A 139,059-nucleotide genomic window follows, 5' to 3' on the forward strand; every position below is an offset into this window, starting at 1 on the left:
ACCTATAAGAAATGGCTCGTGAGGCCCGGAACACATCAAATAAACGAATCAGAAACAACTGTTGCCACTAAATAATAACAAATGTTTATTGGTTGAAACAAACAAATATTTAGAAAGGCAACAAACCAAAAGGGTTGGAGGTTCCCGGCCAAAACAAACAAAAGAGAGGGGAACACTGAGCCAGCCATCGGCCGTCGAAGTCAGTGTTCACCCCCGAACTAAGTCTGCCTAAATAACCCACTACCTAAATGAAAGAAAAAGGTTATCCGAAAACAGGACTACCGGGAACCCCCGAACCAACTACCAACATAACAAAAGCTCAAAAGGACTTCTGGCATGGGGGAAAACGGAGCCTCGGTCTCCTCACCCGTTCACCTGCATGGAAGAATAGAGAGAGAGAAAGAAATTCACAGCCTCCTTAAGTCAGCTCCAGCTGACGAGGTGATGAGTCTCACCTGAGGACTGGCTGCGTGGAGAGAGAGAGAAAGGTGGAGAGAGGCACAAACACACACACACATTCTCACACAGAGCCCCACCTCCTGGCCACACGTAACACCCCCACCCAGAGCTTGTGAATAGCCGGGGGCAAACGTGAAGACCAGGGAGGAAGGAAAAAAAAAACAACACATTCACAAGACCTAACACCGTGACAACGTGTCGGCCAGGACGTTGTCCCGCCCCTTCACATGCCGAATGACCACGTTAAAGGACTGCAGGAAGAGCGCCCAGCGCATTAACCTCTGGTTAGTGTTCCGCATCTGATTCACAAAACCTAAAGGATTGTGGTCCGTATACACAACAGTTGGCGAACTCGCGGAACCCACATAAACTTCAAAGTGGCTCAGCGCCAGGACCAAGGCCAACGCCTCCTTCTCAATAGTAGAGTACACGCGCTGGTGTTTGTTGAACTTCTTGGAGAAGTAAGAGACGGGATGTTCAACCCCGTCCCCCCCCTCCTGAAGCAGAACAGCACCCGCACCCGCATCACTGGCATCAACAGACAGTTTAAATGGACGATCAAACACAGGGGCACACAGGACTGGGGCCGTAGTCAACAAAGCCTTAATACCGTCAAAAGCACGCTGACAGCCCTCAGTCCAGCGAAAACACACCTTCGGGCTCAACAAGTCAGTGAGGGAAGCAGCTACCGCAGAAAAGTTCTTACAAAAACTACGGTAGTAGCCCGCCATCCCCAGAAACCGGCGCAGTTCCCGCCGTGAACGAGGGACAGGGAAAGAAAGAATAGCCTCCACCTTGGAGTGCACCGGCCTGACTTGTCCCCGACCAACCACTTTGCCCAAATAGGTCACTGTCGCCTGGCCAAACTCGCACTTAACAAGGTTTAAAGTAAGATTGGCGTCACGCAAACGCCCAAACACAGAATACAGCTGCTGAATGTGCTCGTCCCAGGACCCAGAATACACAACAATGTCGTCCAAATATGCCTCACAACCAGAAAGACCAGACAACACAATATTCACCAGCCGCTGAAAAGTTGCTGGCGCATTACGCATGCCAAACGGCATCACAGTGTACTGAAGGAAAGCGTCTGGAGTCACAAAAGCAGAAATTTCTTTCGCCCGAGGAGTCAGTGGCACCTGCCAATATCCCTTTAACAGGTCAAGTTTGGTTACATACTTGGCACCGCCAACATTATCCACACAATCCTCAACTCGGGGAAGAGGATAACAATCAGGCCTAGTGACTCCATTCACTTTCCTAAAGTCTGTACAGAACCGGTCTGAGCCATCAGATTTCATAGCCAGCAGACAGGGAGAACTCCAGGGACTACAGCTGGGTTCAGCAATACCGTGGCCCAACATGTAGTCCACCTGCTTCTGCAAGCGTGCACGTTTTTCTGGATTAACTCTGTAGGCATGTTGTTTAATCGGAAACGAATCTCCTACTTCAACATCATGTTGCAGCACCTGGGTCTGAGAGGGCACATCAGAGAACAGTGACATATGTGAACCAATCAAACGGACCACATCCTCACCCTGAGACGGAGGCAGATGCGAAACACAACCATCAAGATTAACCAGCAGTTCAGAGTTCTTCAAACGCCCATGAACAACAGCACTGGACAAGGCAACGACATCACCATCAAAATCCAACTCCTCAGACTCCGGCAAATCGGCACCGGACAGCGCCACAGCCGCCTCACCCTGATCAATCACTTCAGCACCGGACAGCGCCACAACAGATTTCAATACAACAGGGGAGGGTGAAACAGACCCTCGCTCCAGATAGGGCTTCAACATGTTGATATGACAAAGCCGACTTCGCCTCCTGCGGTCCGGGGTCGCGACCACATAGTCACGAGCGCCAACCTTCTCCCGGACAACATATGGCCCACTGTAACGTGCCTGTAACGATGAGCCAGGAATGGGCAACAGCACCAACACTTTGTCCCCTGGGCTGAAGCTACGGCTCTGCGCATCTTTGTCGAACCAACGCTTCATCTTGCCCTGGGCAACAACCATGCTCTGTTTAGCCAGCTCACAAGCACGATGAAGTTTTGAACGAAAATCACACACAGAGCCCCACCTCCTGGCCACACGTAACACCCCCACCCAGAGCTTGTGAATAGCCGGGGGCAAACGTGAAGACCAGGGAGGAAGGAAAAAAAAAACAACACATTCACAAGACCTAACACCGTGTTACGTGTGGCCAGGAGGTGGGGCTCTGTGTGAGAATGTGTGTGTGTGTTTGTGCCTCTCTCCACCTTTCTCTCTCTCTCCACGCAGCCAGTCCTCAGGTGAGACTCATCACCTCGTCAGCTGGAGCTGACTTAAGGAGGCTGTGAATTTCTTTCTCTCTCTCTATTCTTCCATGCAGGTGAACGGGTGAGGAGACCGAGGCTCCGTTTTCCCCCATGCCAGAAGTCCTTTTGAGCTTTTGTTATGTTGGTAGTTGGTTCGGGGGTTCCCGGTAGTCCTGTTTTCGGATAACCTTTTTCTTTCATTTAGGTAGTGGGTTATTTAGGCAGACTTAGTTCGGGGGTGAACACTGACTTCGACGGCCGATGGCTGGCTCAGTGTTCCCCTCTCTTTTGTTTGTTTTGGCCGGGAACCTCCAACCCTTTTGGTTTGTTGCCTTTCTAAATATTTGTTTGTTTCAACCAATAAACATTTGTTATTATTTAGTGGCAACAGTTGTTTCTGATTCGTTTATTTGATGTGTTCCGGGCCTCACGAGCCATTTCTTATAGGTCCGTAACATATTTGGGGGCTCGTCCGGGATCACATGTTGGGTCTTCAGTGTTTCTGTTGATTCCAACTGTGAGTGCCGTGTCTATTGTGATAGGCCGTGTCTAGTTGATTTTGTGGTGTGACTTGGTCGTCACTGACAGAGTTTGTTGGCTTGGACTTCCTAGTGTGGTTGCCAGTGTTTTTTCGGCCGGCACGTTTGTGCACCATAGTTTTCTTTTTGGTGCTGCTGTGTTTTGCCCTCTTGGGTGGTATTTTTGAGGGAGTAGGTTGGTGAGCGGTCTGTTTTTTTTGTTTTTTTTCAACAACACATAACCATACTGTATAAGCTGTATTTTTTTGTCAAGGTCAAGGTAAATCAACAGAATGTGTGCGGGTATGTACTGTAAATGTGCTTGAACGGTGAACATTTATCAATGGATGTCTGATGGCAGCCATGGTTTTGTGTATCTTAGTTTCTCCCTTGCTGATGAGTGAAAATGACTCTTCAGTGACAAGAATTAATACTGGAAATATTAGCAACTGAAACATTTTTGTAGAATGTACACTCTAACCTTCCCCGGGAGCATAACACATTGTGTTATTGCATGCTTAACATGCGATTTACTTATTTAGATGACAAAACCAGGTATTGCCATCATGTACGGGAGAAAAAGAAGGCCAAATATTTTCAATTTTTTTTAAGCATCTGGATACCTAAATAAGCCTTTATTTAAATATTCCTGAATATATAACATTAAAGGATGGAATTACCCCAAAACACTAATCTAAATTTATGTTATTTGAATTTCAAGCTTTTCCTTTTTCACAAGATCATTTAAAAATTGTGAAATCAAATTAATTTGTATGTGTCATTAGGGGCTCATAAATTCAAATAGAAATTTGTTAAATGATGCTCAAATTGTACTTGAGAAAGTCAGTTTCCAAAATTTAAGGCGATAATTTTTAGAATAAAGAATATAAGATGGGACGACTGTCCTGTCAAGTTATGTTCTGCCAGTCAAGTAAAACGTGTACACTTTTATTGTGTTAAAAAATAATATATCAAATGCTATTAATTTAGAGAAAATGTTATGTAATTATTTAATGTTCAGTATTTAATTTGATTGCAATTGATTGGTTATCCAAGTGCTTAAAAGTAATAAGTTGTGGCCTTTCTTTGCCTCCATAAACATTACACAGAGACCTGCTAGTTGAAGAACATCCTCTGCCGATGTTTTGCTTGTCTTTCGCAAGATGTGTTTCACTAATACGATTTTTAAATCAGAATATTCATGCTTGGAAGTACGGTTTCTTTTTTTAAATTTTCTTATGACATTTTGAACTTTTCTGGTTTTTAACACTTGCTCTTGTTGTGGTTTTTTTCTTTTAGTTTCTAAATGACCTATGCCACAGACGGCATCGGTGCCTTACTGTTTTTCACTGAGCTAACCTGCGTCACAGTGTCTTAATGTATTTGTAGATGTACTTTCTTCTGTACTTCAAGCTGAGTTTGAGTTGTAAAATGTCTAATAAATTGATTTATGATAGAGACGGTTTATGTGTGATAAAGAATCATTGTTTAAAAAAGAGCAACAACGAAAGCAGTTATTGTTTTGTGTGTGTGTGTGTGTGTTTACACAAAGACAGTTTCGCCCTAAGGGAATCACATTAGTGCCATATGAACCAACATCTCATTAGTTCTCTTTATGTGGAGGATTTGGACAGTTTTGAAGACTCACACAGAGAGTGTTCAGATTTTCTGTAAATTTGTGGAAGATGTGCTGCTCAACTTAAAAGGTGTTAATTAAGTCTCCAACATGTGGTTTGCCCTGCATAGCCACAAAACAACCAACAGGTGGAGCAAGTATTGTATTTTACTCCTTATGTGGCAAATATTAACTAAATAGCTACATAAAAACTGACTGTCTCTGCTCTAGTCGCTTTGCCGTTACAAATTTTAAAAGCTGTAGAATAGTAGTGTTGCTCGAATAGGTTGGGTATGGGATAAGTTCATTTTAGAAACAGAAACGGAAAAAACAAATATGGGTATAAATAGTGACTATGTCCAGGTGAAACATCTATCTCTTCTTTTGAGTCCAAATTGGATTTTTTAATTAGTTGTCAAAAATAATATTTGTGAGTATACTCCTTCTTCCAGGTGGGTAAGCCACATTTACCAGACAGACAGATAATAGCTTTGAAATCATTACCCAGATCTTTAATTTATAGTGTCGAGAAGGAAGGTAAAGAGAGAGAGAACAAGATCAGAGGAATTCGTTTCTTTACAATTAACTGTGTTCTCCAGCACATTCCACCACTGAACACAGAACAAAGTGCTCAGGGGGAGAAATGCTGGAAAATAAGATTTCAGTGGCTGCTGCTGAATCAAAGAGGAAATGCATAACAGATGAGAGGGGCTTGCTCCCTCCCCTCTCTTTGTCGGTCACATCCCTGCAGAGCAGATATCCAACACACAACCCAAAGAAAAAGAAGTGTTGGAATGCCTTCAAGTGCTGTCGGAAACATGAGAATTACATATTCAGTGCACATGCCAGAACAAAGGGGTATGAATATTAACATATCATTCTTGATTTGTCAGTATTTAATAAGTGGGCCTGCAAAAAAGCATTACATTACATTTTACTGATATTAATCATAATTACAGCTGAAATGCTTATTCAGTGGACAGGATGAAAAAATGAGCAGTATCTATTGTCAATTATTTGATTGATTGAGTAGCAACTATTGTCCATGAAAAAAGAAAAAGAGGCAGTTGAAAAAGAGTCCATGAGTCCAAGATGCATTTTCTTAAAGCAAAATGTGATGGTCAACAGAAAACATCTTAGCCCAACACTCATCTTTGTCTATGACCTGCCAAACACGAAAAAAAGGATCAAGAAAATCTCACCCTAGTTCCCCTTATTCAGAAGTTGTAATATATCTGTTATAAAATAACTCTCGCCAATTACAAACACAGGCTTAATATTAACTTTGGCTCGTATTTGGTTAACATAAAATAGTAAACACTTGATGTCTACATGACCATTCTTGTAAATTAAAGTTTGGGGGGTTTTGAAGAGAAGATCAGAGCAATAAGCAAGCAGCAGCACCCAACTAAGCATGTCATCACCTTTGTGCAAGCAAGGGTGAAACCTCAAACCAAAACACAGGGTCGGCTGCATGCAAACCTGGGATAGGCAGCTGCCGGTTGATCAGCTGAATAAATTGCAGTTACCACAATTGACATGGTCTTGATGTCTGGGTTGGCCAAGCAAGGGGTGTTGCTTCAAGCTGGCTGTACCTTGGGAAAACCGGATTGAGGAAGCCCAGGAAAGAAATTGAGCAAGGTATATAGACCCGGTAGCTGACTTCTGGAGGAACAGGTGGAAGGAGCCCTCTGGATGTGGGATGTAGATACAAGTCGGGGCCTGATCCTCCCCGGCTGGCTCGCATGGGTGAAGGTGTCTGATGTTTAAACCTGAAACACCTATGATGCCTGGTTCATCTCTGACAATGCATCCTGGTTGTACCTCGAAGTGTATCACGGAACTTAACCAAAGCCAGATTAACCTTCTGTCAATGAACTTCCCCTCAAGCCTCCTGGAAAAAACTTTTGGTTGCAGCCCACATTCGGATTGATTGATTTATCATGTAATACATTTTTAAGTTAATACAATTTGAAGCATATCTTTATCTTATTAAAAAGTGCACATTTTGTTGGATTATAGATTGCATTCTATTTGACATTTCTAGAATAAACAAAATAGACTATAGTCGTAAAAAATTGAAAACCATTGTCAGACTTGACCTTAAACATATTCAACAGAAGCAGTGATTCTAAGGCAGCTCCAATAACAGATTCTAACCGGGGGACCAAGCGAGTGGTGTAAATTCCGAGCGGGGCTTGAACTCGTCAGCAGTAGTTGACTGGAGGGAATGGGTCTGCGACGCTAGTGTTGTTTTCTCTCACACACACACACTCACACACACTCTCTCACACACACTCACACACTCACACACTATCTCTCTCTCACACACACACACGCGAAGTGTCAGCTCTGCCGTGACGACGTGAGCTGCTCCGGACCTTCAGCCCGGGAACCCACCGCAGATGGAGCCGGACCACCTCGCCGCCGACACCGCCACAGCTCACCTGAGGAAAACAAACAAACAAGCAAACAACACAACACGTACACAAACAAACAGCCGTGTACCGTCGCCGGCGCGCGCGGGCTGATGCTTCGCGCGGGAGAAACGCGCGCGCGCTTAATGTGAAGTGTTTAGTATAATTAAGTCGTAATTACGTAAGTAGCGTTCAAGGTTGGCGTGTCTGCCGCGCTGCGCTAAATTTAGCAGAAGGAGCCGGAGGAGGACGCGGTCGTGTTGTCGCTGAGGGAGTTTCTACATTTTTTCCTCAGCGCACCTTTGGATCTCAGTCGTCACCACAAAGCAAGTGTGGAGTCGAGGACGACGTCAACACAATTCCAGACAGGTAAGCTCCCGCTCCCTGCAGCTAGCACACTGCGAGCCTGCTTCACTAAAAAAGTATAATAGAGGACAAGTGAGCTACCGTGCACGGCTTCCAGTGTGTGTGTCTTTGTGTCCACACAGTGCCACGGTGAGCTCACAGCCCATCTGGAGTCTCAGTGCACTCTGCACATCCCTTGTTGCCACCCACACTGACATTAACACGACTTTCACTCAGCTGAAGCTCACAGGAAACCAGGATTCACTCTGGGTTGAATGTTATTTTTGCCACAGTAGTTCTCTTTAAGTCGCGTTAACTATGACAATAAAAAAACTTGAGCACGTTCACCACAGTGAGAGCTGACTGACATCCAATAGGTTCGGTGTAATTAAGCTGATTTGGCTCACTTGTCTGGTGGAATGGCTCATGCACATGATGTTCTATGAACTGTGGGATGAAACTGTATCAGGCTGCCTGGCTCCGACACTGGAGGATTAAAGAGGATCGCAGGAGTCAGTACATCACAAGTGGGACATGACAAGAGACCCTGGTCGGAGCACATTATGCAGGCTGACAGAAGCAGCCACCCTCCTGGGATCCACCCAGCCTCACTTCATTATTCTGCGGGGAATGCGAAATCCTGAAGTGGTGGTTGCCTGTATCACTGCTGCCTCCTGAACGCGAGGAGCTGAAGTCTGAGCTTCTGTTGTAATTCTCTCTTCTTCATGACATTCCTGTGCTTCCTTGGACTTAGTGTCACAATCATCGCCTCCGCTCATAGTGGACGATTAACACTGTTGGCCCCAGAAGGGATTAAAAACGAGTCCGACATGTCTTGTTTAATAAATAGAAGTACACACTCTGCTTATAATCTTCTTTAAATGCTGGTTTGGTGGAAGAAAGGCTTGTAGTGCAGTTGGTGTTTAATAGGGCTGGATGCGCCTCACCTCTGCTCACTGCCAACAACATCCGGAGTCACATGCCAGGAATTCCACCTTTGCTATTTCTTTCCCTCTGAGGGGAAAAGTGTGTTATGTGGAATATATTGAGGCATGCAACAGGGGAGAGCATCCAGCTCGGATTGAACTCACAGACCAGAGAGGAGGGGTTGTAACAAGAGGACGCTCTCTGGCTTTTGCAGCACGGTGGACGGGTTCCTGGCATCTAGCTCGGCCAAGTCGTCCGATGCCAGATTCCCTCTCTTTCCCAGCCTGCCAAAGCCCCTCCATCCCATCTCCTTTATCAAAAGCCCTCGCAGCGACTCCCCCACTTCCAGTTCTGTCGCGGAGCTATCAATCATATCTTGCTCTCAGCAGACTCTTCTGCTCATTAAGGATGTGAACCTGTAGGTAGCCTGCAGCCCCCCTAGACATTCATCTCTCTCAGCGGGGCGCGGAGTCTCACATCTGGAGCAGCATTTCAAAACACGGCTCTTAGCAGCAGACACGTAGTGTACACTGATGGATTCAATACATTTTTAAAGGCTGCCTTTTGAGGAGACGCAGTGCCAGGCATAAAATTAGCAGCACATGAAGTGTGTTACTCAAAGACATGCACATCTCTAATGGTTTGTTAGTTGCCAAAAAGGCAGAATAAAGCAGGTGCAGAGGATGTTTGGAAGTGCGGAGGATAATGCATATTGCAGTACAGTCTGTGGTGATGATAGCTGGCTGGCTTCACATCTCATTCCCTTTGTCCCTCTCTCTCTCTCTCTTGCTGCTCTGTTCTGTGTAAAAGGTTTCAGCCAAGACAAGTTGAGCTGCTTTCGTGTGTGTGTGAGTGAGTGTGTGTGTGAGAGAGAGAGAGAGAGAGGGGACTGCAGGGTGTAGCCCCAGACTTCTTTCTTCCCCTAAGGCACTGCTTCCCGACCATGAATACGCCTTTGTGCTCCAGAAATACTCACAACTAAGGTGGACAACTCGAGAGGGAAGGAGCGCACACATTTGTTTATGCACAAGTGTAAAAATAGAGGAAGGTGTGAAATTATCACTATTTATAGCAAAGGCCTTATGACTTCACCTGCCCCGAAAAAAATGTGTTTACACCTGAAGATCCATCCTGCAAAATAATATTTATACATTTTCTATAGCCTGTCCTCTAAGTATGTTTTTAAATGTGTCTGTAATGTACTGAGATCTGCACAGGAATGTGAATCTATCTACCGAGTGTAATGCAACCTCAGTTCTCTGCTCAAAAAGCATCACAATATAAAAATAACTCTTTAAATAAAGCTTTAAAATGCGAAAAGAGATTATTTAGGGATTCTGTAATATAACAATGTTTTTTTAATAAGCACATGCTGATGCCCATGTCAGTTTTTAATGTGCTGCATCCACCTCTGGGAGCTTGGCACTGGCATACCGACACAGTGCCGACCTGTTAACCCTCACAGCTACAACAAGCCATTCCCAGATAGACCATAATGCAGCTCCGTGCAGTGGCCCTGTCACAACACATGTGTCACCACTCAGCAAACTCTGAAACCCTGAGGGCCCTGAACCCAGCTTAGTCACGCCACCGCGGCCAAGACGGCCCCACCACCATTTGCACACTGCGCTGATGCCTCCTGACAGGCTGCAAGCTGGCACAAACACAATCTGAGATGCACCCAAATAAAAACAAAGAAAATATCAATACAACACAGCAGGAGAGGGGAATGTCAGAGGAGGCTGCTGCTTGGCAGACTGTTCTTTTTGTCCAACATCAGAGTCCTTAAGATAAAACAAAAAACCAGACACGAATGATTCTGAAACATCATTTGCAAACATGCATTGACGTCATCTGCAAAGGTTTGCATAGATGTCTACCAACATAATTAATAGTGACATTGATGTGTGCACAAGGAGGTAAGTGTCCCTCTCTCTCAAGGAATGAAGAACTGTTGGGAGCTAGGTTGTTTAACAGTAATCTAAATGAGGCTTACTTAAGGCACATGAAATATGGAGGTTTTTCCATCTTTAATAAGAGTGTTGTCTTTCAGTTTGAGAGCAGGACATGACAATTTATTATTCAGATTTTGTACCACTTTCATTCAAAACCCTGCAATGGCACTCAAATACCCTGATTTGCGCCTCGTAGAAAACAGTGTTGCCCATAGATCCACTCTATGAATGGCAATAGCCTGTGCTGTTAAGTGCTTTGAGTGGTCGGCAAGACTAGAGCTATATAAATACAGACCATTTGCGCTCCAGCTTCAGCTCGTCTCCTCGCCCTCATGCTGCCTTTGTGTGTCTGCTCTCAGATTTTTTCTCTTCTGCGCATTTTGGGCAACAAATCTGTCAAAATTACCCAACCAATAGAATTCCAGGTGTTGTGATGATGAATCAACTTGCCTGGCCTTTGTGGTGGTTACTTTTGCTGTTGGTACAGTTCCCATAAATACAGGGGGAAAAGAAACGGGTGGCATATATGTTGTTTTTATCATTGCTAGCAACAGTGTTCCGACAAGGAAGAAAATACTATATTGAGTTCCTAGATTTTGCTACTCCATGTTGACCAGAGATCTGCTGGACTCCAGCTCCATGAAGGTGCAATTTATTTCCTTCAAGCACACCAATGTTATTAACTAAAGCTAATACACACACAACGATCTACAGTTGACATTCTATTGGTTGGGTAATTTTCACCAAATTGTTGCATGAAGTAATCCAAATTAGATGATAGATTAGTAAAAAACAAACCCATTAATAAACAGGTAAAACACATTTGCATCAAATATCCTGTGCAAGGATCTAATGTCACACAAGTATATTAAGGAGAAGACATGGAGGTTTTCAGTACCCTTACAAAGCGTTTTGTCATTTATTTATTTACTTTTTGGAGCCAGCCTTTGCTAAGCATCTTCAGCTTTTCAGGCTAACTTGCCCAGTGTAGTTATTCTCAGTGTTTCCGTGTGACGGTGGTCCACTCCTCCAGCAGGGGGCTAATAGCTCGCTATGTGCGTCTCAATTTGGATTCATGGTGTACAGTGCAGCGCCTTGTTGTTGCTACTCTGAAGGAGAACTTGATGTCATGAAAGCTAATTATCTATTCTCTCTATCTGTTCTGTCTTGCTGTGTGCCTCACTGTCTGATGCCAGCACTTTCACACTTTCCACCCCCATGCCAACCGCCATATTGATGGAGTGAAGCTTCTCCATATTGAGAAGAAGTTGGCTGTATCTTGGCTTAGAGCTTTTAGCTGCATTATGGTGATCAACATCTCCTTCAGTGGATTAGTCGTTAGTCCATTTTCTGCCTTGTTTTTACCTCGAGGTGGATAGTTGCCAAATCCAATTATTAATAATATCATCTTTTTTTATGTAAAGAGAAGAGGGAGACAGAAAGTAGATGTATACAGATTTCAGAGCAATAAAACATTCTTGCTTGTCACACACACAGACATTTATTTGAATATCATTAAAATTACAGCAAACAGTCTTAGCTTTGTTTATAACATTGCCATTAACACTGTAAAACTAAAAACCTTTCCAATCACTGCTTCTCGGGTACTGGCTTTGCTTGCAGATGTCCTCCATTTTCGTAGCCAAACAAATTCATTTTAGTGGCTTACTTTACTGATAGGTCAAGAGGAAATTTGATAATTTGGTTCTTAAATTGTGACATCTCTGAAATCTGTCTGGGTCCAAGCTCTGCTATGTTAAAGATGCTACATTTCTGTGTCCCTTGCCGTAATTGTAGATCTCATGTGGTGGAATAGATTAAATACAATGTGAAACAAATTGTGTCTTTTGGTGGTGTTAGCTAACGTTAACAACTATAACAAGCTAGATATTGCTGGTCAAACAGATGCAATAACTGTGTGAATACTGAAATGACGTTGATTAAAAGAGTCAAGTCATGTGCTCTCCTGCTCGTCTGGAGAAAAACCTGAAATATTTTTAGTTTTTCTTTTTATCCCTGATTCCTCCCTAAAAAATGACATGATGGTGAATAAATTAGAAGGTTCTGCCATTGCTGATTGCTTGCCACCTGACGGTTTGGACCCAGATATTTCACGTTACATGCAACGTCCCACTTAGTGTAAGTGTAAAACAAATCAGTTGTCATGAATAATACGTCAGTTGTCATGAATAATACGATATATCTATATTATAAAATACGGATTGAGGATTTTCAATTGGGCCTATTTATTTAAACCTGACATTCAGTAGTTTCCATCCAATCAAAGGCCAGACATTAACAGAGTTTCCAGGAAACTGATGAAAATGCTAATAATGCTTCCATCCTCTGCTGTGACACAAATGTTTGAAAGATCTTAAATAAACAGCCGGTAGCGCTAATCCACCAGTTGTCATTAAACCTTGGCAGAAGTCGAGGGTGCAACAAGATGACTTCATTAAAGAGTGCCATTCAAACGATGGAAAAATGTAACATGTGCTTCATGGGAAATGTAGCATTCTCTTTATTGGTGCTGTGTCTTCAGTGCGAGCTTAAGTGACATTCCATAAGCTTCCATTGCACTTTGTCCACAGCAGCCAAGCATAAAGCTTATATTGGGATATATTCAGATTTCGGGTGTTTTCACTCGAGAATCCCTGTTTTCATATTTATTATTTTCTTATACATGTTCATGTCCATTTTGTTAATTTTAGATGAGCCTCAATTTATGTACTTGGTGTAGCCAAAACTTGTTTTGTGACCTACAGGGTTGCCGCAGCTCCTTTAAAAGTCTCAAATTGAAATCAACACAATACATTTTTCTGGAAAGTATTAAAATTGCAGGCAATGCATTTAAGACCAATGGGACAATTGTCATGTCACTATAAATGTTATTTGTCCTCAAGCTTGATAGAAAAAGTGAAATAGTAAAAACTCTTTTGCAGGAATAAGTCCATTGTCCAGGCAGGGTTAATGTTTTGTGTGGTTAATTTTCAGTTTTTGCAAACAAACAAACAATGGCAATGCTGCTGTCTGTCTCGCCCTGGTAAAAAAAACATGAACCCTTCCTAACCATATGTATAATATCCCCTGGTGCTCTGTACCTTCAAAACAAAAGCATAAACTACCAAAAATAACCAAAACAATATGACTATTGATCTTTTATTCTTAATATTCTGAAGACATAATCTAACCTGTTGTATTAAACAAAGCAAAACAACTAAATAAACAAATGTTTAACTGTTAAACACTAAAGAAAACTGTAAATAGCTCCAACAGTTAACACTACTCAATGTTATCATTCTGATAATCTTATTAATCGGTTTAAATAAATTATCTTGTCTATCAAGGAACATGTGTTGACATCTTTGGGCTTTTTAATTAAATTTATTGAGGTCTTAAAAAGATCTTAAAAAGCTTTCAATTTGACCTTAAAAATGTTGCAAGAACCCTGTTCTAGATAATTGGATTTTTAGTGCAACCTTCTTAGTAGCACCAAGATTTTCACTTTTCTCCTCTTCACAGGCAGCTCTTTCAAGGCAACGCCCACTTGCAGTATTTTCTCACTGTGTAGATGTATTACTCAGATTTGGTCCACCACACAACTGTCATTGCTATACAGGGATACACACTGATATACAAAAGAGCTGTTCAGACAAAGACCTTGTCAAGAGTAACATGTGAAATGATTTTTTTCACTTTGTACAAATGCACAAGGTTATTGTTGACGCCTTTCTTAGTGCTGTATAGATATGGAATACATTTCAGTTGACGTTCTTGCTTCCTCAAACTTTGCCATTTCATGTTAACTGTCTTTCACTTTAAGGTTTAGAACATAGTTCAAAATACAATATGGTTAAGATGAAATGTTATATTGTTTTTCTTTGAGGAAATTTACTTGAAGTTTGGATATTTCTAACAAGATATTTTTGTGCTTTTTAATGTCAGTATAGTTTAACATCTCCCTCATGCTTTTTGGAGCTCTGGGATGAAAAATTGTGTTTCATGTCAATCTTTGAGCCTCTCTTCTGATTGGCCAACCGTTCTCTGGGTGAAGTACAGCCTATTCAACCACAGAAAGCTGACTTTAGATTATATCTGGCAACATTTTATTTTTCTTGTAGCTTTTCAGGTCAGTTAAGGAATAGCGGCTTGATTTTTGTGTTAATAGTTAAAATAACAAAGGTTTGATGGTGACTACATAGTTGTGACATTGCATCGTTGTGGAAGCTCTGTCTTGGGAATACACAGTTTCTGAAAATAGGCTGTGAATTTTATTAAAAGTTATCATAAACACTAGGTGCACAAAAGTCACATACCTCGGTTTTGAGGTCACGGTTCGATGCAGTAGAAACAGGTGAAAGAATTTTTTTTACAAATTTCTTTAATTTATTTTTATTTAACACTGGTTAATTGAATAGAGTATGGCTGTTTATTTCTAAAAGGCACACACATTTTTTCTAGTAAATATTATTTATTGTTTGTTTGTTTTTATTAACTTGTCAACAAGTTGTGGAGAACACTCTTACACTAGGGACAGAGGTTTATAAAGGGCTGGTATGACTTGCTGACTGCAATGCGGATGAGAGGGATCTTTGTAACGGGGATCAATTACTTTCAGCGTATGTATGAACCCTGCGTTCTCCACAACAGAGAACAGTCGCATACCTGCTGTAATACAAACACCTATGGTGGTTAATACTGCTTTGACACGGTCTGAATTATTTGCTGCTTATATGCCATGGGGTGCTCGGTTTGCACTGGACTAGTTTTCTCCTTGTCCCACTATTGTTAGTGGCACATCATTCTGGTGATACCGCTTCAAACGAGTCGTTGCACAATGTCGGCATGCAGCTTTTGTACGATCCACTTAGTCAATCGTCATTATAGTTCCCACACAGCAGACTAAAATGATGAGGGAGACTGTTTAAACGGCTGTTTGTCTGCGGTCGCCATGACCACTAGCCAACAGCACATTTGGTCCTTCTCTAAAGTTGTCCCTCGGAATTTGAGACCCGTATTATTGACCCACATAAGTTCCACATTTTGACTCACTGCATTTTTGTGCACGTGCGTACCGAACCGAAAGGCCCGTACCGAAAACATTTTCGGTTAAGATACATGTACCGATACACACCTAATAAATACATAGTCAGTGTGTATATACATTGTTCGTCTTTATTTGATTTGGTATTTTTATGAATTGGGATTGTCAATCATGGAATGCTAATAGTAAATGGCAGAACTAAATCTCACCAACATGCTCACACGCACACAAATCCCCGTTCTACCATTTATCTTCCTGATTCTGTGCAGTTGTTCCTTTGTGACACAGAGCATGCTGCTTGTGTGTGCTGCAGAGACCCTTTCGGGCGGCCTGGAATCTAATTTGATGTAAAAACCACAGACATGAACTCCTTTCACCGCTATCTGTTCCCCTAAGGCTCGGAAACACTTACTAAACCCCTGGCCCTAAAAGAACAGGGAGTAAACACTTTACACACACACACACACATGCAGAGTTATGCTGCAAACACTGACATACACATGCTGGATCAATTAGAAATACTGAGGCCGCAGAGAAAAAACTTTGAGAGAGCACATAGTTTATTAGAGGCGTTTCATACTTCCCCAGAATCTCTGTACGAAAGGAAATCTTCTCCCGTGTATGGCTTGAATATCAGTTTTTCTTTGACTGTTTTTTTATTAAATGCGCAAGTGAAGTAGATCAAACTTGCAAATACTCATAAAAAGCCCCAGATGACAGAGTGAATATGACAGGCAGATAAGATTAAAGCTCCGACACATTTTATGTTGCTATTTGTATATTCACTGGCCATATTGGCATTTAAGGCATGTAGCAAAGTAATGTGTGCACATAAAAAGTGGAATATATAACTGCCTTAACATCACCAACAACAAATCTGTGGGCTCACCTGTCAGCAGCAACGAAGTAGGCACCAAAGACGAACAGCAACATTAAACGGCCCATATTGTGTAAAATAAATTTCGTTTCTTTTACTATCTGTAATTACTTGGAGGGGGTCAGTAGGCACCCTCAAAATATGAAAACATTCATTCCGTACACTTTTTCACTCAGTCAGTACAACAAGAAATTTGTTATCGAAACGTCTTGTTTCAGACTTCTTCCCCCATATGAGTCATCTGGGTCGCACTCGCCACTCAGCCCCGACCAGCCGGTACCAGTCCAGCCTCGGAACCCACCACCCCAGCTCATCAAGCAGACTTGTTGCTGAGGTAGCAGCTTGTTAGCTACCACAACTTCTTGTACAGAGTAAAGTCTGTTGTGAAACTCCGTAACGTTGGCCGACTCCTCCTGCTAAAACCTGAACAAACATGGGACGGTGTAACTTACCATTCAGAATCATCCTGTTGTTCGACTGTAAATATGTAGCAGGACTTTCAGCTGAGTTTACCAGAGTGAATGCGCCAGAATGAGACCGGTGATAGGCCTGGTTGCATGTCACTCAAATTGTGCACTCTGCCACAGCCATCACCAGTCAGATATAAATATCAAATGAACATGTCACCCTTTTCAAACTACTTATAACTCAAAGACTTGTGCGACCTATTTTATGAGATTGCAAATGTAAGTAAAAATGCGTAGAGACAGTATTTATGCAGTTCCGTATAGTTATGTGTTTTTGTAATGCCTTTTGCACCACTTCCACCAGAGATCTATTTTCAACAATAGAGGTCATACCTGCAGACCAGTTTTGTCTTGAAGAAGATTGTAGTATGTAAAGTAAAATGGATCTTTGTTAAAATGCATATGTTGCATATATATACATAACATCAGTACTAGAATTGAATGCAAACCCCTCATCAATATCTTAAAAGCTGCCAAAGTCACTAGAAATTGTGTGTGTATTTCAATAACAGCTGGTTTTGAGAAAGATGAAACAGCACCTGTAGTATATGTGAAAAACCAGAATCAGACATTAGTAGTGTGGTCCAGGAACACCTTGGTTGACTGTCATGGCCTTAGCTGACTTCCCCTCCAACATATTTGAGGACAGTACAAGCTGTGCGTGCTGCTGAGTGTGTGTGCGCCTGTCTATCTTAGCGCTGGAGGGAGTGAGTCAATCACAGCAGCAGAAATCATCCCTGCGGGCGATCTGTCTCCACTCATGACAAGGCTCCTAAGGCACTTATCTTTCCCTCCCTGACTCATTCCATCCCTCCCTCGGCTCCCCCCCTCCAACCCTCTCCCCATTCTCCTCCTATTCTCTTCCACTCTGTATCCCTCCCATGGTTTGTCTTGTGCCCTGGCACTGCAATTAACTTCTCGTCATCAAAGGGTGTAATGAAAACGAAGGCGAGATAGAGAGTCAGTCAGAGGTGGGGAAGCTGTGAGAGAGGGAAGATAAGAGGGATGAAGCCAGAGGAGCTGTGACAGAACAGAGGTGAAGCAGTGCCTCGCATACACTCTCACGCACACTCGCATACACTTGTACACACTCACAGGTTCTTATACCCCCCCTCAAAATACACACTCCTTTTAACACAATCAAACACACATCTACACACACACAGCTCACACTCACTCTCACTCGGTCTCACATTCCTGCGAGTTGGAGACAGAAATAGAAAAAGAGAGGGATGATATCCCCCAGGAGATTTTTTCTCTCCTCATTCCTTGTTTTTATTTCTCAACCCTCTTCTCCCTTCCTCTTTCACAGACCCACACACACACTTGTTCAGTCTCCCCTCCTCCTCCTTTTCCGTGAAGAACAAGACATATTGGTGTACATGTGGAGAGGCTGCTCCGTCGATATTCTCATTGTTTTGCTTTTTTCTTCACCACCCTGGATCAGAGAGCTGTCAACTGTGACCGCCGTTGAAAGGATGTCAGCAAGGGAGACAGAAGGGTTGAGAGAGAGAGATTGAGACTTGGGGATGAAAGAGACGGTAAAAGAGGGAGGGGGAGTTGTTGAGATGGAGGTCCCTGCGGAGGGCAGAGGGAGTGATGGCATGCTTGTTTCTTTGTGCCCGAGCAAACGCAGCAACAACAGCAGTGAGGGGAGGTGATGGAGAGGAAAATAGCTGAGGGTAAAAAAGTAGCTCATGGGGGAAATGAGAAAAGCCAAAGTTGCTAATTAACCATGGCACTCGCGCTCAATAGCAGTGACATAATTGGCCCTAGTTGGTGGTCGTTGGTGGGGGAGCCCTCAGCAGTGGAATCTAGCACAACACAACAAGCTATAAAATGTGAATAATCTGTGATGTAACACAGTGGATTATGACCAAAACTGGAGTAGTTGAGTTGCAGGCTCCATCAGACAGGGAGAAGAAAAACAAACCTCTTTAATGAGTCCTCTGATCCAAACTGAGTGACCAGCTTTGTCTTTTCACCTGCCGTAGGTCGACACATAGTGTTCCACTTGTCAGTATTGCAGTGGCGACAACTGGCTTCGCACATAGAAACCCTCTCCTTTCACTATAATAAGTTGGTGAATCACAGGGTGTCATTTTACACTCATCTGGTTCATGAGTGAGAACAAGATGGAGTGTAAAATGACAAAACAGACAGATTAATGACGCAGAAATACTATAATAAATCCTTTAAAATATTAAACGTAAAGCCATAATCTATTTCTCCTTATTGCTGGTAGATACATTTGGTAAGAGCAGCCCAGTCCAGGGTGATGTGACTGTGGTTTCTGTTAAAAGCAAACAGTTGCGAAGCAGCACATGGAAATAAAACTATTCATCCAGGCAAAGCAGAGAGCTTATTGAAGCGGACATTTCAATCAGCCACCCAACGGGGGTAAGGTTGAAATGGTGCCGCCCCAGTTTGGTCTGTCAAGATGGGTTGTAGGACATGACGTCTATTGTTGCTGGCAGGTTGAGGAGGGGCAGGAGACGCTTCGAGGAGGTGGTCCAGACGCTTCTGCTTCAAACAGCTGGCTTTGCATTCTGCATGAAGGGGAGGAAACAACAACGCACCAAATGACAGCCATTCCACTGTGATCAAAAGGACGATACAGTTTCTCACTGTGGATTTAGAGAGTCACAGACAGATTTTGGCTCTGAGGACCCTCTGCGTCTTCACAGTAGGGCTCTGTGTTCAGATTGAAAAAAGCTCAGTTGGCGGGTGAGAACGTCTCCCCGCCAAATCCTGTATCAGCCCGATGTCTTTATCTGCATCACTTTTATTTGAAACATAAGGTGATATGGCTTCAAATATGTGTGTTATTTAAAGAACGGACAAAAATTAACATGAACTCAAAACAAGTATTGTGTCTGTTGGATTTCCTTTGTCAAGTTGTTTGCTTTGTGTACTGGCACAGCACACACCCTCTGCTTCCCAGATTACCATGCTGTTGACCCAGCTTCCCAGGGCATTTCCATGTGTGGGATCCGTTTCAGTGAACAAATTGGTGTCAAACATCTCACTAACTCTCCTACCTCCTAATCAATAGGGAATTCATGGTGTGGGTGGGTGTCATCTCTCCATCTGTGTCCCACTTGTCACATATCACAGAGTTGCCAGCCATCTGCCAATTTTTCTTGCTCTCCATTATTGTTGTTGAGATTCGTCACGCAGCTTGCACAGAAACTGGTTACTCCTCCATGAAACACCAACGTATTTGCCAGAATCAAAGATGAGCATCTTGTTCATGTTAACCACATCATTAATACAAATTTTAAATAAATTCTTGCGAGGTTGAGAGTACCATGTTAATGTTGAGAAATATTTTACATTACATTTCATTTCATTTAGCTGACGCTGACAGTAATTTCAAGAACTGGTACAGAATATACTCAAGATAAATGCGTTTATTTTGAAGAATGCAATAAAATCAAAGTAACCTCAGTTTATTATTCTGTTTTCACATCTGTGGAAATGCCCTGTTCTACTGATCAATATTTCTATGATAAGAATGGGACCTGATCGTGATGTGAGTGCTTTGTTGCTTTCCAGACCGAAGTCAGGGAAAGAGATGACCCTCGTTTTGTCCATGAATCCTTTCCTGGACCCAGAAGGAGACCCACCGCCCTCTGCATATCAGCCCGTATGGGAATCGGAGCGCTGCAGTAAGACCTGCCTGTCAAACCCGGCCCCGCCATGCAACTCGGACGAGCAATTTACTCAAGGTACACGCAACAAAAACAGATTTTCACCATTTATTTAGGTCAGGCTGTGGTTGCATAGTTGTTCAAAAAACGGGACTTCAGATAATTCATGAATTCTACACCTTAAATGTATTGGGCTGGGACCTATAGGTGTCAAACTTTGAAGCATTCTTATAAGTGTACATTTTGAAAACAGACAGTAATGTGTGGTTCCATGTCCAAGCTGTGGTGACATTGTAGTGATTTATGGTTGTATTTTCTCTCTGCAGAGCCCCCTTGCAGGCGAGTTCCTGGTCATGTGTCAGTGTCAAGGATTGCATACTTCAAGAGGAAGTTTGTTGATGATGATGATGAGCCATCCTTCAGTTTCAGGACATACTGCCAGACTGTAAGTAGCTATACAGTTATCATTTCAGAGCACACCACTTATCCTTATAAGGCATAATAACACGTGTCACCTGCTGAGAACAGTGACTGTATAGTTAGTCCTTATGGAAGTCCAGGCAGTTCATTTAAAAGCTTTTTATTAAAGAGCCAATTTTGATGCGTGTAAATATTTGAAGGTGCTGTTATCTACCCCAAACCTCAAATCAGATCAGATTTATATAAATGTCCTTTGGTAAAACAGTAGACAGATGTTATAATTTAAGTGTAATACTTATGCTTGCTTGCAGTTGTCTTTTTTTATGTTTGCTTTTGCTTGATTTGTAGATTTGCATTTGAATCTTATTTTGAAAGGTGAAGAACTCTTGCTCTCACCCTTTCCTTTAGGTGGCACCAGTCTTGGAGGAGCGTGCCCACGTGCTGCGTCTCTCCTTGGAGAAGATGCGATTCATTGACGACCCCGAGGCCTTCCTCCGTCGCTCCGTTCTCGTGAACAACCTCCTTCGCCGCCTGCGAGCTGAGATCCTGCTCCAGAGCACTGACTGGTGCTTCCCCCCAAACCCAGCATTCGCCACTGGCCCTTGCGTCCTTCCACCTGGCACTAACCCAGCTCACCAGGCAATCCATGGAGCAGTACCCCGGATTTGCCTAGCACCCCAAGCCGGACCACCCTTCCGTAAACGCTTACGAATGGTCCGTGGTGGACACGGTAATCTTCGCCCTGACTGTGCCCAGACATGCTGCTGCATCTACGCAGCAGCTGCCAGTGCAGGACACTACCTCCACCTCCCATTCTCCATGTATGATGCTGCACTCTCTACCTGCCCGTCCACACCACACTCCTCCTCATTTTTTCAGCTAGCTAGCCATAGTAAGGTAGGGCTGACAGTTGCTGTGGAAGAGCGTGATGATGAGGACGAAGATGTTGAAGAGGAGGAGGAAAATGAAGAGGAAGAAGAAGAGGAAGAAGATGAAGAAAGGGAAGAGGAGGAGGAAGACGAAGAAGATGAAGAAGAAGATAATGAAAGAAGACCAGGGCCATCCGTTGATCTTGCAAAAGACAAATCAAGTCAGAAAAGGACCAGGACTTTGCTTGGTCATCCACACACAAGGACAGACGAAGACACCTGCATGACAGATAGAGTGGAAGATGAGGAGGAGGGAGAGCAGGAGGAGGACGAGGAAGAGGGAGAGGAGGAGGAAGAGGAGCAGGTCACGCGACCATGTCAGTGGGTCTCAGAAAGAGAGCTCCACAAGGTTAGCTTCTGGCACCGCAGGGCTCACAGACAATGACTGGACTTTCTGAGATTCAAGTCACATTCTACATCCGAGATGTAATCATGACGACAACTGTCATTAGTTGACGATTACGCAGATGAAGGTGCAAGTTACCTACCCTATTAAAATGCCAAGTCAACTTCATTTTAAAGGTCTCATATACACCGAAAAGCTCAATACAACTCTACTGCTAGTGTTATGGTTAGATGAAAAATGTATAGAAATAAATATTTGGCCTATTTTAGCACTGGAAACATTTCTCTAGCAAGTATAAATGCTAAGGTCACATAGGTGGGATCTGAAATCCAAAAGGTGAAGTAAAGCTTGCTATTGCACTGTCTACTAGACCATTTTCAAGCCCCAAAGCACAACACTTAAGTCTCAAATGGGGCTTTATATTGGTGCAACGGTCTCATTTCAGGACCCTAAACAAGCCTATCAAAAGAAGGGATATGGATAGTGTGTGCTTCTGTATGTGTGTGTTTGCAAGATATGATGTAGCATTTTTAAACTTGAGTTTAAGCTATTTTTTTCATTATGAAACACGGGTTACACCTGAGTGTGTGTGCCTGTTGATTTTGATGCTGTCTCAGGCAATGGCAAGTGACTGTGCTGCAGCGTGGGCACAATGTGTGTTCTTCAAATTATTTTACGAGACAACAATCATAAACATTGTTTGGAAATGTTAAACCACAATTTCAAGTGCCTTAGTGTTTTTATAGATACATGTGTATTGTGTTAATGTAATTGTTCTTGTTACTAAGTAGCTTTCTTGCATTCCAAATGTGTTTGACTAAAACCGGGCATGTAGTTAAATGCAGGGATTCTTTCAAATGTTCAAAGGTTAAAGTTTTGAATCTGACAAAATTTCCACACCCTCTGTTTGTTTTAAATACAAAATGCATGTTTTCTAGCACTGCCTGTATTGACAATGCACAAATGTAAAGCCAACCTTCAAGGCCAGTTTCAAAAGCCTTGAAAAGATACTTCTATTCAAAACCTCATTCATGTTTTTTTTTTTAAAGCAGAAAAGGCTTGTTATGGTTTGGTTGATGAGCATTTCTTAAAACAATTTGAATCTAAAAACATCAAATGGGAGCTGGTTTTAAAGATTTAAAACGTGCTAGATGTAAGTTTTCTGCCATTCTTACTATTGGAAGAGATTATAATCCGACCTCAGAGCAGCGCTGCTTCTTGAGGGCAGACTCAACGCTACAGTGGCTTGCTATTGGAAATTGACAAGTCAAGCTAGCTGCTGTTAATGCTAATGATGGTTATGTAGCGGTAGCAAAGACTCAAGGCTCAATTATGCTTCTCCGTGTCCGTGGTGCGCGGAGAGCTTCAGAAGCTACACGGAAGTGGTATCCGTTTCTGTCCGTGTCAGTAAAAACGGAGAAGCATATATCGACCTTTACATATAGCTCCTTTAAATTGCAACATATAATTAGATAATTTAAATAAAATGTTACCAATGTCGGTTTAGCTTTTTTCCCCCAATCATTTGTTTAAGAATTTCAGACAAACGAATATTTCATTATCAAGCCATAAACACTCTACTTTCGATAAATGCCAATAGCTTGCCAATGCCAATTCAATAGCTAGTGGCTAGAGATCTGCCTAACATTGTCTAACAAACTGTTTAAAGTTTTTCAAAAATAGCTACATTCAGCAACAAGTCATAGGACAACATTTTGGGAAATATGCTTAAAACCTTTCTTGCCGAAGGGTGGATTACCCCTTTTATATATAAACATGCCTAATTATGAAGCCAATGTCAGGAGACAATTTACCTAGCTTAACATGAAGACTTAGTTTAGCTTATCTTAAAGACTAGAAAAAATGAAATAGTAGGCCAGGTAACTCCTTTGTTGTGCAGATTAAGTAAACAACATATTACATGCTAACTAGGGTTTTTTAGAGGTGTCTGTGTAAGGAAAGTTTGTTTCCCTAAAACAGGGCAGGCTGGCTGTTCCATCATGTTAACAGTTTTGATGCTAAGCTAATGCTATGTCACCTCGCTCCAGCTTCATATTTACAGAACAGACATGCAACCAATATTGATCGTATCACCTGGCAAGTGAGCAACTAAACATATTTCCCAAAATGCTGAACTTGATGAAAAGAATAAGCAATCACATGTCTGCGTTAGTGAGACGTTCTGTCATGATAGCATGATCAGTGGTTTCTTGTTTGATGGCGTCCCTCTTCTAAAGATTAGGGTCCTCACACTGATGACAAACCAAAGTAGTGAAAAATGGAGAAATATATCAGTCAGAAGTGATATTTTTATTTATTCATTTTTACTTTACTTTTTTTACCTACTTTTTTGTGATGTACCTTAAGACAAATGTAATGTGGATGGTTTCTGTTGATTTATAAGGTGGCTCCTGTCTTTTTTTTTCTTCTGAAGTTTAATACTGACAGTTTGCATCAGTGACACTACAACAGGACGAGTATGAGTACCAGCCTATTTAATTTGAATTCTCTAAAACCTATGATTATCTGTGTTTCATATTTTATTTTAATTTTTTGATAAAAGGATTTGACAAAGCAATATCTGTTTCTGAGACAAGAATGTGTAAAACTGCATTGTCTGTTATTAAAAACAACAAAAGAGCAAGTTCTGCTCGGATAATTTTATGTGATGTTCTGTGACAAGTGTAAAGATCAGTAAAAGAAATGTTGAAAACATATTGCTTCTTCCTTTATTCCCTCTCATTACAGCCATGCTGATCCTTGCAGCTTTCAAACACAATTCAGTGTGAGTACGTGCACACTCATGTACGTGCGTGGATTCCTCTTTATTGTCTTGCCTCCCATCCTGTCTGCTGTTCAGTGGAGTGTGGCGCTGCAGCTTATTGCACTCGCCAAATGTCTCTCAGGTGTCACTTTGCTGCTCGACTCTTGTTAATCTTCCTGACATTACGCTCAGAGCAGTCACCTCCACACTCCTCCCTGCACCCGCTGTCATATCTATTGTCCCCGCAATATTCACTTATGTTGGAACATAAAACAGACCCCTTCGCCTACATCATACAACCTAGAGATAAGCCAGAGACAATTTGGAAATATTCGTTTCCATATCCTATTCTTGAGCATAATGCAGTCGGTGCTTACACAGCACTGTCATCCAGTGGCATTACTGGGCTTGCTTCGCCATTCTGGCACACACACTGTAAAAAGCGTGTGGGTGTGTGGCTAGGATGTAAGAGTGTGAAGTGGGGAGGTTAAATCAAGGGTCTGAACATCCTGACAGCACTGTTGCGAGGTGAGGATGGAAGATCATCTTTTCACGACACCTCTGCCGCAGGGGTGTATCCTGCCGCTCATCCAGCGCCCATCTTTCTCTGCCTCTACTTCAGATCCCTCAGTATCACTGTCTCGCATTCACTTCTCTTACAATGACTGGATAACAACCTTTTAATAGATACACTGTTAAGCAACATATACTATATAAAAAGTTCCTAAAATATACATTGTTGTAACGTAAATTAGTTCAAAGTTATCTATATCTGATTACTACTTGAGCTTCTCTCATACGTACACTAGGGGTAACTGACCTTTTTTCACCAGCTGTAGAGCCCTGTCAGACCACCTGTCCTGTTCAAAATATGCTCTGTTATACTAAAGTTAAATTGGATGCTATTCAAAATTATTGATCATGTTACATTGTAGTTAGATAATTATACGATGCATTACACTGTCAGATGCTGATGTTGCAACAATTTAGCCACAATTTATGTTTTTTTACAACCCATAAAATACTTCAACTAACTATCTAATTCATTTATCATATAGCTTTTTTCAACCCTGTATTTATCATCTATTATCTAATACTTCAGCTCACAGTTACAATCTTTACTTAAAACGAGTTATTTTCTTGATTCTACTGAACTTTATCCATTTTTTGTTTAGTTTGATGTTTTAGCTTACCGTTAATTTTAAGTTATTTCTCTTTTTATCCATTGGAGCCAACTATTCAATATTTTCGATTTACCTACAGTAAATAGCTAACTTCTAACTAATGTTTGTAATCAATTATCCTTTTTAAGATACCATTATTAAACATTTATACATTACTTTTAGCTACTCACCCTCATCCGTTACTTTCAGCTTATCATTTCTGCCGGTTCTACATTAAGTTATCTGTTAGGTTATGGTTAATGTTTTGACGACGGAGTCGGAGGTATAAGAACCTTTCTGCTGACTCACACACACTAAATTGCAACACCAAATGTTCAAGTGTACATACAACTGACTTTCTTTCTGATATCTTTCTCTAAAAACAATCACAACTTCAATCTCTTTCCATTCAGTGCACATACAGCTGTACAAACTGAAACGTTAAAGAACAACATTAAAATCACATTGTTAAGCAAATGGTAAGGGTATTGAATACACTGTGTGTGCATGTGTATGCAAGTCTATATAGATATAAGAGCCAATTTTGGTTCAATACCATCATTGTGAGGACATTCTGACTTGAGGACATTTTGGCTGGTCCTCACAAATTCAATGGACTGTTTGAGGAGTAAATCTTGTTTTTAGGGTTAGGGTTAGAATTAGGTTAGGGTTAGGGTCTAGGTATTTAGTTGTGATAGAGTAAAAGGCTAGGGAATGCATTATGAAATGAGTGTCCTCACAACTATAGAGATATGTGCATGTGTGTGTGACTACTGTGTGCATGTCTGCATACAGAAAACAATGTTCTTTTTGTGTCTGTCTCTGTCCCTCTGTACATAACGCAAAGATGGGTACTTGCCAACACACACACACACACACCCACGCCTGTGCGCACACACACACATACATTGCCGGGCGACTGCTGAGGAGAGGGGAGCTGTCATTTGTCAACAAGGAACTTTGGCAGCTCGCCGTTGCCATGGGAACTGTCTGTTGCCGAGGACTGGTTTTGCATCACAAGGTCCTCAAATTGGCTCCAAAGCCTCAGAGGTCCCACCCCTCCTCCACCCAACTCACCTCCATCTCTCACTGCTTCAGACATATTGTAAGAATAACCCACCCCTTGATAGATAGATAGATAGATAGATAGATAGATAGATAGATAGATAGATAGATAGATAGATAGATAGATAGATAGATAGATAGATAGATAGATAGATAGATAGATAGATAGATAGATAGATAGATAGATAGATAGATAGATAGATAGATAGATAGATAGATAGATAGATAGATAGATAGATAGATAGATAGATAGATAGATAGATAGATAGATAGATAGATAGATAGATAGATAGATAGATAGATAGATAGATAGATAGATAGATAGATAGAAGTGAAATCTAAGGTTGACTTGGCCATAATCTAAAGCATGGTGCCTGATTCTGATGCAATGCAGGTAAAAATGCATTCAGTGGCCATTAATGATCTAATCAAATAAGAAATCATTTGAATTGTCTTGCTGCATAATAATGATATCTTTCATAATGACAACAGTAGAATATGTGACTTTTCATGTTTACGTGGGGTAGCTTTTTTTTGATCATTTTCTTAATTACAGAAATTACAATAGTAAGGGGAACAGCTGAGGCAAAAAATTCTGGACATCATCAGATATTTCTATGAGGAAGGAAATTAGATTCATGCACAGTGATATTGAACAACAAGCATTGACTACAGCACTGATTTACTCTCTGCAAGCACTTACACATTAATATGCCTGGATTTTCATCCATGTCACTAAGGCACAGGCCCAAAACGTTGATTTTTCACGCTACCAAGACAAAGTTGCCCATGAATTGGGACTGGAGATGACAGAGATGCATTACATTGGCTTTCACAACTGAATTTGTAGATTAATGGTGTCAGTGACGCAAACAAGTTATCTAACAATAAAGTGGCCTTATTAGTCTAACTTAACTGCCCCAAAGAAAAAACTAAGCATAAAGAACAAGAGTGTTCATAGGAGAAAAGAGCCCATTATAATTAAGTACTATTGTCAAGGTTGCCCCCCAGCCCCCAACCCAGGCTGAAACTGAGGTTGCAGAACATCTACCCAACTGTCTGTCCATCTATTTCCCACAATACATTGAAGTGTAACACTGATTGCAGACAAATGATCGCTGTCATTGTCTATTCTCAAGTGCTACAATAATATGTGTGTGTCCATGAATTGTCCACAAAACGTTTTTTGTACCATTAGAAGACTAAAATTATTCTGGGTTTAAGCTCACTCTCAACCATGCAGCAGCTAGTTGTCCTTCCTCTGCTTGTTGCCTCTCTTGCTCCTTTGCTCTTCAGTTTGTTGCAGTTCTTCGTCCGAATACTCCGGCTCAAACAAGTTGGGATGACCATCAAAGCCAAATGCCTCACTGACATTGTCCACAGCAGAAAAATATCAGAATATCACCCCCTGAACCCATGGTAAACTCGTAGCATATTAGCAGACATATAACACTGACAGTTTTATTCCTGGGAATAGACTGCCTGAAACTCACACATGAATTTACAAGTTATTATCACAAGGATGTTCCAAAAGTCAATGTGGAGCTGATCACTTGGGGAATGGGTTACCAGAGGAACATCAGTGTCTGACAGACCACTCATTTCCGCTCACAAAAGTTGCAGGATGGCACCGGTAGGTTGGTTTCCGTGAGGAGCCTCTGCACAGAGGACGCCACAAGCTAAATCGACTAAATAAGCATTCCAGCTTCTGGGTGGAGAAAATCCAACATCTTGTGTCAACCAGGTTTCAGGACTCAGTCATTGTTGGTATGAAGCAGAGTGAGAACTACAGGATCCAAGTGGGAGGTTTGAGAGTTAGTTGTAGTATGAGTAAAAGCAGGCAGAGAAAGGCCACACCCTGTCTGAAGAATGATATCTTTGGCAACAATTTTCAACTTTCTCACCAAGGCCTTGAATCACTCTCCTTGCTTCGGCTTGTAGCAATAGTCCTGAGAGGAAGAACGAGGTTATGTATTGCAGGAGGAGAGCGAATGGCCTGAGAGCATCCACAACATCTCCTCCTTTAACCTTGTTCTATATCTGTCCCATGATTTTTTTTTACTCCACACCAACGTACAACCCCTGGGATCAGCTGATAAGCTAAACATCTCTCCACCCCTGGCCCACTGTCCTATTTCCTTAAGTCATGTCCTTCCATGCTCTGCACTGTGGTCTCTTTGAGCTGACTGAATAATAGATTTGCAGGGAGGAGAGGATGAAGTAAAAAAAATCTGGGGGAAAAAATCCGGTGATAGGGTCAGACCTGGCAACCCCTCAGGGTGAGGCTCTTAGCTTTGATCTAACTGTCTAAATCTTCAACCGCTTGTATCAGACTTTTTCACTTTTCACTTCTGACTCTAAAAGTGTCAGCTCCTTTTTTTTTTCTCTTTTTCCATCTGGGCTGCATTCATCACACAAGGCAAGCCAGGTCATCTGTGTCTGATTAAAGCCGCTCTCCTAGTCTCTTTGCTCGCTGTTTCCGACACAAAGCTCAGTTTGAGTCGGAATGAAGTGAATGTGTGTCTTGAAGCACATGTGTGTGGTGCAACCGAGCTGAAAGACGCTGCAGACAGAAGGGAAGGGAATGTATTTGAGACAACATTTAAGAGCGATACACGTATGGTCCAGCATTAGCATTAAACATCCCCTTTAACCCCATCACTGCCATATGAACCATGACCTAAACACCTGTAAACTCCAGATCATTCACGATACAAAGTCTAATGTCTACATGTTGAATTAGATTTTGTAACATAAATTATGGTTGTCTTTTGAATGAACTGTCTAAATCGAAATTGAAATCTCACTGCAATCAAATCAGCAGATAAGACATACTGTACCTTTTGGATTTTTAAGGCAATCTTTGAACAGCAAGGGTGGTAACACTCTTCCCACAGGAGAAATAACTCAACTGGCAAAGCAGTTTCGTATTTTCTGGAAGCTAGTAAATAGAGCCTGACTTAAAGACAACATATACTTTTTCAGTTTTCTCTATTTTTTTTTTCTCTATGTTAAAGAGACAAGTGTTTTAGACAGAGGCTGAAAAGAGGAGCTGCAGCAATGAACAGTATGAGGAAAGTGATGTGTTTTCTGAACATTACAGCATGTAAACCTTTTCAAATTTTTAACTCAAATTAAAAGGAAGAACTTGAATATGAGCATATATTTTGTTCATCAAACCCCTGATAGAACTATTTATGCTGCATTATTATCAAGCAGCATATAGCTGTTATTTAGTCCATATGGCCCCTTAGAGAGTTATAGTTTGACGCTTTGGGAAAATGTACTAATTCACTTTTTTGAAAAAAATTGAAAATCCGTACAAATATGTAGCTAAAGCAAGCAATTTTTGGCTTAGCTGCCCAATGGTTACAACATCTGTCCACAGTGTAGCTGTTTTGTATTTTTTTAAATAAATGAACTCTGCTACAGATATGACCTGCGTCCACACTCCTGCAGACTTTTAGATCTGCTAAAACAGGGAAGCTGCTGGCCATATTTAATAAAAAAAATCGGGGGAAGTGTTTTAGTCTAGACGGGCAGAAACAAAAAAGTATATAAACAATGAGGTAGAAACTCACCGCCGCTTGCTGATTGGATCTTTTTGGTCTTGACGTACATGGCCCCCTTATGGAAGAAAATAACTGGCACTATAACCGGCTACCAGTGCAAAACGTAACATGATTATTCAATGACAAGCGTTGCTGACCCTTTCTTTGCTAACAGCTGTTATATTCTGCATTTAACAATGATACAACTGCTAACATGTATAGGACACAAGCTATTCGAGCAATCTGGGACAATTCCCTTGTCCGGCGGGACACACATGCTTTCCTGTTTACAGCGGCATACGCATGCCCAGAGTACATGAGTAGTCACCTGATATGCTTTTTTTCCTGCCGTGCTACTGTGGACATGGATTAAAACTCATGTGGAGCCACAGTGTCACAGTATGTCTACACAGAAGGCATTTCAGATGTATAGTCTATCTTGCACATATTGAATGGAATATATAAACTAGGATTTAAATCAATAAAAGGTTTTGTAAATTGTACATCTGTGCTGCAAAGACGCAAGTGTTAAACATTCAGTACTGCATCTTAATTCAGAGCATCGAAATTGCTGCTCTGCTAACATGCTGCTAATGTTATGTCTCCAGTGTAGAAACTATTTACAGACAAATCCCAAAAGGTTGAGGGACATATTATTCATATGGCTCATGTTCAGCCTTATGTACTGTTTTGCTTTGTAGTTTGTGAGCTATGTTAATGAAATCTAACTTTCCTGGAGACAGTGATCCACAGAAAGACCAGAGTTTCTGTGTTGACCAGGCGTTAGGCAGGAAATCCCAAGTCCAAGCTTTTCAAACAGCAATGAAACCAACCCTCAAGCATCTTAAAGCTCAGCTTGTTTCTCAGTTTTATTTATAACAAAAATGTCCGTGAAGATGTTTTTCACATACGATTTAAACATTTCACACCGGTTCACCAGAGTCACCACAGACTGTATCCAGGTAAGAGTCAATAAAGACCCAGTCAGATCTGTGAGTCTGCCAGCATTCATCATATTAAAGCCATGACTCAGATCGCCCTCTGAGTCATTTCTACTGCTCTGCTCAGCCTCAAATAACCTAAAATTCCAGACTCTAATTGGCACGAAAGCTAAATTCGTATTAGCTGGTCTCTTAGTCTCCTGTGTTTTTGTGGTTGAGTTGAGAATCATGGTTCTCAATGTTACCAACTAAAGTCCGGACCAACATGATACGATCACTTTCGCTTTATTCATTCAACAAAGCTCCCATTATATTGCATCTTCCTCCAGTTTTTAATTTTCTTTAATCTAATTTCAATTCAAACTCAGATTCTGCATTAAAATATGTGCCATTTTACCACTCCCACTCACAACCAGTGTCTGAGAAAAAATACCTCCTACATATTAATGTAGCACTTAAAAGCATTTACAATCGATGTAAGCTGAAGAAAAGATTAATCACAGCTTTAATGTGATTTTCCAGTGGCTTTACGAAATGCATCAACAAGCTTTTGTACAGTAAAGGGGAGCTTTCTTGACAACGTCCTCTGCAAATTCAGCACTTAAGCACTCAAATCAAAAACAAATTCCAGCCATTCTGGGAACACAAATCATCCTTTTAATTTACAATGTCAGGGGAACTTCTCATCTTGGTGAGTGGGGTCAACTCCCACCGCAAAAACAAACACAAATTGGCCCATTTAATGGCAAAATAAGGCACCACAATGCTATATTTATGGCTGGTGGTAGTTGAAATAACATCCAAAATACCACTACAAAACTTTCCTCTGTTAGCAAAACAGTTTGATAATCACACACTTAGATGAGAACATTCACTATATGAAAGTTCACTTAAACCCAGGAGTAGAGGATGTTTACAGACTTCAGTACTTCAGTCACTAACTACTGCGATAAATAATGAAGTATAAGTGAGGACAGATTCTGTTTCATGGACCAATGAGGAAAAAACTAGGCACCATTTTATGACCTACACTTAATTCAATGTATTACTTTAGAATTACATAACATGTTGATTTTGTTCAGCGTTTTAGCCACACATGTGAAATGTCTTAACTCCGATTGGATGGAGTGCAATAAATTTGATGCAGACATTCATGGCTCTTTAATGGATGAATCCTGATAAACTGGTGGTCCCATGACTTTTCCTCTAGTGCTATCAACAATTCTTAGTTGTCACTTTTACTGTGAAACACCTCAACACATAAATAGATAGATGAAATATATAGCAGTCATTGTCACCAATCTGAATGCTTGAAGTGACTTTTCCTTGAGACCCTTTTTTGTGCTTAATTAAATCTCAACTACATTCAACTGTTGAACTTGGCACACCCTTCCCCTGAGGATGACATTCCAAAAACTTAGGACATCCTTTAACATCTCACTCAGCAGCAAGAGTAAATTTGACCTTAACACGAACCAGTTACAATGGCAACTGTCTTTAATATTATTTATGAAATTTCAAATTCCCAGAAGATGATTCCTAGTTATCACAGTGACTCCTTGGCTTTTCCTTTAGCCACTATCACCTCTTAATTTCCACAAACAAGCATAATGTGCAATTTCAAGCTAAAACAGCAGCCCCACTTTTGATAATATTGAGTGGTAATTCATGGCATCGGACAAAAATGGAAGACGAAACCCAAACTAAATTCCCATTGTGGCTTCTTGTGCTCAGAAGTCAAAAATAAAAGTAAAAATCCCCCATAACACAAACTACATGTGCTCATTCACTCTGAAATCACCTAATGCCATGCTAGGTACGACCTTGGCAATACTAATCAGCTGGATTTCATGGCTGACAGCTGTAATATCCTCAACATGAGGAAACTATTCATCAAGTCAGTCCAACATTTGATCATGTGGTCAGTTGTAGTTACTCATGTATGTAAACCATAGGAACAGTGTTTTCATAACCTGTAAAAGAAGCCACAACTAAACCGTGCCAGTGCATATGTAATGACAAATTCTCCTCATACATATTGAATTCTGCTGAAAAAATATACCTATATGAAATGTAAGAGTAGGACTTGTCTTTACTTCATAGAGAGTTCAGCACTTGACTCTGAAGTGTTTAATGGCTCAGAGTGTGGGCTTTACCTAAATCCTTCCTTAACATTTAAAACCTGTGGAAACCTTGAACCTCTGCAGACGTACAGCTGCCAGAAGGAATAACTGTGTGTGCCTGTGTGTGTGTGTGTGTGTGTGTGTGTGTGTGTGTGTGTGTGTGTGTGTGTGTGTGTTGTACTGTACTGCAGGAGAGCTCACCATGTGGCTGTAGTTAGGAGAATGAATACAGTTTGACTGGTGTGTAGAAATGGATACCCCACACACACACATACAAATACTCCCCCTTCCCCGCTCCATTTGGGACCCACAAAGCCTCTGAACAACAGACACAGTGTACTCTGGACTGTCAGTGAATTCAGCGAGAGCTCGCCCTCAGTGTGTGTGTGTGCTCTGTGCACACAAGAGTTACACCTTCCACGTGCATGCTTGTGTGCTAAAATGACGTGTGTGTTCATTTCTGCATGCATGCCTGCAGGCTTGTTTGGTTGTGTGTGCATGTGTATATGTGTGCACAGACTGTGCAATTTCTTAGAGAACTGAAGACACATTCTTTGAGCGGTGGGCGGCCCAGAGGAAGCACAGGGGCTTTCAGATGGTATGACGAGGTCGCTGTTTAACTTGGAGAGGCCGACTGTTATTCCTGTCTAACCTGTGGCGAGCTTGCAACACTCTCTGAAATGGACCTGGAGGACCCCTGGGAGGAAAACCAAGTGTAGGGCATGAATGGGAAGCTGGGCGGAGAGATGGACACAAACAGGGGAGGGGGGGGGGGGACCTCACACACCAGAAGTTTTGAGAGTCGAGCTGAAGAAAAACAAACCAAACAGGGTGTTGTAAAGAGGCCTCAGAGCCACGGCTGTCATGACTGCATCTCTCTGTGAGTTAATGTTTTTCCATGTGAGTGTGCAAACGTGTGTTCATAAACGCTCTGTGTGTGTGTATGTGCTAATGAGCATACAGAGCGGCAGCTTCACGTACAGTTAGACCACAGCACAGTTTATTGAGCTATAAATGGAGATCTGGCCAGACGAGCTACAGTAGAGAGGTTTGGCTGACACACTTTACTCACACAAAAGTCGCACTGATAGGAAGTGGTCTCCACAAAAGTGAGGTCTCACAGAAAAAGTTTCATTGGGTCAACTTACAAGTTAAAGTTTGTACAGTGACAGAAAATCCGCCATGTACACAGAAAGTGCCCTGAAGATTTTTCCATGAAGTGACACTGTGTATGTTAACAATGGCTGAACATATTCATCACCTCAGGTTAGCATTGTCAGCAGAGCGACTGACATCATCTTACCCTACAGGTTAGGTGACTAATGAACTTCACAAAGTTCAACCGGTTCCTCTTTGCGCACAATTTTGGCCTCGTGCAGTTTTGAAGGACCACGGCGAACATTTGACGTGCCATAGAAAATCTGAAAAAGCTCCTTTCTGATCTACACTGAATTCCGGATAATCTCCTGCAATCATACTTAAACTAAGATAACGTCTGAATAAGCCCTTGTGAGAACACAGCAGGAGATTCTCTGGAGGGAGTGGGCGCATTGATGATCTCTGCAGTGGAATTTATTACCCTGGTGCAGAGTTCAGCAGGGTGACAGCCGCAGGGAAGAAGCTGTTCCTGAACCTGCTGGTCCAGGAACGGAGGACCCTGTAGCCATTTCTGGACTTCATGTCTGAAAAACAGCTCAGTATCATGATGACTCTTCAAATCCAAATCATATCTATTACAGTAGGTTTACATTTACATTTGGAAGCCACTTTTATCCAAAGTATCTTACAATTAAGAGACAACACTAAAGCCTCAGTACAGTGGAAGATCTTGAAAGGAGTACTAAGAGCTGAATCTGTTCAAAAAGACAAAGTGCAGGAGATCAGGTAAAAAGGTCAGAAGATAAAGAGCGACTCCCCTGCTTCGGAAGATGTTGGTTGGTTGTTCCACCATCAATCAATCAATCAAGTTTTATTTGTGTAGCCCACATTCACAAATCACAATTCGTCTCTTGGGGCTTTAACATTGTGTGACATCCTCTGTCCTTAACCCTCAACAAGAGTAAGGAAAAACTACTAAAAACCTTTTTAACAGGTAAAAATATGTAGAAACCTCAGAGAGAGCCACATGTGAGGGATCCCTCTCCCAGGACGGACAGAAGTGCAATAGATGTCAAGTGTTAAGAAAACATCATCAGGATTAAAGTTTTTAGCAGCATCGATGAGGGTAAACATTTTTTCGATACTATATGTGAAGCAGTCCTGCTGCAATCATAGTCTCTGGTCAGCAGCAAGATCACGATCCAGCATCAGGATGGGATCCACTATAGTCCAGTTATTGTCCACTGCCGCCAGTTAGAATCCATTATCAGCTGCCGCCTCGGTCGTGGTCCACCATCAGCCGATGCCAGCGCGACAAAGGATCCTCCATTACCACTACGATCAGCAGGCACGATACAGAATCCATCGAACTGGATCCACCATTGCGACCTGTGACGCGCGATCCACAATCATATCCATGGTGCGGCCACAGCTGTGGCCCTGCATCCGCGGGCGCTAAACAGAATGCAGGGATGCATGTTTCCTGCTTTCTGTAGTGAAAAGAAAAATGTCCTCCAAAAGATAAATGAAACCAAATGTGTGCGAGTGAATTGTACAAGGCCGGTACTTGCAGTGAAGAGGATCAGAAACAGGATTTGCTAAAGACATTGGAATTTCAAAAATCTCAGAATGTTTTTTCTAACCTGGCATCTCTTTCCCCTGCAATAACCTCTGTCATTATTCACATTTGTTCCTCAAGTCCTGGGAAGATTAGAGAGTAGAGTTACAAAGTTACACAAAATGAACTTTTCCTCCGTAACTTACACCTTCCCGCAATCCCACCCTGTCAATGATAAATCACTACTGAGGTCAAAGTTCCACTTAGTAACTTAACCAGGTCAAGCCATGGTGCATATAGATACACAGTAACTTGTGCAGCTGCCTGTGGTGCTCAGTCTCAGTCTAGTTCTGCATAACGTGAAACTTGCACTTTGAGTGAAAATCAAGTGTGACACCAAATCAGCCCGGTAATATTGAATAGAAATTATTATTTCAATAACTAATAATGTAAAATTCACAGAAGAAAATGCAGATTATTGTCAATGTTGGTGCGATCGTAGATATGAACTCCGACCTACCTGCCCAAAGGACACTGGCAAGGTCACATGACTCTTTTCCAGACAGTATTGGCTATTTACATTGAGTATTGCAGCACACGTTTTGAACCTGTCTGTTTGCTTGGCCTTCTTTTGTCTGTAAAAGCGACCTGCAGCAATTGAGCTGCTGCAAGTAGGACCGACTGGTGGACTCATTCCAGAGAACTCTGAAGCTGCTCCACCACAACTCACGACTCAGTACTCAAAACCCCAAACTGGAGAATCAGTTGTCACGAACCTACTCGTTGTTGTCATCCTGGCCACTGCTCCGTTTAAATATTGAATGTAATCTGTGTCTAAATCGCACCAAATTTAACACTGCACTTCATTGGGCCATTATGCCAAGTGTGAAGCTGTTAAGACAAACTTTTTTTGACTTCAAGACAGAGACTAGTAGACAAATAGTCTTTGATATTGAAACAGCATTATTTTGGGGACTGGATATGCTTTTCTTCCCCATCAATTTCATTGGAATTATCTCATAAAAATGATAATAGCAACTTTATTTATGTAGCACCTTTCAAAACAGCCACTGCAAAGTGCTTCACAAAGAGGACTAATAAAGAACTATAAAAAACATTGAAGACAACAAACTAATTAATACAATGATAACAACAACAGATAAAATAGTACTTAATACAAGGCAATTTTAAAAGGAAAGGATAACATAAACATTGAAAAAAGTAAAGAATGCTAATGCTGTACATTTAAGAACAGAAAGTGAAGTTTCAATCAAAGGTATAAAGATCTCATGCAGCCAATGTGGAGAGGAGGATTAATTGGTTCATGCTGTGTATTTGTTGTCGGTAGCCCTGAGGAATTTACAATACTGAGACATGTGACCTGGTGTAAGTGCACATTTGTGTTTTTATCAGCATTATACAAACATGAGCAAACACAAGTCGAGAAAGAGCTGGAAGGCTTTCACTTGTTGCAGTGTTTTAATAAGAGATACTTATTGGGTTTGACCTGGAGGTAATGAGTCATCCTGTTAGAGTCCGCCTCCACTATTTTCCAGTGTGGTCATTTACCCACAGACATTACTGAGTGAAGAAAAAATAGACCCTAACCATTACATTTCAGCTCTTTTGATATATGTCCCTGTTTAAACATCAGGAGAAAAATATGAGAACAGATTTTACTGCACTGACAAATCTGTCGCTGGCTCCTCTCAAATCTCGCCGAGCAGATTTATTGCAGCTTGAATTTGTTTTGTCCTTATGCGGTCCTCCTGTCATAAATAAACCACGCTGCTTTCTATATGTGTTCCTCTGCTTATGTGTGTGTGTGTGTGTGTGTGAGCTTGTAAAACCGAGAGGAACGTTTATTTGTTTAGAACCCAAAAACAAGCTGAGCGTTGTCCAGTCGTGGGCTCGGAGCCAGAACGCCTCCTTCACTCAGCAGGCTTTATTGTTCTTCAGGCTCTCTCTCTCCACAGCAGGAGGATGTTGTCTGTTTCTTGATTCTCCTACTGGCCCCTCTCGACACACACACACGAGCACACACGCAAACACACACACACACACACGCACAAACACACACCATTCATGTGGGAAAGAATGGGCCCAGTCTGGATTAGGCTATTCCCCTGCGTAACACTAGACAAGGCATTCAATATCCCCTGCTCTCTCTGTCCAAACAGTATCTTGGCACAGGCTGAGTGGAGGCTGGAAAATCCCAGAGCTGCTGCTGAGTTTTTGGTGTGACCCACTCTTTTATTATAACGACTCAATAAATGCTTACAGACCCTCGTCTTGGCCCTGTCCAGGGGAGGGGCTTTTAAAAAAGACCCATTACACATAGACACACACACACACACGAAGGCAAGATGCACGCATGATGCATCACAGTAATGCACACACACACACAAACCCACTCCCAGAAGAGGTGAAGATACATTAAAACACACACACACACACGGACTATACATTCTTTCACTGTGTCCACTTTACTCCTCAGGAGTCAAGCAGTGGCAGCTGGGAAAAAGACAGCTGGGACACACACATACACACACACACACACACATCATTTCACATGCACCCTGGAAAGAAAATGATCAGTGATGTGGGAGGAACAAGTGAAAAGTGGGGAGAGGTGGCGGAGAAAGCAGTTCAGTGAGTTTATAGGAAGACGTCAAGCTCGACAGATTTTTCTTACTGCCTCTGTCACTTGTGCGAGGCTAATGGCGGCCATCAAAGCCCCCAGAGACCCTTACCTTGTTGTAGTGCTTCGAGCCACTTAACCCGCGGTCTCAGCAGCCTTGGAAACTCGCAGACAGTCAAATAAAAAAGAGAAGTGAAAAACTCTGTTGGTTTTTTTTCCTCCCCCACTCCACATCCCATCCCACCCTCACCCCCTTCCTCTCACATCTGGAAAATCATCATCTGGCAGCTCACGGTGGAGGCAGTGTAGATACTGTCTGACTTTTCTCTCCCTCCTCAGTCTTTACTCTTTCAGCACCTTCAGGTTCCTACTCTATCTTTTTTTTCCTACTTTCACTTCAACAGTTTTACGTCTTTACACGGCTTCACTCTCCTCACTTTTCTGTCAATGTTTTTCTTCTACGCTTCTGTTGGCAAAGTCTTATTGTTTTTTGTTTTGCACCTTATTCTCGTCTTGAAGTGTCCTTTTCTAGTCTTAGAAAGTCGTCAAAGTTAAACCTCTATTGTAAACTCTACTCTATATTTTTATTTATTTTGAGCTTTACATATTTTTCACTTTTGTTGTGCAAAGATTGACAGAGAAACAAAAATAAAAGTAACTAACATATTTTAAATTGTTGGGAAAAAAACTGTATAGCTACTGAAGATATATCAAAAAGCAATTACAGTGGTTTTAATATGTCAAACGATATCTTGGCTCGCTACGGTTGATCAAACTGCTGAGACTCGACAAAGCTTGTCATTCTTCTTTTAGCTCTGTTTTGGTCTCCACCGACGGGACCTTTCTTTGGAGGCTCCATCCCCCAATCACTACTGTGCAGTCTCAGAATGCATGAGATTGTTCATGTCTGGGATATTTGTGCTTCATTTCTGGGTAGTAAAGGAAGTGGAGAGGCATTGTCCATATTTATACTAGTTTACACAAATGAGCAACATGTGTAGCACAGATCAACATATGACCACTCAAAACTGCAGTGAATGATATCCTTATTAAAGCACTTTTTCCAATTCAATGATCATGAGTTACAGCATGTTAAGTAGTTGCTGCTTCATCCTGTTCCATAAATCATTATACATTCAACTCCTGACATTTACAAGAAGGACCCCTCTCCATCACAATGTATAACATCATACGATTTAAGCTGCAATTTAAAAAAAAAAAAAACATTTAACCTATTTCATAATCATATCCTATATATCTTAAATCGACACATTAAACAGATAAGCCTAGTAATACATTTTAAGGCCAAGGGCCCCCATTGGCTCCAGGGCCCTGAGTATGTGCCCATTTAGTCTCTGTGATAATCTGTCATTGGAGGAGAGCAGTTACACTAAAACCTAACAGTCAAGTTGAGGGTCGTAAAACCAAGAGAAGCTGAAAGCTGTTGGGACCATGCAGCAGAATTGAGTGACAGTTCTCTGAGGATTTGTCACTAAGATGCTTTTCTCATGTCAAATACCCTCATCTGATAAACTGTTAACAAAATATGTACAGTAAACTAGTGCAGCTTTGAATGTCTATATTAGCATGGTCTTTCAAATTGAAGGAGGAAAAAATACACAACGGAGGATTATGGGTTTGATTGATTCAATTCAAAAAAAAGTTTTGTTTGTTGCTAAATCATAACATCAAGGTACTTACCTATTCGTCGAGACCATAGACTGTATATAAAAAAGACCTTAATAATTATACACAAACCCAACAGCTCCCACAATGAGCAGGCACTTTGGCGTCTTTGGAGAAAATGTTATGTCTACTACCCGAAATACTATAATGGATAATCAAAGTGAAATTGTCTTTATATCAAATAGAAGAGAAAACGCTCATAACATAAAATCCGAATGGTGTTCAAAATCCAGAGGTTTTTTGTTTCGACTCTTTGAAAATACTTTCTACTAGAAACTGTACAATTGATCAATTTTTTATGTTTTGTTGGATACAAAACACATTCTCTTTTTTTTAATTTCATGGCTTTAAGCCATAACAACAGCCCATTGTGTCCCTCTTCCCAAAAATATGCCTGCATTTCTCCAGACATCTGTGAGCTTTAAAAGATGCACGTCTGCTTACAGGAAATTTACTCCAAACTAACAAACAAGCTGCTGTTGCCTCACTTTCTGAGTGGAATGAAAAAATTATCTTTTGCCAGGGAGTGATCATACGTGGGGAGACGCAAAATGATTTAACCGCTGATTGAATTTATGACGGTGCATTTAGCAAACAGGCTGAGTTCAACGCCTCCTTGCCAAATCCTGGGATCAGAAAATATCAAATTAAATAGTACGATCATGTTCTCTTGAAATACAAGAGAAATCAATTTTTCATCAAGAACATGCAGGATGAATAGTTAATTCCACTCCCTCTCTTCTTCTCTCCTTACAATGCACTTGAGTATAATCATTATTCATCATAATTACTCATCTCCTCTCGAGTCAGTGTGTCCCGCTCTGCTCTCTCTGTTTTTGTTTGATTTGGCCAATGACGTGCTGTGAAAGCGATCCTTCTCAGTGAGGCCAGTCACGGTCGACCACTCTGACTCCCCTAAGTAGAGCAAAGCAAAACGGAGCAGCCACATCTGGCAAACGGCTCTCACATCTGGTTTGTGTATCAGCTCCTTTTCACGGCCGTCTACCACAGAGTCTGATAGTGTACCTCAGAGACATGAGACGAGATGAGCTACAGACACACTATTTGGGGGGGGGGGGGGGGGTGCAGGGGTCAGGTAGACGGAGCAGGAAATGTCAATGAGCAAATGTCAGAAGGTAAAACAGCTGTCTGTTTCACTGGGATCAGAACTTTCTAAGGTTTGTAATGTGCAGCTGCAGTGACTAGAAAGAGAACATGGCATTACAAACATTATGGACTGTAATGTTTGACAAAGAAGGAAAAACAAAGTCAACTGGATTTGAAGGCCTTCAGCAATCACATTAAACATGATGCAGACCAGACCAGTGTCATTAAAATCCAATGAGATGTTTGCTTCTATTACAGTGTTTTTGTTTTCTCAAGTTAAAGGGTTAGAAGAGTGATAGAATGTATCATGCAGAGAGACAAAAGCAGCAGTTTCATAACGGAGCTTGGTCTGTCTGTGGTATGTGTAGTTACATGTAATGTAATGTCGCCCTCTTGTGTCAGACTTATATTATGCACTGTAACTATAGCAATAACTGATGATTTTGTGCCTTTTCCGAGGTTATTACCATATAATTCAGAATGAATAATAATTATAATAATAGGAATAATATGTCCCCTGCCTTGATATAATTTACAGAACCTATTCAGAAACTGTATCTAGGTATATATAACATATTTGACAGCTGTTTTATCAGCTGGTGCTGTGAAAAAGTTATGGACTGATGAAACATTAACAGCATTAGTCTTAACTAATAGCTGTGTCTTTTGTTTACAAGTACCTCTAGATTCTAAGACTCAACCATTTTTGAGCCTCTGTGTAACTGTGAACCATCCACGACCTTTTACTTCATCATTATAAAATTAAAACTGTTTTTTAGGACAACAGCAGTAAAGAAGTCACTTTTTTCTGTTTTCTATAAACCACTGCTGACCTAATTTCCAACACAACAGTATTTTCCACACTTCTAATAGCCAGATCCATTGAACAGAAGGTCGGCGGTTCGATCCCATTCTTCCTCATTCCCCATGCCTAAGGGTCCGTGGGCAAAATAGTGAACCCTAAATTGCCCCTTCTCATTGCTGCACATAGATGCACTGTATGAATGTGTGTGTGTGAGTAGGTGAATACAAAAATGTACTGTAAAGTTCTTTGAAATTCGGAAATAATGAAAATGTCTCATGGAAAACATTTAAGAATAATTAAACGGAAATAACCTCAATACAGCATTAACTCATCTATCACGGTAATACTCAATATTAGTTATACCACTTTTAATAAGAATATACATCCAAACAATTTTGTACAATCCTTGATAATAAGCTTAAACAAATGGCATTGTTGAATTTTCTGCTATTAGGTTATTGACTCTGATACCAGCAGTGCACCCTTGGAACTTGGTCCTGACGTACTTCAGCGGAGACCTAGCTCAGTCAAGTTGAGTAAAACATATGTTTCAACATGATTTCATGAATTAAAGTGTGCTCCAAGCATTGTTTTGTTTGTTTTAATCGTTTTGTGTATCTAGTTTTATCCGTCAGAGCGTATCCCACATACATAATAAGCACCCATATTATGGTAGTGGTGCATCTAAGATTCAACGTCACCTCTGTCAGCAAGATGACACTTTTGGAAATCCGGGGGAGGGTGGAAATATTTTGTTATGTACTAAAGTGTCTATTATACTTCCCATTTCACAATTATTCCTACCCTAATAATGCTGTTTTTAAAACCTAAGAAGATTTCCTAAAAATGGAACATTCCGAGAGACACCATTGGGAGCATTATACGAAAGTTTGAAACTTATTGCACAGCTGCAAATCTGCTTGGCCACAAGAGAAAGACCAACATTTAATTGAGAGCCCTTAGTAATTTAATCAGGATGACTTAGAAAACCCCTGTGTCACTGCAAATCACCAACAGGATGACAAGATGAAGGCCGGGCCAAGTGGTTCAGGGGCGACTATAAGACGAGCACTGAATACACAAAGACTGTCAAAGGTCAACTAGAGTAGACAGGCAGAATTTGGACATCACAGTATTGTGAGACAGTTTTACTTTATCGACACATTCCTCAATGCTTGGAGAGATTGTATTTAAGGGAACAAACACTTTACACACTTGCGACATGTGTTTATTTATCACTGGTTGTAGCCTGTCTGTCCTGAAGAGTGACTAACTGAACAAACAACAAACATTCCAGTTCAAACTCGACTGATCTGGTCTTTGCTACTTTGATTATATAAAACTGATTTCACTGACTCTGTACTACGGATTAATAATTCAGTCTAGGCTTCTACATTTCAAATACAAAGACACATGAAAACAAGTTTACTTATTTAAAACTTTAATGTCATGCAAAAGAATTCCAATAATTGTATCAGCAATAAACTGTATAAAATTTTTACATTAATATCTTATCATAATTAACAGTAAGAATGTTCTGAAATGGTTTTATTTCTACGTGAAGCTACTCAAACATTCAGCCAATCTGATGCTGTTAATCTCAACTCAATCACAAACTCTCACACAGCAAAGTCAAAGGCAGTGATAATATTCGACTACTTCTAATCAAAAAAACTCTTATTTAGTTTCAAAGTAAAACACATTTTAACCTAAATAAATTATTCAGTCATCACGTTCCCCTTCATTATTTGGGTAAACTCAATTATTTGAGACCCTGCAAAATAGGTCTATAACACAAAAATTACAAGATAGAGCAACAAAAAAAAAAGTTTAATATCTTTGGTTGATAAAATATTTTTTAAGGGGGTTGTTGGATTTAGTAAAGTCATGCAATATTCTGCGAGTTTAACCAGTTAACTAAACCCAGCTGATTTTTCCTGAAATGAATCAGATAGTGGTTTTGGATTGAATCCTCAGCAGGACTTCAGATTTCTTTTTTAACTCAAACATAAGAGACTCACTGCTGGTCTATTGCAAGTAACAACCAGAAATTAGTTAACCGTACCACAAAATAAGAAAAAAAAACCTGAAGAAAATATAGATATCGGTGAAACAAAGACTGAAATGATTATCTTAATTTAAGTATTTTTCATGAAAGAGGTCAGAGGTCAAATAGCTCTGGAGCCGGTCAGGGTTGAGTGAAGAGATATACGACTTCAGGAAGGAGGAATTGACTGACTGCCTGACTGACAACCACTCTCCATTCCGTTTGAGCTGGTTAAACGAAGGCCCTTTTGAGACCAGGTATAACTTTCATCGTGAGAGATCTGCTCACAAGTGGACAGCGGTCAAAGAGGACACACACTCATAGGGTCCACACGCGTCACAAACAACCTCTGAATGTGGTAAGAGTGATCAGATCTCAGGACACATTTGGGTGTGTTAAGCCCTGAACTTAGCACTGACCACTTGTGATTGCAGCTCTCAGGACGGATGTTAATACCACGTCTGAAAGGCATCTAACACTAATGTTAGTCACAGGCCTCATTGGCTGTACCCTGACATCGGTGATTATTCCCTGAAAAAATTAACACAGAATGAAATCAACTGGACAATAAGAGCTTCACCTGTGTTTTTAAGACGCTTGTGATGAACTCACAGGATACAAATGACTAAGTATACGGTAATTCTTAGAACTTTCAACATTATTTGCAACAAAAATCAAGTATTCCATCAAGAGGAATATCACTATTGTACAGCAACATTTAGAAATTATGTTCATTGTCAATATCAAAGTTGTTAAGGGCGAGAAGCGGAAGGGGAAATGGGGGAAATGCCACAGCAGACACAGCACTGCATTTTGGGAAAATAGCACATCTGGACAAAAACAGTGGTCCGATACATTTTGAATCAATTTTTCAGGTAGTAGGTTTGACCTGATTTAGACAGTTCCAGGATGTTCCAGCTTGTGCTGTGAGAACATATTGAGGTGAAAACAACCAGCTTCTCCTTGTAGCGAAAAGAGGCTCTGCCGCTCTTACAGTTTAGATTCATAATTTTAAAATAATTAGAGAAAAAGGAAACTTTTAGTGGCTGCACGATAAACAAAATACGATAAACAATTTTCAAGGTCATTAAATGTACCGATACATTTGCTTAAAAGGCCAATCATATTATTTATCCAATAATAATGCACAGTCTTACAGGAAAATGTTCAGTCTCTATGTTCTCTTCAATGACGCCGTTTACATGGTCACCTTAATTCTGACAAAACAGAACCGTTTAATTTTTAGGGCTATAAGATGATGACATCTGTTTTAAACTTTAAATTTTTACTGTAAATGCATGTTGGGACTTAAAGAAGGCAGAAAGCTTTAGTATTTTCTACCAGTGTGCATGCGTGTTGGTGTGCGTGAGTGCATGTGTGTGTGCGTGTTGTGTGTGTTTGGCTGGCAGGGCTCTCAGGCGGACTTTTTACAGACATGGATGAAGTAGCAGGGAGCCTGGGTCTGGCCGGGGACGTATGTCTTGAAGTCTCCATAGACGCTGTGCTCCATTTTGCCGTTGAAGGCCTTGTTCAGCAGCCCTTTGAAGTTCTCCAGACGGTGAGGGTAGTAGGACAGACGGAATTTACTGGTCAGGACAAACAGAGCACACATAAGTCACTATTCCTTCAACCATTCAACAAATGTTCTTCCCACTGTGTCCACCATGTCTGGGAAAGGAGTCCCTCCACCTCGACAGTGTGGGATTTCACACAAAAACATAAGAGGGTCATCCGGGTGAAACAAAACAATACACACTGTCACATAAAGAATATGCTCCGAGACATTTCATTGCTGCCTTTTCAAAAATACTTTCATTCAAAAACTACTTATCCACTTATCTTGAAACTGGCCACGAAATAACCCAATAACTTTTGGTGCGTATCAAGATCAGGGATTTTTTTGTCTTTTGACATTTTCATAGATTTCCCAGGAAAATATGCTTGATAGAAAAAAAAAAAAAATGAAAACTGACGACATATTAAGAGGACTGATATCTATGAGTTGGTGCAATTTGAAAACACAATATCTGTCATAGATGCTTTATGTGACAGTCACTACAGGGTCATGAATCTTTCTCCCTCTCTCTGATTTCATACAGGGTTATCACGAGGGTACTCTGTCACGAGTTTGTCTCACAGTCTTAAAGTATTGCAGACATGTAGCGAGTCAGGGTTTGTGTCGTCTACTGAACATGTTAAAATCTTCTGCCAAAGTGCTTGTAACGTCATCTAATGTGTACTTGTGTTAACTTTTTCAAATCTGGCTGTTGCTTCACATTCAGCAAACAGACGAGAGACCAAAGTTTGATCTTCTCATCAAACCTTCAGGACAAATAGTACATGTACATGCAGTTAGCGCTCTGATAAGATCTATTGATCAGACACAACATAAATAATTGATAACTGAGTCATTCCCTGTGTCTCATGCGATAGTGATCTGTATGGACAGTATTTGACTTATACTAAAGTAACAATTTGATGACATCTCCTTGAATTTAAGTAATTGTGATGGACATGTTATAGCTATTTTTGGACCAAATGTTTAATTGGTTAATCAAGAAAATGGATTTTAACCCTTGACATTTAAATCCAATATTTTTCAATTATATGTTAATGTTCAAACATCTGTGCAAAGCGAACAGCCATACCTGACTTCTGGGAGATTCTGTTCGGTTGCCTTGGGCACTTGGATGGTGTAATCCAGAGTGATCATATGAGGCTTACTGTCGACCCACAGCACTGAGGTGGAGATGTCCTGAGTTAGATCACTCTGCAACACAACACACGTGATTACACAGCACGCTGGTAAATAACTCTTCAGTGATGTCCAAATGTGAGCAGTTAATTAGAAGCGACTCAAAAACACCAGGAAGCTGCTCTCATTGTTGTGGATTGTTGAGTTGGACCATGAGAGCAGACACTGGGATTATGAGGAATCAGAAATGGATTTGACTCTTAACACGCGACTGTTGATTTAGTGTTTATATCCAGGCATTCCAGCTGGATAGTCCTTGCTTTGGCTGGATTTAAGAATATGGTTCTTGTTATGAGGAAAATAAGGCTGATTGAAAATGGCTCATTGCCATCAGCACCTGCTGTCACGTCTCTTTGGAGTTCATATATCCTCGAGAACTGGTTATTTATGTAAAGGTATACAAATCAAAAAGTTCAGGATGACAGAACAGTATACAAAAAAAATTTAACAGTGGGACCCCTGATATATGTATCACAGTTAGAATCTGATATGCCTATACACCACAACATAAACATACACACCATGTCAAAAATAAATAAATGCAATTATAATAAAAAACAAAAAACAGTAGTTCTAATGTTGTCGGTTGATGCATGTATTTTTTCTCCAAAATGGCTCAAATCCCCATTCGGCCGAGGTCTTTCTATGGTGAGTTTGCCTGTTCAAACTTTATCTGTGTTGGTTTTCTCTGGTTTGGCATCTCATGCACATTTCCTCCTTTCATCAGTGCCAGTTTCATTGAAAATCTCTCAATATCCGGGAGGCTCTGGGTGAAGCTTAAAGGTCTTAAAACCAGCTGCTGCTAGTGATGGTGTCAGTAAACCATTCATAAACACTAGAGTCTGTCAAACTCGTCCTTGCAGAGAAATGAAAAAATTTTAGATATCCATGTTCTCTTCAGGCAGTTTTAGTCTTTGAATAGTTTCTTACTTTCACGTTTGAGTCATGTTATAGTACCTTGTAGTAAATGTTTTTGCCTTTTGGCGCCCTCCCAGTCTCTAGGATGTAGTCGTAGTTACGGTGGTCAATGATGAGGATCCCACCTGGTCTGACCATACTGGCGATGTTCTGAAGGGCCAGCTGATGGTCACTCTGGTCCCCTGAGAACAATACAAAATCCATAATATGATCAAGTACAAATTAAGAGAACAATCTTCAAATGACATACTTGGAATAAGAGTTTTAACTGGAAGTGGAACTTTGCTGCCCACAACTTCTCACCCTGCTGTGTTAATGTACAAGTGTACTCTGGAGTGTGTCAGTACACTGTCACAACACCGATGGGTGTGGTCAAAAGTGCAGCACACTTTAATCTTTCACATTATCCGACACCTCTATTTATCAGTGAATTTTGAATCACAAAACGTTAAACTTGTGATGAAAAGATTACGTCTGTATTTTGCAGACCTAATTCAAAACAGAATGGAAGAAGGTGAGTGTACCTTTAAAGTCTGGTAGATGGGCAAATGAGTTGCCCAGGCAGATGACAGCGTCAAAACCATCCCCTGGCTTCTGAATATCTTCTGATAACGACAGCCAGTTGGCCTCTTCAATAACTAGAGAGAAGGACACCAAAGGAAAATATGCTCAAATTCAAATGTTTTGAATATTCAAAAGTCTAAATTCCATCTTGACAAAATAAAACATTTCTTACCCCAATCATCAAAAGCTTGTTCTTTTCTTCTTTCCCATCTTGTTTTCAGCGCGTACTTCAGCATTTTGTCACTGGCATCCACACTCACCATATTGAAGCCCTCCTCCACCAGCATGATGGAGTCCACTCTGCAAAAAAAACAAATCTCTGTAAACACAAGTGCTGAATTTCAAAAAGAACAGCATAACCTCACAAGCTCAGAGAAAGAAGCACTTGTGAAATCTTTATTGACGTTGACTCTATCTACATTTTTTTTTTGTTTCAGGAGAAACCTGATTTGCCTGATAGGATTGAATCTTGCAACAGGGGTAGAAGTGAATATCTCCACCAAGAAAAGTAAGTAAGTAGTTTTTTTAAGTTTGTCTGTCTGATAGTTAGCGGATAGATGCGTGTTCAGGAAGAACAAAGTCAAATTTGGTGCGGTTCTGGATTAACGAACTGACGCACAAATCACCTTTTACATTTTCTATAACATTAAGAGATCTTTCCTGTCCTTAATGTGCAAACAAGTCAGCTTCAACGTTGAGAGGATTGCAGTCGAGTTAGCTTCGAAACTATAACCTGAACTTTCCCTCTCTAGATGCACATCAGTCATAAGTTACATTCTCTACCTGTGGGAAAGGCTGTGTTCACTACCGGCGTACCTCCATCCATCATTTATCTATAACAGAGTTTCTCATCCAAGACCCCCAGGGGACCAGGGCCCATAGCTTGGAGGTTCTTGTAATAATTGTTATCAATTGAAAATTAAGCCGCATCATTAAAAGAGAGCACATACAGATAAGTACCACTGTACCAATAAAATGAGCATATTATTACCGCCCACATATGATTGTGACACATCACCTAAATTTCCCTCAGGCAGCACTTGTGTGCCCCTCCTGCTGCGTTCAAGCTTGGTAGCCTGCTGCCTAGCAACCATGTCAGATTGATGTTAATCAGTCACATCATCAAGTGATGCAAAGCCACAACCAGGTAAACCGGGAAAAATTTGATGACAGTTATCTCGGCTTTTGTTTTATTGAAAGCAGCTACGGAAGACTGTCCAAGTACTAGCTAATGAATCCATGAAGCCAGCCAAGGTAAAGTGAGATTACAAAGCACCCAGATGATGATTTTAAGGAATTCAAAAGTAAAAATCCAGTCAAGCTGAAGCATTTAGTTTGAAAGGTTTTAGAATACAATGAATTCTTGCAGCATCTAGTAGCACAAATGGCAGTAAGCATACATTTTATCAGCACTAGAAATATGATTGGGTCCTTGGAACATTTTCTCCCCTATAAGGGGCCTGATGATCTATACAAGAGGTCTTCAAAAGGGGGTCCGCACGCGGACCCCTAGGGCCCCTAGGGGATCCCTATAATTTTTTATTTATTTTAGAAACAATTTTTTTTCCACAAATTTAAATGTCTTTAAATACACATTAACATGCATCCAACATATTGTGAGGCTGATTTGACCCTCTGCCTGACAAACTCCATACGTCCAAAGTTAGATAAGTTGTGTGCTACCCATCAAGGTATGACATCTCACTAATGTGGGAGTATGTGTGACATCCACAGATAGCTTGAGGATTCACTGTCTCTTCTACATGCATGTTTAAAATAAAAAAATGAATCTGTGAATTAATTTAATAGCTCAGTGTTGTATGCAAGAAGTATGTTTATAAATGGCAGTGGCATGGCCACCCTGTACCTTGCACATGTTTAAATTAAAAACATGAATATATGAACCTGTGTAATATTTGAATAGCTTAGTATTGAATGCACAATAACAGGGTAGCTATGTTTATACATGGCACTAGGCCCAGTTTAATATAAAACACAATTGTATCCAATATATATAGTAGGGGGTCCCTGCTCCATCTCTCCACCAGTTTGGGGTCCTTGACCTGAAAAACGTTGAAGACCCCTGATCTATACAATTAATCCTCTCAGGGTAAAGGTGGGGCAATCCCAGCTGCCATTTGGCGAGAGGTGGGGTAGAGGGAGAGGTGACAGGGCTTGCCACTGCACCACCATGTTAAAACAAGTATACCTGAGGTGACTTATTCTAACAAACATAATTTTCTCATTGGCTAGTGACGCCAAACGATATTTAAACATGGAGCCCGAAGAATTTAGTCATTTACCTTTCATCATCAGTCTGGAGGTGCTTTCCAAACAGTAACTATTTGTGAGTTGTGTTACACAATAGTCCAAAACTACAGATTCAAACAACAGAATCACATGGAGGCAGGGTCCAAGTTAAGTTAAACCTCATGCTTGAGGTCATGGCACAGCTTGTTAAAGAGCTCTCTGATTCACGTGCAACTGTGCAGCTAATATCTGAAGGCAAAACAAAAAGTCCTCTATGGTTTGACTTATACAAGTCATGACATTCAGGGAATAACTTGCATCTCACACTCTGCAGGCTCTTCTTCTATTCCATAAGTTGCGGCTATTTGTGATGACAGACCTCGAAAGCCTGGCATAAGACGGACACTTGGCCAAAAATAGCAGTGCCGTTTGTAACCTCATTCCACTATGATCGTGTTTACATCACCCAAGATGGTCACGCAATGCTACTATGGAACAGGGTCAAAGTTAGTGTGCTTATTTTCCCCACACCACCTGTGTTCTGTGAGATATGAAGCTTCACAGTGTTTGTTTTGAAATGTATATGACTGCGGTGTTGAAAGAGGAAAGGTCGACCCTCATCTTAAAGGTGATAGTGTTGCATCTCCTGCACAACATTTCTAAGATAAGGCCAGTTGAGTATAGCAGGGGTAAGGGGGGCTTGGCAGGTGGGCTAAAGTATGATGTGTTGTTGTCTTGAGTTCAGCCAATGGCCTTGTTGCTGTCCCAGATCCCTGATACACTATCAGTGGAAGTAAACACGCTGCAGGGAACCAGTCAAAACCCACTGCAACAAGCCGGCACCAGCTGCACAACCACTGAACCCTACAGCTGCTCCTCCGCAAGAGACAGTGCGCTTCCTTTTTTGATGAGTAAACAGTACACCCCCCAACCCTCAGTACTCTCTCAGTGGCCCTATGTGGGGCAGAACATATGTCAAATGTGGGTAACTGGTGGCTGAAAAGCTGCACATGAGTCTTCTACATTATCACATATGAGAAAATTGTATGAACTCAGTAAAGTTGTGATCCCAGCCACCAGATTGCTGCTTTAGGCAGTAACTGGTATAGTGGCTTGTGCAACTCTGCACTTTTATTATTCTCTGACCTAATCCGGATTTCATTCCAGGGTAAAACAGGGTCAGTCGGCTGGAATTCCACAAAGTCAAACCAAACTATTAGCCTTAGAGGATGCATAATTTACAAAACCTAAGATATTACATATAAAAAAGGAAACGTTAAAATCCATCCAGATGGATTTTGCATAGGGAAATATGCATTAATATTAATATATTTTTATTTTAGTCTTTATTCATTTGTTATCGTTCAATTGTTATCATATCTTTCAAATGTTGAATTATCACAACTTGCACGTGGAAATAAATGAAATATTGCAGTTATATTTTCATATTTGACACGTGACAATATTTACATCTTGCCAAATCTCCTTTATAAATACATTGTCGCATCACACCCTGACATAAACCTGGTGGTTTTAGAAACTTATGGAATGAAAACAGAGTTGGCCTTTTATTTCATAGCCGAATGGCTCATTGGAAGCTAGAGATGCAGGCAATCCACGTTACATTCAACCAAGTGTGTTAAATTTGTTGTCATACACGACTATACTTCAAAATGATGCAACATTGAATGGGGTTTGGTGGGACGTTCACCGCCACACCGGCTAAACCCCCGGTGAAGCGTGCCAGTGTGAAAGTGCTGAGTCGGCCTCATGTTACCCGGTTCCGCAGGCGACATCCAGCACCTTCCGCACCCCCTGCTCCCTCAGCAGAGACACCACCCAGCTCTTGTACTCCTGCGTCCGGCTCTGCGTGTCCCCGATGTACAGCTGCCACACTTTGGCCGCTTTGCCATCGGCGTACTGGTCAGGGAGACCCTCGGCGGCCACCCCGAGGGAGCGGGTCCTGAACACGCTGTCGACCGACATGATACTGCCGCTGTGAGTGCTCCGCGTGTTTCAGTGAGAGGGCTGCGGGTCTATCTGTCCACATGCGGGTCCACGTCCAGCTTGTTATTATTTATAGGCGGAGAAACTTTGACCCAATGAGACAGAGAGGGGACTGACGCCTACTTTCTGATTGGATGAGAGAGACCACCTCCGAGTTAATGTTTACGTACAGGAAGTGGAACCTGCTTTTTTTTTTTTTTTTCAGAATAAAAAAATAATTTAGTGTTGGATAAAAGAAACAGTAAATAGTTTTTGATAGTTGAAATCATGCGATTGCTGTTTGGATGAATATTTTACTTCACTAACTAAATGAGAATAGTTACGATGTTGGAACAACCAAGCATGATGTTCAAATCAAATCACTCCTCAGCTCAACCTGGCACATCAACATTAAATATTTCCTGTATTTTAATATTGCTTGAATTTAATTTTGGATTTAGATGCACTTAATTAAATACAGGTAGGAATTTTGGAATCATATTTTCCCTTTATTGCTGATTTTATTGGTGCATATGATAAAATAAGAGACCAAGTCCATTCACAATAGCCCATGCATTTAAAATGTTTTGGACCCAATACCACAGAGCAGGGTCTCAATCAGGGGCTGCAGGTCTACGCAGGTCATAAAGACCATCTTCTTCGTGGGAAGGGGAGACCTTAAAGGCCGACCAGAAATAAGATATTCTGGTCTACAGTGGCTTTCCCAGCTCATCTCACCCTTATTGCTGTTGCCTAGCAACAGAGCTGAAGTTGGACACAGTTCAATGTCCCTTAGTTTTTAAACATTTGTACTATTTTTTTTCTATTTGTTTGATTGGAGGCCTGATACTCAAATGCTGGAGCCTTCATTTCTCACAGATGTAAGGTCGCATTTGAAGGAGCCTGAGGAATGGCACAGTCTAGTCGTGCTGCTATGATTTGGTCTGAGGCCTATACTTCCTATTGGATTAAAGTAGAGATGCAGCCCACAAGTTCATCTTTTACATAAAAAGCGTTGACTACGGAAATTGTCTTTCTTACCTGAATTAGCCTTCTTAGATAATACAGTTACACAGTATTGTATATAAGGTAATGGTTGGCGTTAGAAGAAGTTACATGTATGGGGTCATACATATATACTGCTCAATGTGACTCTTTATGAATGACCTTAGAGAGAGCAGTTGACTTTAAGACTTTACTCAATGACTTAAACGCTCAGACTATGACCAGTTCAAACATCTTGTATCATTTCATCATGAAGCTGGTCCCACAGCTGCATGAAATAAATGATGAGTGTAAAAGTTCAGCTTAACCAATATAATAATTTATTTGCAATTTCATGCAGTAGCAATAACTGCTCTATTTATTCTATTTTCCTTAATTCGCAGTGTATATATTGTTATTTCGAAAACTCAAAAAAACTACAACAACATTTTTTGTGTATTTATGTTTTTTATTCCATGAAATTATGTTGGATTACATAGGGACCCTGAGTCTGAATAATACATGACAGATTGCATATATATCATAGACAATTGTCCACACATTTGAATCAATACATATAAGATTGGTTAAATAGCCTACTTGAAATGAAGTATGAGCAACATGAAAGAAAACTCTGAGAGGCTGTCCCCAAACATCTGGCAAAAAACACTGTGTCTCTGTTTCCTCCCATGAAGTGAACTCCTCCAGTTGTGATTGGCTGATACAGTTCACAGAGGGCCATCCTTGTTTACTGGCACAGGTGAGGTAAGAGTGCCTCAACCAGAACCGGTGCCAGCCAGGTTAGTTTTGAACCACCCAGTTTTATCAACACTCAACTCACTTGTCCTTGCATGTCTTGCACACACCCACGTGTGTGTGTGTGTGTGTGTGTGTTTGTGTGTGTGTGTGTGTGTGTGTGTGTGTGTGTGTGTGTGTGTGTGTGTGTGTGTGTGTGTGTGTGTGTGTGTGTGTGTGTGTGTGTGTGTGTGTGTGTGTGTGTTGTGTGTATGAACAAAGGCAGGACGAGGTCAATCCTGAGTTCAGGTACTATCAGTAAAATTCATGCACATCTCTCTGGTAACATCTAGTGGTCTCAGCATAAAACTACAAGTCACACATGTACCATGAAGTAATACTGGATGTTATTGTCTGTTGATGTGTTGTTGCTTGATTAATCCAGACAGACTGTGAACCAGTTCAGCATGTCAGACTACACGCTGACGATGGCATGTTTAAAGCGTCTGATAAAAAGTATCGACACAGTTTTCTATGCAAGGAATGTCTGTTATATATACTGTGTAGATTTTTAGAAAAGGTGACAGCCCTAATTCCTGAAACTGCATCTGAAGTCTCTGTCTAGAGGAGCACAGTCCTACAAACAGCCCAGACACCGGGGCAAACCCTCAAACTCCCAGACCTCTGGTGGAGGAACAGAGCTTGGGAAGTGTACACTACTGCCCTCATGAGGGTCAATGGGAAATTGTTTTTATACACACACATATATATATTAATTTGTTTTGTCTACAACTTGTCCACTTTTCTTCATAAAACTGGTTGTTTACAAAACATGAAGTAAGTACTGTTCATTCAGCAGGTAGCTAAACAATAACATCAAGCTAAGTTTCTTTCAAACTAAAACTGATAACTGTTACTGCAATTTGTTGAGCAAAACGGTAGATGGCGCTCTAAGAGCATGCATGATGAAGGAAATGGAGCATTGATTCGTTCATTCAGATTTGAATTCTTTAACATGTCTCATGAATGACCACGTGTACAGTCACCTCCTCTGTGTTCCATTTAAGATTAGGGTTAAAGAACATTTATGTCAATACTCACATCTTAGATTAAGTTGAATGGATATGCACATATACAAATGATTACTCTATTTAAATGCCAAAAGAAACATGGTACATTCATTTCAGGGTCATTTTAAGGAACTACCACTTGATGATTTCCAGTTTATCAGATTTGATCACCATTTCATAACACAGTGTATTTTATCTTAACTACTGCAAATTATCCGACAGTTTTGATATAATAATAATTGATTTTCAAAATATTCTTTCCCGTTATTGTAAACTGTATCCATGTTAGCATATTTTCTCACGTAAATTTCTCACATTGCACTATTCAGAAAATTGAGGCTTAACAGTTGACAAATCAAACCATGAATATTAACTCTGGTGAACTCACCGTTAACACTCATTATCATCCACAGAAGCAGGAGACTGTTGTGTGGAGTTTTGTTCTCTGCGCTTCTGACGCCTCACAACATAAAACCTCACCACACAGATTAACACCACAACAGCCGCAGCAGCAAAAACCCATACCCAGAGAAACCCTCCAGCAGGTGCAGAAGACGTCTTCAGGGTATTATCAACAGCGGGTTTGGTAGCACGCACGCTAACAGGAGTCGTGGTGAAAAAACTCTTTCTATCTTTTGCTTGGACGCATCTGTATCCGTCTTCAAGTACAAGTATTCCTCTGCAGGAGCACTCAAAATCTCCAAAAGTGTTTTTACACTCGTGTTCACAAGGCCTCTCCTCACATTCATCGATGTCCTCACAGAAGCTCAAGTTCTGGATGTAGCCATCAGGACAGAAGCACTGGCTCACACTTCCTACACATGGACATTTCCTCTGGCCACAGTGCACTTTGCACTGCCTGGGGTCTTTGCTGTCTGGGATGTATCCTGTGAAGCAAGAGCATATAAAACCTCCTTTTACGTCCTTGCATGTCTGCTCACAAGGGCCTGTTGAACAGCCTTCAGAGCTTCGGAAAAAAGGTGGATCTGATAATTCCTGTGCCCTGCACGCGTCTTTGTGCCGTGTTCTGCACAGATATCCATCAGTTTCCTCTGAGCACAGTCTCTCTGTCCACTTTTGATCGTTTGAAAGTGACACACAGTGCGGAGAGCAGACTTCAGTGCTGTGTTTCCAGGTGTCGGAGGATGGGATGAAGCTCTTATGTGTGCTACCAGAGATCCACTCATAGCCTCTGAGTGGAGATGAGAGGTTGCTACATGCGCCAGCCGGTAAACGCAGTCCGATCCAGTAGTTTCCAGACAACTCCTGACTCAAAGTGTGGAGGATGTTCCCATCTGTCTCAGGATCAAGTGTCAGTAGTTCTCCGCTCCTATCTCGACATGATGTCTCAGCTGTTCTGAAGTTCACTCTGTCCTGGTTAACAGTAATACAGTCCCCACCAGTACAAATGGGCCTACAGCTGCCTGCCTGCTTCATGCCACACCCTGCCTTTAAAGACACTAATAAAATAACTGACATTAATATAATCATAATCATTGGCAGTTTGAAGAAGTCCATCATGTCGCGCAGTAGATCATCTTATAACGTCGCCAGACTAAAAGCATTGACGTAGATTCTGTGCCCAGTAACTCCGGAAGCAACACCCCTCAGGGTTAAAGACAGGAAGGAACTGAGATAGAGTTGGACTGCTGGGTTCAGTGGAGGGGGTGGTCACAGAAATGTAATAATAGATACAGATTCCTATTCCACAACACATTTTTCGATTTTTTTTTCATCGTATAGCATGACTTCAGTTTAAACAACATACACAGGTTGAATAGTCAGCGTGTAATTATCATTACATCATATTTATTTTACAGCAACACAATCACCTGTGCAACCTCCTCTCTGCATTGAAAATGTATTTGATTGCTTTTGTGTAAAAATGCCCCATTTTTGTATAAATGTAAATGTGTATTTACCTAAGTGCAGTATTAAAGTCACATTACTTCATCATTTTGTCACTTTATTCTTAACAACATTTCAGATGTGAATGGGAACATTACATCTAGAAACGATTAATTATAGATTGAACTACTAAGGATTATATCACTTCAACCAGCGACAGCGTTAATGTAACGCTTACATTTTAATGCTTTAGTGAGAATAGCCAATCATATGATGATATAACAATGACAGGGGGATCCTCTGAATATTGCTTCTGTTAGCAGGCTTGGAGGGGACCAGGGTAAATAGCAGGAAATATGGCTGCTGATGATGAGACATATTTCAAAAGAAGCACAATGATCTTGGCATTAAATGAAGTCCTCTGACCCATATGTACATTTCACCATGTCAGTAAACAAACAGCAAACAGCCAAACCAATCCATCAGTTCTCTACATACAGTCAGTCTAGTAACACAGAGCCCCTCACATACCCTTTATAGCAAAACATGCATGTATTTACACTTTGTGTCGTGTTTTTTATACTTTTTTTTTACCCAACTTGTTTCCCCTCTATAGTCTGTCTTTCTGTCTTTTACTTTGATTTGTGATTTGATATGTAATCAATACAAAACAATACACCGCCTAACTTACAGAAAGTGCAAAGACATAAATTAGATAAATAAACATTATGCACACAGTCTCCTCCATTAGGTCATAGGTCATCAGTGGAGATGGACTCGTATAGTTTCTCTAGACGTGGATCTAGACCCGATGACACCCAACAGTAACCGTCTGTTGTTGTTTTGTTCTTGGCTTCTTTTTTGGAGCGACTGCATCGAAAAATTGCAATAGCTAATATCACTGTGACGATCACGAGCAGAGGGATGACTGAGCCGAGGACACAGACTATGAGCCTTGAGTTGACGGTCTTGACCCAGCTTGCCGGCAGGGACACGTTGCTCTGCTGACCGCTGTGTGTAACGTTCACCAGGTCTGGAAGTGGTGAGTCAGTATGAGGGGACTGGTGCTGGAGCTCCACTGTGGTTCTCGTCAAGGACCGAGTGAAGTTCTCATGTGTTTCCTCATCAGCTGGGTCATCTGGTGGAGCAGCTGATGTTTCGGACCCATCCGGAGCGCAGGCCGATCCATCAGTCTCCAGATGGAAGCCCCCTGGGCACGAGCAGGAGAAGCTGCCTGCAGTGTTGATGCACATGTAGTGGCAGGGACTACTGTTACATTCATTTATGTCTACACAAGAGTGGCCATCCTGGGATAAAGTAAAACCTTGATTGCAGTAACAGGAAAAGGATCCAATATTGTTCAAGCAGCCGTGCTCACATCTTGACTGTATGCACTCATCCACATCAATGCATTCACCATCAACCTTTTCATAGCCGTCTTTACACTCACACGTGTAGCTTCCCAGTGTATTTACACACAAATTGTCGCCACAGGCTTGGGACTGACACTCATCAATGTCAAAGCAGTTGCGCTGGTTTTCATCCAGTTTGAAACCATGTGGACATTTGCAGGAATATCCAGTCTCCTCCATCACACACTGATGCTCACATGTAGCGACCCTGCACAGGTCTTTTATCCTGCAAGAGAGTCCATCCTCATCTAGGTCGTAACCTTCTTTGCAAAAACATTTGACTTCCCCTCCATCCTGATGGCATGAATCTTTGCATCCCCCATTATTGATTGCGCAATGCTGCTCTCCTGTTTTGCAAAATGGACCAGGGTCTGTCCAGCGAGACCCCTTACACACAGAGTAGTGAAGCTGTTGGTCACTGCAGATAATAGAAGCATAAGTTCCGTGTGGAAATGATTTCAGGTCACTTCTTTCTGGCCTTTCTGAGAAGGGCACTGTGTAGTTTAGTTCCCCAGACCCCATCAGAGTCAAAGGTTTGCACATTCCCTTAAAATAAAACTTACATGCATAGAAAGTCAGGCTTTTGCAAGCTCCAGCTGTCCACTTCAGTTGATTCTGACCCAGCGTGTAACTAACCCTCACACATCTCTCTGTGCAGGTGGAGACAGGTTCTTCTCCCCAGTTGGAGTACTGGGAATCGTCCTCGCCAGATGCCCACATGAAGCCTCTGAGAGTCTTGTCAGCCAACACACACTTCCCTCTTTTCAGTTTTAATCCAATCCAAAATTGCAGCACCTTGTCCTGACGTTGTCCTTTGATCTGTGAGAGAAGCGAACGCAGCACATTCTCTTCTTCTGTGTCTCTGATCGTCATCAGATTACCTCCGTTGTTCACACAGTTCTCTTGGGCCATCGCAAAGCTCACCTCGTCCATATGTATGGTGAAGCAGGTGTTAGACCTGCACAGAGTCTCATGGTCCGCTCCAGATGAACCTCTCACGCTGTTGGTGAGCTGGAGTAGAAAAATCCACAACATAATTGTTGAAATGATGAAAGAATTAGCTGATATCCAGAGGGTCCCTGCAAGTTTGGGGGTAAAATTACACTAATATGTGGTTAACCTTTCGTAGCCAAAAAAACAAGTCATGTGGGTCTGAGACTAGCAGTCAAGCTACTGTATCCTGTTTGCAGCACAAACCAAAGACGGAAATCATGTTTAGCAGCAGTTGCAAGTCCTTCCTTCCTGCCCTTTTCTTTCCAGTGTCGTTTTTTGAGCACATAACAATGGCAGGCTCCACAGTGTTATGACTGGTTGGCCAGATGTCTCCGGCCCCAGCAGGCAGTTACTCCCTTAATTGTGGTGCCTCACAATACATGCACATGCAGGGGTCAGAGCCTCAGAGACACAGTGACATTACGAAAAAACTGCTGCAGAGAAAGAACCCATGACATACACATTATTATTTATAAAAGGTAGTGTTCAGATGATAATCATCAATAAATGTTTTTTTTAATAGCCAGGCATGTAACAGTTTCATTTGTGATGTTATAAGTGCCTTTAATGTTGTGATCAGGATTAAAGATACAAAAATAAGCGTTTGGTTCATTTTTGGGTGAATGTCTCTTTCAGTAGGAAGTAAGATATGAGTGGGCTGCACAAAGACTGATACAGGACCTGACTTGTGGGAATTATGGGATTTCTAGTCTCTTTATTTATATGAATACACCCAGTAAAAGATTGTTCGATTGTTCACTCACATCAAAATCCAAAACCTTGGACAAACCTCAGTTGAACATTCCAATAAACCCATTACTAAATGTACACAAGCACTGTCCATTATTTGGGCCAATGCTTTGACATTTAGACTGTGAGATTCCTCTCTTCACTTTTGTGTTCTTCTCTTCATGAGGATTCAAACAGTTGCTATGAGCGGGAGGAAACCTCATTAACAATGATTGTTCACAATGCAACATGGACACATTTGTGTGAAATTGTGTTTTTTGTGTGCACTGTTTTTAGATGGCAATAAGTGCCAAGGACAATCATGTGAATCCAAAAAACATTTCCTGTATTTTTTTTTACCACAGGAAGCCCCTCAACTACAATCACAGGAAAGAGAGAAAGACACTCTCCACCCACAGGCAGTTAAAAAGAATTTACTTAAAAAATTAAATCTGCAGATTTATTCCTTTGTTCAGTTTTTAGGAATTCCAAGACAGTCATGTCATTGAAATCATGCATCACAGTCATACAATAAACAATAAACAAGATGGACATCAGTTCAGGATTATTTTTGTTTGAAGTAGCACCAGTGAAAACTCACACAATGACACATGTTATGTGTCCAATGTTTTCCATACACATTCAATAATTTTTCCTGTCCTCTGACACTACTACTATGAATAATTAATTAAAAAAATAAATAATACAAATAATACATATAATAATAATAATATTTATTTGTATAGAAATGCAGCGCCAAGTTCATTACATACAATGTAGATGAAAATTTTAAATATGTTAAAATGTAATTCTAAATAAGAAGAGAACAGATTGAAAGAAACATTAGGAACACTAGGAATTGTAACCGGGCAATATGGTCACAGTAAAGACAGATATTTTAGCGAAGGTTGTGGTTCAAAACATCTTAATGGACAGAGAATTTAGAAAGCATTATAAACAGCAATACTTATTGATAATCTTTTATTGATAAGCATGACTAGGAATATAAGGTAAGGATACAAAAAAGGAATCATGGTGGGATCTTAAATCCTAAATGTAACCTGATTTAAATGCATTTAGCAGTAAATCATATTGTTCCAAAAAGTTAATCTCAGCTGTTGCAGAGGTTTCCATAAATAGGTTCAACTTGCTCTGCTATCACTGTTTTGTCTCTCCAATGGACATTTGTCTGTTTGATTTACATCTATGTCTGGACCGACTCTTAGGTTTTGGGTCCTTATCTCCTTGTAGAATAAAACCCAATAGTTTCTTTTGCTTTTTTTAATTCTTTTAATTATTCTTCTCATTATTCTTATAACAGTGTGCAGTACAGCTTCCTGCAGTACAGCATTCTCCTAATAATCCATCAGAGGGAGTAGTAACTCTGTTCCAACACTGCCTTCCTAAATTCACATGGTTTGTAAGTGATCAAATAAAGTTGTGCCTTTTGTAAACTTCCTTCAAGATTCAAGATGTATATTGTCACACCAGTTATACAAGTGTCTATCAATATCAAGAATCTGAAAGGCTTTTTGTAGGGAAGCTCAAAGGTAGTTAAACTAAATGACTTAAAAGACAAAACAATCAGAATAATAATATATAAGATAAAATCTCCAGATTAACTGTAGGAAACCTCCAGAAGAACCAGACTAAAGGTGGGCTGTCATTTGCCTTGACCGGTTATGGGGTTAGCGGATTGTTCTCAAACTGTGAGGGATCATCACTGACGGTTCGATCACAGTGTAGCGACTGTAACAAGGCCTATCAAGCCTTTTATTTCTCCATGCGAAAGCAGTGTGTCTGGGGGCGCAGTAAGGGAGACCGAAACCTTCTGCACGATAAATAGCTAAAAAGAACATTTTAATTACCACTTTTACAGGATTCCCAGCACCTGCAGCATTTTAACTGTGTGGCTAGAACATACTGTTCAGGAATACCAGCAGGATAAGCAATATGCCTCAGGGGCTTTCACTGAGAGCCTCTAGTTTAATTACACCTCTCCTCAGACCTGTGTGAACTTGAACAGGCTTGCAATGACTGACAGCTCGGCTCACTGAAAAACGAATATGTCTTAAAAGCATTGATAAACTGAAAAACCTGGGAGGTTATGTAGGTGTAGTGTAAACTAGATAGAGTTTATTGGAAAAAGCATGAAGAAATAGGTATAGTTCAAGGAGCCGAAGGTTTTTGAAGAGTTGAAAACAACTCTGCAGAAAAAACTTAATATTTATAAAATTATAAATGTTTGAAAAAAGGTGAATGTAAACCTAAACGATAAACATCCTGAACTAGCTGAACCTTTCGATGTTTGAATGGATGAAATCAGCTGAGGTAAATGGGACTATATGTTTCTGCGTTTTTTATGTATCTTTGTATAGACAATTTTAAGCACAGACATTTTCGAGACGACATTTTTGTCTGGTCCTCTCTTTTTCAAATGTTTGTTTGAGGGTGAAGACTTGGTTTTGGGGTTAGGCATTTAGAAGTCATGACTGTCCTCACTAAGATAGAAGTACAAACGTGGGTGTGTGTGTGTCTTTTAAACTGAAAGGACAACCTGTCCTGACTGTGTTTGAGAGATAACTGTAGTTTCTCTATGAATATAATATAATACAATATATAAATATTTATATTGATTTATTCTGATCTGGTTAGATTGTTGCAACAAACTCATTCAAATCCACAATTGGAAGTTTTGGTCTCTCATAATTCCAAGACAATACACCTTTCATATAAAGGCCATGACACTGAGCAGGGTACTGTTGGGCAGGCTTCATATAAAATTAGGTAAACTTTCCATGGAATCACAAATCACCCGAGACCTGTGTTTTTAGGTGGCCTGTGTTGTTGTGGAGTACATTATGCAGACGTTTCCTGCATTTGTATAAAGGAGGATACACCCCAACTTAAATCACAGGAACTAGCAGTTTTAACACATTCCACCACACTCTGACTTACACACACACACACGTAAAGCCAACCTCAATGGAATCTCTAGGGACACATAAGATTTGTTCCCGACAAATTAAGTGCACGTTAGTCCTGCATAGATGTGTTTTACGACAGTTACTGACTTAAGTGATTATACAACGAGAAAACCAGAGGTCCGTTTGCTATAAGTGTTACAGGGGGCGATAGGGTGCCGCCCTCCCAAAGGAAAAAAGGAATATGATATGATAGTGATCAATTTAGTTAATTATCATTATAATCGTCTTTATTTTTATTTAAATTATACAAATTCTCAAGATGTTTTTTCTGCCTGCTGCCTCTGAATATTAGTCCTGTTCAATAGAGTACTGGGCTATTTCAGCCGGGTTGACAATCACCCATACTCTCAGACTTTCCAACTAAGAAGTTTTTTTTCAAACTGCAGGCACTGCAATGCAATCTCAATAACTTCCGACAGGGCAAGCACTAACGTGCTTCATCATACATAAACTGTGAGCGTAAACGTCGCTCACATTGAATATGAAAGTTTATTTCAACCTTTATTTTACCATAAAGATGGTGTTTGACGAAAAGTTAATGAGGCACCAGTATAAGCCAAGACCACGAATGTGTGTGCTGATTAGGACTGAGCGTCTGGAGACCGTTAATATTTGGCATGTTGTTGTTGTATGCCTCAGTAACCAGTGATAATTCAGGTTTTTGCCATAGTTGGTTTATTTGTATAACAGAAATCCAGTCCAATCAGAGGAAGAGAAAGAAGTTCATGTGGGGATTTGTTTTCATTCAGGCACCTGTGTCACGCAATGAGGATTTGATTTCTTCGAGTCACTGAGCATCTGTCATCAAAATCTTTCAAGCATCCACCCACAGCCATCCTCTGCCGGAGGCGTTTTTTGTTGTGCTTTGTCTAGTACAACAAGAAAACTATTCGATGTTGACATTAGTATTTCTTTGAACTTTGTTCTCAAACGTATGAGCCTTTCTTTGTAGGACAGGAAATGGAAATTTAGGGTATTCCAACGAGTTAATAATTTATTTCGCAAAGACTAACATTTTCAAAGGGGAAGTTCGAAGAATAAATGTGGTTGTCAACAGAGAGTAAGAGAGTTACCTTTTGTGACTGATTACCACAAAGTCTACTGCTGAAGACCACTATTGGGGGGAAGATATGATTGACAGCTGAGACTGACTCATAATTGGTCAAAAATGTGTATTGCTTGAGATAAAAAGTCTAATACTGGGCCAGATACTAAGACTATCTGGCCCAATTCTCAATAACTTCCGACAGGGCAAGCACTAACGTGCTTCATCATACATAAACTGTGAGCGTAAACGTCGCTCACAAATTATCATCGTATCAGGCAGTGCTTAATTTGTAAATCACAAGGTGCCGGAACGCAAAGTACATATGACAGCGCAGGGATGACGAGACGGGCACAGGTCCCGGAACGCATACAGAAAACGGTGCTGAAAAAAACATGCAAATGCCCACTGACAATGCTGTGGGACTAAAGGCCGGCGCATGCTTCTGCGTTTTCACGGGCCCGGATGCGCAAGAGCCCTTCCGGGCCCCTTACGTGCTATCGTAGCCCTTCTTACATGCTTACGTGAGTTGGCCAATTTTTCTAACTAGAAGGCAAAGCCCCGCAAGCGTCACCCGCCCGCAAGGGCTGTGATTGGTCTGCTAACTATATAATTTCCGGAGTTGCATTTCCGGTTCATGCCCGATAAAATCCTGCGGAAACCACGGAAGATTTAGAAGAACGAATATGGACCAAATAGAAGAGCACTTGGCAGAAGAGATCCGAAACTATGTCCACTAGTATAACCCGTCACTGACCGGCGGATTTGTCCGACAGAAAAAGGCTCTGAGGAGCCGCTGTGGCGATGTAAATAAACCGCTCTTCTTCGTGCCACACACGAAGAAGAGCCGACTTCGACAAAAAACATTACTCCGCCAGTGTTCTGGCGGGGAATTGCATGGCAACACGCGCAACGCTTGGAAAACCATGAATGACAACGAGTACTGCGTCACAACTGCGTGAAAAGCCGCAGACGCCGTTGCAGAAGCATGTGCCGGCCTTTACAAGCCTTAATTTCAAATAATATCCATGGTATAAATTTTATGACAATAATTTACAATTATTTTAGGCTATACTGCACAGCACAGGCAAATGCCCACATCAACACAGGTGGGACTTACAGTCAGCAATTAATTTCTCAACATAGATCTAACTTGTACAACATAAAAAATCAAAGTTCAAAGCTTACAATATGTTTGTTTTAATTATCCTCATCCGAAGCAGGAGAGACCCGCGTGTCCTGTCAATCTTGTCGAACACAGTCTCCCCGCCCCCCTCTCTCTCTGTCTCTCTTGCACGCACGCACGCACGCACGCACGCACACACACACGCACACACAGCTGAAATAAATTTAATTAAAATAAAAAAATCATAAAAAAATTTCACAGTTAAAAAAGAAAGTTATGTTGAGTATGAAAACACTTGTTATTACATTTCACTTCATAATTGCAACAGCATGTGTTGTATTCATTGTTGCAAAACTTGTTCTGTAAATAGTTTGTTTGCTACTGTGATCAAAATCATTGATCTGAAGCGTAATGCTGATGCTGTCCTGTAATAGTTTTCTAATCAGCAATAAATATAACAATTTCTGATCAACCCATATCAATCGCATTCTTAAAATAACATACTGGTTAAAGCCCCGCCCGTTTCAAGACAACCCGGCCTACTTCCGGGTTAAATCCAGCCCACTTCCGGGTTAAATCACACCCACGTCCGGGTTAGGCCCCGCCCACTCCGAGTACGGATACGGATACAGATAATTCATATGGTTAACAGATACAGATACAGATAATGCTGTACTCGCTCATCCCTAGTACTAACAAACCAGGCACAAAGACCCGTTCAAAATATGATATCATTGAATATGAAAGTTTATTTCAACCTTTATTTTACCATAAAGATGGTGTTTGACGAAAAGTTAATGAGGCACCAGTATAAGCCAAGACCACGAATGTGTGTGCTGATTAGGACTGAGCGTCTGGAGACCGTTAATATTTGGCATGTTGTTGTTGTATGCCTCAGTAACCAGTGATAATTCAGGTTTTTGCCATAGTTGGTTTATTTGTATAACAGAAATCCAGTCCAATCAGAGGAAGAGAAAGAAGTTCATGTGGGGATTTGTTTTCATTCAGGCACCTGTGTCACGCAATGAGGATTTGATTTCTTCGAGTCACTGAGCATCTGTCATCAAAATCTTTCAAGCATCCACCCACAGCCATCCTCTGCCGGAGGCGTTTTTTGTTGTGCTTTGTCTAGTACAACAAGAAAACTATTCGATGTTGACATTAGTATTTCTTTGAACTTTGTTCTCAAACGTATGAGCCTTTCTTTGTAGGACAGGAAATGGAAATTTAGGGTATTCCAACGAGTTAATAATTTATTTCGCAAAGACTAACATTTTCAAAGGGGAAGTTCGAAGAATAAATGTGGTTGTCAACAGAGAGTAAGAGAGTTACCTTTTGTGACTGATTACCACAAAGTCTACTGCTGAAGACCACTATTGGGGGGAAGATATGATTGACAGCTGAGACTGACTCATAATTGGTCAAAAATGTGTATTGCTTGAGATAAAAAGTCTAATACTGGGCCAGATACTAAGACTAGACTTCTTTACCAACAGGTATACTCCATTGCTACTGGAGCCCTCAATTGTTGGTCGAAATAATTCACTGGAAAGGGTCAGAGTTCAATACATTAGAATTCATTCTTTTTAAAATTGATAAATCAAGCTGTCACAGTCATTTATAGCCTCATTAGCCTGTTGAACTTTTTGACTTCGATCTTGTTCCAGTGCAGGCCGCCTGCAGTTTCTGATGACATATAGTATAAGTACATAAGCTTTCAAAGAGTAAATGTGTACAGAATTTTCTACAACAGTATCAGTGGGACCTTGCTACAATGGCTCCACATCACAATCACCACTAAACTCCAAATTGAGTGATGTTGATAAATCAACATTGTCCATCTTTATTTACAGTCTAAGAGATAAGTGTGTGTGTCGTTACACACAGATGGTCTGCTTGTGCATAAATTGAAAGTGCTTCCTTTTGCAGGAAGTGTTCTCTCTCTTCATACCAAGCAAATCTGAAAATATAATACCAGGGTGCAGGGGCATGTCACTATGTTTTTTAACTCAAGGCATGCACATGCAGCTAACCTGATTTGCATAAGCTGGTATCTCACAGGGAACGTGTGAATTCGTCCCAGTTCAACCGGTTCACTCAGGTTACATGAACATGTACATGGACCTGAACGTGCAGGTTTAACCTTTACAATTATCGATTATAATGTACTCAAATACAGAGAATTCTTTACAGGTAAAACACTGTGTGAAAAAAACAGGGAAAGTAGGTCCCAGTTATATAAGAGAATAAAACTACAAAGAAGAAAGGGCGGAGTCACTTTAATCCCTTTTAAGCACTCAGTATTTAGTGGGAACGTTTACTTATGAATAAAGTGGTCTTTGTACTTTAAATTACCTTAGAAAGCTAATATTATGGGATAAAAAACATCTTGTTTATCCTGTTGAGTTCTCTTAGAATTATTTGACGACCTTTACATATTTACATGTTATCTTTGTCACTATGTTTGAAACCATTAGACAAAATTACCTCTTTATTCAGAGATACATAAGAGACGACAAAGACTGTATAATAGATCATTAATAATATATTTCTATATACATACACATAACTTTTAAAATAGATTATGTAGAATCTGTTAATTATCATTACTATGATCAGTTTTCTCCCAAGCTGATGCTTTTTGTTTATTGATGACAACACAGTATATGAAGGCCCATGTAGAGATACATGAGCCTGACTCTTGAGGATGAGGATCTCAAACCTTTTGTAAGCACTGGCCTTGGCTACTTAGGATGTCCAACCAAACAACAGTGCACTGCATTTATACTATGAGCAGCCAGTTCTGTAAACGTGGCAACTGTATCCTCATTGACAGTGACATATTCCTTCTCTTCGTCTGCATCTGTCCCACAGCAGCCATAAGTTGTACGGGATAGGTCAGAAGCGCAGGAACACCAACCAACCAGACCCAGGTAGCTGGAGGCATTTACAGACAATATATAAGTGTGGAAGCCTGCGCTCTGTTACATCCTGATCCACCTTTCCTTCTTACTGCATGACACATCTTCTCACCAAGCCAGTCAGGTAAGACTTACAACATTTTGGATTTGAATACAAGCAATAATCCTGCACAGTGCAGTGAAGCAAGGCAGCTGATCTTCACATGTTTAGTTTATATATATATATATATATATATTTACACTATATTTTCAATTGAACTGCAAAAGTTTTATAAAATGAGGATTTATATATCAAAGGAAAATACTGAATAATAAATAAACTAAACACCGCAGATACCACAGGGTTGACATGAGAGATTAGACAATTGCTACAAATACCTTGTAGACATTGTTTTCATGGCATTAAGTTTTACAATATAAAACTTTAGAATGTTGAAAAATGTCCTTTCTCTGGGAACTTGGGAAGTGTGAGATTTCTCTTTCTAACCCGACATTAAAGGCCCCATATTTTACACCTTTCTTAGATTTAATTTGAGGTATTGGTTCCACTAAGAGCAAGCTTTTTTCACCTGCCTTTTGAGCATTACATTACATTACATGTTATTTAGCTGACGCTTTTGTCCAAAGCGATTTACGTTTTAGTACACTCAACATTTATAAGGGGCCATTTAGGGGTTCGGTATCTTGCCAAGGACACTTCGGCATGCAGATGGGGAAGAGTGGGGATTGAACCGGAAACCTTCTTGTTGGAGAACGCCCACTCTACCCCCTAGGCCACACCGCCCCCATCTCCAGCATCTCCTCTGATTCTCTGCAAAGTGACTGTTTTCATGAATTGAGGGTCCCTACTGACCCTTTTAAAGTAATTACAGATAGTAAAAGCCCAGAAAATGTATTTTACACCATATGAGCCCTTAAAAGGGATAGTTCACCGTAAAATTAAAATGCACTCATCGACTGACCACTATGCCAATGGAGGTGTGGGTGAAGTGTTTGCGTCAACAAAACACCTCTGGAGTTTAAGGGGTAAACTTTGTGGCACCAGAATCCAATATAGAATAAAAGTGAATGGCGACATACGTACACTTTAGGTGTAATAAAACAAAAAAAACTACACTATATAATTAACATGCCTCCATACTGCTCCTGTGGTGTCATCCAACTGTCCGCAAGCCGTGACATTCATATTAATTTGCCAATGTGTTCAGCCAAAATATCCTCCGATATCTTCCTACGAGATGCATTCACAGACCCTCGGACACACAATTGTGTGGCTACGTTTGCTACAAAAAACACTTCCAGTGGACATTTAGGCCTAAAACACGGTGTAAATTACCTTGTTTCGAGTTGATTATGAAAGAAAGGAGTTAAAACAAAATTTGTTTAAATTCTGATCAGGTCCACTTACAGTCCTTACACCCCAGCCCATTCACTCCGCTCTGCATCTGCCAATCGGCTTGTTGCTCCCTCACTGCGAGCTAACCACTATCTCTGTATCTGTCTGATATGTCTATACATGTCTGCACTAGAGGTAGAAATGCAGGTAGATGTAATTGTACACTGAGAGGGGTGGCCTCAGGCGTTTGCACGTGTTTTTAGAACGAGAGCTTCCTCTCTCATATGTTTGATCCAAACTAACACTTTCTCTGTGTGGATGCTGAGGTAAGAAGCCAATTTCAATGTCTTACACTTATGTTACTTGTGGTGTTGTCATTCTGAGTTTCTCTATTGCAAAATTGTTGTTACACAGGACACATTGAAAATAACTTTTTCTACTGCAATCTTAAATAACAACCTATACTGAAAAAAAGTGTGGTGATCACAACAGTAGATAACTTTGCTCTTTAACTTCTCGTCACAATTTAATATTAATATATAAAAAGGAAATTGACTCTGTTGCCTATATTTTTCCATGTTATGTATTCTGGACTATGGTGCATGCAAAGGCTGAGAAATACATCTGTTACATCTTTATTACTATGACAACAACAATAACTGTAGGTGTCAGTGCTTCTGCTGCTGGTGCTGTTGGCAGCATATCTGGAAACTAAAAGTAATACCAAGATTCATCGAATCACAAAGATGGGCAAATGTTATAGATCTAAATGCATTTCTTTCCACTGTAGTTTGAGGAACACTTAAGAAGTCTAAAAGTTGTATCTAAAGCAGGGGTATTCAACTCAAATTGAAAGAGGTCAAGTTGGAGACAATTTCTTGAAGCAAAGGTCCGTAAGATCATAATGTCTAACTATTTAGTGTGATATATATTTAAGTAGCCTAGTAGTTGATGTACTCAATACCTGACTGTCACATAGTGAATTCAGTACATTTCAACAACCTTTGGACAATATTTACTGTCACGTTACATAATAATTAATAAATACTGTATGTATGATTGCAGATATGTATAATGTTCTCTCATCAACTAAATATAAGTATGGCTGCAGCTCAAAATAAGAGAAAATAAATAAAACGTGAAAATTGTGCATGTTCAAATAAAGGGCTTAACTTCAGAAAAAGAAAGGGAGCAAAGGCTATAATTTAAATTTTTCTGTTTCACATCTTGACTCAAGTCTCAACCAATTTTACTGAGTAGTATCACATGGGATGGCTTTACTCGCATGCAATTGGTCTGTGCGTTTCCTTATCCGCTAAACAACTACGCAAAGACTACTGCAGGTCCGAATCCGTACGAGAGGGCTTCTGGGTTCTGGACTCGGACTGCAGTCCGCCTGTTAGTGACCCCTGATCTAAAGGGTTACTACTTACTGTGTTACACGTTATAGCAAATAAGCTGTCCAGATTAAACATATCATAAACAAAAATTGGGACATCATTGAGAGCAACCACTCATTACGGGAGGCATTCATTGAACCTCAGGTATCAGTTTCAGAAGGGCCTCAACTACCAAGGACAAACTAATCAGGAGTTACATTCCTCTCCTAAACCTGACACTTAGCTTCGCCAAACCAAGAGCAACCTCTGTTGTGGTAATTACAATTATTTTAACAATTTGGTTAAGAGATGTATTAACCAACAAAATCTATCCATCACCAGTTTCATAAAATGTAACACGAGCCATGTTGTGAACCAAATTGATGATCTTTTGGTTGTTTCATTGTAGGCCTCACTAAAAGGAGGCTGAGGGACAGAGTGGCAAAGCATAGGTATGTCCTCCATTCAGGGAATCTGAATTATCCTATGGCCAAACACTACATAGAAGACCAACATGGGAGCGATACAACTTTAAGAATGTCAGGTATTGAAGTAATCAGCTCTGATGCCAGGAGCGGGGACAAAATCAAAGGCAAATGCAAATAATCCCTTTTTGTCTCTGTGTGTCAGTACACCCTGATGAAGAACTATGCCGATATGCAGCAGTGTATTTTTTAATACTTCAAGCCCATTGAAATATAGGCTGTTTACTTTTTTCAAACCACTTTGAGTGCCTGGACCTGGATTCTCCACGTCATTTTTTCTGGACACAAGTTTTCCTCTAATTTCTTAACTACTTAACGCTGTTGACCTAAACAAAAGGTTGAACCATTCCCACACTTAATTTAAATGTGGTAACCATTTCTTACAGATCCCATTACTTGATACCAAATTAACATGAGATAGTAATGTATACTATTTGATTTAATGTACCCCTCCCCATGTTCAAATTAAAGAGTACAGTCTAATGCAAAGCATCAGAGATCGCTGATCGCTTTATTTGCATTGAGGTGATTTTTATGAAGCTTCTTTGTGTAAATTGTTTTATGCCAAGATTATATTTTATCTTATTTTTTTCTGAACAGAACTCAACCACTGCAGCAATGCCTACCTCTGGTGTGTGTATGAACATCATCAATGCACGGCATCAGAAAAATGGCTATGGGGCCGTCACCAACCCCATTAACTTCCTCAACCAAGACTACGAGCAGATGAAACAGTACTGCCTCAGCCGACGAGTAAGGTACATTGATGAGATGTTCCCCCCTGACAGATACACCATCGGCGAAGGGTTACTGAAACCGACTGACCTGGACCGTGTGGTGTGGCTGAGACCAGGGGTGAGTTGTGTGGTAGCTGAAAAGATGGGATTTAGCATAACGGTTATCCAAGTCTATGGTTAAATGAACATGTCATTATAAAAGGCAAACTCAAGTGACTGTCTGTTTGTGTTTATTTAACTCCACAAGGGAGTAGCTTATACTTTCGGCTGGTTAAAGCTGCAATGTGAATGCTTTTTGCTATAGTAATATTATATTGCAATATAATTCTCACAGTTGAAATATTAAAAGCTTCAACAATAACGTGTAAATAATTACTCTGTTTCAGGATATCATTTCCAATCCATCTTTTGTTGTTGATGGGGTCTCCAGATTTGACTTTGGTCAAGGCATGATTGGTAGGAAACTTTCTTAATTCACAACAATAAATGAGTTGGTTTTACAGCAGTGTCATTTAGAGATGCCCACACAGCCAAGTGGCACAACTGCATCCTCATGAAATTGCAGAAAACAGCACTTCCAGCCCAAATAAGCCCAATGTAGTTCAGTTTCTAACATGTTCACCTCAGTTGTCACTGGCATGTGTTACAGAAAAGGTACAGCGAACTTATACAGGTAGTGCATGTGACGAGTAGGGTTGCAAAATTCCGGGAATATTCAAAGTTGGAAACTTTCCACGGGAATTAACGGGAATATACGGGAATATACTGGAAATGTTGTGGGTAATTTATACTAACTGTATTTACCTTGTCATATACAGATATAAATATAAACATTTTGTTTTGTCATAGGCGGATTTGAGCCCCGAGGAAACTTTGGGCACTTGACTATATGCTTCTGCATCGTTGTGTCATTCTTAACATAGGTCTTTGCAGAGTATTTGCAAATGTACACAGCCTTTCCTTCTACATTGGATGGGGTGAAATGTCTCCACACATGAGAGTGCACGTGGCATTGTTCTGTAGAATAAGATGAGAAAAAAGTTTGTAAAAAAACACTAATGCAATGCCAGAGATATAAATAGTTAGCCAAACAATTGGATTCGTCTGTAAACATATTTTACAATTGATGGATAAATGAATGGAAATAGGCTAGATGAACAATCCTCAATCAGCATGCTAATATGTTTTCCCCAGTAATATCATTGAAACTTACCTGACTAGTCCTGCACACTACAGCAGGCCTCAATAGCCCTGCTGTAGAGTGAAGGATGCTGGGAGTTATCTGTGCATGTGATGGAAGAATGCACAGTGGAGGGTTGAAATTCAACGTGCAGCGTGTGCTGCATTCCATACATCTTTAAAATAGTGTTTTGAATGATGTTTTTATTGCTCAGCATTTAATTTGCATATTTATTTATTTTTTCAAAATTCCCCAAATTCCCGAGCTAAAGTTCCCATGGAAAGTTTACGGAAAGTTTACGGAAATTTACCGGAAACTTTCCACCCCTTTGCAACCCTAGTGACGAGCAATGACAAATTGTGTTTTAAATCACACAACAGACTACAGCTGCCAAATAAAATAGTGATGCGTCATCAAGTCAACTCCCTAACAAGCAAGTCCATAAACTCTTGTAAAGTCCACACACACACAAAACTGTATCGCACAGGTGCAACAGCGGTATTTGTGTCCATTGCACATTTTTTTTGGCATGTGTGACATGTCGCAAAGCACAGCCCTTCAAATGTTTGGAAGAAAACAATCCTCAAGCTTCTCCTTCTACAAAATTTTCAAGATTTAATAGTTGCTACTTGTTCTCTATCTCTGTGGCAAGGACTCCGAGCGACATAATAAAAAAACAGTTTTACAATGTATTTTACCTATTATATACTTATTTTAATATGGAATATTTATTTTATCAAAGCTAAATTAATCTTGGTACCTCGAGATCAAAAGGTAACTGTCAGGCCCGGACTGAAATGAGGACTCAGATGCAGAGAATTACACGTACCAGCACACTTTATTGAATTCAGATCCTCTATGAAGAGTGACAAACGATTGGGCTATGAAAAAACTCACTTAATATATCTAAGACCTGGCAAGAATAACTGGGGGAAAGAAAAATTCCCTAATAAATTCAAAACACACACACTAGAAAAAGACCTTCGCTCCCGAAGGATGACAAACAAAAGGCTAGAGCAAGAAATCAAAAGCGCTCCCGAAGGAGGAAAACCACTACTATGAAACAGGACAAAAGAAAAGGCTCACCTAAACAGGAGGCTCATCAACTAACTAAATCTCTCTAAACACAAATCACTCCAAAAGGGAGGAAGAAAAAACAGCTTACAAACAACACAAAACGAAGCTAAGAAAAATCACTCTCAAGGAGGAAACAGAAAACAACTTACGTGGCGTAGCAAACCTCATAGGCAAAAACGACAATGACTGTGGAAAAGGGCTTAGGTACAAGGACGAAACACTTTGGCACAAGACAAAGGGGAGACGCAGACTATAAGCACATGAGGGTGAAGGGAACAGGTGGAAACAATCAGAGACAATCAGACCGTTGACACATGAGGAAGGGCAAGTGACCTGAAACGAGAGGAGAGTTAGGATTTCAAAATATAACAGGAAGTTACGAGACAAAAACCCAAGACAAGACAAACCTCACCGAGGTGTGACAGTAACAAGTCTGAAAGATAATGGTGGTTATGCATAGCAGCCTGAATTCCAGCATGTGGTTTAGAATGTTCAGAAAAATGAGTGTAATGACACTGAGAAGAAATCCATGTTTTCAAACCTAACCGCATCTGTGTTCATTGGACAGTAAGAACCTACAATAACCACTGTACTAACGTGTATTCTGCGTCTTGGCTGTGTTAGCATACTTGAATGTTTCTTAGACGTAAACCTGATTAAACAAACATTACTGTCATGTCTGCTTAACATACTGTCCTGACAACTCAACGGTTCTATTTTACTAAGGAAACTGCTGGTTCCTTGCATCTATCGGAGCTCTGACATTCCAGGATTCAATACTAAAGCAAGTTGTTCCTCTTGAACAAAGTTTTAATGAGGACTACTGCGGGCTGTTCCACTTCAGGGTAAATATTGCCAACATCATTAAAAAAAATAGGTTCTGATCAATTATATACATCTCATTTTGTTATAACCCTCTTCATGTTGTCAACTATTCAGTTTTGGAGGTTTGGGAAATGGGTGGATGTTATCATTGATGACAAGCTACCAACAGTTGATGGCAGATTAATCTTCGTCCAATCCAAAACTCCGACTGAGTTCTGGCCTGCTTTGCTGGAGAAAGCCTATGCCAAGTATGAAAAATAATGCATTTCTCAGTCCCACAGTCTTGATAGTCTCAGAGTGACATTGATCTTACTTTCTGAAAGTGTTTGAAAGTAATTTAACACCTGCTGTCAGGGTGTGTGGTTCATACGCAGACATGAATGCTGGAACCCCTGCTGAGGCTTTGGTGGACTTCACTGGCGGGGTCCACTTGTGTATCAACCTCACAGAACCTCCTCCGGACCTGTGGGAGCTGATGACAAGAGCTGTACAAAAGAATTCCCTGATGGGCTGTGGGACACCTCAAGGGGTAAGCATTTATTTACTACACAAAACCACAGAGTTGACAGCATAACATGAAAGCATCTCAAGGCTTAGATAATTTAAGGTTGTCCTAGAGCTGTATCTAAGATGGAAATATCAATAGACCTGTCTAGCTTCCAACATTTTATCTTTTCATAGCAGGAAGATAAAGTTATTATACAGTAGTTTGGTTTCATTTACAGTTTGATCAATCCCTTATATCGACTTCAGATTCCAGTATAATCTACCTCAACGTAAAAGGCCAGCAGTGGCTGCCAATGCTCGATAACTCTGACAAATGATCTGTAGGGCATAAGAACAGTTCAACTGTTTGTAATTACCTTTGGCATTTGACTAACAGCCTATGCCTGAAGGAAAATATGAAGTGCTCAACGCTGTAGTTAAAGTATGTGGTAGAGAGAGAAGGTGGGTTCAGGGTTTTTAATGGGTCCAATAATACATGACAGCATTTATTCAAGTCAATTCATTTGTCACATCAAGAGTTTACATAATTTTCTTTTTGAAGTAATCAAATAAGTTATTCCCCATAATTTGAGTACATTATCTAATGTTATTTGAGAAGCAATTAAGTTTTTACTACACGTTGTTAGCTCTTAAATTTCAGAACTGTACCTTCAGGATATGTGTCTATCAATGCCATTTCAGTGACATCTCTCTAAACTGTATACCTCTATCTTGTAGAGGACATCTGCCAACAATGTGCTGCCAAATGGAGTTGTCCAAGGCCATGCCTATACTGTCACAGGTGTGAAACAGGTAAATAGTCATATTTACATTGAAGACATGGCAGCAGTGTTAATTTCGTTGACGATAACGATAACGAAAAATATTCGTTAACGCCCCTTTTCCCATGACTAAGACGAGACGAAGACGTAACGAAATGGATCTTTGAAAATAAAAACTATGACGAAATATATTTTAATTTTCGTTAACGAGATGAGACGAAACGAAAATGTTGGCGGTTGACTAAGTCACAACAATTTTTAAAAACATAATCGTATCAGGCCGTCATGAAGTACCCGGAGCGGCGAGTGTGTGTGTCTGTGTGTGTGTGCGTGTGTGTGAGCTGCCAGACAGCGCTCCGGACCCGAGGCTCCGCCCCCTGCCGCAGCGCACTCGCTCAGAGAGACAGTGAGATCAGAGCTCGTTCACATGAAGCAGGCCGGTCACTGACTCACCTGCTGCTTCTTAACTATGGAAACAGTGAAAACACAGAGTTTCTCTGGTCTCAGCTGCTCTGAGATCAGCGCCGCAGCTTCTTGATCAGAGCAGAGGCTGCAGTTGGTTTCTACAGAGCTGCAGCTTCTGTGTCCCCTCCAGTCTGATCTGCTTTCAATGTTTGTTTTCACATTTTGCCAACGCCAACTAAAATATATAGGCTGCAGCTAGATGTTTTTATTTATTTCAAAATAGGGTACTTCTTATTTCATACATTTCCCACAAATATGGGGATGATTCAAATAACCCTAGTTCTGCGTTTAATTTATTTCAAAGTAGGCCTACACTTGCCTGTGTATTTTCTTCTCCTCTTCATAAGGATTTGGTGTTTCCCTTTGTTGTAACAGGTAAAAATAAATAAAATGTCAACAGTTTTCTTTATTGTTGTTCTATAATTTCATAAATGCAATAATCTACAGATTAGTATATTATAACTTTATATAAAATTTTATCAGCTTTGTTATCAAATATGTTTTGCGGCTCCAGACAAATTTTATTTGGGGGAAGAGGGGGCAAAATGGCTCTTTTGATAGTAAAGGTTGCCGACCCCTGCTATAGACCTATAGGAGGGACATCTAATGGACAACCTAAGTACTGCAAGCTAGACTAGTATGCAGTTGTAGACACAACACAGGGGGTCCCTGGACCTGAGAAGGGAAGATAAGGAGTTTAATGTGGCTATTAAATGTGACTAAAACTAGACTAAAATGTAATTTGTTTTCGTTGACTAAAACTAGACTAAAATGTAATTTGTTTTCGTCGACTAAAACTAGACTAAAACTAAGAAGGATAAAAATGACTAAAACTAGACTAAAACTAATATGCATTTTCGTCAAAAGACTAAGACTAAGACTAAATCAAAAATAGCTGCCAAAATTAACACTGCACGGCAGCATACAGAATTCTGTGTTTGTATAAATATCCCTGATTTTTTGTCTGCTGCTCATTTCTCGTCAGTTTATGAGCCAAGGGAGACTCGTTAACCTGGTGCGTTTGTGGAACCCCTGGGGCCAAACAGAGTGGAACGGACAGTGGAGCGATGAGTAAGAATGACTACCTAGCAAATGTTTTATGAATTATTATTATGTTTTATTTATAAAGATAGAAGTTATTTTACCCTCACCAAATAACATGTTGCTGATGTTTTCACTGTCACCTTTTTTTGTTAGTCACATATGAAGGGATTGAAGATATCTGAAAAAAGAGACAAGACACCTTTCTATTACTGTCTTTAATAAGCTTTAATACCTTGGAGGCATTTGTATTTTATTTTATATGTTTTTATATTTAAATGTTAATCTATGTCAATACATTCATATGTTATGAGGGCAATCGTTGGTTCTATACCATTATTGTGAGGACATTTTGACAGTGTGAGGACATTTTGGCTAGTACACACAAATTATATTGGCTTTTGGTTAGAGTTGGGTTAAGGGGCTAGGGAATGCATTACGTCAATGAGTGTCCTCACAACTATAAAGAGACACGTGTGTGTGTGTGTATGCATCTTTTTATAAAATTCATAACTGTTTCTTTCCTTCTCTCTCATTGTCAAACTGTCGCTAAAGTTCGCATTTGTGGCAAACTGTGAGTCTTCAGGATCGTGAAATGTGCCTTTCAGTGAAAGATGATGGAGAGTTTTGGTAAGTGTGTTATACTTTCTAATCAAAATTTGATTTCATTACTTTAAATGTCAAAACATTTTAATTATTAGTGTAACACACCTTTTGTTACATTATAGTTTTGGGTAAAAATGCACTTATGTGTTGATAAAAAATAAAAGTTATATATCTAAAAATAAGTGCAGTGTATCAGGCACTATGTTCATATACTCTTCGAGCTGTCCATTTTCGCACAAGTCACTGCCACAAAATGATATTTTTTTCTCTTGTGGATCAAAGAGTTATTAAATACTAATTCTATCATACTTAGAATTTAATGATGACAATTAACTAAGTTAATTTCTGATTTGGACAGGATGACACTGGAAGACTTCTGTGAGTTCTACAATGATCTGGACATCTGCTGCCTGTGTCCAGACTTCCTTGATGGAAGCTCCTCGTGCCATTGGAAGCCGTCATTCTACGAGGGCAGATGGGTTGCAGGAACCACGGCTGGAGGATGCATGCAGAGCTTTGGTACTTTCCAAATATCTGTAAATATGTTAAACTGTTTTTGAATCTTGCAGAGATACTGAGACAGTTTCACTGTTCTTCTCTGTACTTTCTAAAAGAGGCAAACATGACTCCAAATGGAAACTGTGAATAGTAAAACCAGAGACAAATGGGAGATCGAATAACAGCAACAAGACTGAAAAATAGAGCTGGTTCTAATCATTTGTCAGTTAAAAGATCACAATCCGATTTATTTGAGGAATTTATAATCACCTTTCAAAATGTAGGAAGAAATTATTAACAAATGATAATCAAAATCTAAAGTCTATAATTATTGCTGTGGCGCACACCAGACTCCATACGCTCAAAGCAGAATTTTGCAATCATGGATGAATTGGCTGCAGTAAGTTTGTATGTGATGTTTTTGTCTTCTTTAATCTTCCAGAAAAATTCTCCACTAATCCACAGTATCGAATCAAGGTCGGCAAATTATTCAGTGAGTGTTCAGAGAACCAGGGGGGAAAAAACTTTCTGATGTCTCTCATGCAAATGCCCGACAAAAGGAACAGACGCATGGTCGAAAATCTCCACATTGGACTCAATGTATTTGAGGTAAGTTTAGTTTTTTTTCTTTGTTTGTGTCACATTTGGATTAAAATTTAAATAGTTCATGCATTGAACTAAGTTGAAAATAGTCACGTGAAGATAAAAATGTAATAGTTCTGTGGGTTCAGCCATAAGGTGTCATCATGTTAAACGTACCAGTGGGAAATTAAATTCCATGGTGTGCATTAACTTTATTTGATTTACCTCATAATGTCAAATGTTTTGTTTTATCCCCAACACAAACTTAATTTTCCTCTGGTTTCATCCAAGGTGACCGAAGAAGTAAGTAACATTTCTCACACATTGCCCGTCTATACTGGAGATTGAATGGAGCTGTAAAAACCTGTTTATTATTGGCATTACAGTACCAGGCACACAAAGGGAGGTTCCCAGCCTCTTTCTTCGGCAGAAACAGAACTGTGGCCCAAACTAAAACCTACTTAAACGCACGTGAGGTGACGGAGTTCGTCACATTGAAGCCTGGTGAATACCTGATTGTGCCGTCCACCTACAATCCCAATGAGACTGCCTCCTTCATCCTGACCATCCTGGCCAAGTCCGAGACCGAAGTGCAGTAAGTCACTTAAATCTCACTCATTCGCTTTCAAATTGTTGTACGTGTACAGTTTATCTGTATATGCCACATAGCATATCCTAGAATACATTACAATGGCATGTGCATCTAAGTAAGTCCAGCACCAGTCTGAACACAGTACATGCAAAGACCAAACTGATGTCAACGTTCAATCTAATGTCTGGTCCTTCTATTGTCTAATATTATGCTGCTTGCAAAAATGTTTGAGAATCTCTGAATGTTCTGATGAGTTTCTCCTGCCAGCTACTTCAAATAAATAAATAAATAAATAATAAAAGCATTGATACATTTTCCCAGCACAACCACACTGACATCTGCTGGTCTATTAGGAGCTCTACAAGAGAAGCATGTTTGTCCTGTCTTGCTGAGGCTACTTAAAACACTGCTGCAGTGATAAAGTGCATAAAGTCATTGGACTCAATGGATATTGGTCAAATATCAAGTAAAATATATAGTAAGAATTCTGGAGAATGTCTGAATAAGCCAATGGGAGACAGTTGAACAGCTGCTACGTTCCTCGTGTCAAAGGCAACATCTGGAGAAAGTCTGGACCCTATTTTGCAGACCTCATCAAGGGTTCATGTCTGAAAAAGGCTTCACTGGCATAAGTAACTGTTGTAGAGAAACGTATTTCACTCAATTGAGAAATAAATTCTTCTCTGTTTTTGTGAATTAACGAGATTGTTCAAAATTCTACTAGAAGCTCTCTATCTATCTTACTTATGAGATGTTTATCTCCCAGTGTCTTGAACCAAAACCCAAATAAAACAGGGTCAAACTACACAGGTCGGAAATGTTTGCTATTTGGCAATTGTGAGGAAGGCTATCTAGTGACCGAAATAGAAAACTGCATTTTTTTTCCTCATGAAATGAGAAAATAATATTGTTCATCTAGAAAAACACAACACCTTTATTTTTCTCATGAAAATTGTTACTTTAATTTAGAAAAACTGACAATTATTTTGTTAATCCAGAAAAATAATTTTCTCGTGTGAATGTCTGTAGTTACTAATTACTGAATCTCAAGTTTTAAATCCTAACACGACTTGTTACTGTAATTAGCTAGCGTATGTGATAATTCCCTGCAATGAGCACGAGTACTGACGACTTATGTTCTTCCTCTCAGTGAGGATTCTGGAGGCCATAACCACGAACACAACGAAACAGAAGAGGTGCACAAGATTTTTAAATTGACCCTCCATGTTAATAACTTTTTGGTTTTTCTGCTTTGATCCATGTTCTTTACTGATTGCATTGATCATATATGACACATGTATGTATGTGTTACCTCAGCTCATCTGGAACTGAACACGCCATCTTTTTCAGAAAATACCAGACGAAAATGGAGTGGATGATGCAAATAAGAGAATCTTATTCCGTCAATACTCTGATAAGGTAATTTATGAGTCTTCAGATAATAGGACAACATATTAAAAAGTATTATTTTCTTTCTTTCCAAGAACTTGATGAAAGACATATGACACTTGGTTATTTTTGAAAATTGCCAGGTTAGCTGTATCCCCCAGCTTCCAAACAATCAGAAACAAGATCAATCTTATATTCAAACAAACAGTTTCAGTTGCAGTGGTGCCGCTCTTACTACTTGCAATCTGTTCCACATAATAGAAACATTCATGTGTGCCTTCTGTACCCTGTTATAATTATTATAACAATGATAATAATAATTAGGGCCCGAGCACTGACAGTAAGGCCCTATTGAAATTGTAAGGATTATTATTATTATTATTCTGGCAAATGAATTGGCTTTTTGAGGGCTTTAACATGCTCAAATTCTTACCAAAATTTGCAGAGAGTCAGAAAGTGGTGAAAATGTACTTATCCTTGAGGAATTTTCAAAATGGCTCAACGGTGCCCACCGAGACCCCTGGAACATGTTCACATTGACCGATCTTCACAAAAATCGATACACAGGTGTATTATGACCAGACAAACAAAAAAGTCTGGAGGTGCAATTGGAAAAACGCAACAGGAAGCCTGCTATTTTGCATTTAGTGGCCATAATCCACATTGTTGCTTTGAGGTACTTGTACCAGGGCTTCCATCAGATCAACTTCAAATTGAGATGAGTGTCATCACAACAAGATGGAGATACAAAGTTATCCAAAGATACATTTTTCGTCACACGGTGTGACCGTGGCGTGGCGTCAAAGTTTGATTACATGCCAATAAAACACGATGTTCTTTAACGTGGACTTACATGGACGATGAATCCTTTGATGCTGAGCCGTAAACAAACAATTCCACTTCTGTATTGTCCTATCACCACCAAACTTCTGTCTCATGATCAGAGTCCAAGCCTGAATGTGTCAATATTTCCTCAGTGATTATTCTTTTTTTCAGGCAAAACGCATGCAATGCTTCAAAATGCATGTGCAGAAATTTTTGTAATTGTATTTATTATTGGTTTTAATGTTGCTGCCTCATTATGAACTACAACAGCAAATGAGACAATCACAGAGAAAATTGGCTTTTTTATAAACTATAACTCAATGTCTGTCGCCAGGACTGATTCCCCACTGAGTCAGGGCAACTATTTACGGCACTGGTTTATGTGCTATTACTCAAAGACAGGAGAGAACTTTCTTTTCATTCTCTCCACTGACTTTGGAAAAGCACTTTTGCTGTCGACAACTCACAGAAAATGTTGTACTTGATGGTAGGATTTGTGCCAGGTCCCAAACTAGTTGCACAACAGCTTCCCTGCTGGGCCTGGTACAATCGAGTGCTTCACATCAGGATACTACAACACGGGTCCTGCTGTGCTGATGTCTTTGACAGACCTCGTCACTGCTCAGTTGTAAATGCAATATGTGGTTGGTCTAATGGTTTATTACTGTGATGACAATAACATTATATAAAATATTTCAGTTAGTACATTATCTTTATTTACAAATGTGACACTTTAGTTGTTGTCTTTCTGAGCTAGCATCTTCAATTACTTAAATATTTGTAATTTGTAGTTTGTGACTTTTGAGATTTTAATTTGTTTGATATTCTGCCACGTTGCAAGTAGACACTTTTTTTACTTTGAGGTTGTTTTTTTTAATTAAATTAAATAAAAAATAAATAATAATTATAAATAAAATAAAATGAAAAGTACATTTTCACCACTTTCTAACTCTCTGCAAATTTTAGTTAGAATTTGAGCATGTTAAAGCCCTCAAAAAGCCAATTCATTTACCTGAAAAATAATAATAATAATCCTTACAATTTCAATAGGGCCTCACTCTCTGTCAGTGCCTGTCAGTGCTCGGGCCCTAAAAACATAGTCATTTGAGGACACTTTCATGTAAATTACATATTATAGGTTTGGTGATTAATAGTTTATTAATGATTAGAAAGTCCACCAATGTTTCCTACAGTTTATAGTTTTAAATTCTAAAACATTTTTGCTTCAATAAGACTTAAAGAGTTGATTTGTATTTATGAATTAAACAATTTATAGTTTCATTCCTGGAGTCCTGGATGTTTTTTAGGTACAAATTTGGAAACACTGTCAGTGTCATGTGTAGGCGCGTTGCAGCCTGACAGACCAAATCCAGGTGAAAGAAGTCCCTGGCGGATCTGCAGCAGCGGTTGTGCGCATGCGAGGGGGCAGAGTTCAGGGGCTCCACAGTCGTGGAGGAGTGCGGCGGCTAAGCTAACAGCAACCAGCGCAACTAGTTATTATTATTATTACTCTGACTTATTTTTCTGATTTCTTTTCCAGTATGAAGAAGTGGACGCTGAGATGCTCCAGACAATTCTAAATGACAAAATCTTGAAAGGTTTGAAAACTTTGGTAAAAAATATTCGAATGTAATTATCTTTTGTTGCATTGCTTAGTTGCTGAGTTCAGGCCAAACTGAATCTCCTGCTATTATTTGTTTTTGTTCAGGAGATTTGAAATCTGGAGGCTTCAGCATCGATGCCTGTCGCAGCATGATTTCTCTGATGGATGTATCCTTATTGATGTTTATGCTACACTAGAATGTAGTAATATAAACAGTTTGCATGCAGAGATCTGTCTGCCCTTTTGTTCGTTTAACAGTCATGAAAAGATTTAAAAGTCAGGTTGGGACATGAAACAGCATTCTGACTTAATACCTTAATGTTGGGTTAAAGACGTCTATCACGGGCAAACTGAATGGTGAGGAATTCCTTCGTCTGTGGAAGAAGGTCATCGTGTACAAGGTAAAAGGACCCAACGACTGGTTACATCATAATTATTTCATCACTACTCTAATGAATGGTTAGGATACATCTTGCTTTATATCCTGAACATTGTGTGATCTACCTTTTTACCTCATAATTTCACAGGAGATTTTCTCCCAAAAGGACGTTTCACTTACAGGAACACTGTCTCTGAATGAGCTCAGGAATGCTGTCATGGCCTCAGGTGGGTGATAAGCTTGTTCTTTTTGTCTCCTGTGGGAAGATGTCACTGCCTTGTGGGACTATGCCCCCTTGTTTAAAAACAGTTTGAACTGTGTGCAAACACAGAAAATAAACCCAAACAAATTTAACACAAAGCAATGCTAGGAAACCAGGTGGCAAATAAATAAAGTTTCCACCAGATGTTGACAAAGTACTCAATCGGAAGTCAGACTTTGACATGGGAAAAGGGTTTCAACGTTTTCCACCAAGCATTACACTACAACTGGAATTTTCCGTCTAATGTCACATTGTTATGGGCGGCACAGTGGTTTAGTGGGTTGCTCTGTCGTTTCACAGCAAGAAAGTTCTTACCTCAGATCCCAGTTTGGCTGTGGTCTTTATGTCCAGATTGGGGATAGGTTGATGGAGACTCTAAATTAACCGTGAGAGGAAAAATAGTGGTTAGTCCCTGTGATACACTGGCGACTTGTCCAGAGTGTACCTGGCCTCTCGCCAGATGTCAGCTGGGATTGACTCAAGATCCGCCCCCAAGAATCCCTGAAAAAAATAAGCAGTATCGATAATGGTAATTTAATTCTTGATTGGTCATTTTTTGGGGGCCTTTCTGTCTTTAATTGGTAGAGACAATGGAGAAACAGGAAATTCAGCGGCAGAGAAAAGCAGAATGAGACAGTAAAAAGTGAAGAATTTAAGAGGGATCCTGCTGGTCAGGGCATGTTTTGCCCATATAATTAATTTTTTGTGAAATGTTGTGAGCTACATTTCTTGTGCTCTTTCATATATAGTGTTGTATTTTGTTTTTATTTGTCAAATCTCTTTTTTAATTAAAAAAGTTCAGTCATCACTTAACTGCACGGTCAGCAACACATACAAACAGACTTTTAATTTATGCAGAGTACATTCTTTTCATTACAGTAATGAGTTGGACTCCATTGCTGCAAACATCGAGATACTGAATTATCTTGTTAAACCTAGTGGAGAACTTAGCTTTTTTGCAAAATGCTGCCCCCTATTTTTTTATTCATGAATTAAAAAATTTGCACATTTTTAATCATTCTCCCTTTCACTGTTTTTTTTGTTATATTCAAGCCTCATTGCAACAAAATACAACAGTGAGAGAGTCCTATTACAAATAATCTGCAGATAAATCAGTCATGAAAATAATGAAATATGTTGTGAACTCTTGTCTGATGTCTATTGTTCAGGAAAGCGTGTCAGCGATGACATGCTGAATTTGATGGCTCTGCGCTACGGGGCCTCCTCTGGACACATGACACTGGAGAGTTTCATCAGTCTCATCCTTCGCTTTGACTGCATGTCCCGTAAGTGCATTTGGACAGCCGATAAAGCCATTATCGAGGAAATGGCGAAAGTCTTTACCCTGATGACCTGCTCACTCATTAATGTCTTCTCTCTTCTTTCTCTGCCATTATTTCTGCAGCCAAAAGCTTTTTTTACCAAACAAAAATTACAATCCCCATTTTACAATCCCCCAAAGAATCTTCTCCATCTTTTCCAACCACGTTGACCCCCCCAGTCCCCCTCGTCCTTCCCCCCTTCTACTAAGCCACTTTGTCAACTACTTCATAAAGAAGATAGATGACATATGCTCCTCGTTTCCAAACCCACCTTCTGTAATTACCTTTCCATCAATTTCATCTTCATCCCCTTAACTTTCCTCTTTCACCCCCGTCTCCCAATCAAGATCTTACCCTAGTAACTTCTGCCTGCCCAACCACCTGCCCCATTGACCCCATCCCCTCTCATGTTCTTTTCTCACAGATCTTATCAACACTGCCCTGTCAACTGTCTGTTTCCCTAATTATCCTAAAGAGGCAAGAGTGAACCATTTTCTCATGAAACCCACCCCCAACCCGTCTTAAGTAAACATGCATATCTGTCTCTCTTCTTACTTTTCTCTCCAAACACTTGAAGGTTCTATCTTTAATCAACAGCTCCTCCTATCTCCACCATAACAACCTTCTTGAGCCTCACCAGTCTGTTTCAAGGCAGGCAACTCCACTGAGACTGCCCTCCTTGCTGTCATTGAGCAACTACCCAATGCTAGAGCAAAGTGTTGCCAACTCCTCAGCAAGGAAAGTAGCTATTGGCTGTCCTAAAAATCGCTAGATGTCGCTAAATGACGTCATCGCCTAATTTGCATAACTGTAATGGTTGCTGTAGGACTTACAAAAAGTGACAAAAAAACACCCTCAATATGTTTAGAAATACAAATGAGCTTTCTTCTACAGAAGCGTATTGCATTCACTTGAAAAAAAAATTCAGTTTTTTTTAGAAAATTATCTAGGAAATTCCGAGATAAGTTCTCAATAAAATAAAAAACAGAATGCAATACGCTTCCGTATTCTTCCGTTGATTCTTGTTTTTTTTTATCTAGCCATTGAAATAGACCATCACTTCTCAAAATAACTTCATGACTTTAGTGCTGTGTCTAGACACACATACATAAATACATTTTGTCCTGTATTGTTAAATGTTAGAACATCAAATTTAATCAAAAGGCTGTTAAGTGGGGTGGAATTGCTAGCTCTACGTCCAACCCTCCTCCTTAATCCGGGCTTGGAACTGGATAAATTATCCAAAAGAGAAACTCTGGCAGAGCAAGTTTTGATTCATTTTTTCTTAAGTTTGGTTTAGTTTTTAGGGCCCTGAAAGGGTTCAGTTTCACCACGTTCCACACTAAAGGTGTGGAAATGTCTTGATTCTTAGATGCATCACGATGTGGACTCTGCATCGATGAAGAGACTGAACGCAATGACTCATGTTTTCCAGTGACAGTGAAGATACATTGACACTTACATCTCGCTCCGTAAGCCAGGGAAGGGTCAGCGGCGGTTTTGCGCATGCGCAATTCATTTGCAGTCTGCTCTCCTCTCTGCTCTGTCTTCAGCTACTGCGAGACTGACCGCCCGCGAGTGCTTTGGGACGGCAGAGGGGCTCATGGCAGCACTTGCTGCTCGTTGAGGACAGTAACTGCAGAACGATACGTGCTTTCACGTCAGTCTCAGAAACACCAGAAAGTCTCCAACAACACCAGAAAAAGTTGCTAGATTTGTCGCTAGTAGCTTTTGACAAAAAAAGTCGCCATGAGGATTTGGAAAGTCGCCAGATTTAGCGACAAAGTCGCCAAGTTGGCAACACTGCTAGAGCAGCCTCTCTCTCCTTTGTCATCATCCTTCAAGACCTTGGTGAACAGATTTAATCTAGAAGGATGGACAAAAATTATCTCACACACACCAGCTCCGATCAATAAAAAGTTTAAGTCATACTTCACAGATTTCTGGTTCACATGAGCAATGGTCAAAATGTTCATTGTTGACATTTCTTTTTTTAAATGTTCTCATTAATTAATTATCCCGCGGGCCAGATCACACAATCTTGTTTTGGGGCCACCCTTGAAGCAGTGGTGGACAGTTGGTGTCTTGAGCAACCTCCACTCTTTTCCAGGTTGACAAAGGTGACTTCTATCAATCCTCTTTGAATTTATCTTTCTTCTCTGGCAAAAATATTCTTTTCAGTCAAGGGGAGATACAACATTAAGTACTCGAGAGTGCTTACAACCACCAAGGCCTGCAGATAAATCACTTCAGTAGTTATTGTGCAGTGTTGGGGAGTAACGGAATACATGTAACGGCGTTACGTATTTAGAATACAAATTATGAGTAACTGTATTCCGTTACAGTTACAAATTAAATAGATGGTATTCAGAATACAGTTACATTGTTGAAATCAGTGGATTACATGACGGTACTTCTCTGTTTCATGAGTTTATTCACTCTCTCGTAAATCCACCGGCGGCAAAGCCCCCAGGAAGCAGCTGGAGACCAGGGCTGCCGTAAGAGCGCCCGGGCCCCCGGCGGCGTGAAGGAGCCTCACCGCGACCGGCTCGGGACCGTTACAGGCCCGGGACCGAGGCTCTGAGAGAGTTCCGTCACTACCAGAAATCTACGGAGCTGCTGAACCGCAAGCTGCCCTTCCAGCGCCTGGTGAGAGAAGACCGACCTGCGCTTCCAGAGCTCCGCTGTCATGGCTCTGCAGGAGGCCAGCGAGGCACGCCGGGTTCACAACGGAACCCCCGCCTCCCCCCCCCTCTCTTTTTATCTTTATGACTGCTTGTGTGTCTGTATGGATGGGCAGAGGGGGGCATTTAATAATGTGATCGGTCAAATTGGTAAAATTAAAACTCCAGGACAACAGAAGGGGAATACAAACTACGGGATGCATGCTTTATCATTTATATCATATAAAATATGTCATCAATATCGTTTAAAATCATTTTTCAGTGTGTTTCACGGAGCGATACGCTCGCGTCAAGCGCAAAAAATAGGCTCAACGCCGAAACGATCGCTGCACGACGCGAGGCAGCCTTGGCGCAGGGGGGGGCTTCAGCCTCCGGTAGGACCCGCACAGAGATGGGAGAGGATGGGAGCCGGACATCCAGCTGGCCCGCCGCATCAGCCGAGAGAGAGTTTAAACTGCTGCTGCTCCACTGACTATAACAACGCCGCAATCATACACTTAAAATATGCAATACAAACCGGAAGTATTCCAAGTATTCAGAATACGTTACTCAGATTAGTTAATGTAATGGAATACGTTACAGATTACATTTTTGGGCATGTATTCTGTATTCTGTAACGGAATACGTTTTGAAAGTATCCTTCCCAACACTGTTATTGTGAAATAAATCCCTGGCAACAGTATGGGATATTAGAGTTTAAGGTGAAGTGGAAACATAATGTTCAATCTTTCTCAGCAGTCCAATAACTTCCAATAAGTCCTTCACGTAATACCATTTGGAGAATGTTGTGTAGTGTTTTAGCAAGCCAGAGCTGCTCTGTACCATTGTCCATTGAATTTTAATGGCTATGATTATATCATGTGAAGCCTTAAGTAACAACACGTTGCTTTTTTCTCAATAGAAATCTTCAAGCAGCTGTCTGATGGATCGGCCATGAGACTTCGTGAATCAGAGGTATCACAAGCTCTACATCTCTGCTTTATTTTTTGAGAGCATCTCAAAATGGTTTTATCTTTTCATAATCTGCACAGGTGTTGATTTGAAAATGTGTTATTGGTGATCACCTTTGTTTCAAATAGAATTCCACTATTGTATCTACAGGACATTGTTAATTATTTGTGATGAAGTGATGACAATTTTGAGCATCTGGCAGAAATGCAGAAGCAAAGGAATAATATACCTTATCTTTTTTTACAGTGGATGTACCTTTCCATGTACACTTAAACTGACAGAGAAGATGAGCTGCAGGACTGATTTGGAACAACTGCAGCAGATGATGTGCAAATAGAATAAAATAACAAACAAAGTCATCTCTTTTTCAATTTAGCTGTTCTATATTTTTTGAACTACAGGGCTTTTCTTTCAAAACATTGCAAAGCTGAGTGGGAGAACAAATGGGATACACACACAGATATGCTATCAGATACTCCTTTTTACAAATGCTACACTTAAAACAGGCAAAATCTAGTCAATGTACTAATGTACAATATGTCTACCTGAATGAGTACTGTTCATTTTAAGTGGGTTACTGCATTTTCTGATTTACTATTAGATGGTAATACTATTGTTTGGGGCCATGCAATAAGCATGTTGCACACAACTTTGGTTGAAACTTGCATATTTCAACATTTATAGATGAATTGCCATAAGACCTGGTTCATGGCATGTATCACTGGTATCCATGAAGCCATATCACTTTCTGTAATATTCCACCTTTGTCTCTATATGATTACCATGTTGTTAACAGCGAATGTTTACATGGACAGCAACATTTCAATATTAATCCGATCAAGACACTAGAATAAGACGTGTCGTATAAAGAGAATTTATTGATTATTTGAACCTGAATAAGGTCCTACTCAGAATAAGCAATATTCATATCAATAATCAGATTATGACAACATGAATAGGTCTTAGTAACATTAAAAGGTCCTGTTGGAGTTTTCATTGTGTTATCAGCATACGGCAGAAGCCAACTGCTTGATGATATTTGCCCTGGGTGTAAACAAGATGCTATTTCAAATTGGGGTTTCATATCTTTTGGATTGACATCGGATATAATGGCTGAGTGGACATAGTAATGAGTCCTAACCAGACTTTGCTCTGTGAAATGTAAACAAGAAAATAATTCTATGAGCAACTCATGTAAACAACATAATCAAAATGATCTTATTCTGTATGAAGGTCAACAGCCTGAATATTGGTGTCCATGTGAACAGTGTAATTTCATGAATACTATTCAGTTATATGTTTGCGACACAGGGGGAATTAGCCAATGTTAGCATGCTAGCGTGCTTAAATAAGATTGTCCGTATGGTAAATGTTATACCTGCTAATTATCAGCTTGTTAGCAATAATGTTAGCATACAGTAGTTAACATGTACTGTACAATGATACTATAACTGTCAAGTCTTGTGAAATCTAACATCTAGTCTCTTGGATTGAATATTAGTAGAATTATTTTATATGTGGGGTAATGCTTTTTCAGTTTTCGGTGGAAGTTTATTTTTCAATATTATAATTTTTTGGGTGCAGTTTTTTTGATTGAATTTAACAAAATAAAGATATAATCAAGTGTGAGGGTATAAACAGTTCTTTTTTCTTTTAAATTCTTTGCAGATATCTTGAAATGTTGGAAAGAAAATGGATTGAGAAAATAAACTTCGGTGACAATGCATTGCCTTGTGATCAGTAATTTGTGTCCCTTGAAAAAAAATATGCAGACCCTTTTATTTTTAGTGCAAACAAGTAGGAGACTTATTTGGATAGTTTTCTGTATATGTATGCTACTTCGGATGCTATTAAAAAGTGCAGTAAAGAATTTTATTGAGGTAGGAAAACATCAGGGCATTTTATGTTGAATTTCTTTCAAATTGTCCCTGAGAGAGAAATACAAGCAGTTTATACATTTATTAATTTTAAGAATAGCAATACAGTTGAAATTATAATAAAATGACTAGTAAATTTGAGGGATTTATTTCTATTGCGCTTTTAAAAATGATTGAACACAATTGTCATAATTAACAATTCATTCCCAAATCCCAGAATCTTTATCCCGTGAGATCATCATTTAAAATTGATTATTTAGTTTTATTGCATAGTTTTACAAAAGTAAGAGATAGAGTGAAGCAGAAATTTAGCAGCTGACAAAGTTCTTCAAGCGTGAATAAATAACATTCTCACCTGTAGGGCTTTTAATTCATTTGTAAAAGGTCTCAGGACTGCCACTAGATGAAAAGCCGAATTTTCTCCACTGCAAACTCGCCTAATTCCTTGCAGTTAGTGTCCATATACAGGATGAGAATTACGCGTTCATCTACACAAAAGGGCACTTACGGGCAGAAACATACCCCTGGTATCGCAGTGGTGGGGGCTGGGGACGGGGGAGTGCCGCCAGGGCCCTGGGTCATTATAATACACACATGGGTAAACCCCTCCCACACAATATAAATAATAATAATTAATATATTGTTATTACTTGTAATTGATATATTATGAATTCATATATTATTAATTATTAGAAAGCCTTTACCAAAAGCACTGCAGTTACTGAAGATAATACATTCATTTATGTGATGCTTGATGTTATATGTTGAACATATTGTAGAGGGAAAAAAACATGAACAAGGTATATTTTGAGTCAAAGCTTTATTTACATACAGCACAAAATATTGTAAAAACACAACTGGCCAAGCCAGTGAAAAACTAATCAGGTGAAGCTTGAAATGTCTCTTTGCAGCCTCTGGGTCATACGTTCTTTGTTGGACTCTGTCCGAATCTGCCCCAGTGTGTAGACGTCTGTGGTGTGTGTGATAGGAATTTCTGTATCTAGATATGTTTAATGAAAGAACAGACATATATGTAGAGGAATGTATCAACAGATGTGTTTTCTGTTCACTTAAGTTTAAGTGAACAGAGTGTTGCTCCAGGAAACTCTATCTGTATTGCCTCCTGGAAGCCTTCAGATGTAGCTAAACAGGAGGTTAACAGCAGGGTCCACTCAAGGAGATGTAGCGGATGGCTTTAGGTGTTGCTGCCAGAGTCCCTGAACTCCCCTGAACTCCGCGGCGGTCATCCTGCGATTCCTCTCCGTGATCACACATACAGCTGATATTTGTCATTAACGGCAACGGTGTCTCAGCATTTGTCCTTTTTAATGTACAACACGGCCGAGGATCGTACAGCTCACTGTACTACTTCTCCACTTCAATTATTAATTTAATGTCATCCATCTTCAAGAACTTCTCCGCTGTTTGCTCCGTTCAATGTCGGGTGTCGAGGGTAAATTACGTATTCTCCACTCAAGCCTATGTGGAGAGTAGGTAGACACCCCCCCCCCCCCTCTCTCTCTCTCTCTCTCTCTTTTTATCTTTATGACTGCTTGTGTGTCTGTATCCGGAGGGGCAGAGGGGGACATTTAATAATGTGATTGGTAAAATTGGTAAAATTAAAACTCCAGGACAACAGAAGGGGAATACAAACTATGGGATGCATATTTTATCATTTATATCATATAAAATATGTCCCCAATATCGTTTAAAATCATTTTTCACTGTGTTTCCCGGAGCGCTACGCTCGCGTCAAGCGCAAAAAATAGACTCGACGCCGAAACGATCGCTGCACGACGCAAGGCAGTTTTGGTGCAGCACTGCACTTCAGCGTCCGGTGTGGCCGGCACAAGGGATTAACATGGGAGTGGATGGGAGCCAGCTGTTATTTAAGGCTTGGCGCTGCACTTACGCGACGCCTACGCGACGCTAACGCGTCCGGTGAGTAGCCGGCGTGAGACCGAATGTGTGATTATTCTGATCAGGACATCCAGGGAGCTGATTGGATAACCTTCTGCTCCTGTCAAAAGGAGGAGCTTGTTGGGTATAAATTAATTGGTTTTCCCGAGTTCTGGTACCATTGAGTTATATCTGTCACCGTGATATAACCTTTGAGCCCATCTGCAGATGTAGAATTAAACTTACAGTTACAGAAAGTGTCAGGCGTGTTCGTTTATCCTTAAATATGAGCGAAGCCGATCCAAGGGTTTGGTTCAATCAAGTATTTTATTAAAGATACAATGAAGAGTTATTTCATAGCTATGGACAATTATCACAGGCTATGCTAATTAAGTAAGCAGTAGGAAGATAATAATGGCCCCGAACAGAAGGGGTTTGATATAATTATTACAGTAGATTGAATGTGATTGATTATAAAATATTGAAGGGGTGTCACTGCAAATCACTGTGGTTTGGCCCTTGAGGTGCACAGGCGTGGTCCCACGCCTCTTGGCACTGGTTCCAGTAAGTGACAAAGGCGTGTAAGGATTTCAATATTTTAACCATAGTCTGTGTCTGACAGAATTCTAACCAAATAAAGATATGAGTAGTTTCAATGCTACTGGAGTCTTCAATTGTTGGTCGAAATAATTCACTGGAAAGGGTCAGAGTTCAATAAATTAGAATTCATTCTTTTTAAAAGAGATAAATCGAAGCTGTCACACAGTCATTTAGAGCCTCATTAGCATTTTGAACTGTTTGACTTGGATCTTGTCCAAGGGCAGGCCGCCTGCAGTTTCTGATGACATATAGTATAAGTACATAAGCTTTCAAAGAGTAAATGTGTACAGAATTTTCTACAACAGTATCTGTGGGACCTTGCTACAATGGCTCCACATCACAATCACCACTGAACTCCAAATTGAGTGATGTTGATAAATCAACTTTGTCCATCTTTATTTACAGTCTAAGACAGGGGTGTCAAACTCAAATACACAGAGGGCCGAAATCAAAAAATTGCTTCAAGTCGAGGGCCACATGGGTTCAACGTTTATTGAAAACTTATTGAAAGAACCTTAGTGCACATATTGAACCTGGAGCTAACAAGGCCTATAGAGTATGCCGATAAAACAACATTAATTATGAAAAAAATGAAATACAAATAACAAATAAATATAAAAGTAATAAAATCAGTTTCATTAATTGCTTTCTGGCTCTATCTGCAGTATTTCCAGAGTAATTTCCAGCGAAAACATTTTCTACAGGCAAACAACAGCCAAAAATAATTGACTTCAAAGAAAAATCAAATGTCCTGTAGTAGCAAGAGAAAAACAAGTTTCCCTGCAGCATCTGCGTCTCCCACAGGCGCAGCTTGGTTTTAAAGCCCTCACTGTAGCGTACATGACAGTGATGTCACGCCCCCCCCCCCCCCCCCCCCCCCCCCCCCCCCGAAGCTGCAGGTTGAGTGCATTCAGGTGGCTCGTGATGTCACACAGACACGTTTTATTTCGGAGCTCTGTTGGGCCTTTCCCTTTGCTTTCAATAAACTCACAGATCTCCTCACGCAACTGGAACCATCTTTCCAGCAACTTTCCCTGGTTCAGCCATCGCAAGTCACCATATTCTGCACCTAACTCCTCCAGAAAAGACTTGAACTGGCGGTGATTTAAACCTTTGGCTCTGATAAAGTTAACCGCTAATGTTATGATGCTCATCACATGTTCATTTTCAAGGCTTTGCCACACAACAACTCCTGGTGTATGATGCCGTGATAAGCTGTCAATTTTTTTTACTCACTTTTTTCCTCCTTCATCTTTTCTCAGATCCACCCTTTACATCCGCGAACATATACTGTTCCTCCCACCTGTCTTGAAAGCTCCTGTTTTCAAATGCCACCTTTCGTTTAGACATTTTTGGGAGCGGGATAGTTGAAAGTTGTCACAAGTGATATGTAAAACTGTGAGGCGCGCATTCGCGGTACCGTGATTGACATGCCGACACACGGGCAGTGCATTGTGGGATCTGTCATTCACCATTGACCCGCCCACTCGTCAGCCAATGAGAGCCTGCCATTGGTCTAGAACTGTCACGTGCCCCATCCCGACGTGTTCACTGACCCTCAGGAATTCTCAGTACTTATTTTGTATTGAGAACTTGCAAAACACTGCCGGCGGGCCAGCTCTAATAGTAAATAGATTTTATCATGCGGGCCACATATAATTCATCCGCGGGCCACACCTTGAGTTTGACACATGTGGTCTAAGAGATAAGTGTGTGTGTCGTTACACACAGATGGTCTGCTTATGCACAAAGTGAAAGTGCTCCTTTTGCAGAAAGTGTTCTCTCTCTTCATACCAAGCAAATCTGAAAATATAATACCAGGGTGCAGGGGCATGTCACTATGTTTCTTTAACTCAAGGCATGCACATGCAGCTCTCCCTGATTTGCATAAGCTGGTATCTCACAGGGAATGTGTGAATTCGTCCCAGTTCAACCGGCTCACTCAGGTTACATGAACATGTACACAGACCTGAACGTGCAGGTTTAACCTTTACAATTATCATTCCTTTAGATTATAATGTACTCAAATACTGAGAATCCTTTACAGGTAAAGCACTGTGTGAAAAAAGCGGGGAAAGTAGGTCCCGGTTATATAAGGGACTAAAACTACAAAGAAGAAAGGGAGTAGTCATTGTAATCCCTTTTAAGTACTCGGTATTTAGCTTTGTTTATCCTGTTGAGTTCTCTAAGAATTATTTGACGACCTTTACATATTTACATGTTATTTTTATCACTATGTTTGAAACCATTAGACAAAATTACCTCTTTACACACAGATACATAAGAGACGAAAATAACTGTATAATCGATCATTAATAATATATTTATATATACATACACATGCACAATAATTTTTAAAGTGGTTATGTAGAATCTGTAAATTATCATTACTATGATCAGGTTTCCCCCAAGCTGATGCTTTTTGTTTATTGATGACAACACATGTAGAGATACATGAGCCTGACTCTTATGAGGATCTCAAACCTTTTGTAAGCACTGGCCTTGGCTACTTAGGATGTCCAACCAAACAACAGTGCACTGCATTTATACTATGAGAAGCCAGTTCTGTAAACGTGGCAACTGTATCCTCATTGACAGTGACACATTCCTTCTCTTTGTTTGCATCTGTCCCACAGCAGCCATACGTTGTATGAGATAGGTCAGAAGCGCAGGAACACCAACCAACCAGACCCAGGTAGCTGGAGGCATTTACAGACAATATATAAGTGTGGAAGCCTGCGCTCTGTTACATCCTGATCCACCTTTCCTTCTTACTGCATGACACATCTTCTCACCAAGCCAGTCAGGTAAGACTTACAACATTTTGGATTTGCATACAAGCAATAATCCTGCACAGTGCAGCGAAGCAAGGCAGCTGATCTTCACATGTTGAGTTTTTCATGTATGAATGTTTGTAAGTGTTTGTGTATGTGTGTGACATGTGATTGTTAATATTTTATAACAAGTAATTTTTTAGGCTACGATGACTATTTCTGATGTTTATCTAATGCTTTTATTTATAATATGCTGGCACTATAGCATACACTATATATATATATTTACACTATATTTTCAATTGAACTGCAAAAGTTTTATAAAATGAGGATTTATATTGCAAAGGAAAATACTGAATAATAAATAAACTAAACCAGCAGATACCACAGGGTGGACATGAGAGATTAGACAATTGCTACAAATACCTTGTAGACATTGTTTTCACTTTTTTTAATAGAAATCTAACAAACACTTAGGTGAGAATGGATAAAATCGTAATCGTCCTTCTCTTTAGCCCCATCGGTCCTATTATTATTATATGTATTATTTTTTGTTATTCACCAATTATTATTTGTTGAAATTGCATTTTTCTTACTTCAGTCAGAACAAAGGCATTGTTTTTCTCTGTGGAAGTGCACCACAAAGTAAAAATGTATATTCATGTAGGCATAGTGGGTTTATCAGTTACAGGTTAAATAATTATGTTTGATAATGTTGAAAGAATGTGTCACTTCATGAGATTGTTCATGGCATTAAGTTTTACAAGAAAAAACTTTAGCATGTTGAAAAATGTCCTTTTTCTGGGAACTTGGGAAGTGTGAGATTCCTCTTTCTAACCGACAAAAGATTGGACATTAAAGGCCCCATATTTTACACCTTTCTTCGATTTAATTTGAGGTATTGGTACCACTAAGATGATATATGAGTGGTTTAAAGTCAAAAAAACTGCTGCAATGTGTATTTCCTATTTCCTCTCTTCTGCCTCTCTCTGGAGCTGCAGACAGAGCAGGCTGTTTTCACCTGCCTTTTGAGCATCTCCTCTGATTCTCTGCAAAGTGACTGTTTTCATGAATTGAGGGTCCCAACTGACCCTTTTAAAGTAATCACAGATAGTAAAAGCCCAGAAAATGTATTTTACACCATATGGGCCCTTAAAAGGGATAGTTCACCGTAAAATTTAAATGCACTCATCATCGACTGACCACTTTGCCAATGGAGGTGTGGGTGAAGTGTTTGAGTCAACAAAACACCTCTGGAATTTAAGGAGTAAACTTTGGGGCACCAGGATCCAATATAGAATTAAAGTGAATGGCGACATACGTACACTTTAGACTTAATAAAACAACAGAAAAAACTACACTATACTTCCATACTGCTCCTGTGGTGTCATCCAACTGTCTGCAAGCCGTGACATTCATATTCATTTGCCAATGTATTCAGCCAAAATATCCACTGATATCTTCCTACGAGATGCATTCACAGACCCTCGGACACACAATTATGTGGCTACGTTTGCTACAAAAAACACTCCCAGTGGACATTCAGGCCTAAAACACGGTGTAAATTACCTTGTTTCGAGTTGATTATGAAAGAAAAAGGAGTTAAAACAAAATTTGTTTAAATTCTGATCAGGTCCAGTTACAGTCCTTACACCCCAGCCCTTTCACTCCGCTCTGCATCTGCCAATCAGCTTGTTGCTCCCTCACTGCGAGCTAACCACTCAACAGAATCATGACTGTTGGCTACAGATCTTCCGCCGCAGACTAAAGACACATCTATTCCTACTACACATTAAAAGACTTTGTTTAAATAGCCATCGTCAACTCAGGTGTTAATCTATCTCTGTATCTGTCTGATCTGTCTATACATGTTTGCACTACAGGTTAAAATGCAGGTAGATGTAATTGTACACTGAGAGTCGTGGCCTCAGGCGTTTGCACGTGTTTTTAGAACGAGAGCTTCCTCTCTCATATCTTTTGATCCACCCTAACACTTTCTCTGTGTGGATGCTGAGGTAAGAAGCCAATTTCAATGTCTCTTTCACTTATGTAACTTGTGGTGTTGTCATTCTGAGTTAGAGAGGTCCAGTTGGAGACAATTTCTTGAAGCAAAGGTCCGTAAGATCATAATGTCTAACTATTTAGTGTGATATATATTTAAGTAGCCTAGTAGTTGTATCAACATCTGAATGTACTAAATACCTGACTGTCAAATCAAAGGAATTCCGTATGTTTCAAAAACGTTTGGACAATATTTATTGTCACGTTACATAGAAATGAACATATATGTATGATTGCGGATATGTATAATGTTCTCTCATTAACTAAATAAAAGTAGGGCTGCATCTCAAAATAAGAGAAAGTAAATAAGATGTGAAAATTGTGCATGTTCAAATAAAGGGCTTAACTTCAGAAAAATAAAGGGAGCAAAAGCTATATTTTAAATTTTTCTGTTTCACATCTTGACTTAAAAGTCTCAACCAATTTTACAGATAATAAATCTCAACAGATCTTAACAATTGAACATTTTTAGAATCACTTTCTTCCCCTCTTATATCTCAACTTTCTCCGGCTCAGTGGTCTGTCTCTCTCCCTTTGTTTTTTCTACCTGTATCGCTATCTTTCTTTTTCTCTCTACCGCTTTTTCGTGTGTAACTTGCCTCTAGCTCTCTCATCTGTCTGCACTGTAGAGTCGCAATGTTAACCACCTGGAATGCACAGACTTAATTGGCTGAGTAGTATCACATGGGATGGCTTAACTCGCATGCAATTGGTCTGTGCGTTTCCTTTCCGCTAAACAACTACCGTAAAGACTACAAAAGCTGCGCAGGTTACAAATAGAAGGGCCCTGTCAGGGCTTAAATCAGAACCTTCTATGTTGGCTGTAGTTCCGGGTCCAAACGAGAGGGCTTCTGGGTCCGGACTCGGACTGCGGTCCGCCTGTTAGTGCCCGCTGATCTAAAGGGTTACTACTTACTTTGTTACACGTTATAGCAAAGGAGCTGTCCAGATGAACATATCACATATCATAAAGACAAATTGGGACATCATTGAGTAATCATTCCTTACAGAACCCCAGGTGTCAGTTTCAGAAGGGCCTCATCTACCGTGGACAAACTAGTCAGGAGTTACATTCCTGCTCCTAAACCTGACACTTGGCTTCGCCAACCCAAGAGCAACCTCTGTTGTGGTAATTACAATTATTGTAACAATATGGTTAAAAACACTTTTAGAGATGTATTTACCAACAAAATCTATCCATCACCAGTTTCATAAAATGTAACACCACCATGTTGTGAACCAAATTGATGATCTTGTGGTTGTTTAAGCGTAGGCCTCACTAAAAAGAGGCTGAGGGACAGAGTGGCAAAGCATAGGTATGCCCTCGTAACAGGGAATCTGAATTATCCTATGGCCAAACACTATATAGAAGCCCAACATGGGAGCGATAAAACTTTAAGAGTGTCAGGTATTGAAGTAATCAGCTCTGATGCCAAGGGCAGGGACAAAATCAAACGAAAATGCAAATAATCCCTCTTCGTCTCTGTGTGTCAGTACACCCTGATGAAGAACTAGGCCGATATGCAGCAATGTATTTTTAATAGTGCTGTCAGTTAAACGAGTTATTAACGGCGTTAACGCAAACCCATTTTAACACCGTTAATCGCGAGATTAACGCAGAGCTGCAGCTTCAGAATCTGTGTTTGCCTCCAGTCTGACCTGCTCTCGCTTTTTGTTTTAATATTTCGCCAACTAAAATATATTTTTTTAAGCTATTGTAGCGTCCCTGCTTACACAGGACACGGAACTTCTTTGTGGTTTAGTAACTTATATGTTTTTATTTCAAAATAGGATACTTCTTATTTCATACATTTTCCACAAATATGGGGAGGACTAAAATAGCCCTACAAAGTTCTGTGTTTAATTTATTTCAAAGTAGGCCGACACTTGCCTGTGTATTTTGTTTGTTTGTTATTTTGTTGCTTGTCTGTTTGAGTAGCTAGCTGAAAGCAAAGAAGTAGTACGCTTACCTTTTATTGGTAACCTAACTGTTACGATTCATTTTTTTTTAAAATAAGAGGCCTGACTGCTATGTTCACAGCAAAGTTGAAAAAAATAAATTATTAAGCCATGGTTTAACTGCACTATAGGCTGAGTCCTTGTTTACCTGAAATGTGCACTTTATAATTTTATTTTGTACCGCCCTGTTTGGCAATGTTGTTTTTCAATAAAATAAAACATTTGCATAAAGCAAGCCAATCCACTTTTCCATGTTGATAAGAGAATTAAAACGAAAGTAAAATTATGGAAAAAAAATGAAGGGATATTTAGAATAGATAAAAATTTGCGATTAATTGCGATTAATCGCGATTACATATTTGAATCGTTTGACAGCACTCATTTTTAATACTTCAAGCCCATTGAAATATAGGCTGTTTACTTTTTTCAAACCACTTTGAGTGCCTGGACCTGGATTCTCGATGCCATTATTTCTGGACATAAGTTTTCCTCTTATTTCTTAACGACTTAACGTTGTTGACCTAAACAAAACGTTAAACCATTCCCACACTTAATTTAAATGTGGTAACCATTTCTTACAGATCCCATTACTTGATACCAAATTAACATGAGATGTACTTAAACTATGTATACTACTTGATTTAATGTACCCCTCCCCATGTTCAAATTAAAGAGTGCAGTCTAATGCAAAGTATCAGAGACCGCTGTTGTAATTATATTTGCATTGAGGTGATTTTTATAAGGCTTTTTTGTGTAAAGTTTGTTTTATGCCAAGATTATATTTTATCTTATTTTGTTCTGAACAGAACTCAACCACTGCAGCAATGCCGACCTCTGGTGTGTGTATGAACATCATCAATGCACGGCATCAGAAAAATGGCTATGGGATCATCACCAACCCCATTAACTTCCTCAACCAAGACTACGAGCAGATGAAACAGTACTGCCTCAGCCGACGAGTAAGGTACATTGATGAGATGTTCCCCCCTGACAGTAACACCATCGGCGAAGGGTTACTGGCACCTTCTGACCTGGACCGTGTGGTGTGGCTGAGACCAGGGGTGAGTGGTGTGATGGCTGACAAGATGGGATTTAGCGTAACAGTTATCCAAGTCTATGGTTAAATTAACATGTTGTTAAAAAGGCAAACTGAAGAGGCTATCTATCTGTGTTTATTTAACTCCACGAGGCAGGCTATAGTAATATTAAATTGCAATATTATTTTCTCACAGTTGATATATTAAAAGCTTCAACAATAACGTGTAAATAATTCCTCTGTTTCAGAATATAATTTCCAATCCATCTTTTGTTGTTGATGGGGTCTCCAGATTTGACTTTGGTCAAGGCCTGATTGGTAGGAAACTTTCTTGATTCACAACAATAAATGAGTTGGTTTTACAGCGGTGTCATTAAGAGATGCCCACACAGCCAAGTGGCACAACTGCATCCTCATGAAATTGCAGAAAGCAGCACTTCCAGCCCAAACAAGCCCAATGTAGTTCAGTTTCAAACATGTTCACCCATGTTGTCGAGGGCACGGGGTTGTGCTGGTATCGGTATCTGAAAATAGGTACAGTGCACTTATACAGGTAGTGCATGTGACAAGCAATGACTTGTTGCATTGTATGCAAGTAATTGTGTTTTAAATCACACGACAGACTACAGCTGCCAAGTAAAATAGGGATGCGTCATCAAGTCATCTCATCTGTGTTCATGAGACATTAAAAACCTACAATAACCACTGTACCAACGTGTATTCTGCCTCCTGGCTGTGTTGGCATACTTGAATGTTTCTTAGACGTAAACCTGTTAACAAACTGTTAACAAACACAGTTTACCTATTGTAAACAAACATTACTGTCATGTCTGTTTAACATAATGTCCTGACAACTCAACCGGTTCTTTTTTACTTAGGAAACTGCTGGTTCCTTGCATCTATTGGAGCTCTGACATTCCAGGATTCAATACTAAAGCAAGTTGTTCCTCTTGAACAAAGTTTTAATGAGGACTACTGCGGGCTGTTCCACTTCAGGGTAAATATTGCCAACATCATCCAAAAATAGGTTCTGATCAATACATCTCATTTTGCTATAACCCTCTTCATATTGTTAACTATTCAGTTTTGGAGGTTTGGAAAATGGGTGGATATTATCATTGATGACAAGCTACCAACAATTGATGGCAGATTAATCTTCGTCCATTCCACAACCCCGACTGAGTTCTGGCCTGCTTTGCTGGAGAAAGCCTATGCCAAGTATGAAAAACAATGCATTTCTCGTCACACAGTCCTCATAGTCTCAGATTGACATTGATCTTACTTTGTGAAAGTCTTTGAAAGTAATTTAACACCTGCTGTCAGGGTGTGTGGTTCATACGCAGACATGAATTCTGGAACTCCTGCTGAGGCTTTGGTGGACTTCACTGGCGGTGTCCACTTGTGCATTAACCTCAGAGAAGCTCCTCCGGACCTGTGGGAGCTGATGACAAGAGCTGGACAAAAGAATTCCCTGATGGGCTGTGGGACTCCTCAAGGGGTAAGCATTTATTTATAACACAAAACCACAGAGTTGACAGACTAACATCAAAGCATCTCAAGGTTTAGATAATCTAAGGTTGTCCTAGAGCAGTATCTAAAATGGAAATATTAATAGACCTGTCTAGCTTCCAACATTTTATCTTTTCATAGCAGGAAGATAAAATCATTATACAGTAGTTTGACTTCATTTACAGTTTGATCAATCCCTTATATGCACTTCGGATTCTAGTATAATCCACCACAACGTAAAAGGCCAGCAGTGGCTGCCAAGTCTCAATAACTCAGAATGATCTGTAGGTCATAAGAACAGTTCAACTGTTTGTAATTACCTTTGGCATTTGACTAACAGCCTATGCCTGAAGGAAAAGATGAAGGGCTCGAAGCTGTACTTAAAGTATGTGGTAGAGAGAGAAAGTGGGTTCAGGGTTTTTAATGGGTCCAATAATGCATAAAAGCATTTATTCAAGTCAATTCAGCTGTCACATCAAGAGTTAACATAATTTTCTTGTTGATGTCATCAAATAAGCTATTTCCCTTTAGATTTTGAGTACATTATTTCCAGGCTTGTGCATTTAAATTGGTGTGTTTGTTGCCAGGTTAATTTAGTTCAAGTCTAATGTTATTTGAGAAATGCAATTAAGTTTTTATTACACGTTGTTAGCTCATACATTTCAGAACTGTACCTTCAGGATATGCGGAGTCTATCAATGCCATTTCAGTGACATATCTCTAAACCAGTGATGCCAGGGTTACGGCCCGCGGGCCGGACCCGGCCCGACTGTACATCACATCTGGCCCGCGGGTGATAAGGGGAGAATATAAATTTTAATTTAATTTTGATGGAATTAAAAAAAAAAAAAAAATTAAAATTTTCGGTGGACTCCGTTAGTTGGTCTGTTGCTGCTGCCCGCCTCAGCTGCAGCAGCGCCGGTAGTGCTGATCGAGATGTCAAAGAAGAGGAAGGTCGACACTGAAGCTCGCATCTTTCAGGATAGATGGAGAGAAAATTATTTCTTTTGGGAAGTAGGAGGCAAACCCGTGTGTCTTATCTGTCGTCAACAAGTGGCTGTACTAAAGGAGTACAACATCAAACGACACTACGAGACCCACGCCGAGAAATACGGCGAGTACACAGGGCAACTCCGGACTCAAAAGCTAAACGAGCTAGCATCATCGCTACAGAAACAGCAAGCCGTATTCTCCAAATGTCGAGATACACACGAAGGTTCGTTTTATTTGAATACATATGTAACGAACTGATAGTTGAGTTCTGTTCTGTTTGACTGCTTGATATGTAGTTGTTATGAATGTTCCGCTAAGTACACCGTGTTGAATAAGTACTGAGATGTCCTGAGTGTCTGTGAATAGGTCGGGGCCGGACATGTGACAGTTCTTGACCAATGGCTGTGTGGGATGACAGGCTCTCATTGGCTGGTTCGTTGGCGTGTCAGGGGTGAATGAGGAAGTGGAGGGAGAAGACGAGTGTTGATAGATAGATAGATAGATAGATAGATAGATAGATAGATAGATAGATAGATAGATAGATAGATAGATAGATAGATAGATAGATAGATAGATAGATAGATAGATAGATAGATAGATAGATAGATAGATAGATAGATAGATTACTTTCCGAAGGGAAATTAAGTTGTCATAGCAGCCGGTACATTTGAATACAATAAAATACAAAAAAACAATACAATAGAATAAAATAAAAAATATTGAGGTAGAAAGAATAAAAAACAGAAGCACAAGATAAAATAAAATAGGTAGATAAGGTGCAGTGGCAAGATGATGGTAATAGTACTGATGATATGATGGTAATGTTATTGTTAGACAGTATATAAGAATAGTACAGTATATAATATAACATAATATATATTTATATATGATAGTAATTATACCAATATAAAAGCAGTATATAGTAATAATGGCAGCAACAGTATATATAATAATAATAGTAATAGTGATATAATAATAGTAATTATAACATGTACACATGTATAAATATGTGTATATAGACTTATGTATACAAAGAATATACAGAGAGTATGATATAATATATGATATATAGTAGAGGTATGAATATGAATATAAGTATTTGACTATACAATAGGTCATATAATATACTATGAGTGTAAGAATATGTAGACAGAGTGTGCAAAAGACAATATTAGGAGTTTGATGTTAGGAGTGAAGAGATAGGAATAAGAAGTGGACATGTTCATGTTAACTTTAATAAAGTTACAAATATAAGAAGAAGTTCTGTGTCGTCTGTGAAGCGGGGATGTTACAATATCTTCTTCAACTCTATTGAAAGAGGAGTGTCTCAATTTCGTTATACCTATAATGACAATACATTTCATTTCATTTCAAGGGGCAGTGAAGGCAAGCTACATCATCTCTTGGGAAATTGCTAAGGCATCGAAGCCTTTCTCAGAGGGTGCATTTGTCAAGACCTGCATGCTAAAGGCAGCCGAGCTAGTGTGTCCTGACAAGCGACAAGCTTTAGCTAACATAAGCTTATCGAGGCCTACAGTGACGGAGAGGGTTGAAGAAATTTCTAGTGATTTGAAGAGTCAACTAAAAGACAAGGTTAAGTCCTTCATCGCATTCTCTATTGCTCTTGACGAGAGCACTGACGTGACTGATGTAGCTCAATTAGCGATATTTATTCGCGGAGTGGATGCTTCCCTGAATGTCACTGAGGAGTTTGTGTCAGTCGTGCCAATGACAGACACCACCACAGCTAACGACTTGTTTGTTAGCCTTGTCGGGGCCCTGGACAAACTGGAGGTGGACTGGAGTCGCGCTGTCAGTGTGGCTACCGACGGTGCGCCTTCTATGATAGGAAGAAAGGCAGGAGTAGTTGTGAAGTTCAGAGAAAAGGTAAATGCGGCTAATCCAGAGCAAGTATTCTGGAACTTTCACTGTATACTGCACCAAGAGGCTTTGTGCTGCAAGAGTCTGAAAATGGACCATGTCATGCGTGTTGTTATTGACACTGTGAATTTTATCAGAGCAAGAGGACTTAACCATAGACAATTCGACGCTTTTTTATTGGAAAACGACATTCATCATGGCCTTCCCTATCACACCGATGTGCGTTGGTTGAGCCGAGGCGCAGTGCTCAAACATTTCTACAAATTACGCACAGAGATAGCCGAGTTCATGCAGGGTAAAGGGCAGACATGGGGGACTCGAGTCACATGACTTGACTCGAGTCAGACTCGAGTCGCAAATTTGAGGACTTGAGACTTGCTTGAATTACACTGATAAAAGACTCGACTTGACTTAGACTTGGTCTTCATGACTTGAGACTTGACTTAGACTTGAGACAGATGACTCGAAATGACTCGACTTTTTAAAAGTTAGATTAAGTTAGAAATTATGTTTTATTTATATATTTAGCCTATAAATTTATTATTTTATTTTGAAAAATGATCGGGTGATTTTACAGTGCAATGAATGTACGCATCTCGGGTGATCGCGCGCTGCACGGACAAACTGCCGCTGAGTGAGCAGGTCAACACAGGAGCAGCAGTCATGGAGGTGGCAAGACCAAAAATAATTAAACTTGGGTTCAACGATTACATTGTCGATGAGAATAAGAAAAAGAGGACAGCGGTATGCAAGGTCTGCAGCTCAAAAATCAGTGACACGATCGCCACCACATCCAACTTCATCCGTCACTACAAAACCCACAAAAAAAGGTAAGCTACGTGACTGTGTCTTTTAGCTAGCTGTACGGCTGTTACAAAGCTAACGTTTGCTAACACTTAGGCCTACATATCTTAAATTGACCGTGGCTAGAAGGCTATCTATAACCTAATGTCTTCTCAATAAAATGCGCAGTAAAAGTGTCTTTAGCTAACTTATTGGCTGGTCAAATGGGTCAGACGTTAACTAGAAAGGTAACGGTTGCTAACATGAATTCCAACACAGTAGTTTATTAAGCTAACATTACGAGCAAGTCAGTGCATATTTATGCACGCTGATTAACGGCCGCGACTCGCGGATTGCCACTGCAGATTAACGTGTCACTTCAAGTTTTTGAGAGAGAGAGAGAGAGAGAGCGAGTGTGTGTGTGTGAGTGAGTGAGTGAGTGAGTGAGTGAGTGAGTGAGTGAGTGAGTGAGTGAGTGAGTGAGTGTGTGTGTGTGTGTGTGTGTGTGTGTGTGTGTGTGTGCGCGCGTGTGTGTGTGTGAGAGCGAGAGTTTGAGAAAAACTATGAGTGAAGAGAGTGTATTTCTATGTGTTTTGGCCCCTGAAAACGTCAAGGAGGATGTGTCTGTGATGATATAAAGTATGTTATTTTTTCCGTATTAATCCAATTTAAATGTCAGACCTAAGAAGAAATAGTCTGTAAAAGGAATGTTTAGTATGTTGATATATACACACTGAGCACTTCAGTTTTTGTTTACATTGTCAGAAAGGTGATAATTCTACTTTATAGTTATTATTGAGGTTGTAGTGGGTGATAGTGGTATACTGGAGAGAATAATATATTGAAAAGTGTTCCTAATATTTTCCCTCCCACGTTTATGTTAATGAAGTGGACAAAATTGAAATTGTTATAGAAATATTTTGTGACTATTGTTTTTGCTTGTTTATCAGGCTTGATTCTCAGAGATGCTGGCATGACCATGACCACGACCAGTCCAATCACCGATGAGCCAATTACACCGTCAGAGCCAGAGCGTCAGACTGGGCTGTTCTCAGCATACCGCAAAAATATGAAGATGAGTTCAAATTCCACTCCCCAAATTCAGTTGAACCACTACCTCGACATTTGTGATGGACAGAGCTGCCTTCAGTTTTGGGCCATGAACAGGCGCACCCTCCCCTCTTTGTTCAAGGTGGCGGTAAGGGTCATGGCAGTCCCTGCATCAAGTGCACCTGTTGAACGTGTGTTCAGCCATGGTGGGGTGATAATGCGACCCCATCGTTCACAACTGAGTGACAAAGTACTCTCAAATTTAATTTTTTGCAAATGCAATGCATTGTAAGTCGAAGTATTGCAAATAATATTCTACAACATGTAGGGAGATTGACTGATGACTTGATCTGTTCTCGTATACAGCGAGCCACCTAGAGGTTCTAATTGATTCTGTTCATAGGTTGGAGGTAATGATCAAAAAAAACATTTTCAAACTATTCACATAATGGCTTTGGTATGCCACATGCTATTCTTGTTATTTCGTCCTGTTCATATTTACACTATCTACATTTTAACCTAAGATTTATTATTAAAATATTGATTATTAAGTGTGCAAAATGAAATAACCTTATTTATGCAACGCCACTTACACAACCACTGCTGTCCCTGTTATTTGGAGCCTGACACCTGGGAGGAATGGTGAATACGTTTTCATGGTTTGATGTAATGTTTTTTCATTTCAGTAATGTTTACATTTCAGGCAATATTTATTTATTTATTTTGATATATTTATTTTAATTTTATGTTCCATTTAGTTGATGATACAATACTTTTTTGTTCACAGAAATGTTAATGAGAAGCACCTTAGACAGATGCCTTAACAGGCCATTGAGAAATTGCGTGACCCTCCTGAAGGTGGACGCAAGCAGTTCAGTAAGTTGGGCAATTGTAAGCAGGCTGCTCAATAGTTTGAGTTATTGTTAATGTGTAGACATTATGATTGTTAATGTTGAAATAAAACAACTTGTGATTGTGAACCACTCTCTTGACTGATTTTTAAATGTAGAAACTGGGTTAGATAATATGATTTTTGTATGACTTGACTTGTGACTTGCTTGACCTGAGCAATGACTTGACTTGTGACTTGCTTGATTCTAACCACAGTGACTTGGACTTGCTTGAGACTTGAAGGTTATGACTTGAGACTTGCTTGTGACTTGCACATGAGTGACTTACTCCCATGTCTGGTAAAGGGAAGCCTGTGGTTGAATTGGACGACCCAGAATGGACCAGGGATCTTGCCTTTTTAGTGGACATTACAGAACACCTAAATGTGTTGAATGTTAATATGCAGGGCCGCAACAAAGTCGTCAGAGTTTTATGATAGTGTTCGTGCTTTTCAAAGTAAACTGGCATTATGGAAGACGCAGCTCTCCAAGCGCAATGCAGCCCACTTCCCCTGTCTAAAATCTCTGCCTGTCAATCATCAGAGTATGGACAAGTACGCAAACTTGCTTTCCGGACTCAGGCATGAGTTTGACAATCGATTCACGGTTTTTAATGAACTGGAAAAGGACTTTGCGCTTTTTCGCTCTCCATTCACCATTGACGCTTCCGAGGTCCCAGAGGCGATCCAAATGGAACTGATAGAACTGCAGTGTTGCGCACAGTTGAAGGATAACTACGCATCTGTTGCAATCGAATCCTTCTATCAATCCTTGCCACCACAGTACCCAATGCTCACGGCCTTTGCAGGTAAAATACTTTGTATGTTTGGGACAACATATTTATGTGAGCAGGCCTTCTCTGTGATGAATATCAATAAATCGAAAGTGCGCAATCGCCTGACGCACGGACATCTGAATGATGTTATGAAAATAGCCACTGCCCAGAAACTGTCCCCCGATATGGACAAGCTGGTGAAAATTAAAAGGTGTCTGGCTTCGACAAGTAGCTGAAGTAGGCTGGTCTCCCAATTTATCATTTCCAGTGTGATATGGGGGGGGAGGGAATAAAAGGGGCTGGGGTTGACTGATAGCCAGGCTAGTGCCATAAAGGAACATGGGTGTGTGGAAATATGGGTTGGTGACTGGTGATGACTGGCAAAGTTAATGTGCCTCATCTGTTATTGAGCCAATTTAGTTTTTAGATAGCTCATATTTGCCTATTTTTTCAAGAACCGTTTTGTTTTACTAATTCCTACTGGATATTCAATCACATGGTCTAATGTTGGACTACTTTATTCTGGCGCTTTCTTTCTGTGACTCGTTTAGGCCTGGCCTTCTTTTAATTGGCCTTATTTTGCATTGACTTGTTTTCATGTGCAAGCCTTCAATAAATATAATAAAAGTAATTAACAGTTTACACTTGTGTTATTTATAGGAAATGTGTTTTGTTGGCACCTAGTCTATTTTGTTGCATTTCTAATTTATAAATGTAGGCTACTTGCATGGATAGGAAAATGTAACGTTTTTAGAGGGTAACTGTCTCCTGCTTTAGGCTATGTAATTTTAGGCCTCATTGTGAGGCTATTTTGGTGCCGATGCAATTTCTTATTTTCAGTCCGTAAGTGTAATCCGGCCCCCTGAGGTCTTGCTTGAAAAAATCTGGCCCCCTGTCCAATTTCACCCTGGCATCCCTGCTCTAAACTGTATACCTCTATCTTGTAGAAAACTTCTGCCAACAATGTGCTGCCAAATGGATTGGTCCAAGGCCATGCCTATACCGTCACAGGTGTGAAACAGGTAAATAGTCATATTTACATTGAAGGCTTGGCAGCATACAGAATTCTGTGTTTGTGGAAATATCCCTGATTTTTTGTCTGCTGCTCATTTCTCGTCAGTTTATGAGCCAAGGGAGACTCGTTAACCTGGTGCGTTTGTGGAACCCCTGGGGCCAAACAGAGTGGAACGGACAGTGGAGCGATGAGTAAGAATGACTACCCAGCAAATGTTTTATGAAGATTTTTAAAGATAGAAGTTATTTTCACATATTAAGCGATTGAAGATATCTGAAACAAGAGACAAGACACCTTTCTATTAGTATCTTTGATTAGCTTTAGTACCTTGGAGGCAGTTGTATTTTATTTTATATGTATTTATATTTATATGTTAATCTTTGTCAATACATTCATATGTTCTGAGGGCAATCGTTGGTTCTATACCATCATTGTGAGGACATTTTGACAGTGTGAGGACATTTTGGCTGGTCCTAACAAATTATATTGGCTTTTTGAGGGTTAAAACTTGGTTTTAGGTTTAGGGTTAGGCATTTAGTTTTGATGGTTTAGAGTTGGTTTAAGGGGCTAGGGAATACATTACGTCAATGAGTGTCCTCAGAACTATAGAGAGACACGTGTGTGTATGCATCTTTTTAAAAAATTCACAACTGTTTCTTACCTTCTCTCTCATTGTCAAACTGTCGCTAAAGTTCGCATATGTGGGGAACTGTGAGTCGTCAGGATCGTGAAATGTGCCTTTCAGTGAAAGATGATGGAGAGTTTTGGTAAGTGTGGTAATGTTCTAATCAAAATTTTATTTCATTCTTAAAATGGCAAAAAATGATAGTTATTATTGTAACACCCCTTTTGCTACATTATAGTTTGGGGTAAAAATGCACTTATGTGTTGATAAAAAACAAAGTTATATATCTAAAAATAAGCACAGTGTATCGGGCATTATGTTCATATACTGTAGTCTCCGAGCAGTACATTTTCACTCAAGTGACTGCCACAGAATAATTTATTTTTTCTCTTGGGGATCTGTCACGATCTGGCATTTCAGTTTGTATTTTTCAGCCATTGTTAAAGTGTTTTCTGTTTATTTAGTAAATCCCTGTTGTGTATGTTCGAAGTGTTTTCATGTTTTCACACTCTGTGTTTGTTTCCTGTTTTATTTTGTAGTCTCTGTTCCTTGTGTGTTTTTTCTGTCTTCACTTCCTGTCTGTGATTGTCTGCACCAGTCCTCATGTTAATTGCCCCTGCCTTCCCCGTGTGTATTTAAGCATCTGTGCTTCCCTTTGTCCTTGGTGGTTCGTCGTCGAAAAGTCCATCGTGATCTTCTGTGCTTCGTCTCCTGTGCTTTTTTGTATTGCCTTTCCTCCTGAGCTCCTGTCCTCTGCATCTTTGTGTAAGTCTCCAGCGTTTTCCCCTGTGTTCTCTGTGTCCTGTCCTCCTGGGCCTCTGCACCTCTGCATTTCCCCATGTAAGCCTCCTGTGTTTTCTCCTACGTTTTCTTCTGTTTGTTATGTGTTTATCCAGTTTTCCCCTTTAGTACTTTTGGGTTTTTTTCCCTGTTAAATACTTTTACTTATTAAAAAGACACCTTTTGTTCATACTCTGCGTCTGGGTCCATCTCCTTCCCCGAATCCTGACAGGATTAAAGAGTTATTAAATACTAATTCTATCATACTTATATTTCAATGATGATAATTAACTAAGTTAATTTCTGATTTGGACAGGATGACACTGGAAGACTTCTGTAAGTTCTACGATGATCTTGACATCTGCTGCCTGTGTCCAGACTTCCTTGATGGAAGCTCCTCATGCCATTGGATGTCGTCATTCTACGAGGGCAGATGGGTTGCAGGAACCACGGCTGGAGGATGCATGCAGAGCTTTGGTACTTTCCAAATATCTGTAAATAAGTTAAACAGTTTTTGCATCTTGCAGAGATACTGAGACAGTTTCACTGTTCTGCTCTGTACTTTCTAAAAGAGGCAAACATGACTCCAAAATGAAACCGAATAGTAAAGAGAAAAATGGGAGATGGAACACGATAATAGCAACAAGACGGACAAAATAGAGCTGGTTCTAATCATTTGTCAGTTAAAAGATCACATTCCAATTTATTTGATGAATTTATAATCACCAGGGTTCGTACGGTCATGGAAAACCTGGAAAAGTCATGGAATTTTAAAATGTGTTTTTCCAGACCTGGAAAAGTCATTGAAAAAAATAATCTCCCAAAAGTTTTGGAAAAGTCATGGAAATTTGTTAATATTCATATTTTCATGTCGTTCATGTTAGGGACGGGCATAATTAATAGACGATCGATTAATTGATCATTAAGAATTTCGTAAATTACATTTTTTCATCGATGAAAACTATTGCATGTTCGCTATGTGGCAGGAGGTCGGAATATCCGAGTTGCCCTGAACGCAGCACAGTGAAGATATTAGCAGCTGAAGGAAGCAGCCCGGAGCTAAGCCTCCGCTGCTCGGCTTCATGTCCGCACACGTACCCTCAGTTCATGGGGAAGGGAACCCGGACAGACCCGGGTCTGGGTGAGGGGTTCCGGGAGTGATGGCGTGACAACGACCGGACTGAGAGGTCGAGAACCGTCAAATCGAGCTAGCTCTCAGCAGCTAGCTACTGCTCTCATCGCGGCTTAAGAGTACAGCAGCGCATATTTTCAAGTGTAACCATTGAACTGATCCCGTTTAACTGCCACAAGAGTTGTTCATCTTGTAATAAAGACCTCAATGAGGAAACACGCTGGGTTTTTTCTATTTTCACTGCATTTTAATATAGCCTATAAATAGTAAATTTTAATATAAAAATATTAATGATTAATCGAAAATCGATCGTTAATTCTCCCGACGATTGATTAAGACAATTTAATTGAATGCCCATCCCTAGTTAATTTACGCTGAGTTTTAAATAATTCATATGCTTTTAAAGAAATACGCTCAAAATATAGGCAGGCATATTTGGGTTTGTGTCATTTAAGGTATACTGAATGCCTTGGAATTCTCATTGTTAGTTTTAATACTACATTTTGTCACATTTTCGCGTATAGACCGAGATTTCACAAAATGTTTGGTCATGGAAATTTGGTTTAAAGTTATTGAAAAGTCATGGAAATCCATTGGTCAAAATGTGTATGAACCCTGAATCACCTTTCAAAATGTAGAAAGAAATTATTAACTAATGATAATCAAAATCTAAAGTCTATAATTATTTCTTTGGCGCACACCAGACTCCATACGCACAAAGCAGAATTTTGCTTTGTATCATGGATAAACTGGCTGCAGTAAGTTTGTATTTCACGTTTTGTCTCCTTCATTCTTCCAGAAAAATTCTCCACTAATCCACAGTATCGAATCAAGGTCGGCAAATTATTCAGTGAGTGTTCAGAGAACCAGGGGGAAAAAAACTTTTTGATGTCTCTAATGCAAATGCCCGACAAAAGGAACAGACGCATGGTCGAAAATCTCCACATTGGACTCAACGTATTTGAGGTGAGTTTAGTTTTGTTTCTTGGTTTGTGTCACATTTGGATTAAGCTTTAAATAGGTCATGCATTGAACTAAATTGAAAATAGTCACGTAAAGATAAAAATGTAATAGTTCTGTGGGTTCAGCCATTACGTGTCATGTTAAACGTACCAGTGGAAAATTAAATTCCATGGTGTGCATTAACTTTATTTGATTTACTTCGTAATGTCAAATGTTTTGTTTTATCCCCAACACAAACTTCATTTTCCTCTGGTTGAATCCAAGGTGACCGAAGAAGTAAGTAACATTTCTCACACATTGCCCGTCTATACTGGAGATTGAATTGTGCTGTAAAACCTGTTTATTATTGGCATTACAGTACCAGGCACACAAAGGGAGGTTCCCAGCCTCTTTCTTCGGCAGAAACAGAACTGTGGCCCAAACTAAAACCTACTTAAACGCACGTGAGGTGACGGAGTTCGTCAAGTTGAAGCCTGGTGAATACCTGATTGTGCCGTCCACCTACCATCCCAATGAGACTGCCTCCTTCATTCTGACCATCCTGTCCAAGGCCGAGACCGAAGTGCAGTAAGTCACTTAAATCCCCCTCATTAGCTTTCAAAGTGTTGTAGATGTACAGTTTATCTGTACATGCCACATAGCGTATGTGATAATTCCCTGCAATGAGCACGAGTACTGACGACTTATGTTCTTCCTCTCAGTGAGGATTCTGGAGGCCATAACCACGAACACAATGAAACAGAAGAGGTGCACAAGATTTTTAAATTGACGGTCTGTGTTAATATCATTTTGTTGTTTCTGCTTTGATCCATGTTCTTTACTGATTGCATTGATCATATATGACATATGTATATATGTGTTACCTCAGCTCATCTGGAACTGAACACGCCATCTTTTTCAGAAAACACCAGACAAAAATGGAGTGGATGATGCAAATAAGAGAAAGTTATTCCGTCAATACTCTGACAAGGTAATTTATGAGTCAGATATTAGGACAACATATTAAAATGTATTATTTGCTTTCTTTCGAAGAACTTGATGAAAGACGTATGACACTTGGTTATTTTAGAAAATTGCCAGGTTAGCTGTCCAAACAATCAGAAACAAGATTAATCTTATATTCAAACAAATAGTTTCAGCTGCAGTGGTGCTCACTACTTGCGATCTGCTCCGCACAATAGAAACATTCATGTGTGTGCCCTGTGTAACCTGTTATAATTATTATAACAATAATAATTAGGGCCCGAGCACTGACCTGACAGGTGAGGCCCTTTTGAAATTGTAAGGATTATTAGGGCCTGAGCACTGACCTGACAGGTGAGGCCCCATTGAAATTGTAAGGATTATTATTATTATTAGGGCCCGAGCACTGACATCAAAGTCAGTATGGTGAGGCCCTATTGAAATTGTAAGGATTATTATTATTATTATTCAGGCAAATTAATTGGCTTTTTGAGGGCTTTACCATGCTCAAATTCTTACTAAAATTTGAAAAAGGTTAGAAAGTGGTGACAATTTACGTATTCTGGAGGAATTTTCAATGGGCGTCGCAAAATGGCTCAACGGTGCCCCCTGAAACCCCCGGAACGTGTTCACACTGACCGATCTTCACAAAAATCAATACACAGGTGTATCATTACAAGACAGACAAAAAAGTCTCTGTTGCAATTGGAAAAACGCCACAGGAAGCCTGCTATTTTGCATTTAGTGGCCATTTTGGCCATAGTCCACATTTTACTTTGATGTACTTGTACCAGGGCTTACATCGGATCAACTTCAAATTGAGACTAGGAGTTGTTTGTTTACGGCTCAGCATCAAAGGATTCATGGTCCATGTACAGGACTGTCTCAGAAAATTAGAATATTGTGATAAAGTTCTTTATTTTCTGTAATGCAATTAAAAAAACAAAATTGTCATGCATTCTGGATTCATTACAAATCAACTGAAATATTGCAAGCCTTTTATTCTTTTAATATTGCTGATTATGGCTTACAGCTTAAGAAAACTCAAATATCCTATCTCTAAATATTAGAATATCATGAAAAAGTATACTAGTAGGGTATTCAACTAATCACTTGAATCGTCTAATTAACTCGAAACACCTGCAAGGGTTTCCTGAGCCTTGAAAAACACTCAGCTTGGTTCAGTAAACTAAATCACAAGTATGGGGAAGACTGTTGATCTGACTGCTGTCCAGAGGACCATCATTGACACCCTCCATCAGGAGGGTAAGACACAAAAAGAAATTTCTCAAAGAGCAAGCTGTTCACAGAGTGCAGTTTCAAAGCACATCCACAAAAAGTCTGTTGGAAGGGGGAAATGTGGCAGGAAACGCTGCACAACCAAGAGAGATGACCGCAGCCTTAACCGCATTGTGAAGAAGGGTCGCTTCCAGAATTTGGGGGAGCTTCAAAGACAGTGGACTGAAGCTGGAGTCCAGGTATCAAAAGCCACTGTTCACAGACGTGTCTGGGAAATGGGCTACAATAGCCGTATTCCCATGGTCAAGCCACTTCTGAACTCAAGACAACGGAAGAAGCGTCTGACTTGGGCTATGGAAAAGAAGCACTGGGCAGTTGCAGAGTGGTCCAAAGTCCTCTTTTCAGACGAAAGCAAGTGTTGTATTTCATTTGGAAGTCAAGGCGCCAGAGTCTGGAGAAAGGCTGGAGAGGAGCAAAATCCAAGTTGCTTGAAATCCAGTGTGAAGTTCCCACAGTCAGTGATGGTTTGGGGAGCCATGTCATCTGCTGGTGTTGGTCCACTGTGTTTCATCAAGTCCAGAGTAAATGCAGCTGTGTACCAAGAGATTTTAGAGCACTACATGCTTCCGTCTGCTGAAAAGCTCTATGGAGATGAGGATTTCATTTTCCAGCATGATCTGGCACCTGCCCACAGTGCCAAAACCACCAGTAACTGGTGTACTGACCATGGCATTACTGTCCTCGATTGGCCTGCCAATTCCCCTGACCTGAGCCCCATAGAGAATTTGTGGGGTATTATGAAGAAGAAGCTGAAAGACACCAGACCCAACAATGCAAATGAGCTAAAGGCCGCTGTTGAAGCATCCTGGGCATCCATAAACCCTAAGCAATGCCACAGGCTGATTGCCTCCATGCCCCGCCGCATTGATGCAGTAATCCGTGCAAAAGGATTCCCAACCAAGTACTGAGTGCATTAATTGACATTTTCAAATGTTTGATTTTGTTTTGCTGTTATAAATCTTTTTTTTACTTGGTCTGAGGAAATATTCTAATTTTTTGAGATAGGATTTTTGAGTTTTCTTAAGCTGTAAGCCATAATCAGCAATATTAAAAGAATAAAAGGCTTGCAATATTTCAGTTGATTTGTAATGAATCCAGAATGCATGACATTTTTGTTTTTTTAATTGCATTACAGAAAATAAAGAACTTTATCACAATATTCTAATCTTCTGAGACAGTCCTGTATGTCCGTGTTACAGAACATCATGTTTTATTGGCATGTAATCAAACTTTGACATCACGCCACAGTCACACCGTGTGACGAAAAATCGATCTGTGAATAACTTTTAATCTCCGTCTTGTTGTGATGACACTCATTAGGGCCCGGGCTCCTCCAGGGGGGAGGCCCTATTGAAATTGTAAGGATTATTCTGAGCGTTATTATTATAACTCTGACTTATTTTTCTGATTTCGTTTCTAGTATGAAGAAGTGGATGCTGAGATGCTCCAGACGATTCTTAATGACAAAATCATGAAAGGTTTGAAAACTTTGGTTAAAAATATTCGAATGTAATTATCTTTTGTTGCATTGCTTAGTTGCTGAGTTCAGGCCAAACTGAATCTCCTGCTATTATTTGCTTTTGTTTGTTCAGGAGATTTGAAATCTGGAGGCTTCAGCATCGATGCCTGTCGCAGCATGATTTCTCTGATGGATGTATCCTACTTGATGTTCATGCTGCACTAGAATGAAGTGATATAAACAGTGTGCATGCAGATATCTGTCTGCCCTTTTGTTCGTTTAACAGTCATGAATAGATTTAAAGGTCAGGTGGAGACATGAAACAGCATTCTGACTTAATACCTTAATGTTGGGTTAAAGACGTCTATCACGGGGAAACTGAATGGTGAGGAATTCCTTCGTCTGTGGAAGAAGGTCATTGTGTACAAGGTAAAAGGACCCAACGACTGGTTACATCATAATTATTACATCACTACTACTCTAATGAACGGTTAGGATACATCTTGCTTGCTACCTTATTACCTCATCATTTCAAAAAACTGTTTTTTTTTAAATTTTTTTAAACAGGATATTTTCTCCCAAAAAGACGTTTCGCTTACAGGAACACTGTCTCTGAATGAGCTCAGGAATGCTGTCATGGCCTCAGGTGAATGATAAACTTGTTCTATTTTTCTCCTGTGGGCAGACGTCACTGCCTTGTGGGAGTATGCCCCCTTGTTTAAAAACAATTTGAACTGTGTGCAAACACAGAAAATACCCCAAAAAAATTTAACACAAAGCAATGCTAGGAAACCAGGTGGCAAATAAATAAAGTTTCCACCAGATGTTGACAAAGTACTCAATGAGAAGTCAGACTGTGACATGGGAAAAGGGTTTCAACGTTTTCCACCAAGCAGTACACTTCAACTGGGATTTTCCGTCTAATGTCACATTGTTATGGGCGGCACAGTGGTATAGTGGGTTGCTCTGTAGTCTCACAGCAAGAAAGTTCTTACCTCAGATCCCAGTTTGGCCGTGGTCTTTATGTCCGGTAGGTTGATGGAGACTCTAAATTAACCGTGATAGTAAATAGTGGTTAGTCCCTGTGATACACTGGCGACTTTTCCAGAGTGTACCTGGCCTCTCGTCAGATGTCAGCTGGGATTGACTCAAGATCCGCTCCCAAGCATCCCTGAAAAAAATAAGCAGTATCGATAATGGTTAGTTAATTCTTTATGGGTCATTTTTTGGGGGCCTTTCTGTCTTTAATTGATAGAGACAATGGAGAAACAGGAAATTCAGCAGCAGAGAAAAGCAGAATGAGGCGGTAAATAGTGAAGAACTTAAGAGGGATCCTGCTGGTCAGGGCATGTTTTGCCCATATAATTAATTACTGTGGTTTTGTTCTATTCAAGCCTCATTGCAACAAAATACAACAGTGAGAGAGTCCTATTACAAATAATCTGCAGATAAATCAGTCATGAAAATAATGAAATATGTTCAACTCTTGTCTGATGTTTATTGTTCAGGAAAGCGTGTCAGCGATGACATGCTGAATTTGATGGCTCTGCGCTATGGTGCCTCCTCTGGACACATGACACTGGAGAGTTTCATCAGTCTCATCCTTCGCTTTGACTGCATGTCCCGTAAGTGCATTTGGACAGCCGACAAAGCCATTACGCGAGCATCAGAAAGGAAATGGCGAAAGTCTTTATCCTGATGACCTGCTCACTTATTAATGTCTTCTCTCTTCCTTCTCTGCCATTATTTCTGCAGCCAAAAGCTATTTGTTACCAAACAAAAATTACAATCCCCATTATCCAACCCTACAAAGAATCTTCTTCATCTATTCCAACCACCTTGACCCCCCCCCCAGTCCGCCTCGTCTTTCCCCCCTTCTACTAAGCCACTTTGTCCACTACTTCATAAAAAAGATAGATGACATACGCTCCTCATTCCCAAACCCACCTTCTGTAATGACCTTTCCATCAACTTCATCTTCATCCCCTTCACTTTCCTATTTCACACCCCTGTCTCCCAATCAAGATCTTACCCTAGTAACTTCTGCCCGCCCAACCACCTGCCCCGTTGACCCCATCCCCTCTCACGTTCTTTTCTCACCGATCTTATCAACACTGCCCTGTCAACTGTCTGTTTCCCTAACTCTCCTAAAGAGGCAAGAGTGAACCATCTTCTCATGAAACCCACCCTCAACCCGTCTTAAGTAAACATGCATAGATCTGTCTCTCTTCTTACTTTTCTCTCCAAACATTTGAAGGTTCTATCTTTAATCAACAGCTCCTCCTATCTCCACCATAACAACCTTCTTGAGCCTCACCAGTCTGGTTCAAGGCAGGCAACTCCACTGAGACTGCCCTCCTTGCTGTCATTGAGCAACTGCCCAATGCTAGAGCACAGTGTTGCCAACTCCTCAGCAAGGAAAGTAGCTATTGGCTGTCCTAAAAATCGCTAGGAGTCGCTAAATTACGTCATCACCTAATTTGCATAATTGTAATGGTTGCTGTAGGACATACAAAAAGTGAGAAAAAAACACCCTTAATATGTTTAGAACTACAAATGAGCTTTCTTCTACAGAAGCATATTGTTCACTTGAAAAAAAAATTTCTGTTTTTTTTTGATGATTATCTAGGAAATTTCGAAATGGTCATCGTTAACATTTCTTTTTTTAAATGTATTCATAAATTAATTATCCCGCGGGCCAGATCAAACAATCTTATTTGGGGCCACCCCTGCAGCAGTGGACAGTTGGTGTCTTGAGCCACCTCCACTCGCTTCCAGGTTGACAAAGGTGACTTCTATCAATCCTCTTTGAAATCATCTTTCTTCTCTGGCAAAAATATTATTTTCAGTCAAGGAGAGATACAACATTAAGTACTCGAGAGTGCTTACAACCACCAAGGCTAACATCCTGCCTTGTCATGTTAGAGCAGGGGTGGGAAAACTTTTTGACTCGCGGGCCACAATGGGTTCTAAAATTTGACAGAGGGGCCGGGCCAGGAACAGATGGATGGAGTGTTTTTGTGAACTAATATAGATGACATGGAAAAATCCTTTTTTGCAAGGCCATTTAACAAAAACCCGCTTTCAGAGAAAGGCTTGCTAGCCTTTGCTATTTCGAATGCCGCCCAAAAAACATGCCTTGGAAGATCACTCTTTAATCGCAGTTTGTCTGTGATAAAAAATGTTGCTGAGTCTGTAAATTAGTCGCCAACCTCTGAGCTGCAGCCACCCGTTCTTGCGTTGACTGCTTGCTAGCGTAGTTAGCATGCTTCGTAGCAAAGTGACGTCTGATGTTGTACTCCATGAAAACTGCGACAGTTTCTCGGAATATCAGGCATACAGCCTTCGATTGGACATCAGTGAAAAAGTACTTTGTTGTCGACTCCGTGTTAAACACTCAGCACTCATTGTCCACTCTCCGTTTCCTTGATCCTCTCATTTTACAGAAGGGCTTACAGGGCAAAGGGGAAAAGTGAAGGGAGATCATGTGCCCTTTCGAGCCCTATACACCACACTCCCGGGCAAATTTAATTTAATTGACGCTTTTATCCAAAGCGACATACAATAAGTGCATTCAACCCCAAGGGTTCAAACCCAGAACAACAAGAATCAAGAAAGTAGGATTTCTTCAAAAATAAAGCAAAACTACATAGTGCTATAAGTACGTGCCATTTAAGTGCTACTAAATTGTTAGTTTAAAAAAAAAATAAAATAATAATATTTAAATTTTTTAAATTTTTTATTAGTTGGAAAAGTTCGGCGGGCCGGAATAAAAAGCCCAACAGGCAGTATACGGCCCGCTGGCCGTACTTTGCCCATGTCTGTGTTAGAGTGAAACAAATCTCTGCCCTCCATGGCCTATACCCTACCCTTTCACCAAGTTTCAGATAAATCACCTCAGTAGTTATTGTGTAATAAATCCCTGGCAACAGTACAGGATATTAGAGTTTAAGGTGAAGTGGAAACATGATGTTCAATCTTTCTCAGCAGTCTTATAACTTCCAATAAGTCCTTTCCCGTATTACCATTTGGAGAATGTTGTGTAGTGTTTTAGCAAGCCAGAGCTGCCCTGTACCATTGTCCATTGCATTTTAATGGCTATGATTATATCATGTGAAGCCTTAAGTAACAACACGTTGCTTTTTTCTCAATAGAAATCTTCAAGCAGCTGTCTGATGGATCAGCCATGAGACTTCGTGAATCAGAGGTAACACAAGCTCTACAGAGTTCTTATTTATTTTTTGAGAGTATCTCAAAATGGTTTTATCTTTTCATAACCTGCACAGGTGTTGATTTGAAAATGTGTTATTGGTGATCACCTTTGTTTCAAATAGAATTCCACTATTGTCCCTACAGGACATTGCTAATTATCTGTGATGAAGTGATGACAATGAGCATCTAGCAGAAATGCAGAAGCAAATGAATAATCTATCTTATATTTTTTTTTACAGTGGATGTACCTTTCCATGTACACTTAAACTGACAGAGAAGATGAGCTGCAGGACTGATTTGGAACAACTGCAGCAGACGATGTGCAAATAGAATAAATTAACTAAGTAATTTCTCTTTCAATTAAGCTGTTCTTTATTTTTTGAACTACAGGGTGTTTCTTTCACTCCATTGCAATTCGAGTGGGAGAACAAATAGGATACACACACACAGATATGCTATCAGATACTCTGAATATTTTTTTTTTTTACAAATGCTACACTGAAAACTGGCAAATAAAAGGTCAAATCATTCAATGCGTGCATCATAACTACACCCCTAGTCAATTAACTAATGTACAATGTGTCTCCCTCAAATGGGTACTGTTCATTTTAAGTGGGTTACTGCATTTTCTGATTTACTAGTAGATGGAAATACAAATTTTTTGGGGCCATGCAATACGCATGTTGCACACAACTTTGGTTGAAACTTGCATATTTCAACATTTATAGATGAATTGCCATAAGACCTGGTTTATGGCATGTATCACTGGTACTCATGAAGCCATGTAGCTTTCTGTAATCTTCCACCTTTGTTTCTATATGATTACCATGTTGTTAACATTGAATGTTTACATGGACAGCAACATTTCAATATTAATTTGATGAAGACACTAGAATAAGACGTGTCGTATAAAGAGAATTTATTGATTATTTGAACTTGAATAAGGTCCTACTCAGAATAAGCACTACTCAAATCAAGAAATTTGGACTATTCCAAGCTAAATCAGATTATGACAACATGAATAGGTCTTAGTAACATTAAAAGGTCCTGTTTGAGTCTTTATTGTATTTTCTGACATCGGGATACGGCAGTAACCAACTGCTGGTTATGAAATTTGCCCTGGGTGTAAACAACATGCTATTTCAAATTGGGGTACTATATCTTTTGGATTGACATCGGACATAATGGCTTCGTGGACATAGTAATAAGTCCTAACCAGACTTTGCTCTGTGAAATGTAAACAAGAAAATAGTTCTATGAGCAACTCATGTAAACAACATAAACAAAATGAACTTATTCTGTATGAAGGTCAACAGCCTGAATATTGGTGTCCATGTAAACAGTGTAATTTCATGAATACTATTCAGTAATATGTTTGCGACGCAGGGCGAATTAGACAATGTTAGCATGCTAGCGTGCTTAAATAGGATTGTGAGTATGGTAATGCTATACCTCCTAATTACCAGCTTTTTAGCAATAATGTTAGCATACAGTAGTTAACGTGTACTGTTCAATGATACTATAACTGTCAAGTCTTGTGAAATCTAACATCTAGTCTCTTGGATGGAATTTTAGTAGAATTATTTTATATGTGGGGTAATGCTTTTTCAGTTTTCGGGGAAAGTTAATTTTTTTAATATTATAATTTTTTGGGTGCAAGTTTTTTGATTGAATTTAACAAAATAAAGATATAATCCAGTGTTAGGGTGTAAACAGTTATTTTATCTTTTAAATTCCTTGCAGATATCTTGAAATGTTGGAAAGAAAATGGATTGAGAAAATAAACTTCGGTGACAATGCATTGCCTTGTGATCAGTCATTTGTGTCCCTTAAAAAAAAATATGCAGACCCTTTTATTTTTAGTGCAAACAAGTAGGAGACTTATCTGGATACTTTTCTGTATATGAATGCTCTGCTACTTCGGATGCTTGTGACGGAGCGCACGGCGTCCGTCACGCCAGTAGGACACTGCCTGTTTACACGTATAATTATGACAAATGTTAAGGGTATGTGTTGAGGTCAGTGGTTCTCAAACTTTTTCTGGTTCTCAAACTTTTTCTGTCATGCCCCATTTATGAGCGAGAATATTTTAGGCCAAGTTTAACTTAACTGTATTATATATAACATACACATGAACATTAACTTCACATCACTTACAGGAATTTCTGATAAGCAATTAAAACAGTGCAATAACTTTGGCAAGTTTAACTTGTGTACTTAAATAATATGCACATGAACATTAACTTCACATCACTTTCAGTAATTTCTGATAAGCAATTAAAACAACTTTTTGTGACTTTTGTCACTACTTTGCTACATCAGTCTGTGTGCCTTTTACAAAAAATAGTGCAATAACTTTGGCAAGTTTAACTTGTGTACTTAAATAACATACACATGAACATTAACTTCACATCACTTTCAGTAATTTCTGATAAGCAATTAAAACAACTTTTTGTGACTTTTGTCACTACTTTGCTACATCAGTCCATACTATTTCTAAAATGGAGAAAAAATAAATTAAATTATAATTACTTTGTTTCAAAGATTATAAAATTCAACCAAAAATAACACATGCAGAAACTTGGCAAGAAAGATAGGCAAGTCCCTATGTGAGAACTTAAGTCTTCTCAACTCTTTTAGTGGCTGCAATGAGACTGTTTTACACTGCACATCTTTTCAAAATGGGGTTGCAGGCTTGATAATGCCACTCTTAAGTCATTTTCAATATTGAGTCTAGATCTGTACTTGGTTTTCAGTGAGGCAACAGCAGAAAAGCCTATCTCACAGAGATAGGATGTGGCAAAGGGAAGCAGAATCCTCACAGCCCTCTGCCCTATGAGTGGATGCTCCCTCTCCACGCCAATCCAGAATTCACTCAGTGTCTGTGCTGTAAACCTCAGCCTCAGTTTGGAGTCAGATGTCAACTCAATGAACTGGTCCTCTTCAGTAGAGCTGAAATCAGCAGGTGGTGATGCATTGAATGGATCTCTCACACAGTCGTACTGAGCACTGTTGTTTGGGAAGAAATTTTGAAAGAATCCTCTCAGGGAAGTGATGTGCTCCCTCAGACATGGAATCACTGTGGTGGCTCCAGTATCACTGGAGTCAGCAAACTCACTCAGATTCTCAAAGGAATCAGTATTTCCCTGATCAAGTCGCCTGCCCCACATCTCAAGCTTTCGGGTGAATGCACTGATCTTGTCAGCCAGGTGTGGGAGGTGCTTGTCTCTGCCTTGAAGCTGAAGATTTAATTCATTCAGCTTTCCAAATACATCGCTGAGGTAGGCCAGTTTCATCAGAAATAGTTCATTCATCCTCTCCTCCAACAAAAACACCCGGATTTCCTCTCTGAGCTCAAAGACTCGCGACAACACTTTACCTCGCGAGAGCCACCGTGCTTCGCTGTGAAACAGCACTGCTGAATGTTGAGCTCCCATCTCCTCACAAAGTGCAGAGAACAGCCGCACTTTCAGTGGTCTTGTTTTTATGAAATTTACCACGTTAACAACATCAGCCAAAACCTTGTTAAGTTCAGGACTAAGCTGCTTTGATGCTAGAGCTTCTCTGTGTATAACACAGTGGGTCCATTGCACATTTGGCGAGACCTGCTTGATCAGTGCCTGCAAACCCCTCCTTTTCCCTGCCATGGTCTGTGCTCCATCCGTGCAAACACCTTCACAGTTCTCCCACTTCAGTTCATGTTCTGTCATGTAACAGTCAAGCAGCTTAAAGAGCTCATCAGCTGTGGCTCTACTTTGGACGTACTTGCAAAACAGCAAATCCTCACAGAGTGATTCTGATGTGACAAAGCGAACATAAGCAATTAATAAGCAGTCTTTGTTGCTATCAGTAGCCTCGTCCACTTGTAGGGCGAAACGTTTGTCTTTCATTTTTTCGATGAGTTGATCTTCAAGGTCATTTGAAATGTCCCATATACGTCTTGCAACTGTGTCATTGGACAGGGGAATAACCTTCAGTTTTGAGGCGGTGCTCTCATCAAACATCGTTGACACCATATCTAAAGCTGCAGGGAGTATGAGATCCTCTGCTATCGTGTGTGGTTTTTTGCACTGGGCAATTCTATATGCGACTTTGAAAGATGCCATGGTTGCTTTGCAGTTCACCGATGTAGCTTTGACAAAGCTTTGTTCCTGCTGACGATATTCCTCAAGTTTTCTCTGAAAAAACTCAACTGGCTTATTGACATGACTTGGATGTAACGTTTCTAGGTGTCTTTTTAATTTGTTGGGCCTCAAACTGTCAGCCGCCAGAGTTTTCAGACACAATACACACAGTGGTCTCTTCTCATCTCCTACTGCACTCACTGTGAATCCAAGAGCAAGATAGGCTTTGTCATACTTCCTTCTCAACTTGGATTTTGAACACTTGTTTGTCTCAGTGTCATCGCTAATTTTCCTTTTCGTCCCTGTCAAAAATCTGTCCATTTCATCCACGTTGCTGACCAAACACTATAGCTACGGTGAAAGAAAGATTTGTTAATTGTTCCGCTGTTAAGAGATTCCGACGTAAAACATTAGTTCCGCTACATTAGTTCCGCATCACGGCAAGTTCGAAGCGGAAGCGCCGCGCCAGGTAGCGCCAAGAACAGCCGGGCGCCTCCTCTCAGCCACATTCAATTGTGCTGCTGTTGTCATCGGCTGCGCCTCGCGCCCTGCATTGACGGTTTCGCCGTCAAGTCAACCGGCGCGGGAAAATGCTAGTGAACAGCCAGGCGGCTGTGCGCCAGAGAACTGAGCTGCGCGGCGCTTCGGGACGCTTCCGTGTATTGGTCGAACCCGCCGTCACATTTCCCCCTCCCGGTCGCGCTTGCGCGCCCCACCTGTAATACCTCCACACAGTTTGAGAATCACTGGGTTAAGTGTATGCGTTGCATGTTACCGTGGTTCAGTGTCGCGTCGGTGTGTTTGGGGAAGGCGAGCAGTCCAGAAATATGGATGTAAATAGACACTCCACTTCCGGGGTAACTGGAAGTGAACCCGCATTTGGTTTAATATTGTTTAGGCTGTAAATGAATAGTTGGCTATGCCTTCAAGTAATAAGTGTGTTAAATATGTTACCGGGCATTGTTCCAGGCATATGGAATTTAGTTTATTAGCTGTTAAAGCTTCTTGGTTTTTACGGACCTGGAACACCCCTGTGGAGAATGTTATATTGGTTTGTTCCAGTGGTGGGGGCGCGGTTAGATACCATTTAAGCCGGGCCTTCACTGTGTGAAGGGAGCTGCGACTGAGAGGACGTGAGTCTGCCAGCTCCCAAGTGTAAAGTATATTGATATTGTAATCATTAGTTTGGGCCATTGTGCTTTTTTGTTTTCTTATTTTCAAGTGTTTGGTTTTTTTTCGCTCTTTTATTTTATTTTATATTTACTGCCTTGTAAGCTTTATTTTGGGGATAATAAAATACCCTCTTACACCGGCATCTCTAGTACTCCTGAGAGTGATTTCCACCTAGCTCAGCTGCTCATCGTCATACCTACCTTTAACAATGCTATTAAAAAGTGCAGTTAAGAATTTTATTGAGGTAGGAAACATCAGGGCATTTTATGTTGAATTTCATTCAAATTGGCTCCGAGAGAGAAATACAAGCAGTTTATACATTTATTAATTTTAAGAATAGCAATACAGTTGAAATTATAATAAAATGACAAGTAAATTTGAGGCATTTATTTCTATTCCACTTTTAATAATGACTGAACACAATTGTCATAATTAACAATTCATTCCCAAATCCCAATATGTTTATCCTGTTAGATCATCATTTAAAATTGATTATTTAGTTTTATTGCATAGTTTTACAAAATTAAGAGAAATTTAGCAGCTGACAAAATTCTTCAAGTTCACAAGTTCACAATAAACCCAAACACAACTACGATTAATGTGACAAGTGTGTTAAGCCAGCTGAGTTGTCGGGCTGACGGTAGAGCACTAACGGCATGTGTGTACGGTCACATACGGTTATAACGCCCTGTCATAACAGCGCTAGCGTGCTAGCCACCATGCTAACTGCGGTGGTAACAGCGTAAAAACCCGTTGTCACGACTTTAATTCCACTGCTATCATGGCACTGTTTCTCAAACGCCGTCAGGTTAGAAGCAAACACTGGGCATTAGTTAGTATCGGGAGTCCCTGCTGACTGTGTGTGGAAGCTGGGGGGAAGCTAGCTGCCTCCGTGTAGCTTGAAGCCGTGGATTTTAGTAAAGCAGTTTGAAAAAACAAGACCGGGGAACCGCTGCGCTAAGAAATGATAACATCAGCATTTTGACCCGCTGGGTGTCACTTTATTTAGTTCTGTTAGTTGCCATCTTTCAGTGTGTGTGAGGAAATCCGGGAGCAGGTAAATAAACACACGTGGACTTCTTCTCGAACATAGAGGTAGGCTTCTCTAAGCTCGTCTTCCGTTTCACCACCTACTGAATTGTTTTCAGACGTACAGTCGTCGGAAAAGCAAAAATCTAAAAGAGTCAGTGGGATCCGTGCGTCCCTCACGGAGAAGCATACTGGAGCCTTTAGTCGACAAAAACTAATTACATTTTAGTTTAGTTTTAGTCACATTTAATAGCCAAATTAAACTCCTTTTCTTCCCTTCTCAGGTCCAGGGACCCCCTGTTTTGTGTCTCCAGCTGCATAATAGTCTAGCTTGCAGTACTTAGGTTGTCCATTAGATATCCCTCTTAGCACAGGTCTATAGCAGGGGTCGGCAACCTTTACTATCCAAAGAGCCATTTTGCCCCCTCTTCCCCCAAATAAAATTTGTCTGTAGCCGCAAAACATATTTGATAACAAAGCTAATAAAGTTTTTTATAAAGTTATACTATACTAAACTGTAGTTTGTTGCATTTATGAAATTATAGAATGACAATAAAGAAAACTGTTGACCTTTTATTGCTGTTTTTAACTGTTACAACAAAGGAAAACACCAAACTCTTATGAAGAGGAGAAGACAATACATAGGTAAGTGTAGACCTTTTTTTAAATAAATTAAACATAGAGCTATGTAGGGCTATTTGAGTCCTCCCCATATTTGTGGGAAATGTATGAAATAAGAAGTACCCTATTTTGAAATATATGAAAACATAGCTGCAGCCTAATAGCTTAAAAAGATATATTTAAGTTGGCGTAATGTGAAAACAAAAAGTGAGAGCAGGTCAGACTGAAGGCAGAGACAGAAACTGAAGCTCGGTAGAAACCAACTGCAGCTTCTGCGCTGATTTAGAAGCTGCGGCGCTGATCTCTGAGCAACTGAGACCAGAGAAACTCTGCATGTTTTCACTATTTCCATTGTTAAAAAGAAGCCGGTGAGTCAGTGACCGGCTGCTTCACGTGAACGAGCTTTGATCTCACTGTGTCTCTGAGCTATGTTTTAAAAAATGAATGTGAACGTCACGATTCACAAGTTATTGTGAGTTAGTCAACCACCAACCCAAAGGTTAAAATTCCGAATCTCTGCAGGCCTGTGAACTGAGCCTTTAATCGGTATGAGTTAATTTATCATTAGACTTGGTGGTTTCTGAATGACATTTCCCATGCAAAATATTTTTTTTCAAAACAACTGTTCCACACATAAGGCCTCTTTCATGTTAATATTACTTTTATGCTTGATAGTGCTGTCATGTTAGAGTGTTCAACTGCAACTATGGCTGCACCCTGATTCGGGGGAAAGGGCCTTCCTTATCTCTTCAGTAGGTCACACAGTCATTTATAGCCTCATTAGCCTCTTTAACTGTTTAACTTGGATCTTGTCCCAGGGCAGGCTGCCGGCAGTTTCTGATGCCAGGCTGGCCACCTGCAGTTTCTGATGACACATAGTATAAGTACATCATTTTAAAAATTAAATATTATGGGATAAACTAATGGAGCATAGCTTTTTTTTTTCCTGTTCAGTTCTCTAAGAATTATTTGACGATCTTTACATTTTACTAGAGATGAGCCGGATACTCCGCTGAAACGAGTATCCGGTACGGATAGAGCACTTTTGCCGAGCACGAGTTTTATACGAGTAATACGAGTCAATATCTGTGCTCGGACTGAATGAAAATCCTCAGACAGCGGCACAGCGCTCCTCCCCTTCACACACCGCTCTGCTCACTGACACTCACTCACAGAACAGCTCTCAGTCACTCAGGTTCGCGGGTCTTTTCCGTTTAGTTTGTTTTTATTTCAGTTTGTACTTACTTATTAACCAGTAGAGTTCTGTTAAACGTGGGTTCGTTCAGACGTGGTGCTGGTAGAAAGCGACTCGCGTTGCGTCTCTGCCTGTCGGAGATTTTTTTTTTTTTTTTTTCGCTGCATTGCTCTTGTTCACATGAATGTGATTATACCGTGTTATTTTTAATTATCCTCATCCGAAGCAGGAGAGACCCGCGTCTCCTGTCAATCCTGTCCGTAGAACACAATCTCCCCGCCCCCCTCTCTCTCTCTGTCTCTCTCTTACTCACTCATACACACACTCACTCACACACACACACACCTGGTGTAGAAATAAATTTAAAGAAAATAAAAATAAAAAAATCATAAAAAAAATTAAAATCACACCCACTTCCGGGTTAGGCCCCGCCCACTCCGAGTACGGAAACGGATTATGGTCACTTGTATTAAGCTGCATCACGGATTCCAAAAGTGGTGTGCATGCACCCCTAGGGGTGCACAAGCTGTTGTAAAGAGGACCCTTTGTAATTTTTTTGATGTACACATAATTTCTAGCTGTTAGATTACAATACGGTATTCAAATCTTTCTTAATTTGATCATGTAATGTGGAAAAAAATGGACAAATAACTGTAGATGAAATATTGTTTGAAAAGACAGAAAATAGTTCAATAACTAAAGTGATAGGCTTTCGGTTTTTCAGAAAAGACAAACAAATTAACCAAATATGGAATATATATTTATTAATAATTTCACTCCAAAAGGTTATGATAATAGATGAATATTGACATACTTATAACAATGTCTGTCAATTATTTAACATAAGAGGTATTTCTGTGTTTGACTTTGATCTCCTTGAGTTGCTGGATGGTCTTAGATCACACCTTTAGAGGACTCATCATAGAATGGGGTATAGTCTGGATCACTTATGTCATCATTGGATGGTCTTCGATCACAAGGACTTATCAAAGGATGGGGTATAGTCTGGACAGCTTATGACATCCTTCGATGGTCTCTGATCACACCTTCAAAGGACTCATCAAAGGATGGGGTATAGTCTGGATCGCTTATATGTCATAAGCGATCATCAGATATGACCTCTTCATAGTGTTCAACAACATCAACGGGAGTGTTTAAGGTATTGTCTGCTCCATCTGAAACAGTCTTGGCCTGGTACATGCTGCTTCATTTCTTCAACTGCATCAATGTCTTTTTCAGTGGATGAGGCCTGATCGGTGTCAGAATTGTCAAGTGCATCTCCTACTAAAAAGGAAAAACATTTAAATCCTTTGATGTTTACAGTCACAAATGTGTGATCATTCTGAAAAAAATTCATTGCCTCGTGGTCACATGTATTAAGCTGCATCATGGATTCCCAAAGTGGTGTGCATGCACGCCTAGGGGTGCACAAGCTGTTGTAAAGCGGAACCTTTGTAATTTTTTTGATGTACACATAATTTCTAGCTGTTAGATTACAATACGGTATTCAAATCTTTCTTAATTTGATCATGTAATGTGGAAAAATTTAGACAAAAACTGTAGATGAAATATTGTTTGAAAAGACAGAAAATAGTAAAATAACTAAATAACTAAAGTTATAGGCTTTTTGTTTTTCAGAAAACACAATCAAATTAACGAAATATTGAATATATGATCTTTATTCATAATTTCACTCAAAAAGGTTATGATAATAGATGAATATTGACATACTAATAACAATATCTGTCAATTATGTAACATAAGAGGTATTTCTGTGTTTGAGTGTGATCTTCTCTTGAGTTGCTGGATGGTATTTGATCACACCTTCAGAGGACTCATCATAGGATGGTGTAGAGTCATTTTTTCCATCTTTTGTCTCAAACTTCAAGAACTTTTGTCAGGGGTGTTAGGATGTTGTTAAAAAAATTTATATTAGAATAGAAATGATATTAAACTAAGCTATTACGATTATCGTAATTTTTTAAATCCCTATTAATGGAGAAAATGGTCACATTTGTGGGTGCAAAACAGAGGGGAGGGGCTAAGAGGTGAAATGGGGTTGGGCCTTGGTTTGTGTTATAGTTTGCATGACATGAGTCTCTGTGGATATTATGCAGCTGCTGTTCAGGATACTTCACTTTTATATGAAGACACTGTATTTAAAAGAATTGAAGAAACTATAGATTCTCAAACTGTGTGGCGCGCCCCAACAGGTGGGGCACGCGACGGGGAGGAGGTAATGTGAGGCGGAACTAATATTAGAGCCGAACTAATGTTTTGACGTCTGCATCTCTTTAACGGCGGAGCAGTTAACAAATCGCTCTTTCGCCGTAGCCAGGGGTCGGCAGCCCGCGGCTTCAGCCCCTCTGCAGCGGCTCCCTGTGCAGTGTTGTGCACGTCGCGCACACGCTCAGGCCCCGGGGCTCCGCCCTGCCCCTACTCACTCGCTCAGAGACACACACAGTCGGATCAGAGCTCGTTCACGTGAGGCAGCCGGTCAGGGACAAACAAGAGACAGTGTTCAAAAACCAAGTTGAAAAGAAAGTACGATGAAACCTGTCTTGCTCTTGGGATCACAGTCAATGTGGTAGGACATGAGGAGAGACAAGTGTGTATTTTATGTCTGAAAAGTGAAAACTCTATGAGACCAAACAAATTAAGAAGACACTTAGAAACATTACACCCCAGTCACATGCATGTGTTCTTTTTGGTTGAGCTTCATCATCTTTGTAACAAAGTGATTTTAATTGAATTAATTTTTTCTCTATTATTGAAAAAGTACAGACTGATGAAGGAATGTACTGATAAATGTCACCAAAAGTACTTCAATTAAGTTGAATTTAAGCAAAGTTATGGCACTATTTTTTAAAATAAGCGACAAATGTCATAAAAACTTGTTTGAAAAAGGATTTTTCAAACAACTTTTTGTCAGAAATTCATGAAAGTAATGTGGATTTAATGTTCATGTGTATGTTATGTAAATACACATGTTAAACTTCGCCCATTTTGTTGGGGCGGGGGAGCGGGTGGGGAATGAAAATTATTTTAGACCCAAAGTGGGGCATGACAGAAAAAGTTTGAGAACCACTGCTATAGATGAATGTACTTGTTGAAGTTAAGTCAGTGATTTGTTGGTCTGGTTCATGAACATTTAATTTAAATTGAGTGTGGGACTGTTTTTGTTTGTATCCTTCAGACTGCTGTAAAATATGTGCAATCTCCCTTTATATTGGAGAACCTCCGTGAAGAAATTAAGGAAAGGAACTTTCAGAATATGGAGCTGTCTCAACAATATACTGCTCTGAAGGCGCACATGTCCAGCAGAGAAGCCGCCTGGAAGAAGGAGAAGAAAATCATGCAGGGGACAGAGTCTGAGAGACTCCAGGAGGAATTGAAGATTGAGGTCAAGAAGGTTAAGAAGCAATTGAGACTCCAACAGAAAGACTTCATATCCTTGAGTACTCGTTTGCAAAGCCAGGAGGAAGAGACCCAAAAGATCACACAGGAGCTAAGGGAAAAGTGCAACCAGGTTAACGAGATGGAATCAGCCCTCCAAGAAAGGGATCGAGTGATCGCCAGGGTCATGGGAGAGAAAACGGCGCAGGACGAGAGAAACAAGGAGCTCACAGCCACTGCGACAAAAGTCCTCCAGAACGAGACTGAGTGTCAGTCAGAGATCAATGCTGTGAAGGACAATCTGAGACGGGAGCAGGTGGAGAAGGAGGCCTGCTTCGAGAGAATAAAGGCGCTGGAGAGACTGGTCGAGGCCACAGAAGAAAACTGGGTGAGAAAGCAGGAGGCCACTATTCTCCAAAAGGATCAGATGATCGCCATCGCCATCAGTAAAGTTATGTCACTGGAAGAAAGCAACCGGGAGCTAATGTCAAGGATGCAAGGCTTCGAGACCGCAGTCCTCCAGTTTTTAAATAGAATTCTAACAAACCCATAAATGAGAATGGATAAAATTGTAAGTCATCCTTTTCTTAAGCACCATGTGTCCTTTTATTATTATTATGTATTATTTATTATTATTCACCAATTATTATTTGTTGAAATTGCATATTTCTTACTTCAATCAAAACAAACGCATTATTTTTCTCTGTGGAAGTGCACCTCAAAGGCAAGACTAATATTCATGTAAAGCATAGCGGGTTTATCAGTGAGAGGTTACATAATTATGTTTGATAATGTTGAAAGAATGTGTCACTTCATGAGATTGTTCAAGACATTAAGTTTTATAATATAAAACTTTACCACCTGGAAAAATGTCTCTGTGAGATTAGTGCCTCCTCTTCTAACCCGAGAAAAAGATTGGACATTAAAGGCCCCATATTTTACACCTTTCTGGGATTTAATTAGAGGTATTGGTACCCCTAAGATGATAAATCAGTGGTTTAAAGTCGAAAAAACAACTGCCTCTCTGTGGAGCTGCAGATAGAACAGGCTGCTTTCGCCTGCCTCTTGAATCCCTCCTCTGATTGGTTGACTACAATTTAGAGTTACACGAGACCAGACCTGACTCATTCTGGTGCATTTCTCTGGTAAACACAGCTGAAAGTCACTTTGTAATGTTTGAATACCACTCTAGAAAACCACCCACATATTTACAGTCGGTTACAACAAGATGTTTCTGAATGGTTAGTTACACCCTCCTCATGTTTGTTCAGGTTTTGACAGGACAGTTGGCCAATGTAGGAGTTTCACTTGTAGTAATGTAAACTTTACTCCGTAGTGAGCACACACCGACACGGCACGTCTGAAGAAATAAATCGTAACCGCTGGTCTCAAACCATTAGATTCTTAGGAGGAATGTGCATGGACACATTCTCTTGCTTGCATCCCTCCACCCTGCAGTGTTTCTTCAGTGTTGTTTGTTTTGGTTAGCCGGTGGTAGCTAACAAGCTGCCATCTAAGCAACATGTCTCATGGATTAAAGTTTTCCGTCGCTATGACGGATTTCCGTCAACTCCGCTCGCATAAGGCGTAAAAAGCCGAGTATAAATCGGCCTTCCGGAGTCGCAATTCCAGTTTCATACCCGGAAACTGCGGAAACCACGGAAGATTTAGAAGAACGAATATAGACCAAAATAGAAGAGCACTTGGCAGAAAAGATCCGAAACTATGAACACTAGTATAACCCGTCACTGACCGGCGGATTTGTCCGCCAGAAAAAGGCTCTGAGGAGCCGCCGTGGCGATGTATATAAACGTATGCCACACACGAAGAAGAGCCGACTTCAACAAAAAACATTACTCCGGCTAGTGGTCTGGCGGTGAATTGCGTTGCAACACGCGCCACTGTAGGGGAACTATAAACCAAAACGAGTCCGTAGAAGCTGCGTGCGTGCGTGCGTAAAAAACGACTATAAATCGGCCTTAAAAATGAGATCGATGCAGATCCGAAGAGAAAAAAAAATAGGGGGGGGGGGTGTAACACTGATATGATTTGCAATAACTTCACCAATCAGCTGTGATTTTTTAACCTTTTGTTTGTGAACCATGCCTTGCGTCTTTCTCATGTTTGAATGGATAAGTTGACGCGGCATTTTTAAAAAAAATCCATGCGTTGGCATATAATTGTTCTTGAAAGCATTGTGGAAATAAATGCTTGCTCTGACAACTTGTGCAGACGTTTTGTCATTTATAGCCCATTAACACGAATGGTGAAGTCTTGCAAAAAAATATTGGTTTTATGCCCTAGCTTTAAACTAGTAAGTGATAATGGACCACGTGAAGTTCAAATATCGAGGCGGTAAGCAGCCACGACCCAAAGTGAGTGCCGATTTTTTTTTTCAGTCAGATGATTTTTTTTTGCTTTAATCCCTGCATGTCTGCTTGGTGCCGCGTTCGGTGTCCAGGTGGTGGGAGCAGGCTGGACTGATACCGGCTGGGTGGGGCTGAGAGACAAGTGCGATCCCGAATGACATCATACCAGGAAGTACAAAACGAGACATTTCGATAACATATTTATGAGATTGGACCGAGTAAAAAAGTCTGCGGAGTCACTGTTTTCATAGTTTGAGGGTCCCTACTGACCCCTTCAAGTAATTATGGATAGCAAAAGCCCAGAAAATGTATCTCACACCATATGGGCCCTTTAAAGGGATAGTTCACTGAAATAAGAAAATGCACTCACCACAATGTCAATGGAGGTGTGGGTGAAGTGTTTGAGTCAACAAAACACCTCTGGAGTTTAAGGGATAAACTTTGTGGCACCAGAATCCAATATACAATTAAAGTCAATGGCGACATACGTACATTTCAGACATCTTAAAACAACAGAAAAAACTATACTTTATAATTAACATGCCTCCATACTGCTCCTGTGGAGTCATTCAACTGTCCACAAGCCGTGACATTCATATTCAACTAGAAAAGTGTAATTTGCCCATCCTCTGATATCGTCCTATGAGATGCTAGGTTTGCTAGCTTAGTCTACTCCCAGTGGACATTTAGGCTTATAACACAGTGTAAATTACCTCGTTTCGAGATGTTTAAGATAGAAAACAGAGTAACATTTTTCCAGTTCAATTTTAACCAGAATAATTCAGGTAAGATTAGAACATGAATGTCAAATTTTGAATGTTACAGCATGAGTAAAACTCAGTAGTGAAAAAAGCCCCCATGCAGAAACAGTTGGAGTATCATTTGTCTTAAACTGCAGTGCAAACTTTGGGATAGAACACAAATTCTATCCACAAATTCAACACAATTTTTTCATAACTTTTTCATATTATTACTAAACCTGCCTGTTCTCTTTTACTATGTTACTGCTCTGGAGCAACTTCCTTGTCATTAGTGAGTCCTCCTCAAACTGTTTTACAATGTGCTGTCACTTTTTATTGTTTGTGTGCTGGACATTTATTTAACCAATGTTATTTTTCATACTTTGCATGTCCACAACTCTTCAAAATAAAGCGTTGTAATATATCTTGACATAATGCGTTGCAGCAACAAAATGCGCATTGTGCTTTTACTGAAATGACACATTTGTAAAGAGCCATTTCGGAAGTCAACTTGGTCTGCAGATTGAAGGCACACTGACCCTCCCCCAACGACTGGAAGGCACTGTTTGTTTTTTTATTCATGTGATATTAATACTGAACGTATCGAGTGCAGCTAATAAGTGTGAAGCCAATAAGATAAACTGTTCAAGTTCACATACAGATGGACAGACAGCAAGACTGTTTATCAGTTTTACAGTGCCACTTATCAAAGAAATGCATGTTTTACGTGTCTTTGCAAGGATTGTATCTTCCAAAAACCAGCAGATTAGATAACCTCTGACTTCAAGTGTGTGTGTGAATGTTTGTCTTTCAAAAAAAAAAACAGCTTGTGACGGATCAACACCAATGGGTGCACCTGTAAAACATTCCATTCACCACACCCAGCATCACATTATCAACGCAAGCATTATGTAAAAGTAATTACTGGATTTGGGCAGGTCATAACTTCATTGCACCTGTCTGCTTACAGGTAAAAATGCAGGTAGACTTGATTGTACGCTGAGTCGTGGCCTCAGACCTTTGGAGGCATTATAAGATCGAGAGCTTCTACATCATATGTGTTGATCCACCCAAACTCAACACATTCTCTCTGTGCCTGCTGAGGTAAGAACGCCAATGTCACTTACAATTATGGAACTTGTGGTGTTGTCATTCTGAGTTTCTCTATTGAACAATTGTTGTTACACAGGAGACATTGAAAATAACTTACTTCTACTGCAATCTTACATAACAACCACAACA

General features: G+C 40.1%; 6 protein-coding genes across 6 annotated transcripts; 3 read left to right on the plus strand and 3 right to left on the minus strand.

Annotated features, from left to right (window-relative positions):
- The first annotated feature begins 7,204 nt into the window (after positions 1–7,204).
- Positions 7,205–24,992, plus strand: sertad4 (SERTA domain containing 4). Its single transcript, XM_061082608.1, has 4 exons — positions 7,205–7,683; positions 20,488–20,660; positions 20,909–21,027; positions 21,411–24,992. Exons 2-4 carry the CDS (start codon positions 20,507–20,509, stop codon positions 22,314–22,316), a joined length of 1,179 nt encoding a protein of 392 aa, XP_060938591.1. The 5' UTR covers positions 7,205–7,683; positions 20,488–20,506; the 3' UTR covers positions 22,317–24,992.
- A 19,211-nt stretch (positions 24,993–44,203) lies between these two features.
- gnmt (glycine N-methyltransferase) lies at positions 44,204–53,369 on the minus strand. The gene is made up of 6 exons (XM_061083336.1): positions 53,091–53,369; positions 49,236–49,363; positions 49,024–49,137; positions 48,539–48,681; positions 47,475–47,596; positions 44,204–46,412 (listed from the first exon to the last, which is right to left on the minus strand). Exons 1-6 carry the CDS (start codon positions 53,297–53,299, stop codon positions 46,241–46,243), a joined length of 888 nt encoding a protein of 295 aa, XP_060939319.1. The 5' UTR covers positions 53,300–53,369; the 3' UTR covers positions 44,204–46,240.
- Positions 53,370–55,273: 1,904 nt separating this feature from the next.
- On the minus strand, positions 55,274–57,689 carry LOC133015656 (complement component C1q receptor-like). The gene has a single exon (XM_061082901.1). It carries the CDS (start codon positions 57,607–57,609, stop codon positions 56,479–56,481), a length of 1,131 nt encoding a protein of 376 aa, XP_060938884.1. The 5' UTR covers positions 57,610–57,689; the 3' UTR covers positions 55,274–56,478.
- Positions 57,690–57,898: 209 nt separating this feature from the next.
- Positions 57,899–60,481, minus strand: LOC133015821 (complement component C1q receptor). Its single transcript, XM_061083094.1, has one exon. It carries the CDS (start codon positions 60,381–60,383, stop codon positions 58,689–58,691), a length of 1,695 nt encoding a protein of 564 aa, XP_060939077.1. The 5' UTR covers positions 60,384–60,481; the 3' UTR covers positions 57,899–58,688.
- A 12,465-nt stretch (positions 60,482–72,946) lies between these two features.
- LOC133015621 (calpain-1 catalytic subunit-like) lies at positions 72,947–90,908 on the plus strand. The gene is made up of 21 exons (XM_061082866.1): positions 72,947–73,204; positions 73,473–73,542; positions 76,070–76,188; positions 76,283–76,416; positions 76,523–76,697; positions 77,393–77,467; positions 78,887–78,972; positions 79,498–79,572; positions 79,907–80,067; positions 80,489–80,655; positions 80,920–80,931; positions 81,015–81,223; positions 82,371–82,416; positions 82,571–82,639; positions 84,975–85,032; positions 85,143–85,204; positions 85,370–85,438; positions 85,565–85,643; positions 86,848–86,964; positions 90,586–90,638; positions 90,882–90,908. The coding sequence occupies exons 1-21, from the start codon at positions 72,968–72,970 to the stop codon at positions 90,906–90,908; spliced, it is 2,100 nt and encodes a 699-aa protein (XP_060938849.1). The 5' UTR covers positions 72,947–72,967.
- An 11,700-nt stretch (positions 90,909–102,608) lies between these two features.
- On the plus strand, positions 102,609–123,436 carry LOC133015622 (calpain-1 catalytic subunit-like). Its single transcript, XM_061082867.1, has 21 exons — positions 102,609–102,866; positions 103,090–103,159; positions 103,720–103,838; positions 103,926–104,059; positions 104,165–104,339; positions 111,670–111,744; positions 111,843–111,928; positions 112,430–112,504; positions 113,459–113,619; positions 115,074–115,240; positions 115,502–115,513; positions 115,596–115,804; positions 115,939–115,984; positions 116,139–116,207; positions 118,920–118,977; positions 119,092–119,153; positions 119,319–119,387; positions 119,526–119,604; positions 120,467–120,583; positions 123,113–123,165; positions 123,410–123,436. Exons 1-21 carry the CDS (start codon positions 102,630–102,632, stop codon positions 123,434–123,436), a joined length of 2,100 nt encoding a protein of 699 aa, XP_060938850.1. The 5' UTR covers positions 102,609–102,629.
- Positions 123,437–139,059: the final 15,623 nt, after the last annotated feature.

This window comes from Limanda limanda, chromosome 12 (assembly GCF_963576545.1).
Source record: "Limanda limanda chromosome 12, fLimLim1.1, whole genome shotgun sequence".
Lineage (NCBI taxonomy): Eukaryota > Metazoa > Chordata > Actinopteri > Pleuronectiformes > Pleuronectidae > Limanda > Limanda limanda.

Excerpts from the sequence above, each read along its gene's own strand:
- LOC133015656 (XM_061082901.1), bottom strand. The coding sequence starts at position 57,609 with ATGATGGACTTCTTCAAACTGCCAATGATTATGATTATATTAATGTCA.
- sertad4 (XM_061082608.1), top strand. The coding sequence starts at position 20,507 with ATGACCCTCGTTTTGTCCATGAATCCTTTCCTGGACCCAGAAGGAGAC. Across the intron at positions 20,661-20,908 it reads GGACGAGCAATTTACTCAAG|AGCCCCCTTGCAGGCGAGTT; the intron begins GTACACGCAACA and ends TTCTCTCTGCAG. Across the intron at positions 21,028-21,410 it reads TCAGGACATACTGCCAGACT|GTGGCACCAGTCTTGGAGGA; the intron begins GTAAGTAGCTAT and ends CCTTTCCTTTAG.
- LOC133015622 (XM_061082867.1), top strand. The coding sequence starts at position 102,630 with ATGCCGACCTCTGGTGTGTGTATGAACATCATCAATGCACGGCATCAG. Across the intron at positions 103,160-103,719 it reads CTTTGGTCAAGGCCTGATTG|GAAACTGCTGGTTCCTTGCA; the intron begins GTAGGAAACTTT and ends TTTTTTACTTAG. Across the intron at positions 119,388-119,525 it reads AGAAGGTCATTGTGTACAAG|GATATTTTCTCCCAAAAAGA; the intron begins GTAAAAGGACCC and ends TTTTTTAAACAG.
- gnmt (XM_061083336.1), bottom strand. The coding sequence starts at position 53,299 with ATGTCGGTCGACAGCGTGTTCAGGACCCGCTCCCTCGGGGTGGCCGCC. Across the intron at positions 48,682-49,023 it reads CCATCTACCAGACTTTAAAG|GGGACCAGAGTGACCATCAG; the intron begins GTACACTCACCT and ends TATTGTTCTCAG. Across the intron at positions 47,597-48,538 it reads GCAAAAACATTTACTACAAG|AGTGATCTAACTCAGGACAT; the intron begins GTACTATAACAT and ends GTTGTGTTGCAG.
- LOC133015821 (XM_061083094.1), bottom strand. The coding sequence starts at position 60,383 with ATGTTGTGGATTTTTCTACTCCAGCTCACCAACAGCGTGAGAGGTTCA.
- LOC133015621 (XM_061082866.1), top strand. The coding sequence starts at position 72,968 with ATGCCTACCTCTGGTGTGTGTATGAACATCATCAATGCACGGCATCAG. Across the intron at positions 77,468-78,886 it reads CTGTCACAGGTGTGAAACAG|TTTATGAGCCAAGGGAGACT; the intron begins GTAAATAGTCAT and ends ATTTCTCGTCAG. Across the intron at positions 85,205-85,369 it reads GCATGATTTCTCTGATGGAT|ACGTCTATCACGGGCAAACT; the intron begins GTATCCTTATTG and ends GTTGGGTTAAAG.